Raw genomic sequence first — 143,224 nt, 5'->3', positions numbered from 1 at the left:
ATCAAATTTATTGACATGGGAAAAATTATCTGGATGAGAGACAAGAACTTGGATAACGATAAATCTTTGACATGTTGCCCAGCCCTAAACAGGAGTCTATCAGACTGCATTTATTGTTATTTACATGAAAATCTACTGAAATAAAAATGGCCACAGTCAGAGTTTCAGTTCAGATGTGATTAGTGTATGATCTCCCTTTCATTTTTGTAAGGATGATACCAATGAGCCGGACCTCAGGGATGCAGCAGTTGTCCTCCTGACAATCATCACAGATGATGCCGAGAGTCCGGTTACGTACGACCCAGTGAGAATCTGTTATCCTCGAGGGTGATGTGATTGTCAACCTCTCCAGCCTTCCTGATGCCTTCCTGGTAATGTTCGGCCTCATCTATGCCTTACATCTAGATTATCCGAAGGGACTGACCAACACATTTGAGTTCACGCAGAAAATCTTACTTGGTCTTGATGAGTCTAAACTGTCACCCACGCTGCAGAGTCAAAAATGACCTGATGTTACACGTGTAACTCAAAATCTGAAAGAGTGGTGGATTCAGATGACTCACTCTGTTAGAGCACTGTCCACATCCACAATGTAATTTACTATTTGTCTGCTCTTTAATTGTTGATGTTAAAGTAACACACCACCATTTGGGCAAATATGTTCATTTTCCACTTCTCCTTGAGTTAACCCTCCCACTGTCCTAATGGGTGTGACCCCCGCGAGGAAAGTTGACCATTGAGCAGGGTTGATGGTTTATCCCTTGAGGTCCACGTGGCAGGGGTGAGGTGGTGCTCACTCCTCACCCCGTCACGTGGACCTCAAGGGATAAACCATCAACCCTGCTCAATGGTCAACTTTCCTCGCGGGGTCACCCATAATGACAGTGGGAGGAACAGTTGAGTTTTACCTTTTCTCTGTTCGTCCAGCCGTTCTGAGTCTGGCAACTCATTTGTGGCTTTAGTTTAGCGTGAATAATTGAATCGGATTATCCCATAGGCTAATCCGATTCAATACTCAACTGGTTTTATGCCAAATGGCATAAAGTACTCACTGACTTACTTGATAGTGGTTAGTGTAATTCATATTTTGTTAATGTTGAATCAATGTGCATCCTGATGTTGCTTTAAACCACCTACTCAAAGAAAGACTACACACTGCTGTTGTCCAGTTTTCAAAAGTGTGCGTTTGTAATTGTTTCTTTCAAATTTTGTTTTATTTTCTGTTTGAGTTGGCTTAATCAGTAACTTTAATTTGATCATAATTTGAAAATATATTTAATATAAACTCCAAATATTTAAGTTTATTTATGGTCTGATATACTCAAATATCTGAGTTTACAAACTCAGAAAATATGAGGCAACTGATTGCCTTACATTTTTTGAGTTCTGCCTACTTATTCGGGTTTACAGTGTACGAACTGTAAAGATTTTGTGGTGTCAGAGTTCACCTAACAGTTCAAGTGTTCATTTTTTTGCTTTGTGTGTTCACAGGGCATGCTCAGTTGAAGTTTCCATCTCTGCGCGTTCAAGATGTAAGAAAAATAATACGAAAGAAATGCAACAATGAAAACTTCAAAAAGGCATCAACAACCAAGCAAGTGGATCCATAAAATGGACTGATTTTTTAAAGGCATTTTTAAAAAGTCTTTCAAAATGGACAGAATTAACGCGTCATGTTCAGAACAGTTTGCGTTCTCATCTTTGATTAATCCTGGTAAACAGGTCTGTTTTTGTTCTGTTCTAATTCTCTCTGTTTAATAAATGTAAACAAAATGACTTAGCTATTTTATTTACTTTTTTTTCTCTGCATAAAGACAAAGTATCAGTAAATAGTGGAAATTAAATGTATTGGTAGTAAGCAAATAGCAGATGTTAAATGTTACTTGCAGTATGTGTTTATAGAAAAAATAGAGATACTTAAATGTACTAAAAGAATATTACGTCAAGTTTACTGTAAAGTGTACTTTCAAAACTGTAAGTATACTCAATTATATAAGAAGTACACTACAAGTAAACATACATTATTACTTTAAGTATAATTTTAAGTATACTTTCAAAGAGAAAAGTATACTCAATTATTTCAGAAGTGCACTACAAGTAAACTTATAATGTTACTTAAAGTTTATTTTTAAGTATACTTTCAGGGGCAAAAGTTTACTCAATTTTATTAGAAGTAAACTTATACTGTTACTTTTAAGTATACTTTCAATGAGAAAAGTATACTCAACTATATCAGGAGTACACTACAAGTAAACTTATATTGTTACTTTTAAGTATACTTCCAAGGAGAAAAGTATACTCAATTATATCAGAAGTACACTACAAGTAAACTTATAAGTATACTTTCAAGGAGAAAAGTATACTCAACTATATCAGGAGTACACTACAAGTAAACTTATATTGTTACTTTTAAGTATACTTCCAAGGAGAAAAGTATACTCAATTATATCAGAAGTACACTACAAGTAAACTTATATTATTACTTTAAGTATAATTTTAAGTATACATTCAAAGAGAAAAGTATACTCAATTATTTCAGAAGTACACTACAAGTAAACTTATAATGTTACTTAAAGTTTATTTTTAAGTATACTTTCAAGGGCAAAAGTTTACTCAATTTTATTAGAAGTAAACTTATACTGTTACTTTTAAGTATACTTTCAATGAGAAAAGTATACTCAACTATATCAGGAGTACACTACAAGTAAACTTATATTGTTACTTTTAAGTATACTTCCAAGGAGAAAAGTATACTCAATTATATCAGAAGTACACTACAAGTAAACTTATAAGTATACTTTCAAGGAGAAAAGTATACTCAATTATATCTGAAGTACACTCCAAGTACACTTGTGAGGTTACTTTAAGTATACTTTCAAAGAGAAAAGTATACTCAATTATATCAGAAGTACACTACAAATAAACTTAAATTATTACTTTGAAGTATACTTGTAGTATACTTCAAGTATACTTTTAGCGGCCCAATTTAGTCCCAAGGAGTACACTTCTAAGTAAACTTTAAGAACAAGTATGCAAATAAACTTCTGTACACTTAAGTATACTTGAAATTAAATACTTAAAGTATACTTCTTTTTCGTAAGGGCTGGCTGGAAACCGATGTTTTCCACCCGTTTCTCCCCTCCCCGCAGCTCGGCGCATCTCTGTCTGATCGCGGCTTCTGTCTGATCGCGCTTCTGTCTGCTGCGCTGTCTGACGGCTTGTGGAGCTCTGGGATGGAAACCTTTCCACCCGGTTCTCCCCAGCGGCAGCTCTGCGCATCTCAGATCGCAGCAGCGCTTGTCTGCTGTGCAGCTGCCGGCTTGTGGAGGTCTCGGAGACCTCTGTGTTCCACCCGGTTTTACCCAGCGGTCAGCCCGGCGTATCTCTGACTCAGAAGCTCTGGTGTTGTGCACAGTTAACTCCAGTTGTAGCTAGGTTGCTACCTCCGTTAGCTTAGCTCCCACCTCCGCATTAGCTTTGGGTTAGCTTCAGGTTAGCTTGTAGCTAGTTCGACCGGGTGTCGTCAGTTGATCCCAGCCTTACAGCCCCACCCTCAGCTCCACCTCTCTTCCCTTTTGTGGAATTGTCTGGGCTTGATGGAACCTGTGACACGGTCAAAACGGCGGTGGTGGCCACCTCCCATTTGGCCTCAAAAACGTGTTATTGGAGCCTATGGAAATGAATTGTCCAGTATTTATATGTTGATGGCTTTTACAGTAAGCTAACCCCCTATTCAATATGGCTGCTGAATCAGTTGCTTAAATAGTAATCTGGTCGTAGCTGAGAGTCTTCAACATATACTCTGAATGCAGATCATGCATATTGTGGTTTTGAATGAGATCACTCGTGTTTTTGAGGTTTGACCATAATCTCAGTTATGCATTTTAAAGTAATTTGATGGTCAAACACCAACTGACCAGTAGGGAAGTTAATCTCTTTTTAAAGTACTACATAATATGCAACTTTTTCATATTTTTTTATTCTTTTCTTGAGCGAGTATGTGCTACAATGACCCCTTACAGGGTTAATGAAATTTCACTCAGAACCCGACCGCCCTCTGTGGCCAGAATGCCACACTTGCAACTTCAGAGTAGCTGGCCAACACCTGTTAGACTTAAAAAGAAATAGAGCTGACATGCATGGTGCTGCAGTCTGCTTCCAACACGTTTCCTGCATGTTTTAGATCATGAACACAGCAGTTTTGTTTGATTTAGTGATAAATCACCCCTGTAGACACTAATTAAGGCTGCGGAGTAGAGATGCACAATATATCTGCATCAATATCGGTATCGGCCGATGTTAGTCATTTTAGAACATATCGGTATCGGTCCGATAAGTAAAACTGGGCCAATATTAACAACCGATATTTCTTCCATCTTTTTTCCGTTTGTGTATCTGTTTCACAGGGTAAGGGGGGTAATGATATGTAATTGTTTAGTCCTTTGACAGTGATGGTAATCATCTCAGAAGCGTAAATGTGTGTGTTGTGTGTGTAAATGACAAATTGCAAACTCCACTTTATAGAAAATAGCAAAACATTCAAAAATTCAGCTTGCATAATTTCAGTCTATACAAAATTTACTGATTTCAAAAGCATAAATTGGTATAGGCAAATATCGGTTATCGGCCTTAACAGTGATATTAATATCGAATATAGACATCGGCCAAAAAAAATTCATATCGTGCATCCCTACTGAGGAGACAATTCAGCAGTTAAAGTTGTTAAAAGTTGAATATGGGTCACAGACACTATAGAGACATCTAGTGTTTAGAGGTGGTAATGCAACAACAGAACACATTTTCCAGCCATTCCAGTTGGTTCACTGCTGACATGAGAAGTGACCAGCCAGCATTGTGTCCAGTGACAAATCGCACAGGGTAAGGACTAATTTCTACTAATACGTCTTTTTACCGTTCAGCCATTTTACACAGTCCCAGCCTCGCCTTGCCAAGTGGACTTTTTACCACAACAGTGCCCCCTATTGGCTGGTAGATGTAAACTTAAACCCAGTGCCATGCCCATCAAAATTAAATTTAGATTATTTATTTTTTTTAAATATAGCTTTTATAGGAGGAACTGTACATTCATTCTGCACACCTCTAAACACCCCGTGGAGGTATTTTTTTAAAATATAACTTTTTAGTAAAATGTTCTAAATTCCACCTTTAAAGCGCAAGTCACCCCTTACCAGAGTATTACTCAAACTTCCTGTTTGAAAAATGCAACAAATGCTGTTGCCTAGCAGACTGAGAGGGCGGAGCCGCTAACAAATACACACACACACAGGCTCACAACAACATTGTGACATCATATCGTACCAGCTAAAGTTCTAAGGTACCTCTTAGCCAATAGCGATGGCAGATTTAAATTGAACTGCAGTGCAGAGTTTTTACCTGACAACGGCACAACACTGACAGTTTCAGGCAGAAATTTCAAATTTTAATTAAAATACACTAAAGTGCAAAACTATTGACTACACGTGTCTGCAGCACGATTAGACACACATTTATATAGTTTATCAGAAAAAAAAGTTGATTTGGGATGATTTGCTCTTTAAATAGTGGAATGCGTGTTGCTTTTGGTTCTACTAAACGGACACTAGGGGGTGCTAAAAGCAAGTCAAAACTGCCAAGTGCACCTTTAAGAGAAGAAATGCAACGCTATCTAATGGCAAAACATGTAAAAATCAATTAAATCCCAGACTCAGCCAGAAATTTTGTTCCAAAGTGCTAAAAAATAAGTTGTCTTACTTTCAAAAGGATAGGGAAACAACATAGACAAGCAGGAAATTAAGAAATCATCCAAAGGTTAAATGTTACTTGTTAGAGAGAGGATTGGACAACTATTGCGAAAGTGTGTGTGTGTGTGTGTGTGTGGGCGGGGGGGGGGGGGGGGGGGGGTGTCGGTGTCTGCATTACATCGTACAGTAACCGTGTTTTTAGAAGTCTAATGTTTCCTGACATGCCACAGTTAAAGTATCATAGAGGCAGAGTGATCGCCTCTGGCTAGCAGGAAAGAGAATGCCTGGGGCCTTTTGCTTTGGGCTAAAGTGTGTATGCAAGCGCGTGTGTGAGTGTGTGTGAGTGGTGAAACCTTTCAACATGCAATATTCTCTGTGTCATCAGCTTAAGCGGCTAAACATGGTGTTCAGGGGGGAGGGTATATAAAGGGGCAGAAAGGAGACAGATAGAAGAAGAGAAGCTCCGCTGCTTTTAATGAAGGAGGAAATGAAGACGAGGGATGAGCGATGAAGACAAAACAGAGGAGAATCCTTGTTAAGTTGTCTCTCTCTCTTATTTATCTCATTACGCTTCCCTCTCTCTCTCTCTCTCTCTCTCTCTCTCTCTCTCTCACTTTTAGCATATGTGTGCCTGCAAAGTACGCTGCGATCTCCATTAGCGGCAGCGCCGGGAGAAAGAGCTGGACTGTAAAAACTTGTTTGTTGTCATTCCTGAAAAAGTCAAGCAGACTTGTAATATTCCATGATAAATTATTCAAGTGTTTGAGCCTCAGAAGTTTGGGCAAATTGCATCTCTTTTGTGCCTTTTCTCCTCTTTTAAGAGCTCCAAACAGAATGTTAACAATGTGCACTTCTGGGGTTCAGGCCTGTCTTGAGGTCTGATTTTTAATTTGTAGCTGTGCCGTCCCCTGCCCCCTACCCTACTTTAAATCTTTTTAAAGTTGAGATCTCCAGCTCTTCTGAGCGATTCTCATATTGAGATCACTGATAAATGTTCTGTTTTCATGCCACTGTAGGTAAAAGCCATCAGTGTGCAGATAGGAACACAAAGCAGGACATTGCAGATGTATTATTAGGACAAAACTGCAATAGATTCTGGCCTTTAGGTGCAATCGTGCAGGAAAGAGTGAGGAAGGAAAGGAGGGTCAGTATACAGTAGTGGATAATGGTGTCTAGTGTGAGTCCACGCAACAGATGAAGTCATTTCACACTTGTCTGTGAATGAAATGAGAGCCCAGCGATAGCATCTCCATTCTCGCTCGCTCCATGCCAGCAGAGCTTTTGATCTTTCCAAGCGGCGCTGAAATGATCTTCTGTCCGAGTTTTTTACAGCGAATCAGTGCCGGACAATTCTCTCCCTCTCTGCACCCCCATTTTCTGTCTTGTGCCGAAAAGCCGTCGAGCTGAGAGTTCAAAGCGGAAGCCCAGATGAGATGAGCACCCGCTTGTGAGGAATTCCATTAGTGCCCGGCTCTCCGTTTGCTGCCATGGAAAAACATCAGAAAGAGAAGCGAATGATTTCATGACTTGTGTTGCTAAGGAGAGCGTTGCAGGAAAGCCTTCAACTCCAGAGGTGGAGACCTGCATCTGTGTCTACTGGGCGGGCCTGTGATCCAGTAAAAACTGAGCTCTGTGGGAATTTGGAGACACATTTAATGACACATTCTCTACAAAGATAAATCACACAACTATTAAAGTCAATTCTGCACAGGAAGTGGCACGGTTATGTTCCTGAAGCACAGCCTTTGATTTGTTTACCATCTTTAGGTTATCTGGTTAAAGTTCTGATGAGGTTGACTGTTTTATATGAGGACACTGTGATGGACTAGTGATCTGTCCAAGGTGTCCCCCACCTCTCACCTGATGGATGCTAGAGATAGCCACTAGCTTCCTGGGACCCTACTGAGGGTATTGTGGTAAGGGAATGACCGAGTGGGTACAAGAGCATCCTCTTTCTGACCACTGGTTAGAATTTAAATGAAAACTGAATTTTTTCAAAGGGTGTGTCATGGAGGTGACAAATCCAGGATGGAAGCCCAGGCGTCACTCTCTCCAGCTCCTCCCGCAGGATTCCTGGGTTTTCCCAGGCAAAAGAGGATCTATATGATCATACTAATTCCCTCATTATTTCAATAAGCATGCCTGGGTCTCTGATATTAAGATGGCTTATGAGTTGTTTTCTGTGAAGTAAAGCTCTGTCGCTCCTCTTTCAGGAAGTAGAAGTTAGCCGGAGGAGTGGTGAGGAGAAAATGGCAGGAGCTGGAGTTTGATATTCACAACATCTTGCCTCTGATAGGCTAAAAGCAGCGTGACTCCATCACTGACTCCATTTTCTCTACAACATTGATGTTTTTCCTTCACAAATAACAGAAGCCTTGAGGAGTTCTGCTGTGTGGTGGAGTTGCTAACGCTAACAGCTAGCTTCTACTAGCCAAGACGAGCTCTGCTCTCTCTTGGATGGTAAACCAACAACAGTCTTCCAGAAGGGTGACTTCATGAATGCTAATTTACAGGGTGATGTAGATCTGACTGGATTATCTAATCCGAGCGTTTCCCCATCTGTTTTCTTGTGGCGGCTAAAGCAGGAAATAGGGGTAGAAGACGATTTACATGTTCAGCAGAACTGATTATTTTTCAAACATAACAAGTAAAAAATGGCTTCTCAATGAAAACTGCTCTTTAAAGTAGATGAAGCTCTGATCACTAATCAGCACTAATGCACACTTTCCTCCTGAGTGCTAAATAGGCGTGCTAGGTGTCGTGATTCAAAAGCAGCAACACAAACCTCATCATCTGCAAAAGAAGAGGTTCTGTTTTTTTGCCAAAAATGTGAACACAGCTCTTGTTTCAGTTGCACATGAACCAAAGTAGCCCTTAAAAGTGACTCCAGGCATGCTTATTAATATTCTACATTAAGAAATTAATCAAATAAGAAAAAGAGACATTCACTGTCCTGTAAAAGTAGAAGCTAGAGCTTGTGACACACACACACACACACACACAAGGAGAGAAAGCAACATGCAGAGAGAGAGGTGAGCCATGAATCATGACTATTATCATTAGGTTAAGCGCCAACCAACCCCAAAGGCAGAAGAAGCCTCTGTGGAGAATCGACACTCTAAATGAGTCTGATTATTATTATTGTCCTCTAAATGAGAGTGATTAGCATTGATGTCTAAATGAGCGCGGAGGTTATTATTGCCATGATAATAATAACAATAATTATTATTATTATTGTGACAGTGTTACGAGCAGTCCTGCTCATCTTTGCTTCATTCACTTTTAATTCCACAGGCTGCCTCTTTAAACGTCAGCAGGGGTAATCGTGCACACACATTCGTAGCAATCCCTTAATAATCGTGGACAACACACAGACATGCATTCAAGAGTTGCAGGTATCAGCAGACATGCTGCAGAAACGCACGGTGCATACGCAAATACAGACATTGGACAGAACGTACTAATGCAGGAAGATTCATGAACCTGCGCTCACCTGCAGGAAATGCTGCATGTGGTGCAGCATCAGTGTCTGTGGAGCAGATGGGTCCCTGAAACAAATTACATAAATTATCTTTACATCTGGATAGATTATGGAGACAAGGCTGAAAAGGGCTCTGCGCATGTTAATTCGGTTAACTCGACGAGGAGCCAATCATCCCCTACAGCTTTGTTTTTAAAGCTAAACTGTGAGCAAACATGGCTGCTGCTCGGCTTTGTTGCTGCTAAAATATTAAATATTTGGAATTATACATTTTAAATTGTGAATCTGATTAAGGAACTTGGCCGGGAATAAGACCAGGCCTCCCTGATCTGCAAAAATCTGTGAATCGGAGTGTTTGTTGTGTTTGTGAGTGCAAGGACAGCTGTCAGATCACAACACTGATTGGTCCGTTTGACAGGCATCAAAAAAGCGCCGTGGGAGGCGAAAGGAGGAGGCGGGCTGCCCGGATGTCAATCACTGCCATTCGCAAGTCCAGCTCAGCTAACAAAGAGTCAACTGAGCCTACACACACACACACACACACACACACACACAAACACACGTGCAAACGCCTTCTCCTGTAAGCCATAAATCCCCATCCTCACACAAACAAATGCACATTATCATATAAAAAACATCATGCATTGCTTTAGCTTTACTGTACGTCATTCACACACACACACACACACACACACACACACACACACACACACACACACACACACACACATAGGCAGGCATTCTCTTTGACAGAGTAATTATGATGTCCCACTCTGAAGGAGCCCTCGGCTGAAAGGTGAGAGTTATTGATCGCACACAGGAGGAAATTTATCAATGTCCAACCGTTCAGCTCTGACAGGAACCCGATCCATTTAGAGCGCAATGTTCGAACTGTTCAGGTCCACGCAGAAAACACGTTTTAGCAAACGAGCATCCGGCTGGGATGAAAACCTGGTCAGAGGGGTCAGAGGGTAACATCCGAACACTGTGTTCCCACCAGCTTCCTTCCTCGTCTTCTTAAGAGTGAGTTCACATTTAGGAGGAGACCTGCTGCAGAACCAACATACTGTATGTTGTTTTAATGCATTCTCGACATTAACTGTATCATTTTTATTTGGATGGAAACTACACAAAATCTCAGACTGCTTATAGATTTTTAGGAATGTAGTCATATTAACATTCCTTAGATGGTGGACCCATAGAATCAGGGACATTCATATAAGTTTTAAGCATCTAGATAGAGAAGAAGATTAAGTGACAGGGTTTCAGAATCCTGGGTGTGTGAAGAAAATGTCCAGGGAGCAGCAAATGTGGTCAGAGGACACTGGTCTGATTGGTTCTAGAAGATAGAAAGACATCATCTCAGATAAGCACTGAATCCAACCAAGGTCTGCAGAAGCACACCAACTGCTCCAAATGGAAACCAGCAGCAGGTGTCTCTCCTCCAAACTAAGAACAGGAAACTGAGGCTACAATTCACACAGAATCACCAGAACCGGACCAGAAGAGAATGGAAAACCCACCGAAGAGTCTAGATTTATGCGGTAACTGTCTGTTGGTCTGGTCAGAATTAGGTGAAACCATGAATCCATCCTCCCTTGAGCCAATTTTTGCTACAGGTTTAATGGTGGTGGCGGGTTGTTCCTATCCCACTTTTGACCCATTAGCACCACCTGAGCTTGGTTTAAACACCACAGCCTACCTGAGTGTCGTTTCTGACCATGTCCATCCCTGTCTGACCACATGGACCCATCTTCTGATGCTACTCCCAGCAGGATCATGCACCACGTCACAAAGCTCAGACCTTCTCAAACTGGTTTCTAGAACATGAACATGAGAACCTCGAAAGCTTCTGGAATCAGACACGAAGCATTCAGGTGGTTCTGAAGGCAAAAGTTGAACCTAAACTTTTTAGAATTGTGTCCAAACAAGTTCTAGATCAAGAATCCAAAACAATCAGACTCTACTTTCAGTGTTGCAACAGTTATAAGGACAAAACTGCACATTTTATTGATATCAAATTTAATCTTTTGCACAATACAAAGTGGAAAACACTGAATGAAGTAAAATAAAATAAAATGAAATAAAACAACCAAAATGATGAGAAAAGTCCATTTTATTCCCATCGACGTTCGTTCAGCGAACACATGACTCCAAACTGCATGTTTTACACTACCGGTCAAAAGTTTTAGAACGCCCCAATGTTTCCAGTTATTTATTGCAGTTTAAGTCATTCAAGTCCAATGAATAGCTTGAAATGGTACAAAGTTAAGTGGTGAACTGCCAGAGGTAAAAAAAATGTAAGGTTACTCAAAACTGAAAAATAATGTACATTTCAGAATTATGCAAAAATATCTTTTTCAGGGAACACAGCTGTTCTGCAGCAATGGAGGATGATCAAGCCTTGAAAGCTGGCACTACTAATTCCTGCAGGTGTTCCAACTTTTCTGGATTACTTACAACCCCCTCTGTCTGCATAGAGCTGTGTTGGAACATACGGTGGTACCATACCTGGTGAGCATCAGTTGAACAGTATTGTACTGCAGATAATAGTGTGTTGCTACAAAAATGGCGAGAAAAAGGCAATTAACAAGGGAAGAGAGACAGACCATCATAACACTTAAAAATGTAGGTCTTTCCTACAGAGAAATTGCAAAGAAAGTCAAGGTGTCAGTGAGTAGAGTTTCCTTCACCATCAAAAGGCTCTCAGAAACTGGGACAAACTCTGACAGGAAGAGGTCTGGCCGACCCAAAGCCACAACTGCATCAGAGGACACGTTTCTGAGAGTTAACAGCTTGCATGATAGGCAGCTCACAGGACAACAGCTTCAAGCACAGCTTAATAGTGGTCGTAGTGAGCAAGTCTCAGTTTGAACTGTGAGGAGAAGACTTGGCGCTGCAGGTTTGACAGGACAAGTTGCAGTGAGAAAGCCACTGCGAAGACATCAGAATAAGAGAAAGAGGCTTGCCTAGGCCATGAAACACCGCCATTGGACTAATGAAGACTGGAAGAAGGTATCATGGTCTGATGAATCCAAATTTGAATTCTTCGGTTCATCACGCAGGATCTTTGTACGCTGTCGAGTAGGTGAAAGGATGGTTCCACAGTGTGTGGCATCAACTGTCAAACATGGAGGAGGAAGTGTGATGGTGTAGGAGTTGGTAATTTGAGTGCTTTAAGAGCTCAAAATATCACCTCTACTTATGACCAATAAGCTGTGATTCTCTGTATAAATATAGAACATCAACCTGCTTGGTCTTTGTGTGTTTAATCAGAAGGTACTAGGATTCTTTGTTTATTCAGGGATTGTAAACACTTCGTTTTGATTCAAGGAAAGAGTCAGGTTTGTAAAAGTAAGAATTTAATTTCCAAACAATTAAAACAAGTCAAGTTAACTAACATTTACTGTGATGGATGGATCTAGATGGAGGCGATGTGGTGTATGGTGCCTATGTGTGAATATGATGTTATCAGAACTTCCGTATCTAGGAAAGGTGAGTTCTGGGTGTTAAAAGAATTTGGTTTGCGTTAAGCTATGAAGTTGATTATTATCAAAAAGCATCAGACGCCATCTGTGTGTCTACTTCACCCTTCTCGGAGACCCTCTTCGTGGATCCAAAGGTCAGAGAGGTCGGACGACCTCTGGCACTGAGGGCTGTAGAATACCGTAGCACCGACTCTTCAGTCCAGAGATGTCTCGGGTCACGACAGATGGATGGAACCGTGCGTCAGACGGACTCTTAAGGAGTCGGAACAATATCAGCTTGTTCTGCAGGAACCGTTTGCTGTGTCAGCTTTGCAACAACCTTGACGGCGTGTCAAAGGCTGCTTCTTAGTTAGAGACTTCGCTACGGACGGCCGTTTCCGTAGCTTCCTCTAGAACTCTGTAGAACTGGAACACTGACTCACCGTAAAGTGAGCTCTGTTTTTATACTCTCATATTAATTTCTTAACAAATCAGAGCGTGCCATGTTAAGGGATATTACCAAGAATATCAGAAACACACGCCTTCTTTCAGATACAGAGGTTCTGATTTGTGGATAAGAAAATATCTACGTGTCACGTGTTTGACTTGTCCTTGATGAACCTTGTGTGAGTGTGGATGATGATGGCCTTGTCATATCAAACATTACTGATATATAAATCAATGTGATACTTCATTTCACAGATTAAGCAAAACATTTCATTTAGTGTTCATATAACATTTGTTCAACAACCAAATTATTCTTTAATGATTAATTAACCTATAAGTTTTAAATGTTCACATTAAATTTAAGAGTTCATTCTTTGATTAAGCAACTCTTACGAGCTGAGAGTGTTCACTTTATTCAGAGGCATGAAGAGTCCTGTGGAACGATAAGGAAACTTGACGCCTTGAGGAGGGAACATGATTGTTGACAATACGTTATCATGTGTTCAGAGCTGCAGAAAGGCTCTGAACTCCTGCTGATGGGATGCAGAATCTGGCAGATTAAAGGAAAAACATGCAGACTCTTGTCTCCATGTCAACCAGATATTGAACTGTACTTACAACTGACCATTACTGGACATTACAATGGTCTGGGGCTGTTTTGCTGGATCCAGCGTCGGTGACTTGTACAGACTGAGCGGCACCCTGAACCAAAACGGCTACCACAGCATTCTCGAGTACCATGCAGCCCCCTCTGGTATGCACCTAGTTGGTCAGGGGTTCATCCTACAGCAAGATGATGACCCAAAACATAGGTCCACGCTATGCCAGAACTACCTCAGGAAAAAAGAACAAGACGGTAAGCTTGTAAACATGGAGTGGCCGGCACAGTCTCCAGACTTAAACCCCGTGGACCTGGTTTGGGATGAACTGGACAGAAGAGTGAAAGCAAAGCAACCTACAAGTGCCACACATTTATGGGAACTTCTGCAACAGAGATGGAAGAATTTTCTGAAGAATTTTTTATTTCAATTGTAGAAAGAATGCCACGAGTGTGTTCAGCTGTTATATCTGCCCAAGCTGGCTACTTCGATGAGTCAAAAGTTTAGAACACATTTTGGTCTATAAATTGATTCCATGATTTCTTTTTTTTAACTCCAATTGCTTATTTGTACTATGCTTTCATTTCAGAGTGCAATGTGACATTAAACTGCATCATTTCCAACAAAAAAACAGGAAAACTTGGGACGTTCCAACACTTTTGACTGGCAGTGTAGGTTTTAAAGGATGAAACAACTGTGGTGTAAATCTGCATCAAGGATGAGGCACTGAAGTGATGCTTCTAAAAATCCTGCTAATAAACATTCGATGGTGGGAATAAAACATACAGATGTTTTACGTGATCACGAATTTCTAAAGTTTTCGCACCATTTATTGTAAAAAAAAAAAAGACTTCTTTTTCTGGATCATGAAGAAACAAGCTTCTCCCTCCATTTCTTGCAGCACGGTCAATATTTTTGACAGGACGCTGCTTCAAATCGAGATTGTCGTGAGAATGGCTTGTTGACTAAATGTCACAAAGTGGTGAAAAATGCATCCATTAGGGACATGCATGTGTGTGTTCTGAAGTTCTGATTCAGCGCATGCTGCAGGAAAACACACAGTGCACTTTGTGTGAGCGTTATTCGTCTTTTCCACTCATCAAGCGAGCACCTGTGGACATCTGCCTGCAGCCGGAGGAGATGTCCACCTTCATTTTTTCTCTCCTCAGACAATGAGTGGAATCATTTCTCCTCACGCGGACCTCTCCATCATTATTGACACGGATTTATTGATCATAACCTTAGCCGGTAAATTAAAACCTATTAGTCAAACCTCTTTCCTCTGGATTTGAAAAGACCGGAAGGGCGATGGAGTGAGATGATGGATACATTTGATGGTGTATAAAAGAGTTTGGTTTTACGTAGTTGCATAGAGACACTTCTTCTTCTCCTTTTTTGCCTAAAAAGGTTTATTATGAGAAGCAGCTCCTGTCACTGAACCACATCAGCTGAAGGAAGCTGAGGTTTCCAGGTGAAGTTAGAGAGCACACCAACCTCACTTCATTTTTTTCCCCACCTTTTTTTCTGATGTTTTGCCGGAGGCCTATTCTACTAAAGAGAAGTAATTTGGCTTATCTTATCCCAGAGACCTAGCAGCTGCTTTTTATTCTTTTTTTTTTGTGAGGTCTTTTTTCTCATTTAGTCCAACAAAGATTGTCCTCATAGATTGACCTTCTTGGTGCCTGCAGGCCGTTGCCCTCATGCCAGTAACTAGATAACACACTCTATCAGAGATTTGAGAAAATCATTGGGAAAGCAGTGGGGCTGATAGTGGCATCAATCCTAACCTGACACCAGGCTGGGTCAACCATTTATCTCTCCACATCGCCTCTGGTCACAACAGCGGCCATCTTGCTCTGCTACATCCTTCTTTAATAACCTTGGCCATGTCTCTTTGCAGACGGAGAGGATAAGGAAAGCCGCAGCGCTCCGACGCCGTCCGCTGCCGTTTTGTTCGCGTTTTAGCCGTGAAAATCACATTTGAACACATTTGCAGCTCGCATCGCGGATGGAGAAGAGTCTTCAGCGCTCATGCACGGAGGGCCAACACTCACAAACTCGTTAGCATGGGAGTTAATGGTGACTTCACCGTCATTAATTCCCCACGGTGTTTGACTTAAATGCTTCTATATTGGTGGAGTGAGAGCTTCCCAGAGGCCTCCTGGTGCCGAGATCATTGTTTTTCACTTACTAACAACGAAGTTATGATCAGAGCGCCGCAAGGCTCCTAAAAAATGCCCCATAGGATCATTACAGACCCTGTGTGTGTGTGTGTGTGTGTGTGTGTGTGTGTGTGTGTGTGTGTGTGTGTGTGTGTGTGTGTGTGTGTGTGTGTGTGTGTGTGTGTGTGTGTGTGTGTGTGTGTGTGTGTGTGTGTGTGTGTGTGTGTGTGATGCCAATGAGGCCGGCAGAGCAGCAGTGTGTCCGAGGCTCATCTTGGTGCTCTGTGCCGCAGTCAGGATGAGCGGGGAGGTTAAATGGGGCGTCATCAATCTCAATGAAGTGCAATTATTTTCTCACTTATTAATCATTGCTGGCTAATAGCTAGTGGCAAAGCTGGGCTCGCCATTTGTCAAACTTAGCAGATTTCTGTAATTTTGTTTCCCCATTTCCCCTCTAATGTTTGTGTAGACTTTGGCAGATATCTATGGAGGGCTGCAATAAGTCTGTGCCTCCAAGTATCTATCTCCTACCTGCACTGCAGAACTAACTGAACTTCTCGCTGTTTCTCTGTGTGAGTGATTCTCTCCATTTCAGAGCTGAGTGACTATTTTATGGTCTGTGGCAGAGCAGGGTAGAAAGCTTTATTTGTTGGCTGCAGCATATAAGGCCTACAGATGCTTAACTATGTTAGTTGATACACGACTCTGTACTAAAAGTTGTTGTTTCTGCTTCTGCTGCGGTTTTGTGCAAGTACTTCATTAGATGCATGCATTTGGGAAGAAAGAAGAACTGAAAAACATTGTGCAGGTTGAGAAGCTGCATGCATAGAAGTTGCAAATGCAACTTGACATTATTAAGAAAAGGTCATTATGTGCATTTTCAAGACAGAATCCAACAAGAAATAAAAGGCTAGACATTCCTTGAAGGAATGCAAATCACCAATAGCTCATTTTAATGTTTTGGCTAAATCTCAACAATTGTCGTCGTCGTCTTCCTCCGCTTATCCGGGTCCGGGTCGCGGGGGCAGCATCCCAACTAGGGAGCTCCAGGCCGTCCTCTCCCCGGCCTTGTCCACCAGCTCCTCCGGCAGGACCCCAAGGCGTTCCCGGACCAGATTGGAGATGTAACCTCTCCAACGTGTCCTGGGTCGACCCGGGGGCCTTCTGCCGGCAGGACACGCCCGAAACACCTCCCCGGGGAGGCGTCCAGGAGGCATCCTGACCAGATGTCCAAACCACCTCAACTGGCTCCTTTCGATCCGGAGGAGCAGCGGTTCTACTCCGAGTCCCTCCCGAATGTCCGAGCTCCTCACCCTATCTCTAAGGCTGAGCCCGGCCACCCTACGGAGAAAACTCATTTCGGCCGCTTGTATCCGCGATCTCGTTCTTTCGGTCATTACCCAAAGCTCATGACCATAGGTGAGGATTGGGACGTAGATCGACCGGTAAATCGAGAGCCTGGCTTTCTGGCTCAGCTCCCTCTTCCCCACGACAGATCGGCTCAGCGTCCGCATCACTGCAGACGCCGAACCAATCCGCCTGTCGATCTCCCGATCCCTCCTACCCTCACTCGTGAACAAGACCCCGAGATACTTAAACTCCTCCACTTGAGGTAGGACCTCTCCCCCGACCCGGAGGTGGCAAGCCACCCTTTTCCGGTCGAGAACCATGGTCTCAGATTTGGAGGTGCTGATCGAAGGATCTTTCATGGCGGTTAAAACGAAGAGTCGGAGTACCCGGCCCGGAGGGTTACCGGGGTCCCACCCTGGAGCCAGGCCTGGGGTTGGGGCCCGTGAGCGAGCGCCTGGTGGCCGGGCTTTCGCCCAGGGGGCCCGGCCGGGCCCAGCCCGAACCGGATACATGGGCTCGTCCAACTGTGGACCCACCACCCGCAGGAGGAACATGAAGGGTCCGGTGCAATGCGAATCGGGTGGCAGACCAAGGCGGGAGCCTTGGCGGTCCAATCCCCGGACAAGAAAACTAGTTTTTGGGATCTCAACAATTACCCCACACAAATATTGCAGGAACTTGTGCTATCTTAGTACTCTCGAGTGTGTTTGTGACTTTCAATTAGAGCCCCCCAAATGCCTTGATACGGCCCTGGATGTGGGACTGACTTCTGGGGTGATCTGATTCTATCACATGTATAAAAATAAAATGCTTATATATTATTGCTTTTCACTGGTAAAAATGAGTCTTGGGGATAAATCTACCTACTTTTTTTCTTTTTAAGCTCTTTGTTTTGTTTTCTTGATTTTCTTTGAATAATTTCCTGCCCATTCTCTCTCTAACCTTCCTGCATGCTGCATGTTTTCTCCGTCTTCCAAAAAACTGTTTCCTAGATTTCCTACTTTCTAACTAATCAGCCAAAGGCATCTACCGAACCAGCTGCAATGACTTGAAATCACTGGGGCACAGATTATGAACTCAGCTGAAAAGTACATGAAGTACCAGAGAATATGGCCTGATATAAATGATCGCAAACGAATTACTTTGTTTTGGTGGAGCGATTTTGTGAATATAACAGCGGCCACGCGCAGGATGCAGCTGGAGTATTTGAGCCATTACCGCTGCGTCCTCTCTGCTCGCCCGCAAAGCTGAGTCCATAAATGACGTAATATATGTGGATACTGGATCTTTTTTTCAGGCTTCCCACAATTTGAATTTTTAGGAAACCCACATCTTGATTCTGGGTTTAAAAATGCATTGTAATTACCGCATTACTGACAATTATACAGAGTAAATATTACCATTTTCTTTCCCTGTAATGCCTTACATTACCAAACTACAGCAAAAAGCAATGCATTACAGTAATTAATTACTTTTGTACTGCGTTACTCCCAACACTGGATCCCAGTGATGTCAAAAATCCATTTGACTTACTGAAAAAGACAGAAATGTTATGTTAATTATTTGTTTTTTTTTTTATTTGGACCATCCTACTGCGACCATTTTTGACCGTGGACACCACTTCACCGCTGGACCAATATTCGCTGGGATGCTATGTTGAACTACACGTAATTAATTGTAAAAATAACAATTATACATATAACTGTAGGCATGTACAAATGTATCTGAATGGATTTTTAAGACATGTTCTGATATATTTTTTTTACAAATTCGGGCCGTCCTACCGCGACCATTTTTGGACGTGGACACCACGCCGGCGTCGGACCAATGTTTGTTGGGAAGTCTTACTAAATAAGTCACAAATCAAAAATATCCTCATTGTTGGACAAACAATATTAATATTTACAAGTCCAGTAGCAACAAAGCCAGGTCACAATCAGCCTTTGATTTCATAGTCTTTTTCAGCCCCCTCAAGCTAGTGTAAGTCACGCTGATGTTCACTCCGGTTTAGCTCGTTGCTTCACCTCCAACGAATTTCTTACTTTTACTTCCAGGTTCCACCATGATGCCAACAGAAAAAGCAAACTTCTTTTTTTTCTTGTTGTGCTTTTCATTGAGATAAGCAAACTGAAAAACTAACTGCACAGAAAATAGCTATCAGCTGTAATGCAGGTATAAGAGCGCCTCCTAGGACACCTACCCGCTCCACATAACTGTTAAGTGCAGTATCTGGTCAGCAGAGGGCTGCAGAGTCGTGTCAAATATGAAACCAGTCAAGTTTCTAAACCCAACAATCACTGAGATCAATGTTAACATTCTAGCTTAATGTTTAAAAAACAACTGAGTGGTACTTCAATAACTTTACATAATACTAAATAAATGACATTACAAATAAAAAAAATTACTGTTATTTTCTATAATGTCCTTTGGTTTTGTTTGGTAGTGATTGCACTTTTAGCCCATTTTAGACAACTGTTTAAAAATTTACAAACAAAAGATAGTAAACTTCACTTGTTTACTGTAAATTAAGTGTTTGTCTGTTGATGTTACTTTTAAATAGCTGAATTAATACACCATAATCAGTGTTTTTGTTGGTTTCCTGCTCTTGTAAAGTTAATCCCAATAGCCATAATAACACCGGTGTGATGTAAGCTTGTTACGTATGTGTGTGTGTGTGTGCAGGTGTGTTACACACTTAGCCTAGGGGTGATGAATCGTCTGGTGTTGCCATGTTGGGGGGGGGGGGGGGGGGGGGCTACAGTAAAATCTGCTTAGGGCCCCCACTTGGACCGTCTCTGTTCTCATCCATGTGAAGGACATGATGTCATTGGCGTATGAGTTAACGGTAAGCTCACGTTAAGCAGTATAAATAAACCCAGACTTTTTAATTTACCAGTTTAAAGAGAAAAAGTCAGTATGGTGGTGCAGTTGGAAACACTGTTGCCTCGCAGCAGGAAGGTTGCAGGTTTGAATCCTGGCTGCAGTCTTTCTGCATGACTGGCTAAAACAAGTTGAAGTAAATTGTAAATGCATGTAGAAAATGAATAAACCTAATTTAGGGTTCTGTTTAACAAATGGATATTTGTTAAGCTTTTTAGACAAGACTTTGGTTTCAGACACAATACTACAGTATTTATAATCAACTGATCTGTTTGAGGATCTCTGGGTTACAACTTCAGGGGAACTGACTGCATGAGGCTTATCTGCTGAATGCTGACCACAACAAACATTTGTATGCATTTTTATATATTTTTGCTAATTTAATATTACAGTAATTGCTAATGATCCCCCATCGTGACATTAACTGTAGTCCATACCTTATTTTGGGCTCAGATGTATCATGTTTGCATGCATCAATTAAAAATTAAAAAGAATGAAAGCAAACACATAATAAACAAAAAATAAACACTTTCAAAGCATGACATATTCAATAAGCATAAGGTCAGAGGTCACAAAAGCTGTTTTTATTCTAAGAGGGAATACAGTGGTGTCTAAATTTTTTGAGTAATTTTCAGTAATTTTTCTGCTAAATGAGAAAATCAATGTTTGAAGAAACATCAGCAGTGTGTTTTTATTGGGTTTGGAGGCAGTTAAACCGCAGACTGCACTTAGAAAATCCTCTGATGGTCATTGTGAGACATCTAGTGGTAGCAAAGGGGAACTGCGGGTTCGTATATGAGTATTGCATGAGAACAATTTGGTGGTTGAACCCCCAGTTTCAAAGACTTTTAATGAAAATTAGATGAAGTTCATGCAGAGCATGAATATTTTGCGTTGATTTTCTTTTTTAGAACCTTTAAGTTCACGCTGGCATGCTATCAATCAGCATTAGAGCTACAGCCGGCCTTTTTTTTAACCTTTATTTTACCAGGTGAGATGTCTGAGAACATGTTCTCATTTACAAACATGACCTGAGGTCTTGGGAGGAAGTACAAAAAAAATAAATAAAAATAAAAAAATAAATAATAATAATATAAATGCTACTACAACAAAAAATAACAGATCAGACATAATAGGTTATCAACAGGCATTAGAAAAATTTGAATCTGGGTCTGAAAAATAAAAGAACATGTACACATGCATGCAGGAGAATCATTACATCATACAGTGACCTGAATGTGTGTGTGAGTGTATGTAAATAAGTGTGATCTGGGTGATCAACAAGAGCAGCAGTCAGCTATAATCTGGAGAAGTTTAGATCTAAAGATGTTTTGTAAATTGTTCCTGTCATATGCTGCTGCAAAGTGGAAGGATTTCAACGACTGAGGTGTTGGAAATGATGAGCTGTATCACTAGACCTAGCGTTATTTTTATTATAGGCGAGGTGAAGAAACGAGGACAGATAGAGAGGTGTCTTGCCTTGTAGACAAAAATAAGCCAGTGATGGAGTCTCCGGGTGTCAAGGGAGGGCCAGCCCATGTTTATAGACTGCTGCATGCCACTTGCATATCCAGTGGTTGGATTTTGTTAGAATTAGTGTTTTTTCTGTCCACCCGCCTCATAACAAATGACCACAAATAGTTGTTATAATTAAGCTCTGCAGGGTTTCCTGGGCCTAACGTTTGAATGTTTTGTTCACAAAGCCCCTCGATTCTGAACTTGGCCTGATGACCAGGTGCTCCAGCTGTCCTTAGGTGAGGAGTTCCTCAGGGAGGATGTTTAAAATCACATTTTTATTTAAGGCTGAAGCTTAAATGTGAGTGGGTCCACCCCCCTGGCTGAATAGAATGGGTCTCCAGACAATAATTTTTCCCATCAAAAGGAAATTTAATAGACAAAATTACTTTCCTCCAGTCCTCAAAAGGTAAATCTGTGGGTCTTGAGTGGAAAATCCACTTGTTGAAGTTTTTCTTGGAGAAAGGTGGCATCTTTGCTGTTTTTCTTCAGGCAGATGCACACCTTCTTGCTGACATCCCTGAACAAGCTCAGAACAGATGGCTTCCTGATCTCAACATGGAATGATCTTCAGGAGATGGTTGCAATAGTCCTGCTGGACTTTCTAAAGCAGTGTTTCACAAAGTTAGGGTAGGCACCCCGGTGTCCGTCCCCAGTAGCTACACAGCGAGTCTTGAAATTATTTCTAGAATAGAAATAAAACTGAAAAACAATCGTTGAAGTCCCACTGGTGTGTGAAATTTTGTTCTCTGCATTCGACCCGTTCTCTGGGGAAGCAGTGAGCTGCAGACACAGCCACGCTCGGGAACCATTTGGTAGTTGAACCCCCAGTTCAAAGTCTTTGGTATGACCTGAAGCTATAATTTCAGAATAACTGTCACAAAAACTCAACCAAACTGTCATAAATGTCTTCATCAATGGCTGCATTAGAATGGAGTTCCTGGCAAAGAGGGATTTAGTTATTAATTACGTTTCATCTCATCACTCCTAGATTCAGGACTTTGCGCAAACTGACCATCTTTCTGTGTAAAGTCAGATTGTGACCACAAGAGGGCGACCTTAGACAGGAAAAGGTTGAAGCACGACGCTTCTGTGCGGGGACCATGACGTCACTCCACAAAGGAAAATTCGGTGTTTGTTTCAACCAGTTGCTCTACAGGTTTTACACACGAGCCGGAACTGATAATGGGCTTCCTGCCTGGAATAGGGCCTGGGCGATGGCATTACGTTGCTGTGCAACAACAGAGAAAGTTTCAAACGGAGGGGGGGAAAACAGTAAGGGACTAGATTTATTTTCAGTTCAATTCAATTCAATTTTATTTATATAGCGCCAAATCACGACAAGAGTCGTCTCATGGCACTTCACATAATAAACATTCCAATTCAGGTCAGTTCATTAAGCCAATCAGAAATAATGTTTCCTATATAAGGAACCCAGAAAATTGCATCAAGTCACTGACTAGTGTCAGTGACTATACAGCAATCCTCTAAGCAAGCATGCAGCAACAGTGGAGAGGAAAACTCCCTTTTAACAGGAAGAAACCTTCAGAGAATCCTGGCTCAGTATAAGCAGCCATCCTCTATGACTCACTGGGGATCGAGAAGATAGAGCAGTCACACACACACACACACACACACACACACACACACACACACACACACACACACACACACACACGCACACACACACACACACACACACACACACACACACACACACACGCACGCACGCACACACACACACACACACACACACACAAAGTAATGTGTCTATAGTTATATTGTGATGTCTTAGTAAATATTCTATTTGGTGAGAGATAAACTTTATTGTATGTATCCTAGTGGATCTATAATTAAACGGATAAACTAGTAGTAGCACATCCAACGTCAAGGAAAGCAAAAAGTTATTATCAGGAGAGGGAGAATGTTAAATGACATTTTCATGAAGCTCTGGTGTGAAACTTGATGGGTTTTAGAAGGTGCGCTTGTTCTGGTGTCCTGAAGCAGCTTCGAGCCTCCACCCAGCTCCTACAGCTGTCTGCCCGCCCAGTGCGTGGGTCTGCTCGGAGAGATAACAGCAGAAACGGGCAGGGTGTGCCCGCAAATTCGAGGCGCCTGTCAGTGCATGCGCACGCTCTCTCTGTCTCTTATAAAAGATGACGTAGCGCAGCTCCAACTTCGACTCGCTGTGACGTTGGTGATTCCTGTGGGCGTTGCTGCTCCGCTGCCTAACTTTGAGAAGTGCTGTGGGAGAGAGGAGCGCAGGAATCTGTCGAGCTGAGGCGGAATGTGGCGCGGATTTCGCTGCGCTTTCCTCTCCTCCTTCGCTTTGTTGTTGTGACTGACTTCGGTTGATTTTCGGCGTCATCAAACAGAAACATGCAGCCTGACGCGGAGCTGCGCCCCTGCCGCCTCTAGCAGGCTGTTTACCCGCGTGGAAACGCTCAGTCGCATGTCGTGTTTGCGCAGAAGCTCCGTGCGTAACGCCGCCTCTCCATGGAGGACTGCTGGAGGAGCCGCTCACTGCGATCAACTCTTTAACTGACACTTGAAACGAGATGAATCTAGACCAGGACGGAATCTCATTCCCGGTTCCCAGCTTTTGTTCCGGCAGAGAGACCGTCAGCGGGGAACATCCCAGCAGCACCGGCGCTGGAGGAGGCGGCGGCGCTCCCGGGATCCCAGCAGCCGGGACTTTCTGGCAGGACCCGCTGCTCCCAGGCAGCAGGGTCAGTCCCACCTCCGGGGATGAGCTAATGGAGGGCGGGGGGTTGCTGTCCACCTGTAAGCCCGGTAAAAGCAGACCGGTGACGGTGGCTTACGTGGTGAACGGCGAGGCGAGCCCGCAGAACAACGCGGAGAGCATGGCCCTGCAGTGTCTGAAGGACGCGTGCGACCGGGTGGGCAGCAAACTGGACACTGTCAACTTTGGGAGGCTGGACTTTGGGGAGACCACAGTTTTAGACCGGTTCTACAACGCAGGTGAGTCAAAATTTGTGGGTCCCTAAAGGCCTCCAGTCACGCACGGGTCTGAGGTCACATCTCCTCTGTGCTCACCTCATCTCCAGTAAATCACGTTGCTCTGGGTTCGTCTCGCGCACGCACACCCAGATCGGCATGTCTGGACATGAAGCTTGCAAGTCGTCTAAGCTCAAACAGAAGACATGAACATTCAGGGCTGTTTTTTCCTGTTTCATTTACAAAAGTGGAGGTTTTATTTCTTCAGAGATCCACAGGGTCACTTTCAACTGAAGTCCAGAGATGATCTGATAAACATTTTATCAACTGCAATGCAATACATGCATTTAATTGTATTTTTGCTTATATATTTGTAGTTTGGGGCTCTGCAGCTGATGCATTATAAAATGCTAAAGCGTTGCAGACTCGGTTGTTCATCGTAAAATCAAGGGTCCTTCTGCAGACAGCCAGGATAAAACCAATGCTCCGACCCACACATCCTATTAAAGTAACACATTCAATATTCCAGAAAACAGAAGTTTTATCTAACCCAGCCTAAACACGCTTAACTCCTCTCCCTACAACAGAATTCCCCTTACAGGAGTTTTATCTGAAGGGCAAAAGGGGGAAAATCTGATATTTATTTTATTCTAAAAACAAAATATATGAATCCATTAAGTCTGTTAAGGATGGGAAATGCCACAACTGCTGCAACAGTTGACCAATATTGCAATCACCTACCTGGAACAATTACAACAAATCTGAGGATTCTTCTTTTGAAGAGGTAGAAAATAATCACTTGAGTCATTTATTTATTTCAGTTTGGCTAAATGTATCCAAGAATGATGCAAAAATGGAAGATTTGCTGTTAGAGACTCAGTAAAAAAATTTAATTGATTTCTCAAGATAAATTAACTAACTGGCTTCCAGTCAGCAGAAAATCCAAACGTCAATAATGACATAAGCCTGTAAGTGTGGAGAAATGATAAGTGGATAATTTATACTTTCAAAGTCATATAGGTCTTTATTGACTCATTCTTTCTTATAAATTCCACTATTCTTGTGGGATTTTTCCATATTTAAATGTGCACATTTTTTTTAATCAGCAAAAATAGAATAACAGCTGCTTATTGGAAACATGCATGTCTAGTTCTCTTATGTGTTTCTGCATTATTCACAGCAGAAGAAGAACAGGGCGGTATAATGTTGGGGTGTTGATTATGAAGCCACAATTAAAAACACTTTTTATTGCAGCGAGCTTGGCTAATAATTCTTTAGATAGTTTTAAAACAAACTATTGTTTTTGAGTCATAAAGTAGCGGCGGCGTTCCCCTCGGTGTAAATGACATTTTAAATGTCAAAACTGAGCAGATGCAAGAGATAAATTAAAGCTGGTGCCATTTAAAAAAAAACTGTGTTTAGAGAGGAAAAAGGTGTAAATATGAATGTTCCCTTTCATGTAAATTAAAGCTGTTTTTAGGTTCTAGGCTCGTTTCTGTATCCTGGTGAGATTCACGCAGGAATAGCAGGAAACGTAAAAATTTAGCTACTTTTTCGAGTTGACGGGCTTGTTGCTTCTTGCTGTTCCAGGTGCAATAAGTTCCCCGTGTTCTTTTGTCATCTTTCTCAGAACTACAGAACTCCCGGTGCACCGGGGAGGGCCGAGGCATTTTCCCGGAAAAGTTGCTTTTAGCTGTACTTCTTCATCCGTTTTCCTACGCAAATGTGCACGAGAGGGCACAGAACAATGAGCTCCGAGGACGAGCTGTGACTTCTGACACATTCTAATAGAGGGCGTTCCATGTTGTCCTCCAACAGCCTCCTCACATGATGCTGCGCACAAAAAAGGACAAGTCTTCAGGCTCGGATCCATAAAAAAAAACAAGATAAAGAAGCAAAAGTTTGACTCCATCGTCTTAGTCAGTTCATTCATGTTTCAGTTTTATGCACACGTTTCTTTGTTCTGTTCTCCAAAAGAAAAACAAAACATTTGACATATCTGAGGACTTTATTCTTATCTACATCTTTTACTTGTCGTCAACTCGCTGGCTTACTGCAGTGAGACAATTTTCTACTCAGATTTATATAATTAGAGATTTATGCAGCAATCCTTGGACATGCGGTTCTATTTATATGCGTGTCCCTGCTGCTAAACCCATATTCAGGGATTTTCTGAGTTTTTCTGCAGATTCTGACGCTTTTCCGATTAGTTTATTTTTACACAACCGTCATATGATTCAAGATGGTGCCTTGCAGGGTTACTTTTTTCTGAGGAAGAGCCTGAAACATCACCTGGTGCTGATAAACAAGCATCTTGTGAAGCAGATTTGTATTTTTGTTGCATCGGTTAATCAACTTGCCTAGTTGGTTAAAGAATTTTGTGATCTTTTGAGGAAAAGTGAAGAGCAGTTATTACCTCACCTGCTGCAGATGCTTTTAATTCTGACCAAAGCGACAAGCCGACTGCTCGTTGGATCAATTTTGCATCTCGTGGTTATTTGCAAAGATTTGTCAGTGACTTGTGCACATTTGGTGCAGCTCCAAAAGGATTATCATATTTCTGCAAACTCTGCAGGTCTAAACCATTAATGAAGCTTTTTTTTATTATGTAGACTTTGTATATTATAGATTTAAATGAAAGTGTGCTACAGTCTTTTATCTGGGTCTTCTTTTAAGCTCAAAACAAGTTGTTTATGAAGATTTCGTTTATCACGTCGAGTTTCAGTTTCCTTGGAGACGCCGTTGCCGTCTTTGTCTTTTGCATCACCTTGCTTGATTTGTGGTGATTAGGCGTTACCTGGCTGTGTATAGAATATTTACAGTGGGATCTGTGTTTTTATTTACTGTGACCTTTTGCAGTGCTCCAGCTGATTTGCATGTACCGTGCATGCATGCTGATAAGTTTAGTTAGCATGTGTTTTGCAAACTAGCACAACCATTTTTTGTTGATGTAGAGTCCCTCCTACTCCGCTTGTTAAGTGTGTGGTTTACTCGTTTATTCAATACATTTGCAGTGTTCTCTAGTGTAAATCGATGCCTTATGAGTAATTTAAAAAAAATCTGTGATGCTCCTGGGATGTAGAAGTTTGCTGGTGCAGATGTGGGCTGAAAGCAGAAGGATTGCTCATTATTATTAACGATATGCACACACCTTGCTTCTGGTTGGCTAACAGAATGCATTCAGCCTTGTTGCAAAGTCACCAACACACTCTTCACTCTCTCTCTACTCAATGACAATAAGAGCCTTCCAGTGGGCAGGCGTGAGCCAAGATGGGCGAGGCCATGAATGCAAATTCACAGTGTGAGGATTTTCAAATCCTGGAGTTTCACCGTCTGTTTTCTATCAGAAGCTAACGCAGGAGATAGGTGTAGGATATTGTTTTCATGTTGAGCCTGCAAGAACAACTCAGAGTGACCCATTATAATCAGAAATAATCATTAAAATGTTTTTTCAGTCGCACCTTTAAGCTTGATCAAAATGAAGGATCATGAGAAAAAAATAACTAGTTGGAACTGGAATGTGCTCTTAATGTTAGGAATTACATTTCTCTATCATGTTTTATAATTGTTGCTAAGCTAAGTGCTACCAGCAATGACATTTATTAATAAACAATGAATATTTAATCCAGTGATTCATTTAAAGTGCTGTTTTCATCGTCTAGACAAAACGCGTGCACAGTTGGGCTGCATCCTGTTTTTGCAGCTCATTTGGTCATAATTTTAGAACGCTTTATTTATCTGGAAATGATCTGTAACAGGCTGAATATTAAGAGTTTAGTGACTTCTGAAAGCTTTCTGGTTCCAGCTTTTTAGAGACACAGGTATGGCGTCCTGGGAAAGCGTTCAGCTGCACAGAGTGCAGATGTAATTCCTCCTCGGTGGACCAGATCCTCCTGCGCCCTCTGTTGACCCCGCTGGGTGTTGGCGAACAGCTTCTCGTCAAGCAGAGCGTTAAGTACAGACATCTGCTGGTGATTCCCCAACTGTGAGGCCACGTTGCTCCAAAATCCCATCAGCTAAGTTGTTTATCCCTCCTCCTGTTTACTCTGCATGCTTGGCTGCATTTCAGAGGTTAGAGAGCACAAGGTCAGAAAGATTTGGCCCGCGAGGCACTCCCGGGCATCTGGAGAGTTCTACCTCAGAGGAGGAGTGGGCTGAAGGCATGTGGATTTTAGTCATGCTGATACTTTTTTAAGGGATGGAAGTTGTGGAGCCAAATCACAAGCTGACAACAGTCTCTAATTTATGCGTTGGGATGAGTGTCTGAACTACTAGTGCTGGAGCACTTGTTCGCTTGCTTAGCTGATCAGGTAGATGTTGTCTTTTGCAGCCTTTTGCACTGGAGCATCTGTCTTTTCATCATAAAATCACATTCCAGTTATAGCTTCTGGGTTTATCAAACGTCCAAAACACGCACGATAAATAAAAATTAATAAATACATGAGCTCCACCGTGAAGCAGAGTTGCATCTTCTGGTTTTGTTCTTTGTTTGAGAAGAAACTCAACCTTGTTCAACAGAGGAGGGCAATAAAGGGTATCCATGAGGCAAAAAAAGTTTCCAGGGATTCATAAATAAGATGCTTGTAAAAATAATTACAGTCGTTGGTAATGAAAGCTGGTTGAGGAAGCTCAAAGAACAAGAATGTAAGTGGAAAATGAAACTGTTTGTTGCACAGCACCACTAACAAAAGTCCGGCTCATCAACAGTTAATGTTCCATCTTTTAAAAGGTCAAAAACAACAATGATGCTGTTGTCATACTTCGTTGTTGTCGTAAGTCAAAATACTTTGATCAAACTTTGAGAAAAATTACATTTCTGTAGATCACTTCCTTAACGGCCTCAGTTGGGAGAAATGGTTTTCCCAAAACTGACATGCTAAAGCAAGGGTGGGCAGTCCTGGTCCTGGGGGCCGCTGTCCAGCAGGTTTTAGCTGTTACTGTGCTTACACACCTTGTTTGACTCTGCTGGTGATTAACAGGCAGCTGCAGAGCCTGGTGAGCTGCTGAACAAGTGATTCATCCAGGATTCTGGCATGTTGGAGCAGAAAAACAACTAAAACATGCTGGACAGCAGCCCTCCAGGGCCATGATTGCCCCTGCGCCAAAGGCTAGCCTATATGCAGCTTTGCAGCCATTTATTTAAAGGTGCAAAACACTGAAGACCCTTTTTTAATTATTATTTGTGATTATGAGTCACACTGTTTTCATGCAGGCTGAAGATGAAAATAGTCTCCTACACCTATCTCCTGCATTAGCTTCTGATAGAAAACAGACGGTGAAACTCTAGGATTAGAAAATCCTGACAGATCTACGTCACACTGTCACTTAACATTCATGGACTCACCTAAATCACTCACAGCGGGTAAGGCCGTTGTTGGTTTAGCGTCTAGGAAATGGCAGAGAACTTCTTGGCTAATGGAAGCTAATTGTTAGCATTAGCAACCCAACCACACAGCAGAACTCCTCCAGGCTTGTATTATTTGTGGAGATAAAACATCAACATTGCCGAGCGAACCGAGTCAGTGGTAGGGTCGTGTTGCTGTTAGCCAATCTGAGGCGAGATGTCAGAATATCAGAAAATAAGACTTCAAACTCTGCCGTCTGAAGCTCATCTGTAATGTGGGTCACTGCTAGTTCCTGGAAATGGGGCATCAGTATCCCCCCCCCCCCCCCCCCCCCCCCCCCCAGAATGACTTTCAAGGCTTTTATTCCTACTAGACACCACTGTAAATGTATTATTGAATAAATAATTCACCCACACCTTTAATAACCTTTAAACTGCAAGTGGTTTTGCATCAAACTGCTTAATTTTGGAGAAATATGAATAAATTCCTGCTGATGTGTTGATGCCTGCATGCTGGACGTTCTGGTGATATTTACTCTTGCAAATAACCACAGAATTAATTAACTGTGTGATACAAATGGACTCACATTTATTTAATGAAACACGTTCAGGAAGATTTGACTTTTAAACCAAAACAAGTTTCAAAAAGGGCCAGAATGCCTCTCTAAATGGAAAAATTATTGCCAAAACTGACTGGTGGTGGTGAAGTTGTAGATCAAAGGTCCCTTTCAGGACTCGTCAGACTTCCTGCGAAGTGAGCTGCAGCAGGGGTGGATTGTGGGATTCTTTAGAAAACTGGTGGCGAATGAGCAATAGGTAGCTGACTCAAAACAGCTCTAGCATCTTGAAGAGCTAAAAACTTTTAGGATCTGTGGGACTATTTTAGTAAATGACTCTTTCTCGCCTGACAAACACAGCTGCACGCTGCAGGTTCATACAGCACACTCGCGTATCTGACTGTAGCCCAACAAAGGTGTGTTTGTCGTTCTTTCCCCCTAAGGGTGTTTCTCGCACACAATTTGCAGCTTTTGTCTGATTTGTTCGTGTGTCGTGAGTCTGCTTCACACACCGCAAAGGTCACAGAGAGCAGAGCAGTGATGACAACCTGCACGGGTGGTTCTTGCATAAAGATAAGGTACAGAGAAAAATAATGACTTAATGTGTGTAAAAAAAATGCTTTCATTTTCCCTTTTGGACTGAAGCTGGATCAGTAAATCAACCTCTGTATGGCCTCCTGCCAAATTCAAAAGCATATTTCTAACATTTAAGATTTTTTGCATCCATGATGCTTTTAGTCACAGATAATGCACGAAATGTTGTTTTTAGAGCTGTATTGAATGACTGGAACATACATCATCCCATTGTGTTAAATGCTAATGTATGTGCCAGTAGACTTCCTAAAAGCAGATTTATACTTTTGTTTTCATTGTGTCTTCTTCCTCTCTGTTGTTGTGATCCGGTTAAAACGTCATTATTTGCTCAGAAAGGTTCCCGATGGGTGAAATGACCCAGAAGCATCCAAGTGGCAGCCATGCAAGCACAGAACCAATTGAATCCCACAACTCCTTACTGCATTTTAATACCTTTGTAACAAATCATCTAGCTAACATAAATCCAGTTGTTTAAGTAAACACTAAGTAGTAAAGGTACATTGAGCAAACCCTTGCTGTTTTAACCTGATTCTTTAAATAACATGAAGCTACAGAGATTGTTACCTGTGAATTGGTAACAATCTGGCAGAAATATGTATCATATGTACCAATCAAAAATTCTAAATAATGTGCAACTCACTATTCAAAGCCTTGTATACTTGGCAGAATAGAGTTATCTCCAAGAAGAATGGTCTTTTTACACCTAGAAGTCCAATACATGATCCACAACAAGTTTTATATTCACAAGCCAACATAATTTACTGCTGAAAACATTCAAAATCCCCCTTTGTTGCATATTTGACAACCTTCTTTAGCATCCTTTTGTTAGCTTCAAACTTTTGATTGACACCTTGCTGAACCAATAGGTAAAGGGTTACTCCCCCATCAACTGGAGCAAAGTCATCAGCTATTGGCTGACAGGTCAGAAGTACCGCCCTCTACTATTATTTGTGTGGCGCGACCCGACTGCAGCGAAGTTTATACCATACCAATTGATTTATAAAGCACTAGCATGGCAGCTAACCAACGTGCTGTCAAACAAGAGCCAGAGGCTCCGAAACATAGCAGAAAACAGTGGAATTAGCTAAAAGTTATAAAAGGCATAAATAATCCAACATAAAAGATTCATACTAAAATAACAGACTAAGAGAACATAAAAGCTCTATCCTAAGTAATTAAGGAAGGAAGTGATAAAAACCAGGTAAAAAGACACAATTAAAAACCAAAATAGCTACAAAATGCTGCAAGGTGTAACTGGTGCATCCAATAACCAACAGATTTAAAAAAATAATAAAGTTGAACCATCCTGGCCTGCTTCACTTAACTAAGAGTGATTGTGATTGGTGGAATGCTCCGTATAGTGTGCCAGTGTCAGGCCTTAGAACGTCTAAACGTCTCCTGCAACTTGCTCAAATTTAACTCCAGAGCACCAGAACCTGACCTTCTGACATTTTTCCAACCAAAGACGTGTTTCCACAACAGGATTTCTGGGAAATTTCTGGGAGGAGTGAAGGTGACCTTGAAAATATGGTGGTCAGGTCCTCTTGGCCATTGTGTCTCCATATAAAATCAGCCCTTACAGGACTTTGCTAAGACGTTAGCATATCGCTGCAGAAAATGACGTCATTGATCAGCACCAAAAGGCATCAATGGGCATCTAAAACATTAAGCTTATTTCTGTTAAAGTACACCATAATTACTGCATTACGACCAATCAGCATGAGTTAACCACAGGTCCCGCCCAGCGACTCTACCGGGCCCTATCTAAATCCATAGTCCAGTTCAGGTTCTTGGCCGGTCCCTGGAAATGCCCCAAAAAAGGTCCTACAGAGGCAGCCCACCGGCACCTGCCACAATTACACAAACGTTCCGATAATAGAAACGGACCTCATTGTTTCATTTGGAATCTCACAGAATTGCTTCACATTTTATATATACTGTATGCCTCGGTCAAACACACTTGTAATAGAAATTCAAATGAGGAAATAATTTAATGAATATTTCATTTTATTTTAATAGTTCATTTGTAATTTTTCTTAAAATGCAATTATCAAAAGACCTCTTCAGTATAAATTACCAGAAGAAACATCTCCTCAGTAAACCCAACAAAATAAAGTGTCTTCTGACACTGGAGCAGAGATAAACATGGTTTCTCTCTTAAATGACATCTCAATCAAAACTTTGCATATCATGAGCAATACTTAAATTTGATTTGACTCTAAACTTTAATGCTTTTCTATACAAATTACAAGATTTAATTGAAAAATGCCGAACAATATATATGAAAAGTAATAAACCTATTAAATTAATGGGTTTTTAAGGTTTCTGTAAGAAAACTATGATCTTGTAGCAAGAAAAGTTTTTTTGTGCCTTCTGTGTGTAAAGTCCAAGAGAAAGTACATAAACAAACATGACCGTGAGGAATTCCTCCAAGTATGCAGAACTTTCTCTTTTTGCACAATGCTTTGCAGAGGCACACTTCTACCTGTGCAGACAGGATTACTGGAATGCTAGTTTTCCAAATGGCTGGCTGCTAAAGTACGTTTATGTTCATGTATTTAGCAGACGCTTTTGTCCAAAGCAACTTACAAGTGATAATCGGCATGTTGCCCTTGAGGCTAAAAACAACAGTAACAATAACTTGACATCAATCATGGAGAGGAGGGAACAAGGAGTGGACAGTAGAGAGGGGGGACGGGAGCAGGGAGGGTGCTAGTTTAGAAGATGCTCTCTGAAGAGCAGGGTCTTCAGGAGTTTCTTGAAAATTGAAAAGGTAGTGCTTGTTAGGTCATTCCCCATTTGTGGAACGATGCATGAGAAGAGGTCTGGATTGTCCTGAGCGTGGTGTAGGCACTGCTAGCCGACGATCCTGTGATGACCGGAGCGGCCGGGCCGATTTGAATTTGATGCGTGCTGCTAGCGGTAGCCTGTGGAGCTCAATGAACAGAGGGGTGACGTGCTCTTTTTGGCTGATTGAAGACCAGACGCACCGCTGCGTTCTGGACCATTTGAAGAGGTCTCACAGTACAGGCTGGAATACCAGTTAGAAGGGCATTGCAGTAATCGAAGCGGGAGATGACAGTAGATTGCACCAGGAGCTGGGTGGCATGTTGACAAGCTGGTTCCCAAAATCAAAGACACTCTTGGTCAGCTTGCTTCTCACACCAAACCTTCTGTCAGGAATCTTGGTGTGACCTTTGACCCAGCTCTCACCCTGGATTCTCATGTCAGTTCTCTTGTTCGCTCTTCCTTCTTCCATCTCAGGAACATTGCTAAGCTGAGTCCCATTCTGTCCTGCTCTGAACTTGAGACAGTTCTCCACACCTTCATCTCCTCACGCTTAGACTACTGTAACTCTCTTTTCACGTGTCTGAGCAGAATCTCCCTGAACCGTCTACAGGTGGTTCAGAATGCCTGTGCTCGGCTTCTGACCAAGTCCCCCAAACACACCCACATCACCCCGCTTCTCCTCCAGCTTCACTGGCAGCCAGTCAACTTCAGGGTTCATTTCAAGATCCTGGTTCTGGTCTATAGGGCCTTACATGGACAAGCACCATCTTACATTGGTGATCTTCTTAGTCCCTACACCCCCAGCAGGTCCCTGAGGTCCAGTGACCAAAGCCTACTGGTTGTGCAACATGTGCTGTATGGATGGTTTTGCTGGGATGACAAGTAGTTCAGTTTTAGAGAGGTTGAGGTGGAGATGGTGGGATTTCATCCATTTTGATATGTCAGAGATACAGTTTGATATTCGTGCAGAGACAGTGTGGTTGTCCGGTGGAAATGACAGATAGAGCTGGGTGTCGTCTGCATATCAGTGGTAGGAGAAGCCATGTGATCGAATGATCTCACCCAGTGAGGTGGTGAATATGGCAAAGAGAAGAGGTCCTAGTAGAGAGCCCTGGGGGACTCCTGTGGCAAGATGGTGCACGGTAGAGGATTGTCCAAGCCAAGATATACTGAATGATCATCCTGTGAGGTACGATTCAAACCAGGCGTGTGCTTTCTCTGTGATGCCCATGCTAGAGAGTGTGGACAAAAGGAAGCCATGGTTGACAGTGTCAAATGCAGCCGATAAGTGGAGCAGGATAAGCACTTAAGATTTGGCAGTCACTAGCTTCTTTTAAGGATTCCGTCACTGCTAACAGAGCAGTTTCAGTGGAGTGGCCCTTTTTGAATCCATATTGGTATGGGTCAAGCAGACAGTTTTGTGAGAAGTATTCTGTGATCTGCTTGAAAGGCACCAGGAGCACATAAGAAATTAAAGGAAATCTGTGCAGATTTCTGTCAGAACATCATATCTGTGTGTTTGCTTCAACACAGTGGGTCAGCTGGATTTGGTGCTAAATAAAGCCCTTGCTTCTAGGAGCTGGTTCTGAAATGCCAAAGAAGTGAGTCGGAGATGTTCATCAGGCCCAGTGGTGTTTGATGTTTGCCGTTTCAGATGGAAAACTTATCTGTCCAACTGCTCATGAGTTTATTTATGTTGGTTTCTGTTTTGTGCAGCTTTCCTCGGTGCAACAGTTTGCAAAGAAAACAACAGTATCTGTTCCTGGATCCTTTCCTGAGAACTGAGATAAAGCTGAAACACTGTTAACGTGACATTGATACAAACTCCTTCCCTCATACAGAATCTTGTTTCCCTGAAAAGTGAGCAGGAAGTACATCAAACAGGCATGTTGGAGTGACTCCGGCAGCAGCAGCGCAGGTTTTTCCCAGTGTATTTGTCAGGCATGGGTGAATTCACAGCCTGTTCTCAGTTATTTTCCCCCTCAGGGCCAAGGTACTGTTGTTTTTGTTGCCTCTTCACACACACACACACACACACACACACACACACACACACACACACACACACACACACACACACTGGCTCTCCAAAGTGGAGCAGAGGTAAAAGTCTGCCAGCAGAGCAGAAGAGAGGCAGAGTCTGGTCTCGTTTCCTTCATCCTGTGTTTTATTTATTTTCATTTTCTGAGACATTTCTTTCCAACAAACTTGGACCTAAAAATAAAGATTGCATTGACATTTCTGCTGGGCTGGGCATCCAAACTCTTAAATTCCTATTGTCTTTGCATTTCCTAAATGCTCCTCAGGGATCTGCAGGCACAAATCTTCCACTGGAAGATCTGTTTTGACTTTTATTTATGTTTTATATGGTTAAGTGAGGATTTTACTGTTTTGATTTGCTTTTTCTGAGAGATTTGCCACTTAGTTTGGCAACTTTAAATCTTTTTATTATTTGTGTTTCACTTTGCTTTCTGTTTACTGTGAGAAAATAAGGCAAAGGGGAAGAGAAAATTTTGAAAAGCAACAAAAACAATGTTGTTTTTTTGTCCTTTTGGATTTTGAAACTCTTTAGTCTCACATAGCAGCTAAAACTTTAGCAAGAAAAGGAACTTCATATTTTAACTGCTAAATTAGAAGCTATAATAAGCTATTGTGTGTTTTGTAGGGTAACACACTTTTCTAATGAGACTTGCAGCCATTTATTTGTCAAGTACAGTTTCAGGACAGACGTTTTATCATAAAGCTTTAAACATCTGTCTAAAGCTGAGAACTTACATTTTCAAAGACCAAATAAACTCTTGTGGGTTTTTAAATAAAACACTAAAAATAATCCTGCGGGTGCTAGTTTAATTGTTTTGGTCTGAAGCCTGTGGATCTGGTAACCGACGTGCAAAGTCTCAGGCCATCTACTGTTTTTGTTTCTGGAAATTTGGCACCGACTGCAGACTTGCAGCTCTTGAAGTTTCCTTTTTGGGGAAGGAGGCGGTTTATGAGTGTGGGAAATGATTTCCAGTGGAGTTTTGGGGGACATTAATCCCAGTCTGTAGTTCCGTCTCCATTTTGGGTCAAGAGCCTGGGGAAAAATAATGCACTCGGGCTCGTGCACTAACATCGTTTACAGCAGTTTCCTCCCAGTCTCCATGGTAACAACATCTTACGAGTATCCATTATGTAATTGATTGTAACAAAGGCTGTGTTTACCTACTTTACCTGTCATACTTGAGTCAATCAGAGATGCAGGCCTACACAACTGGCTCTGGGGTGGATGGAGTAAACACTGCAGCCGATAAAGTCGTTGAAAGGGCTTTTAGCACCAACATGTGATGAAATTTTCTAAACAGAAGAGGTCATTTGGCCTGGGGAGCACAGATACCAACACGTGAAATCATCTCCCCCATTCTTCACCAAAATAAAGCAGGATGGATAAAAAGTTGTCTGATTTTGTGGTGCCAATGTGGTTTGTGTCATTGCCTCAGCGGTGCAGATGTTTCTGCATGGAGTCTCCTCCCAAGTTCTCTGGTGTCCACCCACACTCCTAAACTTTGCATAAATTAGTGACTGGGATAGCTCATCGTGCGGTCTCCTTTTGTGTTGACCTGAGCAGTTTAATCTAGAAAAGCTTCATTTCCGTGACCGTTTATAGCTCTGAATGGAAGCTCCCACTCACTCCTAAAAGAAGTGGGGGAAAATATCTGAAAAGATGAAGCAGAGTTTTACAGAATGTGAAACTGAGGGACTCATCAGTGACTTACAGAGAAGAGGAAGTGTGTCTTATTTTCTGGTTTTAAATGTGGAAGATCATTTTTAGCTAATGCCAACTAATCCTGTACAGAATATTAAAGCAATTCAAGGTTTTGCTGCAAGTCAGAGGCAAAAGAAATCCGCCTCAGAGCCGTGAGAGGGGGAACCTGTGGTGTGTCAGGTCATTCAGCCCTGAGATGGGAGATGCATGTGCAGATGGAGCCTGACATATTTGCTCCAGCAACCTTTGGAAGCCTAAAGCATAGAGCAGCTGTCATCTGATAGAAGAAAATCTGAATCACTTGGATCTAAAAAACCAAAACGATGCTGTTTCCGGAAACTCTGCGGTTCAGATCGGGCCAGACAGGAAGTCAAACACAAAAGCAGTGTAAAATAATTGGAAACTTCCAAAATAAAAGTCACATGCAGATTTCCATTTTCAGTAGCCAAAGTTGGGCGTCCAGTGGACAGGCTGGGTTACAAATAAAATAAAGCAGCAAAAAAATTCACACATAATTGAAACATTTTGTGAATAAATTGCAAGAGATTTTGTATGAAATTTGCAAATATGTTTGATTTCTCATGTGATCAATAATTCTCACGTGATCAATAATACGTACAGTTGAGTGCATTTTTCAATTAAGCTTAAGCATTTTGTATTGCAACATTTTTTTTGTCTCCAGCTAGTTTCCAGTTTCAGCTCAGGGAGATTCTGGGTCCATTACTAGCTGAGGACTGACCCATTATTAAAGTTAATGTTAATGATTTCTAATATCTGGACAGGTGTAGCATTTCAACTGTTTCCGACCTTTTAGGGATGGATATTAAAAAAAATTCTCCTCCTCTATGGCCAGTGAATCTGAATTAGGAACCAGCTGAAGGGCAGAAACATCTCAACCGAAACCCTGCTGGGATCAGATAAAAGGGCTGAACTCTCCGAGGTGTTTTTTGATGCCTCTGGCAAAGTCTCAGAAAGAAGAAATCCTCGTGTGCAAGTAGCTTGTGAAAAAAATCTGGATTATGTTGTAGGCTTTAGTTTGTATGTAGCACATGTATTAGTTTTTTTTAAAATTATTAATAATTTAATGCTTATTTAGCAGAAAAATGAAAAAATAATGTGTTTTAGGTCTCCATTTTTAGATAAAATAGGAAAAGTGTCAACTTAAAATCAATAGTAGGCCAAACTTTGCTACAGTTTAATCATTTATATCTGTTAGTGCAGCCTGTGGTTGTACTGTTTAAAAATGATCTTTAAAAAATCTAGACCAAGGCTGAAGGTGTCACTTCTCCTGTAAACACACACCTTTATTTATTTATTTATTTATTTGCATGAAAAAAATAAATGTTGCACTACTTCTTCACATTCAGCTCCACAGAGAACATTTGTCTGTGCAGAGTCACCCCAGTAGTGGCTGTTGTGTTTTATCCATCATATTGTTGCTGGTTTAACGGCCTCCTTTCCTTTGCATTGAAATCTCCCTCAGATGTAATATTGATGGCGTTGGCTGCCAGCGGAGAAGTGAGACAAGCTTATCTTTTATTCATCAGGCAACATGTGCTGTCTGGTTGCTGGCATTCTGTTTCACCTCGTCGGCATAGCACAGGTTAGTGGAGATGAGGAAGCTTTTATGTGTACACCCAGAATTACGATAAGGCGAGATGTGGAAATTTTTTGTTTGGTGAAATCTGATGTTTTGATGCAGCCTAGAGATCACGTCGTCAGCGTTACGCCTCCACTGAGATGTTAATCATAATCCCATCAGAGTTGTGGATTATGATGGACTCCTTCTCTTCGTCTTGCACGTCAGAAAGTTCAACCAAATGTATTCAGACAGCTGGCATCCTGGTGTTCAGATGCTGCTCGTTTGGAGATCCTCTTAATATTCCACATCAGCGCGCCGAGCTGCAGAGCTGGAAACTCCTTTTATCCGATCCTCTGCCCACTTAGCTACTAATGCAAATGGAAATCGAATCTGCTTTTTAAAGCTCATGAGAACGCGGCGGTTGAGAAATTCATCCATCGTCTGGGGCAAGTGACAAGTACCTGCTGCCTACTTGAATTTACATGTTCTCAAAAGTTTACAAAGCTGCATGACTCCTTGTCACTCTTCAAAGCTTGGCTCTGATTGGCTGCATGATGTGTTGACATGCAGTCATTGAGCCGCGGTTGTTGGAAACAAATTGTGATGGACTGGTGGCCTGTCCGATGTGTGTCCTCCACTTCACACCAATGACTGCTGGTTGTAGGCACCAGCTCTCAAAGACCCTGAAGACGTATGTGTGAGGAAGCCCTAACCCTAACCATGCTGGAAAATGCAATATATTATGCAAAACTAACTTTTGCATCCTTTTGTGCTGCCTTGCAGGTCTCCACTGCCTCTATAAACACTCCAAACATGAAAAAACTTCCATCCATTTCATGTCTGTTTAGTTTTAGGAATTATGTGTCTAAACCAAGTTGTTTCAAAAGGTTTGTGTGATTGAAAAACCAGGGACCCCACCACCACCTCCTCCTTTCCAGGCTGGAGGAGCAGTGGCGCTACTCTAAGCCTCTACCTGATACCCAAGCTCCTCACCTCCATTGTAGCCAATCAGGGGATGGGTGGGCATGGCCAAGTCCAGCTTGTTTTCTTAAAGTGAGAGCCCTGAACTGGCTCATTCTGGAAGGTACTAAAAAAGTGCTGAAATCACTTTGATAGGGATTTAGTGCAGATAACTTCATGAAGATGTTTTGTATAGACTATAGGATTATCAATTTTTTAAAGTCATAATATGTCTTCTTTAAGGCAAATTTAATGTCAAAATACTTAACACCAGAGTTTGGAACCTGTCTCCAACCCTTCGCAACTGACTTTCGGTCAGTCTAAAAGCATTTTAGGAGGAGTTGGCGACTAAATGTGTGAATATAAAGATGGGAAACAGAACAAATCTGTCAATACTTAAGACACTTGTGAAAAAAAGGATTTAGAAATGTTCTTGCATTTACAAAAATGTAAATTCTGTGCAGTTCTACATAGAAATTGGCATATCTTGCTGCTATTTTGACTCTCCACCTCGTTGTCAAGTGTGTCAAGTTGGTTTCCGTAAATCAAAGTGCAAATGATCAGGCAATTTTGTGAAGTGAGTGAATTACAAATAAATCCAGGATAAATTTAGACTTGCCTAAGTCCAGAATTTGTGTCATTCCAGGTGAAAATTGGTCACCAGCAGTCACGGTCCAGTGAGAGACTGGCTTGAGGCTCTCAATTCCCCTGATCCCAGTTAAATGCATTCAACCTGTGAGCACTTGCTTTGATCAGTCATCTGATAGAGGCTTTAAGTGCATGTTAGGAGTGTGTTCATCCACCTGATGAAAGTTATGAAGCTGTTAATGCTGCACCCACAGAGCATTTGGTTCATTTTAAATGGTAGCACTGAGATAAACAACTCTAGAGTAAACTTTTCCACCTTTTTTCTCCTTTTGTTGCTAAATGGTCTCGTACCTAATGGATATCCGGTGAGCATCTTAAATGGGCCAAATGGGTTTTTCTTTATTCCAGAGTAGGGCTGGATGATATAGAAAAAAAGCGTATTTATTAAAAAAATCATATTGATTGATATCAATAATTATTGAAAGCTATATTGAAAAATATCTAATATATTTTCTGTGCATCCCTGACCATCTTAAACCATTACTTTATGATAAAACAAGTTGGTTGCATTACCAGACGTGTTTTTATCGATTCTCTGTTCCAAACCACTGTTGTTTGTTTGTTGCCACACTGGTGAAGCACTTTAACCTTTTTTGGAGACTTTTTCTTCCACTTCTCCTTACTGCAGCATCTTGTTTAAGTCACATTGCCGTCTGTTTAGGTGAGAGGGGAGGGCTTGGTGACGGTGTGCTGGATCTGTGTTTTTGGGCCAATACCGATATGTGTTAAGTTCACTGCTATGGCCGATAACCAATATTTGCCGATGTCAATATATGGGGAGACGGTGGCACAGGAGTTGAATGCTTGCCCCGTAATCGGAAGGTTGCAGGTTCGAGCCCCGCTCAGTTTGTCGCTGTCGTTGTGTCCTTCGGCAAGACACTTAACCCACCTTGCCTGCCTACCTCTCAACATCAGGACCACACAGAATCTAGAGCATTTTAAATCCCTTCTTATGACACACTTTTTTGATTTGGCTTTTAATGCAGGTTGACTTGAGCATCTTAATAGTTATTAACAGTTTTTATTATAAATTATGACTGTTGTGTGCTCATCTTATTTTAGGTTTTTATTGTTGATTTGTTGTACCTTGTACAGCGCTTTGGGTGTAGCTTTGCTGCTGTAAATGCGTTCTATAAATAAAATTGACCTTGACGTTTTGCAAACTTGCCGGCTGACGACACATGCACGATGACAAAAACTCCCAAAAATCAAAAGGCCCATAAGTCAAATGCTGCAGAATCCAAGCAATAATGATCCAAAAACAAGTTTTTTTATCACAGTAAAGCTCCATGATGGTGTAAATACAGAAGAACCGCTCCAGACCTAACACCTGGACCTGTTTCTCACCTTCAGACATCGCTGTGGTGGAGATGACGGATGCTTTCCGCCAGCCCTCGCTCTTCTACCATCTGGGAGTCAGAGAAAGCTTCAGCATGGCCAACAACATCATCCTGTACTGTGACACTAACTCTGAATCCCTTCAGTCTCTGCAGGTAAGCCGCCAGAACAGAGCCGTCCTGACCACATCATCCAGATAATCACCCCACACAGGCGCTGATTAAAAACTATATTTAGGCTGTCGGCTTAATGGAAATTTAATTTCATGTGCAAATGCATGAACGATGTGTGTAAGAAGATGGGTTAATGGAGCGTTTAGAGATGGGAGGTCAGCAGCTGGGTTAGAATGGGTGAAAATCAGAAAAATCCTTATTTACCTTCTATTGTAACCTGAAACATGACGTTTCAGCTTCATTTTCAGCGGTTCCTGCACAGATAACAGAATGGGCTCTAAGGATAATGAGGAAATCCCTATTGACCCTTTGCACCGACGTCACCTAATCACGTGGGTCCACCATGCTGGACGGCAAAAGCATGTAAACGGTGAGCGACACGATTACTAAACAAAGGGAAAAGTAGAGCCTGAAATTGTTTTTGCGATCAAAACAAAAACAAAACTCCACCAGCATTCCTTCCACTAGTTTTTGCCCAGTTCAGTTATCAGAAGTAGCGCATCTAGCGGGGGCTCATAGAGAGCGGTATGTTAACTAGCTTACCAACGTTAGCTTACGTTCTCTCTGCAACTGCGGCTTGTTTTGACTACCTTCACTGGAGTTTCTACGGGTGAAAATGGTCCTTTTGCCGTCTAACATGGCGAAGGGGGCGATCACATGAGTGGCGTGACGTCATGTGCAAAAGGTCAATATGCTGTATGACTGTGGGAGTGTCCTGCAAAAGAAGTCTGCGGCTGTAAGAACTCATTTCCGGTGGTTATTTACTCTTAAGTGTGCGTCAGCCTTCAATAACGCAAACCTTCCCTGTAGAGGCGTGTCCTAACACAACATTTAAACTTAAGAAACACTCTCCATCCCATTGAATCTGGGTTTGATGACCTAAAACTACTCAAGACGGCTCTAATACAGATTGATTCTCAGTAATCGGGATCATTTGCTCTTCCTGTGGTTTAGGCTTATCTGGAAGGTGGAAACCTGAAATGAAACGCTGCTCTCTATTAGGCTGCAGGTTTTCTTTAAAAAATAGAGGGTTTTTTTACCAGAACACCAAGATCAAAGGAGCTTTGTCGACTCGATGTACTCATGATAACACTGCATTTCAGGGGAGCATTTTTCCTGAAGGATTAAACGTTCTCCGTATAGAAGAACACTGTTCTAAGTGTTTAAAAATATTTTTAACATTGTAGTTTTTTTTTTCTTACTGTTTAGTAATTTAGCTTTTGTTTTATTTTTAAAACATCTGGTTTGAGCTGCAAATGAAAAAGTCCCACTGTGTTTTACTTCCCAGCGGTGGATATCTGTAACACAAAGAAAACGTTTATCTGATGAAGCATAAAAAATAAAAAGCATCCAACCACGATAAGAGCTTAACGAGTCCACATCGGGATTTTTCTGATTTTTAAAGCTCAGAGACACGATTCCTGCATGTTTGTCAGATTTAGTGATGAATCGCTCCTGTAGACACTAAAGAAGGCTGAGGGGACATTTCAGCCGTTGTATTAAAATGACAATGTGTAGTTTTTACTATTGATCTCTGTAAATATCAATCAAAATGCAGTTGAAAATTAATTAAATGATGCCCAGTTGTTGAAAAATATTGGTGGCTTTGTAACATATAACCATAAAAATCAGGTCTCAAATACACGGGAGCGGATCCAAGTCTCTGGGCGACGCCATATTAGATGCCATGTTTCCTTCTACGGGAGCCCTTGAGGACTAAATGCATTTACTGATTTGTAACAAACTGTAACAAAATTTCACCAATCATAACATTTACCTCTTCGCTTGGTGCCAGTGATGAAAGGGAGTCTGATGTGTTTGTCATTTTGCTTAAGTTTGCACTCCCCAGGCTTTTGACCCTAATGGGCTTGCTTGCTTGCCTGCAACGATTTAGGTATCTACTGCCCCCTATCGCCAGGAAAAATACACACTGTCACTTTAAGGTGTTAAAAACACCAACGCACAGCAATGATGAGAGGTTCAGTTTCGTTTTTACAACAGTGAGTTAAAACTAACACTAAAGCCTGAGTCATGCTTCTCCGTCTGTGTCAGTGCGGAGACACGCAACGCCATCATCCATCCTTGCGGGCCTGCTGGAGAGCTCCGCAAGGACGGACGGAGTCAAGCTCTCTTTTCGAAACATCCGTCAGTCGAGACGGACAACGCAAGCTTGTGATTGGTCAGGACGCCGCTGTCGTCTACACTGCCGCCATTGCGCCCTCAAAAACATAAAGAGAGCCGAGAATAACTAATGGCAGACACGGAGAAGCTTGAAGAATACCTCGCGAAAAAACTCTAAAAACATGAACGTTTAATTCCCCGTGACTGGAGGAGTGAAAAGATGCGCAGCAAGCGTTTTATTTGTGGACGGAAATGACAGGAAACGTGGGTTTAGAGGTGGCGAATGCATGAAGAGGTGGAGGAGGATGAGAGACAAATTTGTCCGTGTTAAAAAGTCTCTTATATACAAAAAACACAATATAAACACACTATCTTGGACCGATACATGAAAGGATACAACAGAACAGCGCTACGCCCTCTGTTGTCCTGCTGGGGAATTGCTTTGCAACACTCCCCAGGAGACGGAGAAGTATGAGGGCAAAACGCTTCCGTCAATCCGTGCGTGTCTGTCCCTTGCGGAGCTGACGGAGGAGCATGAATCAGGCTTAAGGGGTGAAAAAGCAAGCCAAAACTGCAAAGTCTCTTTTTCTCTTTCAAAAATGTTTTCCTATTGTAAATAATGGATTTTTAAACTGAATATAGAAGAAGGGTTTTATTGCCTTTCAAGATAAAAATCACAAGAAATAAAAAAATATTTATTAAAAATAACAAGATAAAGAAATAAGTAAGATTAAATATAAAAATGACAAATGAAAAAAAGAATACTAATTTTAAACGGGATATAATATGCTAAATTTACCTTTTTAACTGCCTATATAAACACTCCAAACATGAAAAAAAATCATAAGATAATTTTTTGTTAGGTTTTAGGGATTATGTGCCTTAAAAGAGTTGTTTCAAAATTCCCTGTTTGTGATGTCACAAATGGAAAGATTTGCACAGAACCTCGTCTTACCTCTCCAGGCTGGGAGTGCAGCGGCTCTACTCCGAGCCCCTCCCAGATGTCTGAGCTTATCTGCTCCAGTTTATTTTCTTACAGTGACAGAGCCCTGAAACGGCTCATTCTGGAAGGTACTGAAAACGTCAAGAATAAAAACATTTTTGTGAAAGGGATGTTATGCAAAAACTTTCATGTTTTGAATCAATAAAAGAACATTTTTATCTTCAAAAAAGTAAATATGTGTCCTTTTATGAATATTTGACTAGAAGCTGCTATTCTTCATCTCTCTGCTTTAATTTGTCATTGAGAAGAAATTCTCTTTTTAACTTGACAACTGCTTGTAATGTAATAAATTCAGATAATAGGATTATGGTTTTTGTTGTTGTTTGCTTCAACATCAAATTGCCTTCGGGGAGAAAATGTTCTCGTCCGATCTCTAAATCTATTTGTCTCTGCTCTTTTTTTCAGGAGATAATTTGCCAGAAGAACACTGTAAGTACAAAAAGCGCCGTCTCCTCGCCTATTTCCCACATTTCTCACCCGCTGCTCACACATCACACTTATTCTTTGGTGCAAAGAATATGCCGTCTTGCGCATTTGGGGGGCAGAATATCTGTCGCCTTATGCTTCTTTTCTCAGTGTCATAAAGGCTTTCACTTGTGCAGCCCAAAAAATGCTGTTGAGAAACTGTGATAAACATTTTTTTTTGTCTTTTCTTTCATTTTTCAAGACGTGTTTTATAAGTCACCGCACAGAGAATTTCACTTGCAAAGAAAACTGGAGTATTCAAAAAAGGTGCTGCCCTAAAACAGAGGAAATCCTGTTCATAACTGACACCAATTGTACTCGAGCTCCTCGGATTCAAAAGATACTGATATAATTCATGGTTTTGCAAGTACTATGCTGTTTATTATATTTATAAATGTTTATTTATCTTATTTTACTACTTAAAATAATACGTACACGGCTCTAGGTAATTAGGTGTTGGGGCTACTAATGCATAGGAAATAAAATACACTTAAGTGTAAGTTACAAAGACAAACTAGTACAACACACTTAAAATTATTTACGGGTTACTACTGCTGAAGTATGTACAACTCTGAAATCTAGTTAAGTGAACACATTTTGAAGTACTTTGTACTAGTTTGTTACTATACCTTGTAATTAAGTTTAATCTACTTTGCATTAGCCCCAACTTATAATCATATCTAGAACCGTGTTCTTATCATTTTCAGTGCAATCATTGTGCATGTTTTTTTCAACTAAGCTGAACTAATCAGATTTTACAGTGTGTTTTGGGGACAGATAAAACGCATCATTTAGTGCAAGAAAATCATAAAAAGGGTAATTTCTGAATGTTTTCTGCTGCTTTATTATGGACTATGCATAAATACATAGAGATTGACGTACTATAAAAAATGACAATCTGCATAATTGGCACAATATGCTGCAAACTATAAAGCTCAAAAATAAACCATGAAAATGAATCACACGTCTAAATCCTCATGAGAGCTGACGTAGATGAAGGCCAGCGTTCAGGATGTTCAGGAGTGAGAGGACAGGTTTCGCTCTCCTGAGTGGTTTTCTCAGTGTGGACAGAGTTTCTGCATGAAGCACACTGTTCTCCGACTCCCGCTGCGAGAGGAGAGCTGATTATCACTCTCAGAATCAGAGTGTGATCTCACAGAAGCCACTCGTACACTCTCACTGCCATTTGTTCTCTCCTTCCTGCTCGTATCGACAGACTTAAATGCTCTCTGCACTCCTGCACGAACTCCAAATAAATCCTCAGAGCCTCCAGCCTGCGTTACATCTAGCTGAATCAAAATTAGATTCAGCGATATTGGATATAAACAAAAAAGGATTGCTGTAATTGACTTAACCCTGCAGCTGTTATACAAACGGTTTTATATCATCATGTTTATAGTAGCTGAAGGCACAATTCACACAGGAGTTAAACTGCAGCTGAAAATATTAGTTTTGCTGTTAGATTTAACGTCTAAATTAGCTTGACAATATCCCTAAATTGTGTTTTATTCTTTTTAATACTGTAATGTTTTTCTTATAAAACATTAAGTTGCCAACATCGAGCTCTGGTGTTGCATTTTAGATCATAAAACATAAGAACATATATCACTTTTTTTTCTTATATTACAATGAAATCTACATATTTGGCTGATATAAGGTAAGGGCGGTTAAGCTGCGATCAACATCTAAAACTAAAGAGTCGAATTTCCGCAGGGGTCTGTGTACTCACCATTGCTGAGTATGGATTCAATAAACAGATTTTTTATTCTGAGGTTTTTACTTCCAGAATCTTAATTTTCAAGTTTGTCAGAAATAAAAAGTGTTTTATTATTAGCCGTGTTTTCAGCTGTAAAATAATCTGTCAGATCAGTGCGTCTATTTATAAACGTAAATTTTAAGCTAGTTTTATTTGTTGCTAAAGTGCTAAACACTGAACGGTTCAACAATGCTGTTCACTTGTGTAAAAACAGGCCTAAAAGTGATAATGTCGTGCTATTTATAGTAACACGAGACATCTGCATTATTACCAGACGTAGCATTAGCTGCCTTATGCTAACAGCTGCTGTAGATGCTAACGCGTAAACAGTCATCTCACATAAAGTCATGGAAACCAATTAAAGCTAGAGGTCAAGTAAACATGTGCTTTTTCACATTATCATCGGGCAGGAAGTGATCAGGTTCAGAGTGTGTCACATCTTAAATGATCTGGGTAGAAACGCATCTTGAGCATTATCTGTTCCCAGTCTTTCTTTCTAAATACAGTCTCTCCCTTATGGCAGATTATCAATACCATCTAATCCTTAAAAATCTGTTATGCAGTTAAAGAATTGATTTATCTGCTTATTGAATGACTCCAACATTCTCTCTGCCAACTCTTGTTCTTGATCTTCGCAGCTTTTTGAGTGAAATTCATGTTTTTTTGTTTGTTTTTTTTTACCTGCTACATTCTCCAGCTGGTGTATTTGTGCAGTTTGGCACTTAGCTGCTGGTTGTTCAGTGTTTTTAGTCCCAAACAAGTAAACTTGCAGTACAATCAGAGAGCTGAAACCAAAACCAGGCATCGAGCCAGGTTGAGTTATAGATTTAAGCCAGTATCTCATACTGGGCTGCAGTTTATGGCAATGAGGTTCCTAAACAGACAAAGAAATATGTGAAGAATGCAAAATATCTGGACATTAATCATTATTAATTAGTTCTACTACAGTTTTTGCAGCAGTAGCGTTACACAAAAGCAGTAATAACTAATAAACAAAGAACATAGCAGCTTTTTCCACTCTAGATTTTTGCTAAACAGTGTCATAACTGCCATGAAACACCAATCTGGGTACTTAGTTTTCATGCATGGGTCTTTTTGCTGATGCGTATGTGGCAAACTGTGTTTAATGCAGTGTGTTTAACTGCCTACCATCATAATTGAAATCCAGGATATTAGCCGCTAATTTTGTGGATCTAATTACCGTGACTTCCTGCACATTTGTTTCCCCGTGCTACTGCATCCACTGACTTGTTTCTGGAACTGTAGCCCACAGGCACAAACTCGCGTAGCTCACCGAGTGTCACCAGTGTGTTAGCGGCTTATAAACTAGTATAGGTTATAGTCTGGCTCTGCTGAGGTGAGTTGTGTTACTGTGAATCCAGATGGACATGTACAGCGGTGTGAAAAACTATTTGCCCCCCTTCCTGATTTCTTATTCTTTTGCATGTTTGTCACACAAAATGTTTCTGATCATCAAACACATTTAACCATTAGTCAAAGATAACACAAGTAAACACAAAATGCAGTTTTGAAATGATTGTTTTTATTATTTATGGAGAGAACAAAATCCAAACCTACATTGCCCTGTGTGAAAAAGTAATTGCCCCCTGAACCTAATAAAAGGTTGGGCCTCCCTTAGCAGCAATAACTGCAATCAAGCGTTTGCGATAACTTGCTACGAGTCTTTTACAGTGTTCTGGAGGAATTTTGGCCCACTCATCTGTGCAGAATTGTTGTAATTTAGCTTTATTTGAGGGTTTTCAATTCAATTCAATTAAAAAATACTTTATTAATCCCAGAGGGAAATTGATTGCTGTAGTAGCTCAGAATAATAATAATAATAATCAAGTCATCAAAGAGTTATTGTATTTTACAATGGCTGTTGGCAGGAAGGATCTCCACTTTCTAGCATGAACCGCCTTTTGAAGGTCATGCCATAGCATCTCAATAGGATTCAGGTCAGGACTTTGACTAGGTCACTCCAAAGTCTTCATTTTGTTGTTCTTCAGCCATTCAGAGGTGAATTTGCTGGTGTGTTTTGGGTCATTGTCCTGCTGCAGCACCCAAGATTGCGTCAGCTTTAGTTGACGGACAGATGGCCGGACATTCTCCTTCAGGATGTTTTGGTAGACAGTAGAAGTCATGGTTTCATTTATCACAGCAAGCCTTCCAGTTCCTGAAGCAGCAAAACAACCCCAGACCATCATACCACCACCACCATATTTTCCTGTTGGTATGATGTTCTTTGTCTGAAATGCTGTGTTACTTCTACGCCAGATGTAACGGGACATTTGCCTTCCAAAAAGTTCAACTTTTGTCTCATCAGTCCACAAGGTGTTTCCCCAAAAGTCTTGGCAATCATTGAGATGCTTCTTAGCAAAATTGAGACGAGCCCTAATGTTCTTTTTGCTTAACAGTGGTTTGCATCTTGGAAATCTGCCATGCAGGCCATTTTTGCCCAGTCTCTTTCTTCTGGTGGAGTCGTGAACACTGACCTTAATTGAGGCAAGTGAGGCCTGCAGTTCTTTAGAAGTTGTCCTGGGGTCTTTTGTGACCTCTCGGATGAGTTGTCTCTGCGCTCTTGGTGTAATTTTGGTCGGCCGCCCACTCCTGGGAAGGTTCACCACTGTTCCATGTTGTTGCCATTTGTGGATAATGGCTCTCACTGTGGTTCGCTGGAGTCCCAAAGCTTTAGAAATGGCTTTATAACCTTTACCAGACTGATCTCAATTACTTTTATTCTTGAATTTCTTTGGATCTTGGCATGATGTCCAGATTTTGAGGAGCTTTTGGTCTACTTCTCTGTGTCAGGCAGCTCATATTTAAGTGATTTCTTGATTGAAACAGGTGTGGCAGTAATCAGGCTTGGGGGTGGCTACAAAAATTGAACTCAGGTGTGAAACACCACAGTTGGGTTATTTTTTAACAAGGGGGGCAATTACTTTTTCACACAGGGCAATGTAGGTTTGGATTTTGTTCTCTCCCTAAATAATAAAAACCATCATTTCAAAACTGCATTTTGTGTTTACTTGTGTTATCTTTGACTAATGGTTAAATGTGTTTGATGATCAGAAACATTTTGTGTGACAAACATGCAAAAGAATAAGAAATCAGGAAGGGGACAAACAGTTTTTCACACCACTGTACATTATGGGTGACATAACAGATCAGATTAACTGAATCTGTCACATTCTGCAGAGAAGGCATCCATGCATGTTTCCCCTGAGCTAAGGGTTTACCTGTAAATGTCTTGTGCAGGTTAGTGTCAGACTACCTGCAGTTCAGTGAAATATGCAAGAGTCTGTACAAGCAAGCCGACCAGACAGACAGTACATCAGTACTTTGCAACCCCTTGAGCCTGGAAACGGGACTTTGTTTTAGGTCCTCTTTCTCTGCCTCTGCAGCTGCCGGTGTTCTCATAATCCAAAGTTGCACTCTAGGAAGCCGTTGTCTACGGATTATCTTTTCATTGCTTCAACTTTTCTGTCACTTCCTTTTTCAGCTGGCGGTGAACGCAGCAGCAGTGTTTCTTTTTTCCTTTCAAAGGCTTTTTGTGCTAAGAGAAAAACGGGATTGATTTATAAAAACCAGGATGCAGCCGGGTTCCAGCTCAAACACCCTTTAGATGCTCGTGTTGGACACTTTTTTAGTATCCCTTCTTGAAAATAGTTTTTATTGCAGATAACAATAGGTGATTTTCAAGGTCTGCCTTTTAGCTACCTGTGACCAACGCCGCGGTCGGACAACGCTGTGACCTCAGCTGGACAATAATGTGGTGTTGAGACAAATAAAGACACTTTTGGTGCTGTAAAAACTAAACATGACTTTCTCCTGAGTGCCTCAGCTGGAGGCTCCTGGAAAGCAGCCAGACTTTGGGTTTTCCTTTATTTTTTTGTGTGCATTGATCTGGATGATCATGCAGACTGTGTCTCGAGTGCAGCCCCTGACGGGGTTGTTATCACCGAGGCTCTCCCAGCTGCTGCCTGTTTAGACTGGCTCAGTGAGGTTAATACCGCAGAAACACTACTGTCTCTGCAGAAAGATGTCAGATGAAGCTTTAAGGAAACAGCTCAGGCTTCCTCCAGGCAATCTGCCTCCACATCAGCAAAACCCAAACCGGCTATAAAACATTCACTTTTACAGATGGGGAGCTAAAATTTGATGTGACGGTAGCTGAGATTCGTTCCAGTTTCATGTGTTGTGAGATTGTGCATCGTGTTCTTTCAAAGGTTTTACTAAATATGCGTCTTATTTCTGCCCACAGACATGCTCCGCTAACTACACCTTCATCCCTTACATGGTGACGCCCCACAACAAGGTGTACAGCTGCGAGAGCAGCCTGATGAAGGGTCTGACGGAGCTGATGCAGCCGAGCTTTGAGATGCTGCTGGGACCCATCTGCCTGCCGCTGCTGGACCGCTTCATTCAGCTGCTCAAAGTGTCGCAGGCAAACTCCCAGTGAGTGCCTGCACATTCTGGTGTTCCATAACGTTTATCAGAAATACAGAATATGGAACAAACACCACTCACCATCGCGGTCCCTATAGGGATGTTGAATGTGTTTTTTTATTGTTCTGCAAAGAAAGGGAGAAGTGGCTATTTATAGATTTGTTTCATGATGTCAGGAAGGTTTGATTTGTTCAACAGAGACCATAAATAGTAAAGCAAAACTGTAATTCTCTATCGTAAAGCTTTTACTTTCTAAAGGCACATCTCATCAGCCCACCCATCTTCTAAACTAATATTTTGGTTCGGTTCATCAGGATTTTAATTTGCATTGTTATCTTTGCATCACTACAGAAACAGTGTTTAAACATGAGATTAGATATAAATAGTTTTTGTTCCATACTGGGGGAGTATAAAGCCACTTAAGTCAATTATAACCCAGTTAAAGGTTCAAAAGTTCCACTGAAATCCAGGTTGTGCTTACGGAGCTTGTCTGTTAGCATCAGTTAGGTGCTTTTCTGTAACTGTTTGAGGAAACACCTCAACTACAAAAGCATCCAATAAGAGGAAGTCTATTAAAAGCATTTCCTGCTAATGCAGAGTTCCTCTGAAAGTAATCACATCACCATTAAAAAATGGAAAAGACATGCTGCAGGTCTGAGCTGCGTTGATGGTAATACAGTAGGTACTCCTGATGCCACGTGACCTGGTAAAAACAGAAACATTTGCAGGTGTGCTTATTGAAGCATCACTGCGTGCACGCCTCCTCTTTGACTCACACAGAGATCCACATTTGAAAAATAAAAGTCATTCACATCGTCTCTGTTGCTGGGGTAAAATTTTGAAGCATTCTTGCCAGCAGTTGTTGCTGCAGCCAGTTAGCTCTAGCTCAGATCCGGGAATAGTGACTCAGGATTTGCAGGCAGTGAAGAGAAATGTGTTCTATAAGGAAGGCTTTGTCACCTGGAAACCAGCATGCATAAAGTAATCACAGTAATGTTTTTTTGATCGAAACTCATTTATAGTAAACCAAAAGGTACACGTTGCACGAATAAGCATGGTTAAGTAGAATCTGCAAAGAAATCCGAGACTCATGAATTCCTTTCTTGTTTAACCAGTAAAGCACATCTATATAAAAATGTTTCCAAGCACAGAGCCTTGTGGAACTCCACAGCTAGCAGATGTGTAGGGAATATACACGTTTTGACATTAAGAAGAATTTGACCTAAATTAGTAATCTAAACCTATCTAAGAAAAATACTAGTTGTACTAGTTGATGCATTTCTGAGATCTAATGGTATAAGTACAAATTTAACTTGTGGCTATGAGAACATGATGGGTTGTCTTGGGATGTTTCTGTGTTTTTTTTTTTTTTGTGATCAAATCTCAAACTGATTTATATCTGTGCAAATGGTCACAAAAGTGATTTTTAAGTTGAGAGTTTCACACCTATTTTATAACTAGTTAATAACTCTTAATCACACTTTCATTGCAAAGTTTTAACGGAAGCAACTTTAGAAGTGTATTTGTCTTTAAAGAGCAAGTCACCCCCTACCAGATTCTTATTCAACTCCCACTTCCTGTTAGAAAAATGCAACAAATGCTGTTGCCTAGCAGACCGAGAGGGCGGAGCCGCTAACAAATACACACACACACACACACACACACACACACACACACACACACACACACACACACACACACACACACACACACAGGCTCACAACAACATTGTGACATCATATGGTACCAGCTAACGTTTAGGGTACCTCTTAGCCTCTTAGCCAATAGCGATGGAAGATTTAAATTCAAACGCAGTGCAGAGGTTTTACCTGAAAACAGCACAACACTGACAGTTTTAGGCAGAAAATTAAAATCTTAACTAAAATCCACTAAAGTGCAAAACTATTGACTACATGTGTCTGCAGCACGATTAGACACGTATTTATATAGTTTATCAGAAAAAAAAAGTTGATTTGGGGGTGACTTGCTCTTTAAATGTGAATAAGCCGTCAGAATAACCAAAATATCCCTTTATGGCTTTAGCTTCATGAGTTATCATTAAAATAAAGTATGATCAAATCAGACTTTTGTACAACTCTGTAAAGTGAAATAAAATCAATATTTTGAAATGACATCTTTAAAAATCTAAGGAATTTTTTTCTTTTCTGACAGAAAAATAATGTGAAGAAGATACTGAGCAGCACTGAGGAAAAAGATTTACTCTAATGATGGTTGAATGGTTCCTTTAGGAGATGTTAAACCAGTTTTTATCGGGTGGTAATTATAATTTATGATCTTTTTTTAGGAAGTGCTCCCAGTACGTATTACAGCTGAGGTGGATTTTAGGTCAACTCTATATCCAGGCAGATCATCTCTGCTATGATATTGTCTGACATGTATGAATGCATGCTTTCTGTCCTGCAGCCAGTACTTCAGAGAGACGATTCTGAATGAGATCCGTAAGGCTCGGGAGCTTTACACCGGCATGGAGCTGGCTGCCGAGCTGAATCGAATTCAGCAGCGGCTGGACAACGTAGAGTGCCTTTCAGTGGATGTGGTCATCAACCTGCTGCTGACGTACAGAGACATCCAGGTACTTCTGACTGAATCAACCAGGATTTCAGTAAGGCGGTCAACTCAGGTGAACGTTGTTGTGCTTGACCTTAGCAGACGGTGTCGATGTTAAAGAATCTGGCGCCCTTATCCCTTCAGGGGAGTTTTTCTTTTCCCGCAAACCTGAGTCATTTCAGACCACCTGCTGAGAGCTGGTGGCAGGTCTTCTGGACCTTCCACCATTAGCACTTATTGTCCACATCCTCCTGCTTTACCAAGGGCAGTGCACAAGTTCATGAATCATTCATCACAACAGCAGGCATTGAGTATGACCTGAATTATTCAACATGCTGTGGGTATACTGACTATGTAGGCAAGTATAAGATACAGAAAAATGATCAAGAGCTCACTCAATTATAAAAAAAAAAGAGTTTAGCAACATAAGCAGCTCTGCTCCTTAGCTTGATCCGAGTTCTGGTAAAATCTGTGTTTGAGGAGCATTTATGCAGAAAGGCTTCAGTCCCTGTTATTAACGTGTTCTCCACTCACTATTCAGGATTATGAGTCCATTGTGAAGCTGGTTGAAACTCTGGAGAAGCTTCCGACCTTTGATCCCATGGCTCATCCACATGTGAAATTCCACTATGCCTTTGCACTGAACCGGTAAGATGACGACCTTTTCCTTTTTTAAACTTTAACACAAACAAGGACCAATTCTTATACAGTAGTTGTGCTCAGTGGCTCGATTACATTTTTAAAAGGATTTTCAAATACTTTAATGTATAAAATTTACATAATGAAAGCATTTTTAATGATCGTTTCTTATTATAATCGGTCACTATGAGGTTTTAATGCCTTCTGAACATGAAAATAGTCTCCTACACCTGTCTCCTGCATTCTTTTCTGATAGAAAATAGACGTTGAAACAATAGGATTAGAAAAGCCTGAAAGATCTACATCACATGGTCACTTTGACTCACCCATATTGGTTCACGACAAGGAAGGCTGTTGCTGGTTTAGCGCCCAGATTCAGGGGATTACGTCTCGGCTAGCAGAAGCTAACTGGTAGCATTAGCAACTCAACCACACAGCCTCTTCAAGGCTTGTGTTATTTGTAGAGAACATTCATGTTGCAGAGCAAACAGTCAGTAGTCATGTTGCTGTTATCCAATCAGAGGTGAGATGTCCAAATATCAGGAAATAAGACTCCAAATCCAGCCATGTTGAAGGTTGATCATGGAACACAGACACTCTGGCGTACCCTAGTGTTCAGAGGTGGTATCGCAACAACGGAAGTAATTTTCCAGCCGTCGGGGATGTAGGTTCACTGCTGACACGTTCCAGCACCATAAATCGTACAGGATACGGACTAATTTCTAAATTGTACAGCAGCATTTACCATTAGAACATCTTGTGGGCTCAGAATTAGCTGCTTGACTTGTCAATTCCGCAATTTTACACAGTCCCAGCCTCGCCGAGCAAACTTTTTAGGGCAACAGGGCCCTCTAGAGGCTGGTAGGTGTAAACAGAAACCCAGTGTCATGCCCATCAAAATGAAATTTTGAGTATGGCCTTCAAGGCATTATTTCCTACTGGAGATGACTACAAATGTATTGATTAAACAAGTGGACCACACCTTCATGATTAAAGTAAGTTTGTTGCACTTTGTGACTGCAGTTCTCCTCTTGGACAGTAGGTGCTGTCAATGAGAAAACAAACTGCTTAACAACTTTATTTTCTTAAATTTCTGCCACCCCCAAATCAACTTATTTTTTCTGATAAACTATATAAATGTGTGTCTAATCGTGCTGCAGACACTTGTAGTCAATAGTTTTGCACTTTAGTGCATTTTAGTTAAAATTTTAACATTCTGCCTAAAACTGTCAGTGTTGTGCCGTTTTCAGGTAAAAACTCTGCACTGCATTTGAATTTAACTCTGCCATCGCTATTGGCTAAGAGGTACCCTAGAACGTTAGCTGGTACCATATGATGTCACAAGGTTGTTGTGAGCATGGGTATGTGTGTGTATTTGTTAGCGGCTCCGCCCTCTCGGTCTGCTAGGCAACAGCATTTGTTGCATTTTTCAAACAGGAAGTGGGAGTTGAGTAAGAATCTGGTAGGGGTGACTTGTTCTTTAACATCGTGAGACCAGCTGTGTGGAATGCATTTGCTGCTGATCTGTGTCTGAAACACTCCTGTCCCGGTGGAAAGAGATGTGCTGCTAGGCTCTCAGGGGAAACATGCCTTTTCAGTTATGCGCTGCTTTCTGGTGGAGGAGTTGTCTTACTGACTGTAAAATTCAAACTAACTTTGAGATTTTAAACATAGCGCTCACAATAGTTTCATTAGTTGTTGACGTCCTTGAGCCCCCGCCCTCCAACTCCCAAAGAAAGGTCTTAGAGGACAAAATTGCTGGTGCCGTATTACGCCACAGCTGCTGAAAAGCATAGAAAGTAGGTCAACAATAGAGATCAAGAGCTCCATTATCGATCAGTCAATGAAAGAGGTTGAGATTGGTTGTGATTGGGACCCTGGTTATTATTTATAGTACATAATATAACGTTTTATCTGCAGTTCAAAGGGAGCATCTTTTATTTGTGCGTTTTGTATTTTCTACGTTCAGCGTAAAGTGAACACACTTGTGTACAAATGCACGTGCAAGGGGAGGCTAAACTGTGTAAACTATAGAATAATGACAATGAATTCCTAATGAAGGAAAGGGACTTCACCTTGTTATTTCTAGTCATTTTAGTGCTTCTACAAACAGCCATGTATGTGTGGTCAAGTACATGCGGTTTAAAAGGGCATCACTACATATTCTGTTTTACCTTTACAATAAATAACAAAAATGCTGCTTTTTTCTAGTCATTATTAAAATAAGATTCAAAAGTCTCTTTTATTGTAATTCCCAGGTGTTTTTCACCAGTGTGTTTGGTTTGTACAGTAGGGCTGCCGCTCCACACAGATGTACAACACAGAAGGTTTTTGCTGCTGGTTTCAGACCAGCTGCTGTTCTAGTGAACTTCCTGTGGTTTTCATGGTGCAACTGCTTCAATCAGCAAAACAGAGCATGCTGCTCTTTAATTTGGCTGCAGATGTCAACCATATAATCCCAAGAATTCCTTGTGTTCAATGTTGCAGTCAGGAAATCAACAATGAGATGCTTTCTGTGATGAAAAATGCTAATAAAAGCGAAAGAAAAACCTTTCCTATAATCCATGTGCAGAATAAGCTGCAGATATTTTTTGTTGTACTTGATTTAAGCAGAGTAGGATGAGTCACTGATGCTGCTGTGGAAGGAGAGATGTGTGGTCGGATTTGTTCTTGTTCAGGAGAAAATATGCCGCCAAAAGGCAGCAGTGGGAAAGTAATCAGATTGCTTACATAAGTAGAAACGGTAGAAATGTGAAGTATAAAGCACCCCTTGCATGAAAAGCATTAATGTCCACATCTTAATGTGTTTTCTGCATAGAAAGGCTCAGTTTCAGGTAATATGTGGTATCGCATACATTAATAATTTATAATTAACCCTTAATTAAAAAAATATATATATATTTAAGTTGTAGGATTCATTTAAGGTATTTTTACTTTTTCCCCAACAAAATGTTTTAGCTAATTTTGTTGTTCTGCCTTGATGCATTGCTTTCCTGCAGCTTTTTGGCTTAATTTACACTTAAATCCTCCATCTAAAGCAAATCTATGTTCTGCATTGTAACGATAATCTGAAATAATCAGAATTATGTAAATGTGCAGTTCAGTAATTTTTTTAAAATTAAAGAAAGAACAAAGAGTCCGAACTCCTGCAGATGCACACCTTGGTGTATTTTACTGAATGAGTTGCATCCGTGCTGGGATTTCCTGAATGTTTTTAGAATATTTGTGAGGATTATCAGTTTCCTGGCATCTGCAACCCTTCTCAGTTTATTTTTCAGAAAGAGCAAAAAATGTGAGTTGATTTTGGTACGGATTGGTGAACAAATTGAGACCTAATTAAGGCGATTTGTGATTTGTGCATGACAGTCGCACAAAAGTTTGTTTGAAGTCAATCATGGATGAAAATGTGCGTTTTTTTCCCCCACGTTGTGCATCTTTTGCTTGTTTAATTACTTAAAATTTGCAGGGTTTTTTTTGTGTAAAAATTACTTGAGATTCCTTATAAATTTTTTACATTATTATTTAAACTTTATGATTTATTAGATAATGCATTTAATTTAATAATAGAAAGGCTTTCCAACCTGATGTTTCACTGACTTGTGAATCTGCAGCATTCAGCCCACACAGACCCCTGAGCCTTAATAAGAGCGTGTAATCATGTCCTGTCCTTAACTGATGTGCCAGGCGCTGGAAGATTCAGTCTCGGGTTTAAAGGTGATAAACGGCGAGCCTTTTCTCAGGTCTTTGTGCTGCTCGTCTGATGGGAGACAGGAAAGAATGTCCTTTATGCCAATGTGCATCATTACTCTGGAGAGCAGGGAGCTGTATGAGAAAAGTGCAGCTCTGCGTGTTCTTCCCTCAGGACAGTCGCCATGGTGATAGCTGTCAGCTGCTGTGTTGTAATTAACCTTCCCACCCTAAAGAGTCGCTGCATTATGTTCATCAGGACTGCTTCTTTGTTTGAATCCACTTCAGGTCCAACAATTTAAGAAACGCTGACTTTAATTTGAAGTCATTTTCTATTTAACCACTTTTCTTTCATTCAGTTGTAAAACAAGTGTGTTTAACGCACGCCATGTATAATACAGTCAAAAGTAAAGAAAATCAATAAAGTGACCAAATTCTTTTTGTTTTTTGAGTAAAGACAAAACATTCTGATTTTTGCAGAAAAATGGAAACGCGTAAAGAAGCTTCGGTTTATAATTGTTTTCATTATTTTTAAATGACTTTTTAAAAATAAATTGTGTTGACTGAAAACAGGTTATTTTCTGACTGCAACACTTTCATGATCTTTCACTAAAAAAACTTATATGATTTGTTTTATTATTGTTGAACTCATGCATAAATATTTAGACTTTCACACTGAGATAAAAACACAATTTAAATTTATTATTTTGTTTTTTATGTATTTTTTACACAGTGAGATCTAAATAATAATATTAATAAAAACAGATTAAATGCAAGCTTCAATAAGGTAAAAGACCAAAATGTGCTCCAACAATTGGCAAGTGCCTTCCGGCTCAGCTCTCAATTTCTCGGTTTGATCTAAATGATAAATGATAAATGACCCGCACTTGTACAGCGCCTCTCAGAGTAAGGACTCCAAAGCGCTTTACACTACAGTGTATCATTCATCCATTCATATACATATTCACACACTGGTGGTGATGAGCTACAATGTAGCCACAGCTGCCCTGGGGCACACTGACATAGGCGAGGCTGCTGAACACAGGCGCCACCTGTCCCTCCGACCACCACCAGCAGGCAAGGTGGGTTAAGTGTCTTGCCCAAGGACACAACAGCAGAATTCTCTGTCTGGAGCTCGGATCGAACCTGCAACCTTCTGATTACTGGACAACCTGCTCAACCTGTTGAGCTACTGCTGCCCCGTCTACATTCCCACCCTCACCTATATGGTCACGAGCTTTTGGTAGCGACCCAAAGAACAAGATAATGGATACAAGCGGCCGAAGTTATTTGATGAACCAACAACAGTTTGTGGAAATTAATAATATAAAATCCTCTACATATAATATTAGTTGTGGAGTACCACAAGGATCGGTCTTTGGGCTATTACACTTTCTTTTGTACGTTAATGATATTGCTATGGTTTCTAAATTATTCAAGTGCATACTATTTGCAGATGACACTCGCTTATTTTATTCAGGAGAAAATATAAAAGATGTTTTAAATGTAGTTGAAAATGAATTTACAAAAATTAAAATATGGTTTGATATCAATGGGCTTTCTTTAAACATCGAAAAAACTAAGTTCATAGTTTTTTGTAGTAGTAACAAAAGTGCTGATGTATCATTAAATGTCGAAGGAATTGAAATAGAGTAAAAGAAGTTAACTTTTTAAGTGTCATTAATGAAGAACATTTATCGTGGAAGTCTCACATAAATGCTATTAAAATGAAAATATCTCGAGCTATTTCAGTACTAAATGAGACGAAGGAATTGTTGAACATAAAAGCTTTGTATATTCTGTATAACTCGCTAATTCTTCCACATCTGACATATTGTATCGAAGTATGGGGAAGTACCTGCAAAACATATACACATTCAATTTTTCTAAAACAGAAAAGAGCGGTGAGAGTTATTAGTGGAAGTGGATACAGGGATCATACGAATCTGATGTTTTCACAACTAGACCTAATGAAATTTGACAAACCAGTAGAATATCATTTATTAAAACTTATGTACAAAGCACATAAAGGAGTTCTACCAATAAATATTCAAAAGAAATTTGTAAAAAGAGAAAGTAATTAAAATCTAAAAGGAACCGATATTTTTAAAAAACCAAGATCCCGATCAGCGATAATGGAAAGATGTATCTCAGTTAAAGGTGTCTATTTATGGAATAGTCTCGACAGTGAAATAAACAATCTAAATCATTTTCTGTATTTAAAAAAAGTGCCAAATGTATCATGATGAAATAATAAGACCTTAAGTAGGCCAATAGACTTGTTTTGTGTTGGGGTGGGGGGTAGGTGAACGACAGGCTTTGAGTTGAACAGCTAATGTCTTGATGTGAAAAGGGGGCAGATATTATAAGTTTTTGCTTCTTTCTGCTCCTTTTCATTCATGATTATTTGTGAACATGAATTGTTTTAATGTAATTTTTATTTGATTGATTGAATGAAATAAACTAAACGAAAATGAGTTTTCTAGAAAGAGTGGCTGGTCTCTCCCTTAGAGATAAGGTGAGAAGCTTTGTCATCTGGGAGGGGCTCGGAGTAGCTCTGCTGCTCCTCCTCATTGAGAGGAGCCAGTTGAGGTGGCTCGGGCATTTGGTTAGGATGCCTCCTGGACACCTCCCTGGTGAGTTTTTCCAGTCTACGTCCAACCGGGAGAAGACCTAAAGAAAGACCCAGGGCACGCTGGAGGGATGATGTCTCTCAGCTGTACTGTTTGGAGGTTATCATCAATAGTTTAGTTCTCATTAAAGAGCAGAAAGAACATTATTTGTAAGTTTCTTACTCAAATAAAACAGATATAGAACTAAGTGTAGCAGAACTTTCCTAGAACTTGGTGGCTTATGAATGTAATGGATAAAAAAAAATGGTGAAAAGTTGAGAAAGCTAACAAGATAAGATTTTCTAGAAAACTCTGAAAGTTTCATCCGACAGCTCATCATAACAAGTATCTCCCTCATGAGCCTCAGAATAAAAGTAGTTAGAATAAGATCTAATAGTCACAAATATTCATGTCTGGCTCTGTCCTCCAACCTGCTTGCTTCATTATTGCAGACCAATGTCCCAAACAAGTCGGTGTGGAATTTTTTTTTTCAGTCCGACTTTTTGACGTTTGTGTGCAACCGCAGGAGAAACCAGCCAGGCGACAGAAAAAAAGCGCTGGACATCATGCTGCCCATGGTGGAGGGGGAGGAGCAGGTCGCCTCGGACATCTACTGCATGGTGGGACGGATCTATAAGGACACCTTCCTGGAGTCTCACTTCACGGACACGCAGAGCCGGGACAGAGGCACAGTCTGGTGAGAAATCCTTAGATGTCTGTGCCGTTGGGTCCTTCAGATGCTGAGTCACCCAGAAATATTGTCTTTGAAAGGACTTGATGCATAAAAGATGAGATGACTCACTGGATTGTGGCCCCACAGCAGCATCAGTTTACTAGATTAATACTACATTTCCTTATAGCTGTTCTCATGAAGCCAAAACAACTTTTAAATTTCTAAATCTTACTGGCAGGTGGCGGTTTTATGCAAACTCGATGGGCAACATGATGAAAAACTCCCAAGAATTGTCACATTTTCTAGCAATTATGCAAAAGTATGAGAAAACCTAGAAAACTGGATGCTTTAAGTAATTGTTGAACTCATTATTTTGGGTAAATGGTAAACGGCCTGTATTTGATACAGGTATTTGATATAGCGCCTTCTAGAGTCCTGGAACCCCCCAAGGCACTTTACAACACAATCAGTCATTCATCCATTCACACACACATTCACACACTGGTGGGGATGAGCTACGATGTAGCCACAGCTGCCCTGGGGCGCACTGACAGAGGCGAGGCTGCCGAGCACTGGCGCCACCGGTCCCTCCGACCACCACCAGCAGGCAAGGTGGGTTAAGTGTCTTGCCCAAGGACACAACGACAGCAACAGACTGAGCGGGGCTTGAACCTGCAACCTTCCGATTATGGGGCAAGCACTTAACTCCTGTGCCACCGTCGCAGGTAGAAAACACTAAAGGAGGTACTGCACATTTTTTCAGGGTAACTTCAGAACTTCTCTATTTAAATGAACTTCCTTGATCTTAAAGTCAGAACAAAATGCTATAATTGTAAAACGCAAATTTATAACACACACACACACACACACACACACACTAAAGTGTCACAAGCATCCACGGAGTTTCAGAATTTAAAACCGTATTGTTGAAATTAGTCAGCTTGGGGTGTCTAATGTATAAAAAGTCAGTGCCTTCTCTGACCTGCTGTCCTAGGTGATGAAATGTCCACAGAGAAACGGTTCATTCTGAGAGAAGCTGGTTTTCCACATCATAGGCTTAGACATACCACCTTAAATCTGCATGTCCCAACCCACCTTAACGTCAGCAATGTAGAAATGTAGCCAGTGCTAGCCTGATTTGCTTGTAATGCTAACTCAAGCTACCGCTAGTGCTAGCCTGAGCTACTGCTAGCCTGCTAATGCTAGCGCAGTTGTTGGTTGAGCACACGTGGCGTTCCAGGATTTACTGGGAATATTCAGACTATGGATGACCCATAGTTGTTGAGTAATCGGATACTGAACAGTTTTTAGCTTCAGAAAGCATCATGAAGCCATCGGGGTAAAGCAGCCAATCAGCACACAGCTCATTGATAATATTTACGTCCAGGCTGAGTGGGCAGGGCAAAGCAGTTTTTCTATTGTGGGGCTTTATTATGGGGTTGTTTGGGGACATTTATCGGGGCCCCTGGGACATTTTGAGTCCCAAAATCAGGCGTGTTTCCATTTTCAGAACTTCAGGGTAAATTCTGAGAGGGGGCGACTGACCAGGATATTTGGTGGCCCAGTTTCGATGGCCCCAGCTGTTGTGTTTTCATGAAAAAGTCTGCCCTTTCAGGACTTTGCACAGATGTCAGCATATCACTACTACTTCGGCAGTGTGCGTTGTCACGGATCAGCACCGAAAAGCGTCCACAAATATTAAAAACATTAAAGACGCGGAAAACGGCCCACACAGCAGGCTTGGCGAAGTGGAGACACGCGCATGCTGGGAAGTAACATTCCTAAAGCATCAAGATATACACTGAGCCTCAAAGAGCAGTTTCCATTATAAAGCAACATTGCAAGGAAAAACTAGACCTGACAGAGCTGTGCAGTTCCCTGCACGTTACATATGCAGCTAGGACGTTGTTCAGGTAACTTGCATATTTATAAGTTATAAATATTTGAGAAATTTTGCTCCACAGCAAGAGGGTTGCAGGTTTAAATCCTGGTTGTGTCCTTTCTGCACGGTGCTAGCACATTCCCACATACATGCCTGGGTTGTCTAGGTTAAACTGCAAGTCTCTTGGGATTGAAGCGCCTGCAAAATGAATATGAACGTAATAAGAAGAGTCATCTTCATCTGGAAATTGCAATTAAAATCTTGCATGTTTGGCGACAGAAGATGCTGCTTAGATAATCAAGCTCCCATCTGGCCGGTATTTTCAGTTCCAAGTCAGATCTTGTCTCAGCCCTTTAATAACACTCATGCCTCTTTTCCATGGCAGAACAGATTGGTCATTAAATAAATGAAATTTCTTGTTGTTTGGGGGTACTCACTCTTGCTGTTTGGCATTTTGTGGTCCCAGCTCAATATGTCTGTAATTGGTTTTTCCATCTTGAACTATCAGAATACCGGAGCGTGCTGGGAAGCTGTACATTTTCTGAGATGTTTGGGATTCAGATCGACTCATTTGTTGGGAGAAGTGTGTTTATTACACTTGTGTTTTTCTGTTTTCCTCTCAGGTTTAAAAAGGGTTTTGAGTCCGAGCCAACACTACACTCTGGCATCAACTATGCTGTTTTGCTGCTGGCAGCTGGACACCAGTTTGACTCGTCCATTGAACTTCGCAAAGTGGGTGAGTAGAAAGACTGATGTTTTTATGTATAGCATAATGCTCTATAGTTTATTACAAGGTAATTACTTAAATTAGTCTATCCTCAGAAATAGTTTCATTGGATTAGTCCAATTTATTAAAGCAAAAACATTTTTATATTAAGGCTTATATCTAAAATCTTCATCCATGAAGGCTATATTTTATTTTTGAAAAATGTTGTAACACATGATAATCTAACTTTATTTTATTCTTAATTTTTAATTGAAATGTTGATTACTGACCTTCCATTCAAGGTTTATTTTGCTTCCAGTAAAAATTTTCATGGCTTAAAAAATAAAATAAAAACTAATAAAAATAACATTCTTGAGATCTAAATTCAAACAGTAAAGTGTCATAAAAATGTATTTCATTATTAAAATTAATTTAAAAAATTTACCATGAAGGTAAGCACGCAGCTTGCTTCATCAGACTGTGACCTCCAACTACCACTGGAGCGGTTCGCAGCCGAATGTGAAGCAGCTGGGACGAGAATCGGCTCCTCTAAATCTGAGACCATGGTCTTGAGTTGGAAAGGGGAGAATGCCTTCGGGTCAGGGATGAGGTCCTGCCTCAAGTGGAGGAGTTCAAGTATGTCGGGGTCTTGTTCACGAGTGAGGGAAAGATGGAGCAGGAGCTCAAAATGCAGATTGGTGCTGCGTCTGCAGTGATGAGGGCGTTGTACTGGTCTGTCGTGGTGAAGAGAGAGCTTCGTCTTCCGGCTCAGCTCTCGATTTACGGGTCGATCTACGTTCCTCCCCTCACCTATGGTCACAAGCTTTGGGTAGTGACCAAAAGAACAAGATCACAGATGTAAGCAGCTGAAATGAATTTTCTCCACAGGGTGGCTGGGCTTGGAGTTAGGGTGAGAAGCTAGGTCATCCGGGAGGGGTTCGGAGTAGACCCGCTGCTCCTCCACATCGAGAGGAGCAAGTTGAGGTGGCTCGGGCGTGTGGTCAGGATGCCTCCTGGACACCTCCCTGGTGAGATTTTTCGGGCACATCCAAATGGGAGGAGACCTAATGAAAGACCCAGGACACACTGGGGAGACAAAAGCCTCTTTTATAAGACAGACCATCGCGTCATTACAGAGTGATAAATCCGGATTTGTGGGTCTCGTAAATGCGGCAAGAAGCAAAGGGGAAAGGTGATAAAACTCAATTCTGATGCGCTTAGCCACGAAGTAACATTGCCGCATGAGCCCCTCGCCTCTGGCGGCAAAACGCGTGTCAGCCCTGCTAATCCCTTTGGAGCGACTGTGGGAGGCCCCCCCGCAAAAGAGAGTGGCCGCGTTAGTGACGTATACTGGGTGCCGAGTGCCGGCCGGAAGGGATATAAACACAGATAAACATGGCTTCTCACTAGTATCTTTCAACCACCTACAACATGGCAAACTGGACGGACGCAGAGACCATGGAGCTTTTGGCCGTGCGAGCGGACGAACAGATTAGTCGCCTTTTTACGGGGACGGTGAGAAACAGCCAGCTGTTCGACAGAGTGGTGAAAACACTGGCTGAGCGGGGCGGGGCGTCAAGCGGGAAAAAAAGCAGGTCACATCAAAGTCCTGAAAAAGAAAACGTTTCTTGCGTCTGACGCTGAATGCGCGACCCTGTACGTCACATGCGGGGGGCCGCCCAGCAGCCTCCCTATATCCCGTCTTGGTTTGAGAGGTGCCTGATGGCAGTTTATTCTAGCTTAAGCTTTGCTACTATAAATGCCAAAATCCTCCCCAGGGAGCCATGGCAAATCCCGTTTTGCAAAAACTAAGGTCCTGTAAAAACAGCTTATGTCTCTGAGCCGATCAGGGAATGCCTTGGGATTCCCCCAGAGGAGCTGGATCAAGTGGTTGGGGAGAGGGAAGTCTGGGCCTCTCGGCTTAAGCTGCTGCCCCCATGACCCGACTCTGGAAAATTGGAGGAAAATAGACGGGTAAACCTGGAGCTAGCTTGTTAAGCTATGATGTTAAAATTAAAGCTATAAAATTTGAGAATAGTTGGTGATTAATAACAAAAAACAAGTTTGAGCTCAGAAGTACATGAGAAGTGTCAATCTCTTGTGCTAGTTAAGTGTAGATGGTAAATCATAGATTTTTTAGCATCAGTGTTCAATACCTATACTGTTTGTTAAAAAGATGCAAATATCAATGGCTGCTGGTTTCATTTGCCTTTTAACTGAGCCTGTTTCCACATTTTGACGTCATTTATTTAAAATATGATGACCAGAAAAGCTCACATGTGTGAAATGCACCAGCCTGCAGCTCCCTGAATGAACCCCCTCCACTATTTTGTGCAAGTCTGATATTACTAGAGCTGAGGAAAATAATCAAATAATCGATGCATCGGGATGCAGACATAAACGATTCTGCATCGTAGAAGAGTACGCCATAATTGATTATAGTGGAATGTAGTTTTGTTTTTTTAACGGCGGCACCAGCGCAGCATCCAAACCTGTCAGAGTGTCCTCCACATTTACAGAGTATTGTTCCGCCTTTATGTGGTTCTGCAGGGCTGAGCGCTGGAGTTGTAACCTGAGACCGAACCGGAACCGAATCAGCCCGACCGGTTCTGTTGGATTTGGGCAGTGAATTATTTTAATTGAGCGGGTTGTCACGCGGCACGCTCTGCTTGCTCGATATGTGTGTGTGTGTGTGTGTGTGTGAGAGAGAGAGAGGGGGGTGGGTCGAATCGGAGGATGCTCCTCCAAACACGCATTAATATTTTCATAACTTCATTATTATTTCTCCTGGAAGCGCTCAGTCAAACCGAGTGTTGTGATGTCGGGAGATCCGGTCTTGGGGAGGGGCGGGGTCAGTGACGGCAGCTGCAGTGTAACTATCCGTCTCTTTTATTTAGGGACACGGAGAAGTTAAAAGGAGAGAGAAATAGAAGATAGAAGTTCTTGTTTCACTTTATTCTTTTGTTTCATGATGATAAACTGATGTTAAATTCAGCTGAAAGAGAAAATGGGAGGAAACTTTGGTTCATTTTAAGTTACAGGAGGTCTTGTCTCCTATCTGCTCCTCCAGAGACAGCATGGACATGAGGGTTAAAGGGTGAGGGTCCCACAGGACAGGTAAGTGGAAAGGTTTGTAGTTAGCTGGTTAGTGAAGGAGATCCATCAGCTGGGTAACTTAATCCTAATCCAGCCCACAGCCTTCTGCTGGTGTTATTATCAGAAAAATAAAACACACATCTTAAATATTATTGGAAGTGTAGAATTTGTTTTATTATTTTCTGCATCAAACAGAACTTGATTCATTCTCCAGCATTTCAGAAATGAACCACTAGGTTCAAATCATCGACATAAATATAAGGTTCAAATAAAATAACTAGGTCAAACATTTCATGTGCTTTTATTTCTGACAGACTTGAACTGCAGCATAAATATTTGACTCTAGAGCTGCTCAGAGACATTAAACACTCATATATGAACCCATTATGTATTTTATTATTACATTATGTGTCCTGTAGGTTTTCAGTACTTTTTTAGATTTTGTGAGTTTTTGCAAAGCGTGTTTTTCTCAGCCTGAGGCGTGGTGTTGAACGAGGAAACAGATGTTTTACTTTGTTAAATCTTCTTAAATGTTTAAAATGTTTTGTCCTAACCTGTTGTGAACGGAGAGCTTTTGAGGGATGGCAGGCTGTGTCAATTACATTTTTGATTAAAAAATAAATAAATAAAAAGCAATTATCTGACAACTTCTATTTATCGATGAAAACAAATCAATATGAAATAATGGTGATGCATCGGCATATCGAATCAAATTGAATCGTTGACCCAATAATCGTAATCGAATCGGGAGACAAGTGAAGATTCACACCTCTAGATATTACATGTGATATTAAAGTGGTAGCAAGCTGTGCAAAACAAATTTTGTTAACTTAAGCAGTTCTCACATCTACCAACAAGTCACGAATTTCGACTTCTTCTGCAAATTGGCACTGCCGAGTCAAGTGTGGAACTATTTTTATCCCTTTCCTGCTCTAGTTATTAATCATCTTTGGTCCGACTTGGCTGCAGCTGAAAGCGAAGCATAACCTGCGTTCTTTTTTGTTGGGCGAAAAACTCTAGGATCATTTGTCTTTGTTTTCCAGGAGTTAAGCTGAGCAGCCTGCTGGGTAAGAAAGGCAGCCTGGACAAGCTGCAGAGTTACTGGGACGTGGGCTTCTTTCTGGGTGCCAGCATACTGGCCTGTGACAACACCAGGGTCATCCAGGCTTCTGAGAAACTCTTCAAGCTCAAAGCCCCCGTCTGGTGAGAGCACAGAGAAGTCCTTCTTTGATTGAAATGCAGAAACGGCTCACTCTGAAGTCAATTGCGCTGGTGTTTTTGTGGTCTTAAACTTTTCCTTGCAGCCGTCGGAGGCTGATGTGTAAGCATGTTCTGCAGATTACTAAGGGCCGTGTTTGCTCATTTGGAAAGCACAAGTTTTGCGTCTCTTCATCTTTAAAACAAACCATTCCACTGTTTTTGTACTTAAGGTACCTGCGCTCTCTGGTGGAGACTGTCCTGATCTACCAGCACTTCAAAAAGCCTGGCTCCGAGCCACCGGCCCCCAAACAGGAGCTGGTAGACTTTTGGATGGATTTCTTGGTGGAGGCGACCAAAAAAGACGTCTCCTCTGTCCGATTTCCTGTGAGCCACCGATGAATCCCAGAATGATGCAGCTGAGTTTAAATCAAGTCGATAAATGTTGAAAAATGCATTTTCTCCCCCCAGGTGTTGATTTTAGAGCCAACAAAAGTCTACCAGCCCTCGTATTTGACTATAAACAAAGATGTGGATGGCGATACGGTGTCTATCTGGCACGTTGCCCCTGATGACAAGGTTTGATTTTTAACTGTTTGAATAACCCTTAACCTTTCACATTCCTCCTCCAGAATTCCTACAAGCATTTTCCCTTTCTTGAGTAAAATAGCTGCATTTTTGTCAGGAAGGGAATGTGACAGTATAAATCATGACTAAACTACTGATTAGCTACGATTTCTGGTGGTTTTACAAATGTTTATTTTTTAATAATTTTTTAAAAATATTGATGCTTCACATCAAACAGAAGCTAAGCTAAGGATAACAAAATGTGTTAAAATAGTAAATTTAGCATATTTAAAACTAATCTGATAGATAATGAACAAAAACTTTATTATCTTTTTACCCAGTTGGACAAATAACTGTTGCAGTTTTGTTGCAACTTTATTATTTCATTTGTATTTTCACTGGAAACCTTTTATCTTAATGTTTTTTGAAAAGTGCGATGATGTCATGTGTTTTATTTTATTTTACTTTTGTGCAGAACAAGGGGATACATGAGTGGAACTTCAACGCTACGTCTGTTCGAGGTGTCAGGTCAGTTTCTGATGCCTTCATTTTAAAGGAGTGGTTCACTCGTTTAATCAGTACAGTTGCAGTGGTCTCTAGTAGGAATGAATGTCTTGTAAATCGTTCTCGGGGGACAAAATATACCAGTGCACCATTTCTCAGATCTAAAAGTTGCCCACATCCCCGCTGAGCTTCAGACGGCAGGTTTTGGAGTTCTGTTTCCTGATATTTGGACCTCTCTCCCCAGATTGGACAACAGCAACGTGACTCTACCACTACACATGCCTGGAGGAGCTTCGGCTGTGTGTTGAAGTTGCTAACAGTTTTCCGATCCTAAAGTTTCACAGTCTTTTTTTATCAGGATCTAACACAGCATATAGGTGTAGGAGACTATTTTCATGTTCAGCCTGCATGAAAAACTCAGTGGCCCTTTATAATCAGAAATAATCATTAAAAATGTTTTTTAAGTGAGCCACACCTTTAAATTTTATTCAGAACTGACAAAGCAGGTTTTTGTTTTTAAGACCAAGTTCACTGAGAAAGTTTTTCACTAGTTATTTTTTAGATTTGGTCAGTTGAACCAGGCTGAAAGTGAAAATGTTCTACTCCTATTTCATGCTTTAGCCACCAATAGAAAACAGACGTGGATCTACGTCACATAAAAAATTGGCTCCCATCTTGGCTTGCGACGGGGAAGGCTGCTCGTGTCCATTAGAGAGCATCTCGGCAAGCAGAAGCGAACTGTTACCCCGGGTTTCCACGGGAGCCGTCAGCAGCACGTTACTGCAGCAGCACGTCTTGCTCGCGTAAGCTGCTGCTTGGCCCTTCCCACGAGATGCGAAGCAGCAGGGGGGCAGCTGTCACCGACAGAGCACGAAGTCACACGAGTGACTTCGTCAGTAAACACAACAAGCAGGAGAAAATTACAACATGGTTTGTGTTTTATGTTCTGTCCGTTTTATAATCGCTAATACGGACCTGAAAAACAAAGGAGACCGCTAGCTAGGTGATAACTTCTCACGGGGACGCACAGTTAGTAACTTTTTTAAAAGTAAAGCAACCGGAAGGCAGTACGTTCTTTATTCTGAAAATCTCGGGTGCTTCTCTCCATTTCCGCGTCCGATTTCCTGTCTTTCCTTCCCCAAACATGTCTAAATTGACCCGTTTCAGAGGCGTCGCGCGTAGGAAATAGAACCGGCGCGTAAAGGCCGCGACATGCTGCTCCTGAGACGCGGCCAACTCGCGCTGCTGACGGCTCCAGTGGAAAAGGTTCTGTTGACTACAGCGGTTCCTATCAGCAGCTATGACGTGCTGCTGCAGTAACGTGCTGCTGACGGCTCCTGTGGAAAGCCGGGGTTAGCATTAGCAACTCCACCACACAGCAGAACTCTTTCAGGCTTATGTTATTTGTGGAGAACAAAGGCAGCAGAAGAGTCACACTGTTGTTAGCCAATCAGAGAAGAGACGTGTTAATATCATGAATAATGATGAGTCATTTTCTGCGCCCCACTCCTCCAGCTCATTTCTACTTCCTGAAACAGGAACAACAACGTATTTTTACCACAGAAAATGACTCACAAGGTTTTTGTTCATATGAAAGACCACTGCAGATGGATTTTTACAAGCCAGCCAATGAGAGCTTTAAGAAGTCATCAACAAAGAAAAAGTGTTTTGAGATTGTGCAAAAGTATTTTTTTTGCACATTTCAACTTTGCACTTTTTCAGTTTTTGGTGTATTTTTTGCAGAAACGTTCCACGTACAGGCGTAGCTACTACAGCAGTTAGGGGTGTTTTCAGCATTTCAGCAAACATTTCCAAGTTTACACGGATATTTTTAGAAGTGACAAATGAAAAGATTGTTTTGGACAAGCTGTGTTTCAGCGTGAACAAGGCCTAAAGCTCGAATGCTGTGTTGTAGTTGGTGTAACGTCAACCTTCTTAGTGAAGAAACAAAGTTGGTATTAAAAGGCCTTAGTAACATTATCGTTTTTGCTAATGCTGCTGAAATTTGCAGAACTTTATGATTTTTGTTTGAATTATTCCTGCAACGGAAAAGCTAGGATGGATGTGATGCAACTGTTGCAAAATAACAAAAACTACCAAAATATTTCTTACAAATAATCAGAGTTAGAGAATGGGCACGTTTTAATGCAGACTTTGGTCATTTTCTGCAAAGATGTCCACCATCAAAGAAGTTTTTGTTATAAATTCTGTAAGTCCTGTCACGACACGAGTTTGCCGATCAATCAGCAAACCCTTGGGAGTCACTGCACCTTTCTGAGCTTCTGGCATGTTGGCACACATCCCAAAATGTCAAACTGCACAACACAAACCATTCACTGGTTTGTACTCCTCTGTTGCACAATTTGACGTCTTGTGTTCACTGACAGTTTCTGCTTAGCATTGTCTCCCCAAAGGAGAGTTGAAATAAATGCCAGGCTGAACAAACCTGCCAAGCAGATGCATGTGTTTGTTGCAAATATCTACTTAAAGCAGTTGCATTAAGGCTGAAATGTTTTATTTGCAGACATATTTGAAGGCTGCAGGTTTCAGACCTGCCCCGTCATTTATCCTCCAGCACGTATCTGAGCACTCAAATCCACAGTCGACTGTTTTTGTGATGTCTTGCTTCATGCCAGTTTTTCCACAGTCCTCAGAGGGGTTCAGTGTCAGATCGCAGAGAAGTGGAGGGCTGTGCTCACATGTTGCTAGGGAACGACTCATTCTCTGTGCCCACTCAGCCTGCAGACAGTCAGCAGGACACAATAGCAGCTCTGCAAGCTAAAGTATGACCACACACACAGACGTTCCGTTGTCTGGCTCAGCAGATCTGTCCTTAGCCAGCTCAGAAACGGACAAATACTGATTTAACGGGATAAAAATGTTCCATTCCTTGTTTTTTTGCAGAGTTGAGCGTGATTCTGATATTTAGTTTGAGATGGAGCACCTTCATATTAAATATTTGATGTTGAACGAACGCCTCCTTCACTCTGAGCTATATTTTGTACTTATGTGGTTAAAAGTTCAGCTAAATGTGTGTTCTCCCTCCTCAGCATCTCAAAGTTCGACGAGCGCAGTGCCTTCCTCTACGTACTTCACAATGCAGAGGACTTCCAGATCTATTTCTGCACAGAGATGCACTGTAAAAGGTTGGTCTGTCTCTTCAGTCACTTGTTATGTTGGGCCCTCGTTGCTTTTAAGAAGCCAGTTAATGTAATAAATCTTCCCTAAATATCATTGCGGCTGCTTGGCTGCCTTCTCTTATTACTCTAAAATTAACATGTTGACGTTTATCATTGAAGAATTCAAAGCTGGGCTTGAAACTAGAGCATAGTTATCTGATTTATTGAGAACAACACAGTACATGTTCTGTGGTGTCGTATTTATTTTCAATGACGCATTTGGACAATGGCAGTTGTGGATTCTGGGGATCGGAGCGCCACAGCCTCCATCTTAGCTATCACAATGTACCGGAGCCTTCATGTAGGTGGTGGGTCCGGCCACTAGGCGCTCACACAAAAGCCCCTAACCACCGGTCTGCCTCCAGGTTTGGACCCTAGTTACTCTCTGGGATGGGTACTCGGATTTTACACTCATAAAAGGACTTTTGAACCACTCTTTGTCTTGCTATGGGTGACTCTACCAGGGCTGAACATGGCTTCTCAAACCACGAAAAGGTGGCGGCTCAAAGAGGAGCCAGCTGAGGTGGTTTGGGTATTTAGTGGGAATGCCTCCTGGGCGCCTCCAAAGGGAGGTGTTTCGGGCATGTTAGGCTAGTAGGAAGCCTCTGGGTTGTCCCACTGGAGGGATTACATCTCCAGGCAGGTGAGGGAATGTCTTTAGTGTCCAACTGGTGGAGTTGATGGAGATGTGGCCCCGTTGAGAAAAATCCAGCGGAGTGCAAAAAAAACCCATCCATTCATTTTCCGGTAAATATTTCTCATTGGTATCCATCACTGGTGGGTGATTCCCAAATGCTTGAAGTAAATTAGATTTTTTTTAAAGTGACTGACACTTTAGATTCAAAATGGGGGTGAAAATATGACATGTGTCTGTCAGACTCGGCGCCCGTTTGAACTGTGACCAGAAATGGCTTCGCTGACACGTGAAGCCTTGAGAACACATTTCAGCTCACTGTTAATGTGAAAGACAGGAGCTCTTGATGTCAGTGTCAGTTTCCCCATAAAGCCCAGGCAGGCGCGCGGTGCCTCAGAGTGCTCAAACAGAGTTAAAGTCGAGTAAACAATGAGGCCGAGTCATGCTCCAGACGGATCACTACTAATGGCTTTTTTTCTTTCTTGAATGTAATCTCACTCATCATGCATGGCTAGAGCTATGCCAGTTTAGCAGATATCGAGATAAAAGCAACGATGCTGAGTGCTAACGGGTCTTGTGTGATGTTGCACGTGGCGTTATTTTCAACAGGCATCTATGACTCCAGATGATATTAGTTCAAACTCTGACATGAAAAACCAGGTGCATTCCTTCAGGGACTGATAGAACATTGAAAGGTAGCTAGCTTCATCCACCACCGTCGTTCTGATTTGCACCTCTTTTACGTTTTGGCCCATCCTTAGCACATCTTGACCGTTCCCATCAGCTCTGCAGCTTCGTGGGGACTCGCTTCCCCACTCGGCACGAGCGCACCTTCCTCAGTTTCATCCCCGCCCTGTCTCCTCTCCAGCTGCTCTTTGAAGTGGTTGCGTTCCGACTTGTGGCTCTCGCATCTGAGGCTTCCCGTGCCATTATCCAGAGTGTGAGAGTGAGTCATGCCTGCTGCTGCTATTGTGCTGCTCTCCATTTCTCAGGAGTGATGGTGAGAAAAGAGGGGTAAAAAGGTAAATCTATAGATGAGAATGCAAGGTAGGACGGCGTGAACAACAGACCCAGAGTGATTGTGTGCACATGAACAGTTGCGTCATAGAACACCTGCAGGCATGCGGCGAGAGGCAGCATGGTGTTATGATGTGTTAATTCACAGCTTGTGTGCAGCGCTGCTGGTAAAGGTCATTGAATGCATCATGTAGGAAGTGTGCATGTAAACACACTGGCATCCCTTCAGCATTGGAGCAGCAGCTATGACTCAGATTAACGATAATATGTTGAAATCCTCTAACATACTATAATCTGTATCGTTTTTACCCAGATTTGTCGGCAGCACGTCTGAGTTTTATACAAGTGACACCAATGTGCATGAAGTGGTCTCTCGTTATTTTTGTACACTTTCACTGCAGACAGTATGTCCAACTCCATTTAAATATATCAGCATTAACACCATTTGACTCAAACATTATAGGGATTATGTTCCAGCCATGTCATATACTCTGGGAGTAAATCTGCTTTTACAGACAAATAGAAATTTTAACGAATTCAGTATTTTTATAATGCATACAAACTTCACCAAAATAACTCAGAATTGGAGTAAAAATCTCTTTGTGCATGTAAATATTTAATAAGGGGTATTTGAGTTAATAAGATGCTCTTTTGTACAGTTTTTTTGTGTGTGTGTGTGTGGTTTTGCGTGTAATCTCTGTGCTTAGAGACTTAAATCTACCATAAATGAGCTATAATTCTGTCACTCAGGCTACCATTTAAATTATCTGGATTTGAGATTGACCCTGCTTTATTTTTTGTCAGATTTTGTGATTTGGTGAACAGCATAACAGAAGAAGCGGGAAAAGGTGCAGAAGAAGGAGACTGTGATGCAGATGTCTTAGAGGTGAGACGATAATCAGCTGAGAAATCCTTTATTTTTATTTAAAAACACAAACTTCCCCCTCTTTGGGTTTATTTCAATTGTAATTACTTTTATTTTGTGGGGAAGAAAAGAAACCCTACCTTTTATACATGTTTACCGTCATCTGAAGCTTTTTACATTGCTACCAAATTCACTTCGGATTCCATAACGTGACGCAAAGAATGTCTTTTTGTTTTGTAACTTCCTGTTTCTGCAGTGCCACGTGAAATGTGAGGGGATGTTGATGTTTGAATCAAAAACAATTTTTTAGGAAATGTAATTCATGCACAAACTGACAGGAAGGACTTTGCTCATCAAGTGTTTGATTTTACGTCATAATGGCTGAATGGAAAAGCAGCTGCAGGTCTTTGGAGATTAACAAAAACCTGCTGGGATGAGGCCTGGATTTGTCCTCGAGGGTGTTTTATGTTTTCGATGCTCGCTGTTGCATTCACCTGCCTCTCCACCGAAACTGAAGGAAAAGAAAAGATCATTGTGCTAAAAAAACAGCCGCGCCCTCTTTGACCCGGCGTGGAGCAGATCGAATTTCTAACTGGTTTCTCTCCGAGGGCTGTGTGTGTGTGTGTGTGTGTGTGTGTGTGTGTGTGTGTGTGTGTGTGTGTGTGTGTGTGTGTGTGTGTGTGTGTGTGTGTGCGTGTGCGCGCGCACGTGCGTGTGTGTGTGTGTGTGTGTGTGTGTGTGTGTGTGTGTGTGTTAGTTAAGGAGGTTGATTATTAAACCCACTTCCTTAAACTGGAAAGGATATCAAAGTTTTTTTGTTACGACAACATTTTTGGGACTGAAAAACTAATGTGTTCGTGTTCGATAAATGACCTGACTGAGTAGGGTTGCAGGGAGCTGGTGCCTACATCCACAGGTCATCAGATGAGAGGCAGGGGACACCTTGGACAGGTCTACAGTCCGTCACAGGGACACACGGAGACAACGAGTCCCACACTCACTCACACCTAGGGACAATTTAGAGTCTCTAATTAGCCTCAATTACGTGTTTTTGGTCTGCATGAGGAAGCTGGGACACTTGCAGTAAACCTGCACATGCATGTGGAGAACATGCTAATTCCGTACAATCGTAGCTGGGATTCGAACCTATGCCCTTCTAAATTTACCAATGCTCTTCAATTTATTTTCCATAAGAAAACAAATGATATAAAAAAAAGTATGAATATGGCAGAAATTGTAGTTTAGAAAGAATTTTTACTGTAAAAAAACTGTTAAATGAGCTGCATGGTAGGATTGTTGCCTCACGGCAAGAAGGTTGCTGGATCGAACTTGGCTGCTTCCTTTCTGTGTGGAGTTAGCATGATCTCCCCACTCATGTGTGGAGTTAGCGTGATCTCCCCACTCATGTGTGGAGTTAACGTGTTCTCCCCACTCATGTGTGGAGTTAACGTGTTCTCCCCACTCCTGTGTGGAGTTAACGTGTTCTCCCCACTCATGTGTGGAGTTAGCGTGTTCTCCCCATTCATGTATGGAGTCGGCGTGTTCTCCCCACTCATGTGTGGAGTTAGCGTGTTCTCCCCATTCATGTGTATAGTTGGCGTGTTCTCTCCATTCATGTGTGGAGTTAGCATGTTCTCCCCATTCTGTTGAGTTAGCATGTTCTCCCCATTCATGTGTCAAGTTAGCGTGTTCTCCCCATTCATGTGTGAAGTTGGCGTGTTCTCCCCATTCATGTGTGGAGTTAGCGTGTTCTCCCCATTCATGTGTGGAGTTAGCGTGTTCTCCCCATTCATGTGTGGAGTTAGCATGTTCTCCCCATTCATGTATGGAGTTGGCGTGTTCTCCCCATTCATGTGTGGAGTTAGCGTGTTCTCCCCATTCATGTGTGGAGTTAGCGTGTTCTCCCCATTCATGTGTGGAGTTAGCGTGTTCTCCCCATTCATGTGTATAGTTGGCATGTTCTCTCCATTCATGTGTGGAGTTAGCATGTTCTCCCCATTCTGTTGAGTTAGCATGTTCTCCCCATTCATGTGTGAAGTTAGCATGTTCTCCCCATTCATGTGTGAAGTTAGCGTGTTCTCTCCATTCATGTGTGAAGTTAGCGTGTTCTCTCCATTCATGTGTGAAGTTAGCGTGTTCTCTCCATTCATGTGTGAAGTTAGCATGTTCTCTCCATTCATGTGTGGAGTTAGCGTGTTCTCTCCATTCATGTGTGAAGTTAGCGTGTTCTCTCCATTCATGTGTGAAGTTAGCGTGTTCTCTCCATTCATGTGTGAAGTTAGCGTGTTCTCCCCATTCATGTGTGAAGTTAGCGTGTTCTCTCCATTCATGTGTGAAGTTAGCGTGTTCTCCCCATTCATGTGTGGAGTTGGTTTGTTCTCTCCATGCATGTGTGGAACTAGAGTGTTCTCTCCTTTCGTGCGTGAACTTGGAGTGTTCTTACCATGCATGTATGTGGTTAGCATGTTCTTACCATACATGTGTGGAGTTAATATGTTCTACACATGCATGCATGAAGTTGGTGTGATCCCGCCATGCATCTGAGTTTTCTCAAGATATTTTGGTTTCCTTCCACAAACACAAAACATGCATGTCAGGTTATTTAGAGACTCTAAACTGCCCTCAAGTGTGACGGGTTGTCCCTGTAATGGACCGGAGAATTGTGCAGGGTGTCCCCGCCTCTCACCCGATGACTATGACCGTTAGACACCAGCTCCCTGTGACCCTACAGATTAATAAGTGGTTAGGGTCCACAGTGCTGCTTGCTGAGAGATCAATACCCTATTCTGGACCAAGATCCATGGGGGAACATCAACAAAAGACACTTCCATGTGGAACAATGTTTTATAGACAGAGGAGACCAGAGAAAAGCTTTTTGGAGACCTGCAGTGAATAAATTTCAGTTTTGCCTTTAAATAGTAAAAAAAATCCATTAAAACACTGTCAAAGTTCAAAGAGTGGATGAAAAGTTGGAAATTCTTATTGCAGTAAATCTGATGCAGGATTAAATATAAAAATATATATACGTCTAAAGAAATTTTAGCATAAAATTGCTTTTTTTTTTTGTGGTGTACTTGGCCGTAACGACTTGTGTAAATCAGTTTCCAATCGCTCTGCTGCGTTTCCTGTGCAGTATGACTATGAGTACGACGAACACGGAGAGAGGGTGATCCTGGGAAAGGGTACGTTCGGAGTGGTGTACGCGGGCCGTGACCTCAGCAACCAGGTGCGCCTGGCCATCAAAGAAATACCAGAGCGAGACAGCAGGTCAGAAACTAAAACATCTTCATTTGTCTGATTTCTTGAACATTTTTGCTGTTGTCTTTGTTTTCCACATCCACAGCTGTGTTTCCTGAATAAACTGTAACCCTTTTACTGTAGTGTTGGAAAAGTGCAGAATCCCGTATTTGCTTGAAAAATATCTAATGATCTAAATGGTAGTGAAATAGGTCACCACATGTTCATGTTTACGGGGGGAAAGAAGCCACCCTCAGGACATATTTGACATTTTAGCCGTTCTTACTGCATCCGTTTCCGTCCTCTTGCACAGAGTCTCATTCTGAATGTCTCAGCTGTTGGTCTGATCTTCTTCAGCATTTCTGCTGAGCGCCGTGAGGGAAAGAGCTGCAACTGAGAGTGGAAAAGAAAAGGAGCAGATTAGCACTGTCCCTAGTGGTTTTGAGCTTTCAGCAAACTGGCCTCTGGTTGATTGACTGGTTTGTGGAGAGCTGTGAAGGCAAATTCTCCCCTCCCCTCTTTCATTCCCATCAGTGTTTCTGCTCCCAGTGCCCGTCTCCTCATCGTTCCACCTACTCATCTCAGACTGCAAGACTCCCTCACTCTCTCACAGACTACACAGATTTTTGGGTGCCTGGTTCCATCTTTTCTTCTTCTGACACCTTGAGGAAGAGGCACAGTGACATGACATCTCTGCAAAGCATTCCTGCTCTGCTGAACAGGACGGTTTCTGGTTCACAAAAGAGCTCCTTGAATGAGCTGTAGCAAAACAAGTCATTTTAAACACAGTTAAACCAGAGTATTTAGATCTCAGCTTTTGGTTAAAATATCCAAAATGCGAGAGAATTTTTCCTTGTTTCCATCTATCCGTCCATTATTGTCCTCTAATCGGGTCACGGGGGCAACGCACTTAGCAGCGAGGCCCAGACCTCCCTCTCCCGAGCTACTTTAGCCAGCTCCTCCGGGGGAATCCCAAGGCGTTCCCTGACCAACCAAGAAACATAGTCCCTCCAGCATGTCCTGGGTCTTCCTTTAGGTCTCCTCCCAGTTGGACGTGCCCGGAAAACCTCACCAGGGAGGCGTCCAGGAGGCACCCTAACCAGATGCCCGAGCCACCTCAACTGACTCCTCTCGATGTGGAGGAGCGGCGGATCTACTCCAAGCCCCTCCCAGATGACCAACCCTCTCACCCTATCTCTAAAGGAGAGCCCTGTGGAGAAAGCTAATTTCACCCGCTTGTATCCGCAATCTCATTCTTTCAGTCAATACCCAAAGCTCGTGACTATAGGTGAGGGTAGGAACGTAGATCGACCAAGAGCTTCACCTTCCGGCTCAGCTCTCTCTTCACCACGACAGACTGGTACAACGTCCGCATCACTGCAGACGCAGCACCAATCCGCCTCCATCTTTCCCTCACTCGTGAACAAGACCCCGAAAAAACACCTAAACTCCTCCACTTGAGGCAGGACCTCATCACTGACCTGGAGAAGCCATTCTACCTTTTTCTGACTCCAGACCATGATCCTGTATTCTGTTTCATTTATCCGTAACTTAATGTCTCTAAAAGATGTAATGCGAACCTGCTTGTGACCTTTTTTATACACAGATATTCCCAGCCCCTCCATGAGGAGATTGCCCTCCACAAGCACCTGAAGCACAAGAACATCGTCCAGTACCTGGGCTCTATCAGCGAAAATGGTTTCATCAAAATCTTCATGGAACAGGTGCCTGGAGGTAAGACCTAAGACTAATTCATCTAGAGTTTTAGCCATCTTGTTCAAATCCCATACAAAATCAGTTTGTATCTAAATCATAACGAACACACCATCACCAGCATTTCACTTTGTGCACAAAAAAACTAATTATTATTATTATTATTGGTGTTGTTTTAGTTTGGTTTACTATTAACCGTCTTATAAAGGTGTTGCTCTCAGATAATCTGTGAGAGCAAACCGACACAGAATGTTCAGACCAATCGGCCATCGGGCGCTAATCTCGGGTCAAAGTGAGCATTGATCACTGTTGCACTTTGTCCCGGCGTGTCCAGGAAGTCTGTCGGCGCTGCTGAGATCTAAATGGGGCCCTCTGAAAAACAACGAGTCCACCATCGGCTTCTACACGAGGCAGATTCTGGAGGGGCTCAAGTACCTGCACGACAACCTGATAGCACACAGGGACATCAAGGTGACTCGGCACATGTTGCTTGGTTCCTGTGTGTTCATTTAAGACTGTGCTCAACCAAAGCATCACTAGCACATCATAGCTCTGTCTTTCTGCAGCCTGCTGGGTGTTTCTACTCTAACTGCTGCATTTCTCTGATCCACAGGGTGATAATGTCCTTATTAATACCTACAGCGGCGTCCTGAAGATATCAGATTTTGGCACATCTAAGAGATTAGCTGGAATCAACCCCTGCACCGAAACCTTTGCAGGTACCGACCCTATTTCTCCCCCTGTGGCCTTAAATAAATCCTAGCCTGTCTCTGTCTTTAAGCTTTAATCTAGTCTTTATTCTTGACCTTGAAATAGCTGAGTGTTGCTTTTCAGAGACGTTGGGTTTGTGGTCAGAGCGGTACAGGTTTAAGGTCGTCTAATAAACACCAAAGCCGTGGGGTGTGGCTCGATTCGACATCACGAATTAGCCCGTCTGACGGCTTGGAGCAGACGGGGCTAACCCTGAAGGGTGGGGCTCTTTCAGGAAACTGGGCTACTCCTTAAAATAAACCACACACCTGCTAAAAATGCACCAGTGCCCTGCTTTTAGCTTTTTACTCAGGCTCCTAAATGCAGCTAATAAAGCCACTAACAGGGTATGAATAGAACAAAAGACCCCTTTCATCAGAGACTCGTGGTTGGGCTTTTGCAGGAAGTGTGTGTGTGTTTACTTTAGAGCTCAGTGAGTTTATGAATACATCTAATGCTAACTATTTTTAGCGTTCACATCATGCTTCTTTTTCCTGAGACACATTTTGTTCCTTGGCGATTGAACATCTGAGCACACTTTAGATCTTTAGTTTCTTTTGTAATGTTGGAGCAGGGATGCCCACAATTTAACACCAGGACCGAAAGTGTCAAATAAAAAATCTGATTATCTGCATTTTAAAATGCAAAAGTTAAGTTTGTGGTGCTTTTTTTATTTGTAGTGCTCAAGGTTTTGTGTGGGTTAAGGAAAAGATTAAACTGTAAAAAACGTTTTGATCTACGTCAAAAGCCTGCTGGAGACAAAACTCTAACATTCTTGCAATAAGCCACAAAAAATGACTCCGAAGGCCGACACTCATCCACATATTAAAAATATGGACACATACCACCCATTGTTCCGCAGGGGGCAGGTTGAAGCCAAAAATGGGAGGATCCCACCACTGATTTTTTTTTTTACCATGTCACACCCAGACAACCCAAATATGAGAAAAGAGGTTGTTTGCGGCAGGTTCCAAGCATCTTCCGTCAGTGCCGCGGCAGGCTCAGCGTGGGTTCATTCTAATGACGCGCTACAATTTTCAACTAAGTTTACGTCTTCTTCATTCATTCCACATCAAAACTGTAACATGATAATGGATCAGCACGTGATTACACAGTATTCAGGTGAACGGTCAATGAAATTGTTTCACCCAAGCTCACCCCGCCATCCTCCTTCCTGCCATCAGTCTCTGCTCAACAGGCGACAGGTGAAGATAAGTAGCTCAAGGACGCAGCCAGTGATGCACCCACTCCCAATATACATTAACAAAAAAAAAAACAACAAAAACATCCTCCTTTTTGGCTCCTACAGAGGTGGAGCTGAGGCTGTTACTTTTGAAACAGGGTGGGAACAAATGAACCAATGTAGCTACTAGCTAACTTAGCTAGCCCAAGAAGCTAAGAAGGTCCCCGGGGTAGACCACCCGCATGGCCGACTGGCTGCCGTGTAGTCATGCTAGTCGCCTGTGGAGATCTAAAATGGACCGGGACTGTTAAATTACAAGCAGGGCCTCAGATCGCCTTTTACATCAACTCATGCTCCACGGTTGGAGATCAGCAGACATTAGCTATTTACTAACCCAAAGCTAGAGTTTTTTTGGGCGTTTTAGCAAGAAAAACGCAGTAGAGAAACTCCAAAGAGAAGGCACCTCCGGCCTGCTTTTTAACAAAATCATAACTAGGAAGGCTGAACAAGGATATCAGGCTTCGCTGGTCAACCGCAGTCAAAGATCCTCGAGTCCGCTGTTGTCAACGCACCCGGCTGTGGGAGCATCGACTCTGTTACCGGCACTGTGTTGACACGGAGCCAGGTCGACACTCCAAGAATACGGTGGAGCGACTCAAAAGTGAAGCAGAGTCAACTTAAAGAGCTGCTGTGTTTCTTTGGCAATCAGAACAGCCAGCTGACTGCTCTAGCAGCTGTTCCCAGGCAGGAGACGGAAGAAGCCGGGCACCCGCCCAAGTTGCTTATCCAGCCAGCAGCCCCACTAACATGTTTGACCAAGCAGTTAAATGATGCAACATTTCCCTCCATTCAACCTGCCATATTAAGTACAGAAATATAAATTTACTTACTGATAAAAAGCAGCAGAAACTTGGACGATCTGTTAGTAACCACAGATTGCCCTCTGTGTCCAAAAATGCCATGATTAACATCCAAACACGAACACGCACAGCGGACACAATAAGGTTCAGAGAGTTGAAATGGCCAAAGCTCTATTAACGTGAGGCCCAGCCGGAGGTCTTCCCCTGGAGCTAGCTCTGAAGTCACGTGGCTCTGATGCTCATTAATGATTCAGAATGTTGAGCATTTCATTCCACTTAAACAGATAGTTACAAAAAAAAGCCACCCCCCTCAGAGTTGTCATAAAAGTAAACTAGTTTAATTTCAATGGTTAGCAAAAACCCGTGTTGGCTTCATTCTGCTCTTTCTGCTTCTCCCAGGGTCCACTGATTGCCTTTTCTTCATTTTTGTTTTCCCTTCCCTCACATCTTTTGCTTTTCTCATTTGATGATATTTGTCGTTTCTTTTATTTTTTTGTTGTTGATTTCTGTTTTTATTTTTGTTCCCGAGTGAAGTTTTTATATATTGCAAGTCATATCGTCACCGCAGAATTAAATCACATTTATTGCGTATTGCAGGTTTTCCTAAGATCAGGCAGCCCTTATCCATACCATAAATAATAATCTATAAATAATCTGACATCAAGAGTCATCCATAAAGAGTCTACATCTAAAATTCCCCCAAAACTTGTTTTTTTATTCATTTATATCAGGTTCCCCAAAGGTTTATTCCAGTATTCCTGATTATTCCTGTGTGTTTCTCCTCAGGCACACTGCAGTACATGGCCCCCGAAATTATAGACAAGGGTCCGCGAGGATATGGCAAACCAGCAGACATCTGGTCTTTGGGCTGCACCATCATAGAGATGGCAACTGGTAAACCCCCGTTCTATGAACTGGGAGAGCCGCAGGCGGCCATGTTTAAGGTGAGACATGCCAGCAGCAGCTTAATCCACAGCTGTAGATAAAGGATTTGATTCTATAAAGTAAATTATAAGTCAACAGTATCAATAGAAGGCTGCATCAGATAAGATTATGGTTTAGTGTTTTCTCTATTCATGCCTTAATTTTGCTTTGGTGTTATTAGACTAGGATGTAAATCCTAAAAGTGGGAGAAGATGACTTTCTGCTGTAGATCAAAAGTATCTAAAAGTTGTAAAAAAATAAATAAATAAAAATGGAGCACATAAATAATTCCATGAGATTCACTTTTGTGGTGCAAAATGATCATTTCATGTGTCACTTTATGTTATTTTTATTTTTACTGATTCAGCTGAAGAAATTTAAGCAATTTTATGCTTTTCTGACACCAGAGTGCATACAATTTTGTTTTTAGTGGTTTCTTAATTAAATTTGGGGCTCATCCCATTCACTTTTGGAAACTTTTAAGGCTAAAAATGGTCATAAAGTAGAATAAAGATAAGTGGAGATCTGCAAAAAATTCCAGGAGAAAACTTTAAAATACAACAAAAAAAAAAGAGTCAAAGTAACACAAATAATAATATTTTAAAAGAAAACTAAAAGGATTACTTTTACAAAGCAACATTTAAAGATGCTAATGATGCTAAACCATTTTAATCCAAGCCCAAACTATGATATCACCACCACCGTCTTTAACAAATGGTTCATAAAAAGATTTTTAATTCATCCAAACAAGTTTTCTCATTTAAATAAATAATTATGTTTCTGGGTCTAAAATATCTTTTAACTGTACTTTATCCTGTACTTTAGGGACTTTTTCATCAAAGAAAGAAAGAAAATGATCTTTTATGTAGCACCTCAAGATAAAAATCACAAGGCGCTTCACAAAAACAAAACAAAAACATTTAAACATAAAAAATTGTTAAAAATGTGTTTAAAATAGAAAGAAATAAAAATTGTGAGGAAAGGGAAAGGGAAAATGAATAGGAAAGAAGGAAATCAGTGGATCTTGGGAAAGGCGGAAAAAGCAGAATAAGGAAAGAGTGACAAAAGTCACGCAAAAGCCAACTTAAACAAGTGAGTTTTCAGCTGCTTTTTAAAGGAAACCACTGATTTACCCCATTTTATTACTTCCTTCCTGTTGTGTTAGATTATTGCACCTGTTGAAGAAACCAGATTATCTGGTCCTGTTAGAAAGAAGAAAAAGAAGAAAATATCATTTCTATAGCACCTCAAGATAAAAATCACGAGGCGCTTCACAAAAACAAAAAATGTAAAAATATATAAAATAATTTAGAAAATGATTAAAAATATATTTAAGATGAGCAAAAAACAGACAATTGTGATTAAAAATGTAAAGAAAGAGAGAGAGTGAATAGGAAAGAGGGAAATCAGTGGATCCTGAGGAAGGTGGAATAGGTGGGGAGAGCAGAATAAAGAGAGAGTGAAGAAGGTCATACAAAAGCCAGCTTGAACAGGTGAGTTTTCAGCTGCTTTTTAAAGGAGACCACTGAGTCCACTGATCTCAGGCTCGGGGAGAGAGGTCCAGAGTCTGGGGGCCATAGCAGCAAATGATCTGTCAGCTTTGGTCTTTAGCCTGGTGCTGCACAACCAGTAGGCTTTGATCACTGGACCTCAGGGACCTACTGGGGGTGTAGGGACTGAGAAGATCACCAATGTAAGATGGTGCTTGTCCATGTAAGGCCCTATAGACCAGAACCAGGATCTTGAAATGAACCCTGAAGTTGACTGGCAGCCAGTGAAGCTGGAGGAGAACCGGGGTGATGTGGGTGTGTTTGGAGGACTTGGTCAGAAGCCGAGCACAGGCATTCTGAACCACCTGTAGACGGTTCAGGGAGGTTCTGCTCAGACACGTGAAAAGAGAGTTACAGTAGTCTAAGCGTGAGGAGATGAAGGTGTGGAGAACTGTCAAGTTCAGAGCGGAACAGAATGGGAGTTTAGCATTGTAAAATAATTGACTGTTAGCAATCAGTCAGTCAGAATAATAGTGATCTCACAAAGTCTCATAAATATTATTCTCCCCCAAGCCTCTGTTTTATATTAAAAACTGGATCAGCCATTGTCCACCTGCACCTGTGGGCTGCAACCTGAGCCTCTTAATACCGTCCGCACACGAACATTTGTTTGAACACAAACACGGGTGAGATCCACCCTTACAGTGTCTTTGTTTGGATTATTTATCCTGTCCGTTTATGTGGCACGAATGCCGTGGATGGAATTTTTAGAGCGCCACACCAGCAAACGGCTCTTCTTAACCACATGTGGTCCATTACAGGCGGTAAAAAGGAGTGAAGGGACGTCTGGAACGTATTATGGAGTTCACGTCAAAGCTTCCAAACATGGGATTTTTCCATATGATTTAATGAAAGGATTGGGACTCAGACAAGAAAGTATATTATTGTACCCTAAGCATGTTTTGTTTAGAGGACTTTAACGGGGAAAGACTTGCACTCACTGTTAGAGCCAAGATCAGACAGTACAGGGTGCAGTTACAGATCCCATGTCTGTTCTTTGAAAGAAACACGGAGTTCTCTTATTGAATAAAAGGGCCTCGATGTTCCTGTCCTTAAGGGTGGGGTATTGTCTTAATCCTAAATCGACAAAGCTTAGCCTTAGTGACAGGAACGTCTGTTGTTCCTTTAATCAGGAGATTTCTTTTTTCTCAAACTTTGTCCAAGTTGCTGCTGCTTGTTTGAACGCTGTTGCATTTTTCAACTAGAACGTCTGTTCTGATTGGATTTTGCAGGTGGGAATGTTTAAGATTCACCCAGAAATCCCAGAGTTAATGTCACCAGAAGCCAAAGCCTTTATTCTGCGCTGCTTCGAACCCGACCCAGATCGGCGCGCCACCGCCTTCGACCTGCTCACGGACGAGTTCCTCACCGTGACCAGCCGCAGGAAGAAGAGCAAGAGCAACCTCAGTGGTGGGTTCAGTTCAGAAATTACCAGCATCTTCGAGATAAAAAGTCCTGGAAACTTGTCCTGAACGCAAAGTAATGGGCCATTCCCATCTGTACCGGGTCGGCCCGGGCCGGGTAGCGTAGGTTGTTTACATATCTGGGTGGCCTGGTATTTTTCCGGGCCAACCAAGGCTCATTCTCAGCCCTCTTCTCGAGGGGGTCTGCTTCAGGCCGACCAGGGCCAACACACCCACTGCTGACAGCAAATTCACACCTTCCATTAGAGCAAGCCTCTGATTGGTGGGTAGAATCAGACCACATGGGCTTAAGACAAGGATGTGTGGAATCAACCGGGCCAGGCTGGGGCCGACTGGGGCTACCCGGCCCGGGCCGACCCGGTACAGATGGGAATAGCCCATTAGATTCCTCACCAGCCCTGCCCACAAAATCCAACATGGCAGCCATGCAGTTAAAAAGGGGCGATAACTTCGCCACAGCAATCAACTTTATTTGCACCATCAGGCGCTTTTCCATTGTTGGAACTTCAGGGGAAATTCTGGATGGGGAAATTTACCGTGAGATACGACAGCATATTGTGACTGCTTCGGCAGGAAGTGACGTCACTGATCAGCGCCACAAAGCATCCACAGTTAACTCTTTCACTGCCAATGACTTAAGTCGTCATTTGCATTTTTATTATTTTTTTTTACTGTGTGGGTGTCGGAACGAGCCCCCGCACCGTGAGAACGAACATCCAAGCTCTAAAGCAGATCTTCATCCACGTACGTCACACGTCACGTGATCAGGAAGCAGAAAACCCATGTGTTAGGAGATCTTTTTGGGCCGCTACTGTAAAAAAAAAAGTGAGGCGCGAACCGGAAAAGCTTCTGACGATACTTTGGACGTGCCTGAAAATGTCCGTTAAGTGGAGACACGCACATGCTGGAAAGTTCCTGTAAATTTATCCTGAAGTTCCGACAGTGGAAACGCACTTGTTAGTTTGGAGCAAGGCTCTCCACTCTTTGTTCTCCAGGTCCACTATCCAGCATGTTTGAGTTGCTTCTCTACCCCAACACACCCGATTCAACCGTTGCATCAGGTGTTCAGCAGGTCATGAAGATCTGTACAAGCCTGATAATCTGCTGATTAAAATCAAGTGTGTTGGAGCAGGGAAACAACTAAAACATGCTGGATAGGGGGGATCTTGTGGACTAGGCTAAAACGTCTTAGCGCAAAGCTAACATTTAGCTTGGAGTTAAAAGTTTGCAGAAATGGTATTTAAAGAAAAAACACAATCTGCATTCTGCACCTGAAAACCACCACGTATCACTTAAATAACAGCAAACTAGCTTGATGGATCGTTTTATAAGTGGGGAGGCAAGTTCAAATACTAATTTCCCTCCCGTTTGAGCCACAGCTCTCAGCTTATCAGTTTCATTGTGCTTTTAAGTTTAATCTTTAAAGCTCTGAAACTAGTTTTTTACTTAAAGCACTAAAACATCATTAATGCATAATAATGAAATTACTAGAAGTTTTGCAGCTTTAATTCCAAAAAATAATAATTAGTAATGGTTCACTTGTGAACTCCTCGTCAGTCTGGACTAATTATTTTATCACACAGCTTTTAAAAGACTGAAGCCACATCCTTCCTGTTTTTCGTAACATGTGAGCATGCTCCTCATGGGGTTTGCACCCCGCAGCGCTGATGCAATCATGTGCTCCGGCACCAGTGCACTGCAAGCTGCTTGCTCGGAAACGTTATCCTGCCAATCGTACATGTAAATCCTGTTGTTTTTCTCTCAAAAAACTGCTGACTCTTGGTTTTTTTTCTCCTTGCAGCTCCTTCCTCGGGTGCAGGTGAGTAACTCAGCCCTCTGAACATGTTTTTCAGACATTTCTACCACTACTTGATGGACTTTGTAAATTAAACTTCAATTTTACAAACTCCTCTACACTTCACAGACCTCTTTTTTGTCAAAGAACTCAAAATAGATGTGTTTATATTCTGTTTTTATAAGTCAAGGACAATTCTTCTTATTTGTTGCCCAATAAAATAATAAAGCTCTTCACCTTAAACACAAACTCAGAGTAGTTTGCTTTAGTGAGAAACATTGTCTACCTCAGGTTAGAATTATTGTGCGTGTGCGTGTGTGTGTGTGTGTGTGTGTGTGTGTGTGTGTGTGTGTGTGTGTGTGTGTGTGTGTGTGTGTGTGCGTGTGCGTGTGCGTGTGCGTGTATGTGTGGTGGAAACCCTTCTGCTCAGAGTACCTCCGTAGCATCTCCCTGCCGGTGCCGGTGGTGGTGGAGGACACCAGCAGCAGCAGCGAGTATGGCTCCGTCTCCCCTGACAACGACCTCAACACCAACCCATTCATCTTCAAGCCCAGCGTCAAGTGCTACAGCGAGAGGGATGTCAAGGGGCCCAGGTCCCTCTTTCTCAGGTAGAACACTTGAAATGGACAGAGTCGTGGCTGCTGCTTGCTGCAGACGAGTTTCACGCATAGCCTCACGACTGTGAAACACTAAACCAGTTGTCAGTATAAAGGCCAAAGCAGGTTTATTTCAGATTAAGGTCTGAGAAGTCTTTAACAGTGGATTTTCTAATGTAAAAATGATACAAAACAGCAGAAAATTTTGTTTTTGAACAGATTTACGAATTACGAGCCATCTAACTAAATGTCCATAGGTGTCCTTAAGACTTTTGCATATAATAAAAGAACGCACTAAACCAAACCGCCGACTATTTATCTCAGCATTCCAGTGGAGAACTTTGAGGATCACAGCGCTCCTCCGTCTCCCGACGAGAAAGACACAGGCTTCTTTATGCTCCGCAAGGACAGCGAGAGGCGAGCCACGCTGCACCAAATCCTGACCGAGGACCAAGACAAGGTTGTGGCCAACCTGATGGAGGCCCTCACACAGGTTGGGAATGGAAGAAACTAACAGGAGGGCCAGGGAGACGCAGTGTTAAAATCTTCTGTGGTTCTCTGACCTTCAGGGCTCTGAGGAAATTAAAGTAAAACCGCAGCACATCTCCATCCTCGTAGTGAGTCTGGCTGACTTCATCCGCATGGCCGACAGGAAGATCATTGCCAACACCTTGTCTCAACTCAAACTGGACCTGGACTTTGACAGCACCGCCATCAGCCAGCTGCAGGTCATACTGTTCAGCTTCCAGGATGCTGTAAGTTCATCACTACAACAGGGAGGTTCGATAAATCCTCCTCTAATTTTCCCTTCTGGGAATAATCAGTCCATTGAAATCCTTGAAATGACTTTAAATAGCACCAGATTAAAACCCAAACATCACTCCTCCTCCATGCCTGAGTCATGTGACTTCCTGTCTGTTACATCCCTGTAGAGCTCTGGGTGTTTTGTTGTAAATGTTTTACGTCAGGCAGCAGAAGCCTGTCTGTTTCCTTTTCCTCCTGCGCCGAGATAATAAAGTAAAAATGATTCATAAGCTTTAAGAAAAGAGGTCTTCAGACAGGAGGAACTGCACATTCTGCAAACAGGCTCATCAGAAATGCTAAACGAATAACATAAGAGAAAATGGTTGTTAGTGTATTGCATAATCTGAGGTGGGAAAATGGAGTTCTGACGCCCCCTGCTGGTCATCGATGCACCCAGAGGATTTTTTATGTGTAGTGCACGACTACTTAGACTTGTAAATATGAAAAGTTTGTTTTCCTTTATGTTTATAGGTGAATAAAGTGCTACGAAACCACAACATCAAGCCTCATTGGATGTTTGCTCTGGACAACATCATCCGTAAAGCAGTGCAGACCGCCATCACCATCCTGGTGCCAGGTAGTATCATCCATGTTTAGAGCAGAGCACCTCTAAATGAATTATCCCTCCCTCCAGCCCTGGGCCAAACTGGCAGGATAAATCCAGGGATATGAAGAGGGAAGAATATAGAGCTAAAATGCATTATAGATGCATACTTTTTGCATGCTGGCTGTGGTTTTTAGAAGTATTCCTTGGCCGACGCCACGACTCTCACCTGAGTGTTAAATTGTTCATTAAAGTGTTTCTCTTGGTCACGTTATCTTTGATTTAAAAAGTTGTATTTTGCACATTTGGAAGTATTTGCAAGTTTTTATCCTTGCTTTGAGTAAAGTTATAATTAATTACAGATTAGCCGTGGTAGATGGCTTCCTGAATTGCCTCTGTTTGGAGAAACAGATTAGCATCCGTTAGTAGAGATAGTCTTCTTAGTGTAATTATTTATCATCCTAAAGTAAGAAAATCTCTATATTTTTTAAAATAGTGATATAATTTCTAACAAAAACAAGATGACCAAGTAACATTTATAACAATATACAACCGATGAAATGCTAGAGTTAGCAGGCATCGCTACCACTAGCTTGCATGGTCATCCATTGTTGCCCATCCAGTTGATGTTTGCAGACAAAACTTAGAGAAAGTTGTTGTCAACATTAAATGTGTGGTTTACTCGTTTATTCAATACATTTGCAGTTTTCTCTAATGTAAATCAATGCCTTATGAGTCATGAGATGCAGATGTTTGCTGGTGAGGAGGTGGACTGAAAACAGCAGAATTGCTCATTATTATTAATGATATGCACACACCTTGCTTTTAATTGGCTAACAGAACGTGTTCAGCCATGTTGCACAGGCACTATCACCAACACACTCTGCTCTCTCTCTTTGCTGCAAAAAAAATTTTTTAAGCCTTCCAGTGGGCAGACGTGAGTCAAGATGGGAGAGGCCATGAATGCAAATTCACAGTGTGACATCACAGTGTGAGGATTTTCAAATCCTAGCATTTCACCATCTATTTTCTATCAGAAGCTAACAGAGGAGATTAGTGTGGGAGATTGTTTTCATGTTCAGCCTGCATGAAAAACTCAGTGACCGATTATAATTAGAAATAGTTTAAAAAAAAATTCAGTCAACCACACCTTTAATCAAAACCTTTGGGTTAATATTATGTCCTAACCTTTACACTCGGCCTCACAGTTATTGATTTTCTGGGGACATCCGTTCATGTTTCTGCAAGGTTTTCCACCGTGATTGTCCATGTTGTCGTTCCTGAGTATGGTGTCGAGTCGGGCCAAATCCCCACTCTTAATCAGCAAATGGGTACAGCAGCTAAAATACCTAAGAAACGTACCTTTCCCTGCTCGCTGTCATGAGTGAATATTGTGAGATTCGTGCCTTGTTTGCCTTTCCAACTTTAATAAAGCCACGCTGTATGGCCCACATGAACAGAATCCACTGCATAGTGGATACATTTACATCATGGTATCATCATGATAGGTTTTTTCTAAGCAAGACATAATTACTAGTGGTATTGTGAATGACCTGATACACCCATCCCTAGGTTGAATTTAAATTGTTGTACATGAATTATAAATATATATTAAAAATAGTGCCTTTGTTACCTTTTTGCCAGCTTTTGATACAGCTCTAACAACTTGATAGATAGATAGATGGATAGATGGATAGATAGACTCCATGTCCAGATTAAATTACAAAAACCATAAACAAGCTACATAAAAACACACTTTAAAAAAATGTCGTTTCTTATGGTTCCAACAAAGATGATAAAAAGCTACTTGTGCCTTAGACAGCTTGCCAGTGTTTCCAAAGCTCAGACTGATGGTGAGCGGCACTAAGGTTAACGTTTAACAACTGAATCAATATATGTTTGATGCATTTAATCTGCTGATGAAATTCTGTAGACAATGAATCACATCTTGAAGGGGTTTAACTTGTAAACAATTTACAGGAAGAAAAATATTGAGACAAATATCATAAATCAGAATTTTGCTCAAAGATACTGGATTGTAAGTTCTGGTCCATATGGCTCAGCACTACTTTTAAGTAAAACTTTAGTTTCTCACACTTCCTACTGGTTGGAAACAGTATTGCAATTGTTGCAACCAGCAGCCTGCTATAGCTAGCGCTAAAAATGAGCTAACGCTAACACAAGACTACTGATACTAAAAAGGCCATGAAGTAAAAAGATCAACACTTTTGGACAAAAAATGATTACTCACAAGTCCATTAGCAACAAAGCCAGGTCACCATCAGGCCGTGATGTTGTAGCTTCCTTTAGCTCCCTCAAGCTAGTGTAGGCCACGCTGATGTTCACTCTGGTTTTTGCTCTTTGCGCCACTTCCAAAGACATTAGTCTTTTACTTTTAAGTCCAGGTGTAGCACATTTCAAATTATCATCGTAGGTAAGGAGGAAGACTCAGGAGACACCAGTCTGGATACTGGAGACATTGGTGCCAACCAGAACTCTGGGCAAACCTTTAAAACAGTGGCAGAAGGCACAATTTAGTAATACAGCTCTATTTAAGTGCTAAAAAATGTAGGAAAAAGTACATTAGCACTATTCAATGCATTTTTACTGACAAAAATTGTTCTGATTCATATTCCTCGGTCATTTACATATTTTCACAGCTTACCAAGTTATTTTTGTGTTTTTAGCATTTCATTTTAAGTATCAGAGCTTAAACAGGTGCTAATTTAAATCAAAAGAAAAAAAAGAGGACCTCAGTTTACCAGCATACAGGCTGCTTATCTCAGCTAGCAGGCTGTGCACATGGCGAAAGTGTCTGTGTAACACTAATTATGCCCCCTGTGCAACAGTTACCAGAGAGGAACTATAATATATCAGCACCACTAAATGTATGTATGAAAAAAATTTAACGTTACACAATGACCCAAAACCATAGATGACATAAAAAAATCATTACTGAAAGTTTTGTGAAGGTTCATTTCACCAACCAGAAATATAATCGTGCAACACAGGCTCCGCCATGATGCCAACAAAGAAGGAAACAACTTCTTCTTGTGCTTTTTTATTGGCTGTCTGCAAACTGAAACAGCTAACTGCTGCTAGCTATTATATGAGCTATCAGCAGAGTGAAGAGCTGTTGCTGTAAAGCAGGTAGAGACTTTTTCCACCGGTGCCAACCAAAGCCATGAAAGTTGTTAAAGTAACAGTGAGTAACCTGTTCTAACTCAACAATCAGTCAGACCAATGTTAAAACTATCAGGTGTTACTTCAAAGGCAGTTTCTGGTCTAACGTTAAGTTACTCAAGTCTCTGGCTTAAGAACCACTGGAACCAGTTATAAAGCAATAGCTCAAAGTGTTAAAAGCTGGCACGTTCATTCATTCAGTTTAACTGTATTATCACTCATTGAGTTCATCTTGTATTTACTTTCTGACTCTTTTTTTTTAAGCGTGACTATGTGTGTGTTTTCAGAGCTGAGGCCTCACTTTAGTCTGGCCTCAGAAAGTGACCCGGCCGATCAGGATGACATTGGCGATGACGTTGAGCCTTGCAGGAATTCCAACCACCAGAGTCGTGCGCCCAACATCACCGCTCACGACGACACGGTGGCCACCTCGGGAGTCAGCACACTCAGCTCCACCGTCTCCCACGAATCATCCCACAATGCACAGCGCTCTGTGAGCATGGAGCTGGGCAGGATGAAGCTGGAGACCACCAGGTAGACACTGTTTTATGCCCACTGCTTCATGATTCACCATGCTTTTTTTGTTCATGTTTGGTCATCTGTGGAATAATTTCAGGCTGCTAGAGGAGCTGCTGCAAAAGGAGAGAGAGTACCAGGCCATCCTGCAACAGGTGCTGGAGGAAAGAGAGCAAGAGATCCGACTGCTGAGGATGAGATCTGAACCTGCAGGTCTGTTCTTTCATGATTTATTTGTTTTTAGACACTCCCTAGTGGCCACTTTTGGAACTGCTAGTTTATTTATATTTTTTTTTTTGTGCCTTAAATGGTTTCCTTAAAGATCAAACTAGATGCATACGTTTTTTATTATTTATTTTTTTTATTTTTGTGCATATATTTGCTGGTGGAAAATTCTGATTATTTGAGTCTTCATTTCTATTAAAGATACCCCTGCTACATCAGAGGACCTGCAGCATCCAAGCGGCCAGTCCGCAGAAAGACACGAAGACCCAGAGCTGACCAGCTGGCTGAGGCTCTGTGGTGCTGACCAGAACTCTATAGACATGGTGAGTTTCCCTCGTTCCCAGATTGGAACATCGAAGCGGTTACTGCCGTTTGATGACTGGTTCCATAATAGCGTTTTCTTTTTGTGTCTCTAGATACTGACCGAGGAGTACACCTTGAATGACATCCTACATTATGTGACAAGAGATGATCTGAAGAGTTTAAGACTGAGGTAGTTAAACAATAAATACATTTAATTTTTTATTCTTTATGGAACAGTTTCACTTCTGTTCAAAGTCATACACCTGAGCAGTACAGGAATACAGAAGTGAAATATGCACACTTTAACTTTGTTTCTTTGTATTTTCCTCATTGACATGTATGATAACCAGACACAGAAGTAAAAAGATGGAAATTGTGGTCAACACCATACAGCAACCTGGGCTTCTGTTGCACCTGAGTGTTACCACTGGCCTCTGTCACACTGCAATGATGCAGGAAAATGTTGATTGCACAGAAATAACAATACCTTTTCAGAAACCTGGCATTTCTCTTTAAATTATCATTTTTGATTTGCTTACATATAATATTCACAATTTCTGAGAAATTAGAATTTTGGGTATAAGCCACAGTCATCAAAAATACGAGAATTAAAGGCTTGAAATATTTAAATTTATATGGAAATAATCTTTATAATATAAAAAATTCATGTCTTAAAATGAATGACACAAAATATTAAACTTTTTTCAAAAAAATGATCTAATTATTTTAAAGTAACACAGAGCAGTTTCCTGCTCCTCTGCCCTAGTGGTTGAAAATGGGATTACAACTATTGAAAACAACCGTGCTGCAACCTGCTGTAGCTAGCGCTAACAACGAGCTAAAATGAGCAACTAATACTAAAATAAACCACAAAGTAAAAAGATCCACACTGTTGGACCAAATATAGTGTTACTTACAAGTCAAGTAGCAACAAATCTAGGTCACCATCAGTTTGTGATTTTGTAGCCTCCTTTCGCTCCCTCAAACTAGCGTAGGCCACGTCTATGTTTACTCAGATTTTAGCTCTTCCCCTCCAAAGACTACTCTCTTACTTTTACTTCCAGGCTCCGCCATGATTCCAACAAAAAAGCAAACTTCCTTCTTCTTGTGCATTTTACTGATAATCAGTAAACTTAAAATGCTAACTGCTAGCGTTACAGCTAACAGCTGTAAAGCAGGTAAAGAGCGCCCCCTAGGACACATACCCATGCCACAAAACTGTCTAGTGCTCTTTTTGGCCAGCAGATGGCTGCAGAGTGGTGTCAGATATGAAACTAGTCAAGTTTGTTACTCAACAATCACTGAGATCAATGTTAAGGCTCTAGCTTAGTTAATACAATTTAATGTCACTTTAATCAATCTGCATGTGTAAAGAAAAACATAAAGATGAATGTTTATTTGGCACCCCTAGTGGGTATTAAATGATGGAAGCGCTTACATTATCTATATATATATAAAACTCAGAAGACAGAAACACTATTTTATCATGTTTTAAATATAACTGAAATAGTTACTTCCTGCTTTATTGTAACCGCCTCTTTATTGGTTGATCTTGCCAGGGGTGGAGTTTTCTGTAAACTATGGAAGGCCATCACAGACCACAGGCAGAAGCTGACCTGAAGCCTTAAGTGGAAACGTTCCCTCCCAGAAGCCAACCGTTCGGGATGCTTTTGGGTTTGTTTGTTTTTTACCTCAGTATTTATAGGAACAAGACTTTCCGGAGAAGCGCTCGTGTTTACTGTAAGCACAGGGCCGCTTCACAAGTCTGCAGGAGTATTTTGTCATTTAAAACACATATTTTGGATTTCAGATGATTTTTGAAACAACAATTACTAAAAAGTGCCACAAGTTTGTTTTATGCCTGTTGGATATGATGCATTTTTGTCACAGGCGTGTTTAAAAATACATTTGATGTGGGGAAATAACTGAATCTTGTCAAATAAGAAGACACTTTTTTCTGTTTTTACAAGATATAACGTTTACCAAAATGGGGGCAAACCATTTTCTAACAAGCCTGAGATACAAAGTACTACATTCAACGTCATTCTTAAAAATCTTAGTTTCTTATCACTACTTTATTTAAATGGATTTAATTTAATTGTTGTAATCTGGAGCATGTCGGTGCATGCTTTCTCTTTTTAATATTTTTTTATTTAAATGTGGTTTCTTTCTTACACATCTCCTTTTACAGAACAGACCTGCGGGTTTATTGCTAAGAATATTTTTTCATGTGAATATTGTGTTATAAAATTCTATAAGAATGAGATTTATGTACTTTATAGAAGATATTGGTAAAGGTAGTCAAGTCTCATGTCTTATTAATACGTGGGAAAACTGATTGTATATAGTTGTATTTTTTAGTCTCAAATCACAGGAGATGGTATTTAGTTAATACTGAATTAACATTCCATCATGAGATTATTTGCTTTTGCTGTTCCACCCTGACTAAAATGTGTTTATCTTGCTTGTGTTCCTTCAGTCAGACGTGCACTGTGGTGGCAAATGTGTGATGCAAAAAAACGTTTGTCATTTATGAGCCTTTTTTAAACCATCTTGTCAGAAATGGAGGAAATATTCATGCAGTTTGTCCATTTTGGTTTTATATCTAAAATGTTTCAATATTTTTGTGTCATTATAATAAAAAACTGTTGAAAATGAATGAAATGTCTCATTTTCAAGTCACTGAATCAGCAGCACTAAAAACTACACTGAAAACACCGGTCCACCTTCACTAGTTTCCTAGATTTTTTTCTAAGGATTTTACCTTGAAGGCAGAAGCTGATACTAGGGCTGCCTATGCTGAGCAATGAGCTAAGTTTAGCTTAGAAGAGCGACAAGAGGGAATTGTCACCCTCCAGTGGTGAAAAGCTAGAACTAAACTGGGTTTGATAAACCATTTGAGAATATTTTATGCTCCTTATAGAATAGAATAAACTTTATTGATCCCACAGTGGGGAAATTCATGTGTTACAGCAACACAAACCCTTAAGAAAATAATTTGAAGAAAAATAAAGGTACATGTATGTACACAAAGACAGTAATCTAGAACTGTCACCTTTGACCTCTGAAACCACTAATAAAAAAGAAAAAACTTGGATTTCCACCACTATGCAGCATACTGCAAGAGACACAGACATACTATGTAAATCTGCTATTGCACGATTATTGAATACATACTGAATATTGCATTGGTGTTATTGTGTAACAGGATGATGCCAGTATCAATGAAGCTGGAAAAAAAAATACGACTTTTTTTCCTCTTGTGAATATTAATATTTAGGAGGAGGAGAGGCAGAATAAGAAACTACAGAATCTGTAACCATAATCAGAAGCTAACTTGAGAATTAGCATGTCATCCCTTGGTTCCTTGTCCATTTTTGTGGTTTATATGAACTCCATCATTTAAACTGTCGCATTTTCAGGTTGGATGTACAAACCATTTCGTTTCAAAACTTCCATTTGCATTGTTAGCATTTCTATTTAGCTTGTTTGTGTTGTTGTTGGCTTGTTTTGTTTATCCTTCATAGCTGAAAAAGTTACCAGAAGTCTGGTAGCATTTCAATTACCAACGAATGATAATTACACCCAGGTAAGCTACAAGCTTACATTTTTGTTCTTATTAGTTAGTGGAAACATTGGAAACGCCGGAGATTCCCAACGGAACACACAACGCCCTGTTGACTGGTGGCCAGCCGCCATCTTAGATGGGTCTCCATTCACCCCCCAGTGTATTTATTTCTACTGAGGAAAGTGCTTACCGAACAAACACTTATTGCCTTCTTGCTTTTTGTTTGAACTGAGAAAAGAAAAGGGCAAAAGCAACCATCTGATACCAGGAGCCTTTTAGGATCTGATGACTCAATAAAAGACACAAAGGAGGAGTTTCCCAAAAATCTGTGTTGCTGTTAAATACAATTCTAGTGTTCATTGCTTTGAAGTCGTAATGGAGGTGGAACGTTTGGAATTGTTGCAAAGTTCAAAAAACTGGGAACAAAATTGAACGTGGACATAGAAATACACAGAAGAACGTTTCTTTGAAGAGGAAGTGAAAATGATGAACATCCAGACAAAAACAACTTCATGAGGTTTATTGATAGTTTCCCCAACATAAACTGCTTTTTTCTCATTTTTGAGACATTAGTTTTAGATTTTATTACATTTATGAAGAGTTGAGTTTTTAAACCTTGTCTGAAATCAGACCTAATGCTCACCAGATGTTTGTCGCGCTGGGAGCTCTGAAAAGCCTCGGCGGTTAGATATAAAACCAGATATCATGCTGGTAAATCATGATATTAATCCCTTTAGAGGTAAGTTGGTTGACTTGGGGTTGGCTCGTGGAACAGAAACGTTATCAGTACATAAGCCACTAACAAATACACACAGGCTCACAACGACATTGTGACATCATATGGTACCAGCTAACGTTGTAGGGTACCTCTTAGCCAATAGCGATGGCAGATTTAAATTCAAATGCAGGGCAGAGTTTTTACCTGACAACGGCACAACAATGACAGTTTTAGGCAGAAATTTTACATTTTAACTGAAATGCTTGTTTGGCTAAACAAGTGCTAAACTATTGACTACACGTGTCTGCAGCACGATTAGACACACATTTATGTAGTTTATCAGAAAAACAAAGTTTGTTTGGGGGTTACTTGCTCTTTAACCATTTGGGTATTCTTATACAACAAAAACTACTTGATCAAATGGATTGACTGTTTTATCCAAGAGGACAGTTTCTGCCTTGTTTTTGGACAATGTTGGAAACCTCTGAGCATGGATGAAATCAGAGCCATTGCTCAGCAGACCCTGGTCTACTCAGAGAGGCATGGGTGTTACTCATGCAGACATAAAACCAAGTAGCATCATGCTATTACATCATGACTGAAGCTGACTGGTATTGCGTTGGCTCATGGGACACAGAGTTTGAAAAGTGGCAGGCTGTGGGATACAGGGCACCCGAGGTACATATGGGCGTCCATATGATGAACGGATAGACATGCGGCGTCTTGGCTGTACATTGGTGTACATCTAGCCAAGCATCCGTTTCCAGAAGATGAATACAAAGTTATAAGGTTCATTTTAAAGTGCTGTGGTATGCCTGACAAAATGGACTTCAGGGTACGCACAGCAAACACTTAAATTAGATAAACGTGGACCTAATCCTAATCGTTGGAAATTTAAAATCAAAAATGAATGCGAGGAAGACATCGAAAAGATGATTCCTCCGTTTAATAAACATTTACTGTCTCTGGATGACTTGGTGACAGACATCAGGTATAAAAACTCACGCTGAACAAGAAGACTTAAAGGCTTTTGTAAACCTTGTTAAGAGGAGGCACTGAAGAAACTTTAAAAGGGACCTACTAGCTGGCACAAGATGCCACGTGCCATGGAGGTCAAAGGTGACGCTGGGTTGACCCAAAATGATAATGACCTTCAACATAATAATAATTTGCAACTTACTGATAAGGAATAAAAACTGGCCACGTTACAGCAGAGCATGCTGGTAATATTCAGCTGTAACAGGTGAGATGCTCGTCGCCATCTTTGTTTACCACGTTACGTCAGCGCTTCCTCCTCTCGCGCCGCTCCCTCCCTCACCATGACAACGGCAGATTTTCTGCATCGTCAGAAGAGCGGGACCCGTCGCTGCGGATGCACGGGCGATTTAAGTCCAGATAGCGTGTCCTAACTCAGCTACGAGGAGATTTTTTACATGTCGGAGGGTCTCCAGGTCTGAGAGGTACTCCCCATGAGCGGGAATCCGACCGGAGGAAGAGGGAGAAGCCGCCTGACTGCGTGACTTGCCACCAACATGGCTCTGCTTCATCAGCATCCCCGGCTGCTGCTCGCCTCCGTCGTCCTGCTGTTTGCCGCCACCCGCATCTCCGCTCGGTCTTCTCAGATCTCAGACCTGAAATCTAAGATATCTGGAGTAGAAGAGCTCTTGGAGGAATTCAGAAAGCAGCTCCAGCAGGACCAGGCTTATCGGGCAGCCGAGGTAACCGACTCCTGCGTGGGCGACTTCAGCTCCTCCGGGGAGCGCATCATCCGGACGAAGGCCTCCATCGAGCAGGGGGCCGCCTTCCTGCTGGCTCCGGATAGGGTGTACACCTGGATGGACTGTCTGCACGCCTGCTGCTCGCAGCCCCACTGCACGGTGGCAGTGGTCCAGGAGGACATGAGCCGACCCGGAGGCAGCCTCAGCTGTTACCTGTTCAACTGCACCTACAGGAACAAAAACATCTGCTCCTTCGCTCCGCAGGAAGGCTTCACCACATACAGCCGGGCTCCTAACAGCACGCATGGACACCTCCCCGTGTCACCCAGCGTCTCAGCTGGGAGGCCAGCAGAACCAGGACCAGCACCGGAGGATTATGCACAAGGTCTCACTAAACTGTTTTAAAAATGTTTTTAACGCCATTTAAATGCAAACATGCTGGTTTTTTTTTTTTTTGGTTTAATCAAAAACTGGCTTAAAAGTCACATAATAAGTTGTTATTAATGCAGCAGGTAAATAAAAACTCATATCTATTTTATTATAAATAAATTCGGTATTCATGATCCATCCATCCATTTTCTGAACCCGCTTTGTCCATGGGGGGGGGGGGGGGGGGGGGGGGGGGCTGGTGCCCATCTCCAGCGGTAAACGGGCAATCAGGCGGGGTACACCCTGGACAGAGAGCCGGTCCATCGCAGGGCAACACAGAGACACACAGGACAAACAATCATGCACACACTCACACCTAAGGACAATTTGGACAGACCAATCAACCTAACAGTCATGTTTTTGGACTGTGGGAGGAAGCCGGAGTACCCGGAGAAAACCCACGCATACACAGGGAGAACATGCAAACTCCATGCAGAAAGACCCCAGGCCGGGAAGCGAACCCAGGACCTTCTTGCTGCAAGGCAACAGCTCTAACTGTGCAGCCGTATTCATGATTCTTTTATAAATTACATTGTAGCATATGTTCAGTTTTCCTGTATTCATAAAAGAAGTAGGAAACTTAACAGGTTGAGGTAACGTCTACCTTCTACATTTACCTAAAGGGGTGCTAGTTTTTTATGGTGAGGTTTTCTTTTTTAAATAGTATATTTGTTTTTAACTGCATGTTGACACACTGGCTCTAAACAAAACCAGACTTGGCCTTTCCTGATAAGACAGCTGGATTAATGATTGGCCTTTCGGTTTCCAGAGCTGCAGAGCAGAACATGACCAGATGTTTTTATGACGTTACCTGTGACACCAGTTTCTAGTTTGATCACCTTTGCATTCAATTAATCTTATCTAAACCAGAAACAAAAACAAAAAAATCTGAATATTATTTTTCCACCTTTTTTCTTTAAAGAGACAATGTGTTGTTTTTACCGTTAATCTCTGGAAATATCGATTGAAAAGTAGAAAATTAATAGAATGATGTCTAATTGTTGAAAAATATTGGCGACTTCGTACCATACAGCCATAAAAGTCAGGTTGAAAGTATGTAGGGTGTTGGTCCTGCGCCTGTCGATGACATCACACTAGATGACTGGCTAAACGTGCGGCTTAGGAAAGTTACGTTTCCACGTTCAAAAACATTTAGGCAGAAAGAAACACAAATTTAGTAACAAACCTGCTAAACTCTTTCCAAAACCTCTGTGAATCGAACAGAATCGAAAAACAGATGCAATATATTTTGGCCGAGCAGTGTTGCCGTAGTATGATGATGTCCTCGGCAGGCGCAGGACTACGAGCAGATCCAGAAACTACAGCGCCAGAAAACTACAATCAGCATTGCATTCTCTCCATGGAATTAACTAAAGGACCATCAAAGTCTGAGGAGTCACGCCAAGGTCGCATGCTTTCTGCTCCACAGGCAACAACTTTTACCGTAATGTTTGTAGCAGCAGTCATGGTAATATGGTAAAAGTACCCTGAAATGTATATACTGCCCCCTAGTGCCAGGAAACTACACACAGCCACTTTAATTGTACTCAAATAACATAAAAGTTGTCAGATCATCCATGTTGTCTAACATCAGTATATCAACCTCTTCCCAGATGCGGACGAGCCTCCTCGCGGTGACGCTGGACAGGATGTGGTGATCCAGTTACCCACGGACTGGGCCGTCCTGGATGGGAGGGACAGCGTGGACGACCACGGGATCACACACTATGAATGGACTCTTGTAAAAGGGGACACAGCCATCAATATGAAGGTCGGAAACACAAAATGATGCTGAGAAAACTGAGATGATCTCTACTGGACTAAACTTTTTTGGTGTGTTTCTCTGAAGGCGACTCACCCGGGGCTGCTGAAGGTCAGTGGTCTCCAGGAGGGCGTCTACATCTTCCAGATGACCGTCACCGACACAGACGGACAGAAGAGCTCAGATAACGTCTCTGTCACCGTCCTGGCGCCAAAGCACCGCGCAGAAGGTGACACTGTTCTGCACTCATTTTAAAACCCATTTTTCCTCTCTGACCCTGATGAAACAGGTAGCTAGCTATGAGAGAAGATTTGCAGTCACACACTTCTTTGTCCACAGTGTGCACTGGGGACTGCTCCAACTACCAGTTTAAGTGTGATGACGGCTGCTGCATCGACATCTCCTATGCCTGTGATGGGAGGCAGCACTGTCCGGACCGCTCGGATGAGGACTTCTGCACAAACTGTAGGAATAATTCTTATGAGCTCATGAACTTGGCTAAGATTTTCCCAACTTGTCGTGTTTTATCTAGTTGATAGCAGCAGAAAGTCGGTGACGCACCCCGTGGACCTGCTCGGCCCCCAGAGGCCTGTCGCTCAGACGGAACCAGCCGATGATGCCGTCATGATCCCAACTGGATCCAGGAAAACTGTAGTATCAACAGTGGACAGGAGCAAACCTGCTTCTCCACAAAGCATCAGTGAAAAGGAGGCTTCTGTTAGCCAAGGCAGGTTTATTTACACCCATTTATGCTTGCATTAGCCGTTCTGTTTGGTAAACAAAGAGCAGCATCAAAATAAAAGCTCTGTTAAAATGTTTGCTTAGCAAAACGACCCGGTGTGAGTCATTACTGTGGTGGCTCTTGGATGCTAGCATGTGTCGGAGCAGATGACGCCTGTAGGCAGCCGCTGAGTCATGGCGCTGAGCACAAAATGCTGGCAAAGCCAAAGGGACATTCAGCGTTTTGCCTGGGAAAGCAGCTCTCCACTTGCATCCCCTCTCAGTGGCAGAACAAAGCTCCTCTGTCCCTTCTGCCATCTGATCTCTGAATTAGACGGAGACTGGCCAAAAGTTCTACTCACCTGCTGCTGCTTTAAGGATTATCTAACAGGAGCGCCTTTATTTAGTGCACAAGTGCAAAACGAATGAGATATATCACTTATAGATAAGATTCTAATTTAGGAAGCAGCTGCACAGAATTTACTTCCTGCAGCACAGCGGCCATTTTTAAATCTGGAGTGTGCACTAAAGTGTTGGTTCTGGTTCTGCAGATCCGTGTGCTGCAGCTCCCGTGGTCGGCCCGTGCAAAGGCACCTTCCCGCGGTGGTACTACGACCACAAGGCAGGAGAATGCAAACACTTCCTGTACGGCGGTTGCCAGGGTAACCATAACAACTTCCTCCAGGAGTCTGACTGTGTCAGTGAATGTATACAGAAAAGTAAGAACCTGTTGTGCGTTGTTTTCTTTTTTAATTATTATTATTATTATTACAACATGTTGATTTGAACTTTATTTACGTTTTTTAGGTCCCGCTTTCAGGCCAACAAGTGCATCTGCCCCAGTCACCAAGCAGGCTGCGACAGGTAAACACGCAGTCGCTCCACAGCTACAAAACATGCATGAAAAGCAGGTTTATTAGTAGTTTCACTTCATAATAAATAATAAATCAACTTTAAAGACGTAGCTGTTCCATCCTACATCAATGTTTGTGATTCACCAACTTTTAAATATTAAAGGATCTAAATAATCTAGTATGGTAGATGGCCTGTATTTGATATAGCACCTTCTAGAGTCCTGGAACCCCTCAAGGCGCTTTACAACACAATCAGTCATTCGCCCATTCACACACTGGTGGGGATGAGCTACGATGTAGCCACAGCTGCCCTGGGGCGCACTGACAGAGGCGAGGCTGCCGAGCACTGGCGCCACCGGTCCCTCCGACCACCACCACCAGCAGGCAACGTGGGTTAAGTGTCTTGCCCAAGGACCTCGACTCCTGAAAGAGGTGTTTCCTTTAATTAGCAATAACGTGCTACGCATTATAAATTGTAGCTTGACATTGGCTGAAGTTCCTCGTGCCTTTAAACACGCTGTTCTACAACCAATCTTGAAAAAACCCGGCCTCGATCCCACCGATTACTCTAATCTACGACCAATTTCCAAATTACCGTTTTTATCTAAGGTCCTTGAGAAAGTAGTCTATGCACAGTTGGTGAACCATCTAAATGAATATCAGGTAATGGACACCTGTCAGTCTGGTTTTAGACAACAGCACAGCACTGAAAATGCTCACGTTCGGGTGTTTAATTACATTTTTCTGGCTTTAGATTCAGGTTTCCATGTGGTTCTGGTACTTTTGGATCTATCTGCAGCATTCGACACGATCGATCATGACATTTTGATCACAAGACTTCACACTTGGGCTGGCACTTCAGGCACTGCCCTGGATTGGTTTAGGTCATACTTTTGTAACAGGTCTGCTAGGATCACGTTGGACGGCTGTTCATCAGAGTCACAGCCTCTACGTTGGGGTGTCCCACAAGGTTCAATTCTCGGCCCGTTACTGTTCAACCTCTATATACTGTCCTTAGGAGCCATTTTCAGAAAGCACGCTGTCTCATACCATCTTTACGCTGACGACTGTCAAATCTACTTTTCATTTAAGCCAACTCAGTCAACGCAAGTTCTGTCTGATTGTATCCTCGAGGTCAAGCAATGGCTAGCTGACAACTTCCTCCATCTCAATGACTCCAAAACTGACTTAATCGTTTTCAGTCCTAACAGTATCACGGCAACTCAACAACCTGACCTCAACTATCTCTCACCTAATGTATCCTCTGTAATCTCCAACCTTGGAGTAAAAATGGACCAGGCTCTGAAGATGGATGCCCAGGTCAATAACACAGTTAAATCATGTTTTTACCAACTAAGACGCATCTTAAAACTAAAGCACATCCTGAGTGTACGTCTTCTGAAATCGGTGGTCCACACTTTTATCACCCCAAGGCTGGATTACTCCAACTCCTGCTTATATGGCATCAGTAAAGCAGCTCTTTCTAGACTTCAGCTGGTCCAGAATTCAGCAGCTAGGTTGCTGACTGGAGCTGACAGATGACAACACATTTCTCCAATTCTGAAATCTCTCCACTGGTTGCCCGTGCAGTTCAGGATAAACTTCAAAATTATGCTTCTCACTTACAAATCCTTGAACCATCAAGCTCCTCCATATCTGTGTGAACTGGTCCATTACTACAACCCGCCGCGTGCTCTCAGGTCTGAAGATAAGCTCCTCCTAGCTGTTCCCAATGCACGTTTAAAAGGCCGTGGAGAGAGGGCTTTCTCTGTCTGTGCACCGAAGCTGTGGAACGCATTACCACTGCTAGTGAGGCTAGCACCAACAGCTAGCATTTTTAAATCACGCCTGAAAACTCACTACTTCAACCTAGCTTATACAACATAATTATGAACCTCACTGACATCTGCACTGTTTATAAACTGACTCCACAATTATCGACTTCCGTATTATTGAGGTTCTTTGTAAAATGTTTTTTTTTTCCTATTTTTACTTCACCCTGTGTCTTAATGATTTTTAGCTGTTATTTTTGGGAATTTTGTTGTATTTCCTTTTTATCTTTTATCTGTGTTCGACATGTTTATATAACGCCTGTTTAATTAACCAACATTTTTAGTGTACAGCGCCTTGTTTGGTTGTAATGCCTTGTGAATGCGCTTTATAAATAAAATTAGATTGGATTGGAAGGACACAACGACAGCGACAGACTGAGCGGGGCTCGAAACTGCAACCTTCCGATTACGGGGCGAGCACTTAACTCCTGTGCCACTGTTGCCCCAAGTAATTTACAAATTTCTTCTGAAGATACAGAAACTTAAGCTTGTATTTTTCTAATTAGTAAAATCATTTGTCAGATTGTTTACAGAATATCTTATTTTATGGTCTTGCATAAGTCAGTAATGTGTGCTTGACCACTCCAGCATCTGTGCTTGGTATGTTTTTAAATTAAAAGCTGAATTAAAAGGAGTAATCTGATAGATCAGAGACTTTATTAACTCATTTGAATAACAGACAAGAAAGCAGCTAATAATGTTGTATTTGTTTTTGCTGAAGCTGCTCCTAAAGTCTCCCAAAGCCGACCAGAGGGCGAATCCCCCATCGTTAAGCCGTTTCTAGAGATGGGCGGACATCCAGGACCAGAGTCAGGTTAGACCTGTTTTCTCTGAGAGCTGAGGATTGTTTTGGTTTTGTTTTAGATGTCACCCTGCTCGCTTTCTTTGACCTCCAGGCGCGATTCTTCCTCTGGCTCTCGGCATTCTCATCACCGCCCTGCTGCTGCTCATGATCGGCTGTCGTCTGAGACTCGTCCGCCACAAACTAAAGAAAGCTCGGCCCCTCACCACAGAGGAATCGGATTACCTCATCAACGGCATGTACCTGTAGCCCGAGTGTGAGGAACAAACTGCTACATCTGATCCAGATGCATCAAACTTTGTCCTCATATTACAAGCTGCTTCCTTCAGAATCACTGAACCCTTTTTAAGTGTCTTTAAGAACATTTGTGAACCAACATTTTCTTGATTTTTGACTTATTTGTGACACACTGTAAAGAAAAATGCTTTCTGCTGCTGCGTGTCATGAGTTTGTCGTTTGCAGCATATTTTCCAGTATTGCAGTGCCTGTCAAACCAACAACCGCCATCATCTTTTCAGGTCAGAATCATAAAAGCCATAACATATCCTAATAGTTCATTTACATCCCAGTCTTACGGTTTCCTTTAAACAGCAAACACACGTGATATTTGCACATGTTTAAGCAGCAACGTCTTTCATGAGTTTATTTAAGAAAACTAAATAAAAGTGGAAAAAGTTGACAAGGGACTTACGATAATTGATGTGGTTTCTTCCCCTGCATCCTTTAGATGTTTTGACATCTGACTGGTGGCATTGTGCGTTACCATGGCAAAGTACAACCATCATTACTCAACAGGTCTTTTAACATTTTTGAAAATCGTACAAAATTTATTAGACCCAGTAGCGTCTATCCATCCATTTTCAACCACTTGTCCGGGGTCAAGTCGCAGGGGCAGAAGCCTAAGCAGAGAGGCCCAGACTTCCTTCTCCCCAGCCATTTGGGCCAGTCTCGTCCGGGCGAATCCTAAGACGCGTCCTGGGTCTTCCTGGTTGGACGTGCCAGGAGGCATTCCGACCAGAAGCCAAAGCCACCTCGACTGGCTCCTCTTGATGTGGAGGAGCAGCGAATCTACTCCAAACCCCTCCCGGATGAACAAGCTTCTCCCCCATCTCTAAGGGAGAGCCCAGCCACCCTGTGGAGAAAACTCATTTCGGCCGCTTGTATCTGCGATCTTGTTATTTTGGTCACTACCCAAAGCTCATGACCATAGGTGAGGGTAGGAATGTAGATCGACCGGTAAATCGAGAGCTTTGATTTCTGGCTCAGCTCTCTTCACCACGACAGACCGGTACAACGCCCGCATCACTGCAGACGCAGCACCAATCCTGTCGATCTCACGCTCCAGTTTTCCCTCACTCGTGAACAAGACCCAGAGAAACACCTCCACTTGGGGCAGGACCTCATCCCTAGCCCAGTACAGTGGCCTATCAAATTACTTAGCAGTTGGTTTAATAAGTAACTCAATTGTGACTGAGTTACTTAACTGGTCTAGTTACCTTGTTGCCAGAAGATCAAACCAGTATATTTAAAATAAATTTAATTGATTAGATCCTTCACACCCTGGATTTCAAACCTGTTCTCTTACTGCTTAAAGAGCAAGTCACCCCCAAATCAACTTATTTTTTCTGATAAACTATATAAATGCGTGTCTAATCGTGCTGCAGACATGTGTAGTCAATAGTTTTGTACTTTAGTGCATTCTAGTTACAATTTAAATTTTCTGTCTAAAACTCAGTGTTGTGCCGTTGTCAAGTAAAAACTCTGCCCTGCATTTGAATTTAAATCTGCCATCGCTATTGGCTAAGAGGTACCCTAGAACGTTAGCTGGTACCATATGATGTCACAATGTCATAGTGAGCCTGTGTGTGTGTGTATTTGTTAGTAGCTCCGCCCTCTCGGTCTGCTAGGCAACCGCATTTGTTGCATTTTTCAAACAGGAAGTGGGAGTGGAGTAATACTCTGGTAGGGGGTGACTTGCTCTTTAAGCCACTGAACCCAAACAGAAATGAGCTATCGTAACCTTGGTTCAAAAATAATCAGAAACTCATGAGATGCCCATTTACATTGATTTTCTGTTCATTTTAACTATTGGCAACGAGTTATCTTTTAAATGAAAATCAGGAACTTTTCAATGAGCTCGAATTTGTTGGATTGCTTAGTGTCATTTACCGCCGTGTTGCGCGTCTCATCTCAATCTGAGCTCTGAAATTGGAGTTTGCTTGAATTTTGTTACATTTTAATAATCAAAACATTTCTGTTGAACATACAGAATAAGTGAAATATTTAACTGAATACATCCATTACTAGTTTGGGCTATAAGATGCATTGTTAAACATTTTTTCACACATCAGAAAAATATCTAGAGGTTAAATCCAATTCATAATTTGGTAAATTTGCCAATTAACTCTTAATTTTCATCCCATCCCAGATATAAAATCTCATTTGGATCACACAAGATAAAATGTTCTTTATCTTCTCCAAGAAAACAGACATTCATCTGCTTGATATTGTTTTATTTTGGCAAAGCGACCATCCCAGTTAGCGTCAGTCACCCGCCGAGCCTGCAAAGTAGTAAACGGAAACCAGCGCCAGGTGGAAAGCACAGCCCTGAATGTGCATGCTTGTTGGCGGGATAAGAGCTCTGCTGTCTGCAGAGGATGTTCGGTGGGCCGTGTTTTTAACGTGTGACCTAAAACGCAACACATCAAACGTGTTGAGTGGGTTACTTCAGCCGCTGTGTAGCTGTATGATTCTAATACTGCTGGCAGGGAGAGAAAGCTCATATTTTATCATCTACAGTTACATGACACACACACACACACACACACAGAGTAGCAAGGTGAATTATCTAAAAGGCTCGAGCCTTCTTCGTTGCCATCCTGCGTTCCTCCTACATTCAGCTTTGTTCCTGCTGAAAGGTAACTCCGCAAATCTGACTGTAATTCAAACGGTGAATCCTCAAAAAAAAAAAAAAAAACTGCTGTTCAAAAGAACGTAGAACCGAGAACGTGTAGGCCTGCAAAACAAAAACACAAAAAAGCCCATCTTGAATATTTCTTCGCCGAGCTTTGAGCAGCCTTCCCTTGCCGCCCAGTGGGCCGTCATCGGCGTGATTCTCAAGTCCCTCGCTTTGACTTAAACCAAAAACCAAAAAACCCAGCATGTTTTGTAATGCTTTAAATGAAATGGCAAGGCCTGTATGACCCCGCCCCCATCCAGGTCTCTTCCAGGTTCAAACGTAAAGGTGGCTTATGGTGCGTCTTCTTCAGAGTTCATCCCTGTGGAAAACAGATGAGTGTCAGAAGAGCAGCGAGCGAAACGACGTTCCGGCTGTGAAAACAGTGAGAAAATTTAGATACAAGTCAAAGAGTAGCCGGCTTGTGTCCGGATCTCACATAGACTAAATAACTAGTTCAACAGTTGGGTTTTATACTCGCACAGCAAAGCATCAAATCCCACGACATGCCTTTAAAAACCGAGTGCTGTTTCATGAAACTATACTAGTACAGCAGTTTGTATAGCAACATTTTGTAAGTAGGTGTGAAAACGACAGAAAGAAACGTGCAGCTGGTTGGTATGGTATGGAACAAGCAAAAAATAAAGAAAACATGTCAATAAGCAGCAAAAACGCAGCCGTTTCAGCTCCTTTGCCTGCTCCAAGCCACACCATTTCACCTTTGCCACTGTGAGAAGGAGAGAGGGGGAGGAGAGGGAGAAGGAAGTCACTTCCACCTGGACCACTGCTTGTCTTTGTCTGTTAAAGGCACATAAATCACCCCCATCAAGGGCTTCATCTTGGTACTGCCATCCTCCATCTTGTCATACTGCTCCAGCATCTGGTTTCCTCCCGCAGGACCGACGGGGAGAATCAGACGGCCGCCGGGCTTCAGCTGGTCCAAAAGCTGGAGAAGAACCAAGCGAAGCGAGTTATAAACAGGAAGTTATGCCCTTTTTTGGTTAAAACTAAACGTTAATAGAAATGCTATTAAGTATTTAGTCTGCAGAAATTTGTCTTGAAATGTTTTATATTCCCCTTAGTGAGCAACTTTGTACCTGTAAACAAACCGATTTCTAGACATTTTTTGTGTTTGCTAGCACTGATTAGCTGTGGTGGCCATCTTGGATTTAGTTAATTTTCTAACACGTCACACCTTCCCCTAAGGCTGGGTAGCTTCAGGTTTTAATGATATCTGGTTTTCAGTACCTAGATTGTTAAATCTAGTTATAAGAGAAAATTACTTAAATGTTTTCTTGGTTAATAAAGTAAACAAAAACACATCTATCCATTTTCATCCGCCTATCTGGGGTCGGGTTGTGGGGGCAGCAGCCTAGGAAGAGGCCCAGACTTGCCTCTCCCCAGCTACTTGGGCCAGCTCCTCCAGGGGCATCGTAAGGTGTTTCCTGGCCAGCTGAGAGACAAAGTCCCTCCAGCGTGGGCAATCAGTTGGTAGTGGGTGTGTTGGAGAGTGGGTCTAAAACAGTCAGATTACCCAGATGTGAAAGCTCTAATAGTTCCTCCAGCATGTCCTGGTCTCCCCGTAGGTCTCCTCCCAGTTGGACGTGCCTGGTAAACCTCACCAGGGAGGCGTCCAGGAGGCATCCTAACTAGAGGCTCGAGTAACCTCAACTGGCTCCTCTCAATGTGGAGGAGCAGCGGATCTACTCCGAGCCCCTCCCAGACGACCGAGCTTATCGCCACCCTGCAGAGAAAACTCACTGTGGCCGCTTGTATCCGCGATCTCGTTCTTTCTGTCACTACCCAAACGTTAGGGCTGCTCAATTAATCGAATTTTAATCACGATTACGATCTGAGTTTTGAACGATTATAAAAAACAAAACAAGCCGATTATTTGCTCCTCCCGCTTGCGCTGCCCTGAGTAGCAAATGAAGCGCTCCTTACAGTGTTGCTAACTTGGCGACTTTGATGCTATTTCTAGCAGCTTCTCAGACCCCTTCTTGACTTTTTAAATCTTAAAAGTACCTAGTGAGCACCTCAGAAACATCTCTGGTAACCCTTAGCTATTTTCTGGATAACTGTCGTCGACATTTCCTGCAGGTTAGCTAAACACTCCGCCTGTGCTCCGGACCGTTCTTCAGGACATTAGGAAAGGGAATGATGTAGTGATGTGTCGGTCGCTAAAGAAACAGCTCTCGGAGCCGGCTCCCTGTTGGAGTAACCAGAGTGAGTGACACACACACCGCACCTGCAGACTCCTGAGCCGCTAAAAACGGCTAAATGTGCGCGTGCTGAACACACGTGCAGCTTGCCCCGTTTGCTGTGAGAGCAGGTTGGGGGGTGGGGGGTGCAGCTGTGGTTGGGACAATTATTACATCAACTGATGGACTTGTAAATAAATAGTTTATAAATAAGGTAGAAATAAGTTCCTCACGCTGATAACTAATAACTAATCTCTCTGAGGACACGGTGCTAGTGCACGCTCCTACAGCACCTTGACACGACTCAATAAATGTTATGCAACATTTTGTGAACATCAATTTATTTGCATTTATTTGTTATAAATGCCACTGTATCATTTTTGCTGTCAGTATTTGCAAGATATTGGTATTTGGATCTGTACTGGTTAGACATTAATGAGTTAAACCAAGGTCTACAGCCCTTGGGTCATAGACTATGGGCTAAAAGTATATCGGTCTTTTTATACTGGAATCAGGAGTTATTTTAGTGATCATCTTGTTTCTTATTTATTTTTGTCCTGATTGTGCCCTGAGCAATTTTATGACTGAATAAAAACAAATAAAATCAACATAAATAGAAAAATCGTCCCAAATAATCGTGATCTCAATTTCAGTCACCATAATCGTGATTATTATTTTTGCCATAATCGAGCAGCCCTACCAAACGTCGTGACCATAGGTGAGGGTAGGAACGTAGACTGACTAGTAAATCGAGAGCTTTGCCTTCCGGCTCGGCTCTCTCTTCACCACAACAGATCGGTACAACGCTCACATCACTGCAGATGCAGCACCAATCCGCCTATCGATCTCACGCTCCATCGTTCCCTCACATGGGAACAAGACCCTAATCAACTTTTTTTGGTGATAAACTGTACAAATGAGTCTAACCGTGCTGTACACACGTGTAGTCAATAATCTGGCACTTCAGTGCATCTTAGTTAAAATTTAAATATTCTGCCTAAGACTGTCAGTGTTGCGCCCTCTTCAGGTAAAAACTCTGCACTGCATTTTAATTTAAATCTGCCACCGCTAGTGGCTAAGAGGTACCCTACTACATTAGCTTGTGCATTAAGATGTCACAATGTCGTGAATCTGTGTGTGTATTTGTTAGCGGTTCCTCCCTCTCGGTCTCCCAGGCAACAGCATTTGCTGCATTTTTCAAACAGGAACTGAGAGTTGAGTAAGATTCTGGTAGGGGGTGACTTGCTCTTTCAACTCCTCCACTTGGGGCAGAACCTCATCCCTGACCCGGAGAAGGCATTCTACCCTTTCCGACTCGACCATGGTCTCAGATTTAGAGGAGCTGATTCTCATCCCAGCTGCTTCACACTCGGCTGTGAACCGCTCCAATGAGAGCCGGAGATCATGCAGAGATCTGAACCTCAGGCCACCAAAACGGACCCCCCCCACCCCCCACCCCCACCCCCCAACACCTCGGCTGTGCCTAGAAATCCTGTCCACAAAAGTTATGAACAGAATCGGTGACAAAGGTCAAAAGAGCCCGACTTCCTGCTGACAATATGGACCAAGCTCTGGCGCTGGTCATACAGAGACCTGACAGCCTGCATCAGAGTGCCTGGTACAAAAACACAGCTAACAGTAAACTAGTTTAGTAACCATCACACTTTTTAGAGCATGAACAAATTATAAATATTTGTATAAAATATAGAGAATGTAGAATTTAGTTTAGTGCAAAACAAAAGTGCACTAATATTATCCATTAGATGCAAAAAATATGAAACATCTACTCTAAAATACTGAAAGAAAAAATGTTTAGATCCCAGATCTTATAGGTTTTAGACGCTTTCTGCATCAACCTCAACTATAACTGATCTTACAACACAATAATAACAAAACAACAATAATTATGTCAATGCTTCGGGTAAACCTCCAGCGTCATGATTCCAACAGAACCTAAAATATTCCGAATGACTCACAGCTTGGGGGACGTTGGAAGCTGCTGCACCAACATGGATGGCGTCATACGGCGCCTCCTCTGGGTGTCCCATTCGCCCGTCTCCCACTGAAAACACACCGCAGGGTATCAGTTCCAGGCTGCCAGCCTCGACACAACACGGACAGATTCGTCACTCGTCCAAAAATCTGCTGCCGCTGCTGTTCCTAGAGCTGGCGACTTTTCACCAATTTAAGCAGAGAAATCTAAATAACCCATTTCTTTTATTAGCTACTATCTAGAATCTTCTGTGCAGATTATTGCTGCAAAACAAGGTTCCCCCGTTACCTACTTTGCGGTGCACACGAGGGAATGTAAATGTGTTGTGATGTCATATAGAAGTCACTTCTGATTCGTCGCAGCCCTACAGAGGAACACGAGTGTCTGCCTGCGTTGGTGAATGACCTGGCTGTAAGAGCGCTTCAAGCCTCCTGCTGAGAAGGTGAAAGTAGGAACTCGCTGCTCTGCTCAATTATTTAGCGCTGCAGACGGCCTATCGGGCAAACGGGAGATTTTCCACCGGTAAGGAGCAACGCACGCTCTTCAGCAGGTTCAAAAAGTCCAAATTAAACTCTAATCCTGAATCCATCTTACCTATTAGCTTGACTCGGCCTGACGTTATCAAGCTGGGGTCATCTTTCTTCACATTGTTTATAGAATCGTCTACCAGCTCTTTGATGTGATCGATTCCTACAACTTTTCCTTTAGGACCTACCTAGAAAAGGAAAGAAAAGCCCAGAAGACGACAGTGTTAAGCTCAAAACGTCAATTCGAACCGTCGTGATTCTTAAATCCTCTACAGCGATTGGTTCAGCGAACACATCACAGCGCTGCCAAGGAGAACTCGTATGTGTTTACCCGTCATGTGTGTGGGCTCACCATTCGTGCAAAGCAAACAGACAGGATCCCGCTGCCGGAGCCGACGTCCAGAGCTTTGGCGCCCTCGCACAGCTGATCATGTAGGAGCTCCAGTGCATAGGCGTGCTGGGTGAGGGGTGGGGGGCAAGCACAAATGAAGTCTCGGTAATTTAACTAAAACAGAAGATTGAGAGTGCAGAAACAGCCTACCATGTGCGGTGCGCTGATGGTTGCTTGATAGCCTGTTGATAAAAGAAGGAAGGATTAGTTTATCCTCTGATGTCCAACTGCCACGCGTCGATGATCCGTGAACACACCTACCTATAGACTGTGGCGAGTCCATGTATGCGTTACACCTCGAGTAGTGCGCTCGGTCTGTGGCCAGCATGACTTCAAACACCTTGTCGGACTTAATAATGCCATTTTCTGAGGATGCAAAAGAGTTTGTGTCACGGCGTGTTCTGGAAACGCGAGCAGAGAGACGTTACATAATCCTGCAGCCGAAGGGCAGAAGGGTTGATGCAGAAAAGAAACAAACCACCACAATTACTGCTGCTGCTGCTTAGAGGGCGCTGCAACACGTTCAACACTGCGAATTATCACCAACTCAATAAGAACGACTGCATAGCGCCAAACTGGATGTGTTGTTGTGCACACGTTTTCCCCCATTAAAAAAAAACACCCGATTTGTGTTGCATTATATAAATGAATACATAATGTGGGAGAAAGCTCTAACCACAACACCTACAGCAAAAACCCCTGGTGGCTAACGACAGTCAGGTGAATCTAAAACAGAATAAAACATTTATAAAAGTAATAATTTAGATACTGAAAAAATGCAAAAATTGAACACATTTTCACTAAAATACAATAAGATATCATTGCTTTATTCTTGAAAATTGAGGGGGAAAAACTATGAAAAGTCATACATTTGCATATTACAGCACCCCCAACTAGAAACCAAGACCAATTCTTGTGGACATGTCAGATAAACTATAAACAGCAGCTAAAAAACAGGCTGCACCGACCACACAAAGTTAATAATCCGTGTTTGGAGCTGAAAAGAAGCCGAAAGGATGCAAAAACTGTTGATTAATTCAAATTTGAATCCATCCTCAATCACTGCAGCACCTTGTGCCAAAAACAGAAAAAGCCAACAGCAGGCGGTTCTCATTCCTCGCTCCCCTCACCCACGGAGCAACGCGCAGCTTTAGGACACACTCCAAATAAAACTGCCAAATAGACACCCACCACTGATTTCTGACATTTAAATGATCAATAAACCATTTGAGCTGCTTCCTTCCTGTCGTTTTCTTTCATATTTACAAATAAAAAAATAACACGAATTTATTTGCTGGCTGTCCACCATGATTTTATTTATGTTAAAATTTGGAGGCAGCCCAGTGAAACAGGTGAGGCTTTGGAGACAGTCCAAACTGCCTTTATTTACCAGGAAAGTAAGTTAGCGGTGAATTAGCATGCGTTCTGCATGTGACCTCTTTAAAAGCATCTTATGCAAACTCTGGGTTAAATGTCTATACAGGTCAGACCACAAGAGGCAAAAAAGAGAAAAGAAAAACTGATTACTACGAATCAAACCTTTTATTTGTTTATTTTTATGCTTCTGCTTTTGTAAGATTAACCAATTTGATTTAAAAATTATCAAAGTAACGACTTTCTTTTAAAGGCTTTCAATTTAATAAATGTTATTTTTGCACAGCTTTGCAAACTTGTGAGCTGCTAAAAATGTAAACTCTGTATAACTTACGTTAATTTCCCTATAAATGAAAATATAACACAGTGAATAACAACGCAGCTTTTGGCAAACTTGCAGCTTGCAATAACATCCCAGACTGCACACAATACAAATAGACCTGGTAGATACTTAAGAGTGAGAATTAATTTGCAGTATCGCGCTTGCAGATATCCCATCTTCATTTGCTAAATGCACTAGAAAAAGAGTCTAAAGATATTTTTACAGTAGTCATCATTGACTGACTGCAGAGGAAGCCATGATGTTGATTATAGTGGACTCTGGACCACGTAACAGCTAAGTCATCCATCTTTTACTGATGTACAGTATTTTGCAAAGGCAACAGAAGGTGTTAGGACATTTTTTTCTTTTATTTGATCACAAAAACACCATAAAGACAATTGTCAGGGGTTCCTCTTGCACTAGTTGTGTCCAATCCTGGTCTTCCTGGAACAATAACCAGGATGCTTTTGCTATTGTAATGATTTTCAGTGGTTATATTACCTTTTAGACATGTCATCAAGGTCCAGAGAAACCTGTTAATCAGGTGTGTTGAAACAGAAATGTCTAAAATGTGCTGGATTGTTGTCCTGGAGAACCAGGAAATGACACTGTATGTCTTTTAGCATACTTGGGATCCACCGATACCACTTTTGTCCAAACCGATACGATACTGATACTTGGATCTGAGTACTCGCCGATACTTCTACCACACAAATAATGCAATGAATTGGAATACAGGTTTTATTTTCTTCTCTGCTTTCAACAGGAAAAGATTGTGAGGTAGATAAAAAATAAAATATATTCATAGAAATGATCACAAAACTGAAATATTAGGTGAACAGAAATGACAAGTTATGGTGAAGCCACTTTCAGGCAACTGCATTGGTATCGGTTCCTGGTTTCGGTTGACTTTTACATCCCTACTTCTATGCCAGCATTACAGTTTTCTTTACTTCATAGTTTGTCTTTTTGACAGGCTGGTTACATGAATAAACTTTTATTAATTTAGAATATAAAAAAACAAGATCTGAACTGGTAACTAGATATAAACTGGAAAAATAGGTCGTGTCTATAAGCCCAGAAAGCCAAGCTGACGCTAGGCACACCCTCCTACAAAATTCTCAAAATTACTCTGACTTTTTTGTTTGATAATTTAAAACACATTTTGCAGGTTGTAATGTGTGCAAACAATAAAGAAACTGTTTTGATTTCTGCAGATCGACTAAGGTTGATCGATTTCTTATTAAAATATTGTGAAAGGATATTAAATGTCCATGGAAAGACATCAGCTAAAATATATGCACAGAAATTTGAAAATGTTCAACAATCAGGCTTCTTAAATGGAAATGAGTCGTGGGCTTTGGCACAGAGCTATGTAGCTAACAGCTGCAGTGATACAGCAACTTGTCATTATTTAAATGTATCCGAGTATTAAAGCTCAGCAGAAACTATCCGGACATGTACAGCTGTTACTGTCATTCACATTGAAGTCCAGTAGAAGACACAGACATCAATGACAGTGGGCAGTAGCATAAAATCTCAAATGACGCACATACTGCTAACATGCTAAGCTAACTTCCCACAGGACACCACTTTTCTGCGATTTACAACAAAACGGAAATGTCATTTCTGCTGGGTTTTTCCCCCCTGCTGTGACAAAAGCGTTGCCTTGTCCCACACATGGTCCCACAGCGAAAAACGTGGTTTAGGAAAAGGGGTGGAGAGGCGGGAGGAGACGCTGGGTCACCATAAACATAGCTTGCTAGTAGCTACCGCTCCTAAGCTAACCCCAGCCTCCAAACTACAACGTTTTCTGGCGACGCGGCGGTGAAGTTCATCGCTGCTGCCGCTTTAAACCTGCAACCGGACTCACTGCGAAGGTTGTTGACAAGCTCTGCGTGGCTGGCTCCTCCAGATTTCCAGGCCATTATTAAGCAGACTTTACGGAGTAAGTAGACAGCAGCTGTAAGTGCCGCGCCTGCGCCAATAGTTTTACCAAAGAAGCTGACAACCTCCAGAGCAGACGGCGTAGCGGCGGATACGTCACTAGACATCCAAATGATTTTACAGAGCAGAGCCGCCTCTCAGATGCACGACCAAGCAGAAAAATATGTCATTTTAGAATATAATTAATCTGTTCATGATGCATCAAAGTCAGCGTCAGACGAAAGGGAATAAAAGCCACGTTCCTCAGCCATGCAGTGCTTTATCAGGTTTTTGCCGCAGTAACAACGGAGACGACCGCTAGGTGGCGGAATGTACAAATTCACATTTCTTGCGAGAAACGCAGATCAGATTGTTTGATCCTGTTGAGCCACCGTACTTACGTTTAAAGCTAGTGGGTGCGTACATAGAGCTAAGCTAACATCAATAAGAATATTTTTCGTATTTAGGCAGCAGAAACGTTGGTTGTTCTCATGGAGAGTGCTAAGTACGTGTCCCAAAAAGTCAGCAAGGCCAGATGGCGTCCTGTGTCGTCTTCGTTTTTACAACAACCAGAAATCTTTGCGACGGGATCGTGGGACAACGAGGTTGGCTAGTTGAATATTTTTGGTGAACCAAATTTACCCAGTTTTTCAAATGTTCTGTGTTTCTCCTGATTATGCACACTTACACGTTGTAACTGTCAAAAAGGATTTAACACTTGTTACACATAGTTTGCTTTTTTGTGTGTCTGTCAGGTTCGTTTTGGTCATTTTTTTTGCAAGGATGTGGCCTTTATTTAAAAAAAAAATTATTTCTGTAGGAAAACAAGATATCTATTTGGTCCGTGGGTAATTACGAAAATTCGGGCCTGGAAGATGGATTTGAAGGAGATCCGCAGCTTATTTGTGAAAACAAGCACGATGGAGATGTTCTTGGCCTCCAGGTAAGACGCTGTAACAATAATGTCATAACATACTAATAATGCAATTATTCATCACCATCAACTTTATTTATAAAGCACTTTACATCGACCAGAAGACAGACCAAAGTGCTGTACGCACTTTAAAGAAATTAAAACAACAATGAACCCTGCAGAGATGCACATAAAAACAAATAAAGTACATTTTCTGCGCATTTCAGAATTTTGCTAATACAGAAGGCAAATCTGTTGTTCTATGCATCAATAGTTTTGTTTCTTTGTAGGTCTGCAGGATTTCTCAGTGCACAGCCTTGTTATAGTCAGCAGGAGGATTTGCAACACAGACTCATTTGTTTTGCAGCCATTCTGTTGAAATTTTGACACGTGCGTGGGACATTGTTTTGCATGACTCAGTTTTAGTCGAGCTTCAGCTGTCCAATTCCTCCAAATTAGACTTGATTATACTACTTGATTATAGTTCCTGGATCAAGAGAGAATCGTCACGGCCTCATCAACGGGAGCAGTCACCATCTTCCGCCACCATCACAACAGTCAGGTGCAGTAGAGCTTTCATAAAAGATGTCAACTCCTGTATGAAGGTTGTGTTGCTGCCTTTGCTGTTTATTTATAAAATCATTTTTTCTTCTTACATCAGACAATCTCAGTTTCCCAGCAGTGGGTGAAAGCGCACCATTACCCCTGTGACAATGCTCCCTGCACTGCAGTTGTGTGCAGCAGCCCTGAGATCATCACAGTTGGGGAGGACGGCAGGATTATTGTCCTCAGAGCCGACCAGGATTGTATGGCTCAAGTCATAGGTGAGATTAAACCACCCCATTCAGAACTCTGTACACTTTAACTCGGTGTCAAGTCAACATGCTTTTGCGGGTACATTTGGTAGAGAATGCTGACAGCAGCACGATTCATGCTGTGACTTACCTGAGGACGACGGAGATTTTGACTGTGAACTCCATCGGACAAATAAAGCTATGGGATCTAAGACAACAGAGCAACTCGGCATCACAGATTCTGTCCTTGTAAGATCCGCTTTAGCACGTTTTCCCCATTTTTAATTCTACTATTTTGCTGATGTATGTGGATTTTAATTTTCCTCCAATCAGGTCAGGAGACAGAGTTCCTTTGTACTGCATTGACAGACATCCAAACCAGCAGCACATTGTAGCCACAGGAGGCCAGGATGGAATGCTCTGTATGTGGGATGTGAGGCAAGGCAGCATGCCCTCATCCCTCATGGAGGCCCACTCAGCTGAAAGTAAGATGTACATTTTTAATTATTTAATGGACATATAATTTACACACATATTTAAATATTTTTCACTTTTTTAATGCTTTTTGTCTAACTTTCCTGGCAGTGTGGGAGGTCCACTTCCACCCTACCAACCCAGATCACCTGTTCACGTGTTCAGAGGATGGATCGCTGCTGCACTGGGAGACGTCCTCCCACTCAGACATGCCCTCCTTTCTACAAGGCAAGTCCTATTCATCATAATAATCATTATTATTATTATTATTGGTATTCAGTTTAAAAGGCTGCCTATGTACTTCTTCTATTTTCTTAATTATAAAGATTCTATGGAAACACAAAAGCCATAATCAAGAAAATATCCAGTTGAATGTTTTACTGAAAGTTTACATTATTTAGGGTTAAATAAACAAAGAATTTCCTGATAATGTCCAACACCAGGTCAGTCTATTAAACATTGTCATGTTGTACTATTTGTCGTAATTTCACTGTAAAAAGTGTTATTGTTGTGTTTCCAGGTAGCAGAAACAGCAGCGTGACCTCTCGCAGTGCGATGGCCCTTGCTGGAGGAAACCAGTCCCTCATCAGTGCCTGGCTCAACGGAGACTCCAGTAAAAGCCGCCTGGAGACGACCCACATGCTGCCCAGCCAGACGCTGTCTGTCAACAGCTTGGATGTGCTTGGACAGTGCTTAGTTTGTGGAACTGATGGAGAGGCTATTTTTATCAACAAACAGGTCCCAGTTTAAAAGATCTGGAGGTGACTAATAAATACATGAATGCAAATTTTAATTTGATGTTTTGTGACACATTGGAAGACTTTTTTTTTGTTACACAAAAAGCCAATATACCTACGCAATGAAAGACCTCTGTGTCTGATGCAATGCTTCATTCTTTGCAGTGACAGAATATGGATTAGTGTTTTTGTATGTCATTCTGTACACAATTGTTCAGATTAATAATGTTTTGTACAGATTACTTAAAAAACAATAAAGAAATAAAATGTAACTTTCTCAAATTGTCTCAGGATGTTACGTTTTTTTATACTGACAAATCAAGTAAAATTGTAAATCAAACCTACCAACATAAAAATGTCAAAGTCAGCCTTGTGAGCTCTTATGTTGCTCTGTAAATTTACAAATAGATGTTATGTGCTCACCCAAAGGGAAATTGATTTATTTTTATACATATTAATGCTCTTATTTTTTTATTTCTAAGATTTGTGCTGTGAAATGTGTTTGGACTTCATTAACAGGTTAGCAAAAAAAAACTTATAAAAAAAAGCATTAAAATTTTCTTCATTAGTTTTATTAGTGTTATTTTGTTCTAAACTTAGCAAAAAAGTAATTTCTCCACTGACTTTTATTGTGAAAGTCCAGCGTCTGATGGTGCGTCGTTAGCTTAGCTGTTGTACTTGTCATTCAGATATCCCAGGAATTCAACAAGACTAGGAACCAGTCGGCGCGGAACAACAAGGGCATTTTAACTTCAAATCGCGTCCTCGACGCCGAGGAGGGTCAGCAAACCACTACTGTCCGTTAATAATAGGAAAAGCGACAGCGGCGGACTTTGGTGAGTTGTTGTTATCGGAGCTAGCAGGCTAATGCGCAACCTGTTGTTGAATAGCATCAAATGGATTCCTATTACACACAGGCCGCTTGAAAACTGCTGTGTTGTTTGATTTTAATCCTTTTTAAAACTCTTAAACTCAGTATTCGCCCACTCTTTTGACTATCCTTATAAACGTTTAATTGTGACAAAAATCCGTACCCAACGCCGGAGAATTTACGTAAAATTAGCGTTATGTTAGCATAGAGTGCTAAGGAGGCTATACACACGGAATGGGGTCTTTTAATGAAGTCAGTTCCAATCGAGACATTTTTTACCTTAAAATTTACGTACGCCGAATTTCACTCAAAAGTAAACGATAAACAATCATAACTATTTTTTTATCAACACATGACTTCCAAGCGTGACAGAAACAGGTTATTTATTTACAAAAGGATTGAGAGGCATGAAAAAGTATCTTATATGTTTTGAGTATTTCCAGATCATTAATTATTGAGAACAAAATATAGAAAACGTGTGTGTTCCTAGACTTTATTTTCTGGAAGGTTTTAATTTGATTAAAAACGAATTGTATTGTAAAACTTTTCTAAATGATCACTTTCCACATGTTTCCCTCACTGTTTTCAACTTATCACAAGTTCACCCAAACATTTTCAGAGCTCTATGTTGATCTAAGTGGAAATAGCTTTAAATATACACCTGATCTTTAATCAAATTAGACTTTTTCATTAGGAATACAAGCTTATTAAAAACAGATAACTAGTTTTATTTAGGGGAAATTCCCAGAAATCCTTGTTGTTGTTTTGCACAGTCAGTGGTGATTTTTATTTATAGTATACAGACCTTGTTACTGTAAATTTACAGTAAATGTTCATATCTTTACATTTTAAAAATGGCAGAAATATCTTAACATTTGAGCTCAAGAATGAAAGTAGATCTGAAATGTAAAATATGTAGGAACGTTCTGGTAAAGAAATAAGTTGGGCTCTGTTAATTACTTCTCTCAATCTCATTTTGCTGAACCTGTTTGGTAACATTATGTGTACTCTGGTTGCTTGTTTATCTCACTTTCAACTGGCATCAAATATTTTCCGCTGCAGCACATAGATGTGAGGTCAGACATCGGGAAAACGTCCGCTATTGTCGCCACCCTGGATTGGTGATATCCTCTCCATCCCTTTTATCATCGTCATCATCATACATGCTCGTACATGAGGAGGGGGGAGAAACCCGAAGGATACAGACAGATGAGGCCCAAAATATTACCGGTCGGCAACTGCAGCGGCAACAGCCAGCAAATGCTGATGGAAATCCGAAAAAGTCTGCGCGACATGTCCAAACCTTCTGATTCTTCTAAAGTGGACAACGGCGGACACGGAAAGATGGCTCCTGAAGATCCAAGGCGCTCCAGCAATCCCAAGCACCATAAGGCATTACAGGAGATTCGCAAGTCCCTGGTGCCCTACGAGGTGAATGGTTCATCAAGCACTTCAGACATTAACAAACCGATGTGTCTGGAGCAACCATGCGCCGGGTTTGAGGAGGTAAGCGGAGTTATTAAGAGTTTATCCCTTTTGCCCTCATAAACACATTCTTAATGAGGAATTGTGACAGGTTCTCATTCTGTTCGTGCCTTTGTAATAGAAGATAATCACCTGCTGCACTGTGTTTAGAGGGCAGTTATTTGGGAAATGCTAGGTATGCAATGTGAAATAACAAGCGTCTGGTTTGCGTGAGTACATGATGAAAAGTATCATGGTAGGCAGCGCAGGTGCGCGGGTTCAACCGTGTTCAGAGGGTGAAAAGCAACAGTCTTGGGAAAATTAGATTGTTTTATTCTTTTAAATTATAAACATCTTTTGTTAATTTTCTAATCATTTTTATTGTAGATTAGAAATTATAAGTCATTGCATGAAGAAGGAATTTCTTAATGGATCTACTTTGGCCTCCGTAGCGTCGCGGTGCGACCAACTACCAGGACCAGATGAGGGAGCCGGTCATGGCTGCTAACACCAGCTCTTCAGGCCTGAAAGCTCCAGGTAACAGTCCTCTGGGATCCGTGTTAGTTTTCCTTCTTTCTTCTACATGACCTTTGGACTCAGCCCTCATATTGTTTGCAGGGATCAGGATGGTGACAGTACCTGCTTCCAAACATGAGTCACTGTACAGCTTCATAACAGAACAGAACGGAGGGTTTTGGTGCTTATTCATGCTCTCGCTGGTATTATATACGTAGAGGGAACACAGATGCATCTGTAGTATCGGTTGTAATTTCCACTGTTATGTGATACTGATAATATAAGTAATTGTGTAAAAAGATTCTTAGTCGCTCGGAAGTGCCTACACGACACTTATGACAGCTTCTTTACATGGCCAGGCCGCGAGGGGCGTCATGAGCATCTCTTCTGAGACGATTTGTAGAAAACTTTTTTTTCTATATTTTTATGTATTTTCCTTTTGCCGCCTACAGTCACAGCCCAGTGAAATCCTAGTTTAAGTTGTCTTTGTTCTTCACTTAAATCTGACAAGATCTTTACTGTCGTGTAGGATCTTCTCACATGCAGCAGGTGGTGCTCAGGAGGCCTAGCTGGAAGGGCTCTAAGGAGGCCCTCGCTCCCCGCCTCGGTCCTCACATGGCAGATGGGATGGTGTACCGCCCCGACAGCCCCGGGCCACCTCCTGTCTACCCACCACTCCGCGGTGTCGCGGCTTCTAATTCTCCCTGGGACAACAACCCATCAACCAAGCGCTGGTCTGGGAATGTGGAGTACTTTGTTCCACGAATCTCTCCAGTTCCCCAAGGAGCTCGGCCTGATGGGTACCCAAATCCACCTCCTCAGAATCAACGCGGGGCCAACCCAGGGCCCGTAGTTCACCAGCCTATCATAATGCAAAGTTCAGGGAATAAATTCACTTCTCCTTCCACTCGGACTCAGAATGGCTCCGCTCAACAGGACTACATACCAGGGAGCAGTAGACAACCCCCTCCTCCATACCCAGTCAACCAGAGCAGCCGACACAGTCCCACCGAGCAGCCGGCATCCTCTCCTTCGTACGTCAACGGTGGAAACATCCCTCCTCCCATGCTGGTGTCTAACTGGAGCAACAGCAACCAGGACCTGTCCCCGTCATGGCAGCAGAACGTGCCAGTCCGCTCAAACTCATTTAACAACCACCAGCTCAACGGCAGACCTGCTCATCAAGCCAGCTCCCAGCCCTCTGCCACTACGGTCACGGCCATCACTCAGGCTCCCATCCTGCAGCCGGTGTCGAGCACGCAAGTCCAGAAACCAGAGCTACACACTGCCGTCGCTCCCACACATCCTCCATGGAAGCAGCACCTTTCAGCATCTCCAGCTGCGCCTGCTTACCCAGAACCTTCACCTCAGGTCCCTCAGATCCCCACAGCACTAGAGGCACCAAACTATATAGGCCCTCCTCCACCGTACCCTAAACACCTCCTACAGCAGCCGGCTGCACCCTCGCCCCCTGCGTACGACGCTGCAGCCAATAAGCTTGTTGCGGGTAGAGAGGAGAGTCCTGAGGAGGAGAGGAGCTGCAGCAGCGGCAGCAGTGGAGACGCCTCCAGGGAGAAGGTGTCAGAAAGTCTTGAAAGCACCACGGCAGCGGAGAAGGAGAGGAAACAAATCACAACATCACCTGTTCCTGTTCGCCGTAACAACAAGAAAGATGAGGAGCGCAGAGGGGAGTCTGGGAGAGTCAATCTGTATTCCCCCCAAGCCTTCAAGTTCTTTATGGAGCAACACATGGAGAACATCCTGAAGAACCATCAGCAGAGGATTCGGAGGAGGAAGCAGCTGGAGTGTGAAATGGACAGGGTGAGACCATCTATGAAAAGAAACTGTCCTTTTCTCTTTTTGACCTGGTTTCCCCGTCTTATCTTGGTAAATCTCCGATCTTTTCCACACTTTTAAGTTTTTCTTAGCTGTTCTTTCTCTTCCTTTCTCTCCTTGCTGTCACAAGCAGCTGACCTAGGAGGTTAAAGTATCTTTTCCTGTGCTGTGACTCAGAAAAGCCCAAACACACATCAGTTACACAAGTAAGGTGTCAAGTGTCTCATATCTGTATTTTCTCCTGCATCGAGTGAAAGCATGAGAAGAGTGGCATGCCATCCCGCAGCCGCCTCCGTGCACTGCACGCACATTTTTGTTTTGGGGTAAATTGATCATTAACACTTCAGGAAAGATAGATTTCACTTCGTTTTGTGGTGGTGTCACTCGTTTCCATTCATTACTAACGTCTCATTTTAACATGGATTGCATGAAAGCTGCATTTATTTATTTTTATGGTCCCCATCCTCAGGTGGGTTTGTCGTACGAAGCCCAGAAGCAGATGCGTATGATGCTCTACCAGAAGGAGTCCAACTACATCCGTCAAATGCGCGCCAAAATGGATAAGTCCATGTTCAAGCGGATCAAAACCCTCGGCATCGGAGCATTCGGCGAGGTGTGCTTGGCGAGAAAAGAGGACACGGGGTCGCTGTACGCCATGAAGACGCTTCGCAAAAAGGACGTGCTGCTGAGGAACCAGGTGGCCCACGTCAAAGCCGAGCGGGACATCCTGGCCGAGGCCGACAACGAGTGGGTGGTGCGTCTCTACTACTCCTTCCAAGACAAGGAGAACTTGTATTTTGTCATGGAGTATATCCCCGGGGGGGACATGATGAGCCTCCTCATCCGGCTCGGCATCTTTAAAGAAGAGCTGGCCCAGTTCTACATCGCAGAGCTCACTTGTGCGGTGGAGAGTGTCCACAAGATGGGCTTCATCCACAGAGACATCAAGCCGGACAACATTCTGATAGACAGAGACGGACACATAAAGCTGACCGACTTTGGTCTGTGCACAGGCTTCCGCTGGACCCACGACTCCAAGTATTACCAGAGCGGTGGGTGCTAAAGCTCAGTGTCTTGTTAGGTGTTTTTCTGTCGCTACGTCAAGCTTTTAGAATGAAAACTGTAAAACAATGGTAATGTTAACATTTATCCTGTCAAATTCACATACAAACAGATGAAAAAAGATTTTACAATAGAAAATCTTCCTTTTTGTTTTCAGATATCTTGCCGTTTGTGTCTCTCAGGTCAGGTTGAGCCTAAAAAGTAGAAGCCGGGAGGCTGTTGACATGTTTTGGATTCGTGCAATTCAACATTTCTGTTTATCAATGTACAGCGCAATAATATAAATCCAAATTACATCAACAAAAGCACATTTTAAATCAGTATTGCATCATTTAGCAACAAGGAATTATCAAATAAAGATGTCTAAGTCTTAAATTATGTGTCTGTTTATCTCTGCAGGAGATCATGAGAGACAGGACAGCATGGACTTCAGTAAGGAGTGGGAGGATCAAGCTAACTGCCGCTGTTCAGAGCGTCTGAAGCCTCTGGAGAGGAGGAAGGCCCGGCAGCACCAGCGCTGTTTGGCCCACTCACTGGTGGGAACGCCCAACTACATCGCACCAGAAGTTCTGCTCCGAACAGGTAAAGTTTTCCTTTAAAAATGTTCAGTTATGTTATTTTTGCTTCAAATCTTTGCTCTAATAATCCACATCATGGTAAATAACAGCTTTATTCTGTTTTTCAAAATAAAAGCTGAGAAACTAAATATTGACATCTTGATGAAAAAGAAAATCAATTCCAAACGTCTTTTAGTGATGTCATTTCCTGTATAACTGTAGGATACACTCAGCTCTGTGATTGGTGGAGCGTTGGGGTCATCCTGTACGAGATGGTTGTTGGACAACCTCCCTTCTTGGCGAGCACACCCCTGGAGACGCAGCTGAAGGTATGAGAGGCACCTGCTGTGAAATGTTCTGCAGCCACGGAGTTCCTTAAAGCCGCGTCTCTTTCGTTGAAACCAGGTGATAAACTGGAAGAGCACGCTGCACATCCCCCCTCAAGCCAAGCTCACCCCAGAGGCGTCGGATCTCATCGTTAAACTCTGCCGCGACCCAGAGGATCGCCTTGGTAAGAACGGCGCAGATGAAATCAAAGCTCATCCATTCTTCAAAAGAATCGACTTCTCCAGCGACCTGAGACAGCAGGTGGCACCCTACGTCCCCACCATCGCTCATTCCACAGACACCTCCAACTTTGACCCAGTGGACCCTGAAAAGCTGCGGAGCAGCAATGGCGAGGGCAACCACAACGACACGCTGAGCTGTTGGTTCCGCAAAGGAAAGCACCCCGAGCACGCCTTCTACGAGTTTACCTTCCGGCGCTTCTTTGACGACAACGGCCACCCTTACAGCTGCCCCAAACCCATCGAGTACGAGGGCTATGACGAGGACGAGGCGGACATGGAGAGCGCGGAGCTCGAGGCCGGGAAACAAGGCCGGGATCTGGTCTACGTGTAGATCCTGAAACCCACTAAGCTGCTTGTACATAGAAAGTGTGTGTGTGTGTGTGTGTGTGTGTGTGTGTGTGTGTGTGTGTGTGTGTGTGTGTGTGTGTGTGTGTGTGTGTGTGTGTGTGTGTGTGTGTGTGTGCGTGCGTGAGAGTGAGAGTGAGAGAGAGAGGAGGGGTTTGCAATGATAAAGCATTTAAAACATAGGAGTGTGTGGTTATAGGAGCACTCAGAACGCTGCAGCACGAGATCACAGTTAAAAATGAAACACCTGATCTCCAACTATGAAACTGACCTGGAGTCAGTTATCTCTGCAGAGCATGAAGACTGAAATCTGCTGACTTGTGAAAGATGATTATAAGAAATGACGAGAGAAACCTGAAACGCACCAAATCTGGTTTTTTTTTTGGGGGGGGGGGGGGGGGTTAACATGTATAAGGAAATATCAAAGTGTCACATTTGAGAAGGTGGAACCACAGATTATGGATTTTCAGACTCTAATCAGGAAAACCGCTAGTAAATAAACATCTAATATTCCTGATTTCTCACTGGAAACCATGATTTTTCTCCATCTACCTGCTAGACAGATCTACTGAAAGGGATGATATGGCCGATTATAAACATGTTTCTGTGTAAAAGCTTCATGAACAGCCTCTGTTCAGACATAAGTTCACAGCTACTCCACAGAACCAAGCTTAAAGTGTAATACCGCCGTGAAACAATTCTAATTTCCTAAATTAATCTAAACTGTTATTCAAAGATTTAAACAGCAGAAGCAAAATGTTGCACTTTGATTATAAATATGAAACGTTTTGGGTCCAGGCTGCACTCAAGACTAGCCGTTAGCTTATCAATCCTGAAGGAAGTAAACATTTCTCAGTTGAGAGCATTTATAACTTTTACACAGAAACAAAACTTTAAAATGTCCAGAATGTCCCTTTAAAGTCTAAATGTAACTGGTGCGGTTTATGACATGTGCTCTGGAGGAAAACACCCGACAACTTATCGCAGAACCCCTGTAGCGTTAATTTATTTAAATGAATCGGTGACGTTAGCGTAGATGCTGCTTGGACTTTTATTGGAATCACATTTACTGGTAACATTTTTATTTTAAGTCTTAATTTATATTTTAATATGTTGTTACGAGGGTTTAGGTAGAACTTGCAGGGATACATTCTAATGATGTTGCTGTGCCTTTTTGAATGTTTTATTTTTCACCAAATATCACAAGGGCTATTAATCAGACTGGCATTTTCAATGAGTAGCAGTAGCTGATTGTACTACAGTAGGTTTTATTTTTCTAATTTATACCTAAAATGTATTTATAAGTTATGTTGTACACAGTGGATGTAAATACCCACCACCACTCTCTGCTGCTTCTTCCTGTTCATGATCTCCGACAATAAAAACTGATTAGATTTTACGTCTATTAGTGGATTTCTCCCAACCAAAGCACAGAATAAGATGGTTTCCACTCCCCTCACCATCCCCTGCCAGCGCCAACGATCACCACGACAGTTTATTCGTAGATTATTTTCGTCTTAAAGACTCAACGCTGTAACTCGGGTGAAAATGAGAGAAATTAGATTCCTGATCACGTTTGTTTTGTGCTGTTGTGTAGAGAAGATTTCTGAATGTAGTTCTGGATTTAATGACCACTGACACTCTGCACTGGTTTGTGTTTTGTGAGAATTTTTATTTTTGTGTACACTGTTGCTCTGAGAGGTTTGGGAAGAGGAAGATAAATAAACAATGATGAGAACTAAACTTAATATTGTTTGACTTCTGACCTGAACTAAAGAAAGCCCAATCTTATTTATATTTATGCTTGGGACATTTTGAAACATGGTTACTAAGGATGTTTCTGCTGCAACACAGCTGATTTTAATCAATACAAGACATGCAACTTTGTTTTGGTGCATAGAAATTCACAACATGCAGGAAGGAAGTCCTGGAGGATCGGGATTGGACAACACTGACCTAAGCAAACTAATATTTAATGTTATTTATGTCTTATAAGTGGAGATCCTTGTGTTTGTGATGTTCAGCAAAAGCCTGTAAATGAACACTAGTTACCTTTTTAATAGTTTACAATCTAAATTTAAACTGGGAAGCACTAGAGAAATCTATTACCAGTTGCTGCCACTAGATGTCACCAGAGACCAAACGCTGGTGACAGATCTTCATCCAGGGTTGGTGAAAAGTTATTTGGATTTAATCTCGATTTTTGAAGACGTCTTAATTTTTATTTGAAGAGCTTACTGGTTATAAACTTGGCGCTTTCATTTTGGTGTGGAAAACATTTGCTGTGGTCTCTGGTAGGAACGAATGTCTTGCAAGCCGAACAAAAGAAAACCAGAAGCGCCTGCTGGATCAATAGGCAAGTTTGCTGCTGCAGAGTGGAAGAACTCAGCAGGATTTGGAGTTGTCTTTTGCTGATATTTGGATATCAGCAATTAAACTGTACCACTGACTTGCAACACCGATGTTTTATCTCCGCAAATAACACAAACCTGGAGTTCTGCTGTGTGGTGGAGCTGCTAATGCTAATGGCTAGCTTCAACTAGCCGAAACTTCAGTTTCCTAGACGCTAAACCAACAACAGCCTTCCCCGTCGTAAATCAAGATGGGTGAGTCCATGAATGTTAAGTGACCATGTGACGTACATCTGTCAGGATCTTTTAATCGTAGCGTTTCACCATTATTTTGTATCAGAAGCTAATGCAGGAGATGGATGTAGGAGACTATTTTTATGTTCAGCCTGCATGAAAAACTAGTGATTAACAGTAAAAATGTTTTTTCATTGTTCCACACCTTTACATTTAAAGTTACTCAGAAGAAACGCCAACTGTTGAAAAATAACTCATTCATTCCGTCTTTGACTCTATGATCCCGAAAGAAATCACATTACCTGTAGATGCTTTAGCATTTCACCAAATTCCCCGTCATCGTAAAATCTGCCTAGAAATCAGCTAGGAACTCTGCTTTCCAACCGAAGCATCCATCTACACGCTGCACGTGATTAAAGACATACAAGTTAACTTAAACAAGCTTACTTTTAATGGATCTGCAAAACTGTTTGAATTTCCAAAGAGAACTTGTGTTCCTCCCGCTCACAGGTACCCAGGCAAACCTTACACAAATGTTACACAAACTTTCCAACCCAAAAGAAATCTGCATGCAGAAAAAAAAGAGGAAAAGCCCAAACGGGGAAAAAAATTAACTCAAAAAATATAAAGTAAATTACACATACAGATAAAATAAACACGGATAAACAGGACCTACTGTATAATGCCGTTCTCTTGGCTGAAGAAATTCAAACGCTTTAGCTTCAGTTCTGCTTCTTCATGAGAACCTGAACCAACAAAACAATTCAACTCATTTAATTGGGTAGATGTGGCTCCACCCACCACCTAGCCCCGCCCCAGTCTTCCATATAAGGCACAGGACAAAATAAACCCCCACATACAAAAGGAGCTAGCCACGCCTGTCACTTGGTAAAGTGTAAATGAACACATACGGTTAGACAACAGAAAGCTCACTGTGTACAAAATGTTAATCCCATATTTGTCTTTACTTAGGTCTCCTCTGGCAGAGGGAGCGCTGTGGGTGGGTGGTGTTTGAAGGGGGGAGGGGGAGAGGGGGGGTCCAACCAAGTGAGCTCAGGCAAAGGAAATATTAAAAATATGAGCTCGTCTTTCCACACGTTGTTTTTTCCTTAACCCTTTAAACAAATGACAAGAAACTTGACTGGATTTCTCTTTTTATCAGAAATAAAAATGATCATCAGATGCAGAGTGAAAGAAAATGGTGCGGTGGAGAGAGGGAGGGGGGGTTAAGACAAGTGAAGTGTTTTATTGTTTTATTCTGAGAGAGAGAGAGAGAGAGAGAGAGAGAGAGAGAGAGAGAGAGAGAGAGAGAAAGAGAGAGAGAGAGAGTGTGTGTGAGTGTAAAAGAAAACTCATGACAGTTAGAGGGCGAGACAGTTAGCAGTTTAAGAGAGAATGTGTGTGTGCATGTGTGTGTCTGTTCGTTAGTGTGGATGAAACTGAGAAGTTGTTCAGCTGCAGCATTTGCTCTTCCAGCTTGTGACTCCGCCTCCACTGCTGATGTCCACGTTTTCACTGTTGGGCTCTTTAACAGGCGTCTGTGGACCAAAACAAAAAGATCTTGAAACACAAGAAACATTAAAAATGAACAAATAAAGCATCTTTACAGACATGTTATTTGACCTGATTCAAAAACAAAAACTGATCTGTCAGATTATAATTTGACTCCAGGATAAGCAGATTAAATGTTGGTGCTACACCGGCTTCCTCTAGTGTTGACTGAAATCCTCACCCGTCCACCTCAGGAGCTACTTTTAAAATGATCGCCGCTCCTTTAACACCAAATTAAAGTTATTGAGCCCCATTACTTTCAGGACAGCTAAAAGGTTTAAAGTGCAAACCCGAGACTGTTTTGCACGTTACTGGTGTGACGCTTCTGTAAATATAGACTAGTATCTGTAGGATGTGTTTTTAAACCGTTTCTTTCTACCATCATTAGCTTAAACTAGACGATGTCTGATGACACTTTAGAGCTTTTACGGATGATCTGTATTTATTGTCTGCAGAATGTCGATCATTTATTTTTGGCACTTTGTCTGCAGAGGAATGCGAGCGCTGTTGTCACCACGTTATCAGTCATCTGGGAAACAGAGACTTCAAACGTCCAGCTGGACAGAAAGTTAATGAAAAGCAAACACTAAAACTTTCTCCCAAGCAACAAGAATTACTAAAAACAAGGATCAAACTAATGGATCGGTCTGTAATCTCTGGACAGAATGACATCTAGTCAGACTGTTTGTGGCACGTCGCTCCCATCGCTTTTCTTTGTCCTTCGTACTTGTTGCATTGTTTATTTTTTCACTATAGAAGAAAAGTAAACACATAAAATATCAGCAGCAGCTAAATGAAAAGTGATGCACTCATGATGCACAAACCTTTTTGAGGATGTCTTCTGCTAATGTGAGGAAAGCTTTCTCGATGTTGATGTTGGCCTTGGCGCTCGTCTCAAAAAACCTAATGCCGTGCTCCCTCGCAATCTGCAGGCAAGAAACAAACCCAGTTAGAACCTGCGGATGTGCTCTGAAGACAGTCCAGTCCAGAAATAAAAGTTGCTGATCTTCTGCGCTGTGCAGGGATCGTGTCTCACTCGTGTGTGTGTGTGTGTGTGTGTGTGTGTGTGTGTGTGTGTGTGTGTGTGTGTGTGTGTGTGTGTGTGAGAAAGCAGATCCATATCGGAGTCATCACAGTGAGGTTGCTGCAGTGACATGGATCACATTTGAACTCAAACCCACGTTTCCATGGAGATGATTAACCGGGTTGGTGAACAGAGTAAAATAAACCATGAGAAGAAAGGGTTTCCAGAAGCCGGTCCCTCAGAGGAGGCAGAATCTTTCTACAATTCACCGACTGAACTACCAAACTGATAATGACATAAGGACTCATTACTTCTGAATAGCTGTGATGAAGAAGCGAAACACAAATAACTTCTTCAAAAACTTGAGCACTTATGACAGCCCAGTCTAGCTACAAGTAAGCACACCTTCTAAAACTAAAACATGATTATTCTTAAAGCAAACAAATCAGGTTAAAGTTGAATCTTCATTCAAACAAACCAATTGGGTCAATAAATAAACAATCTTGTCTTTTAGAGTGGAATTATCGTACAAATGTCGGATCAATGCAGATGAAATCTAATGTAAACCTCCTTAGAAGTCTTCAGGTACAGTTCTCACACCAAAGCTCATCCAACTACGGGTAACAGAAACTACAATTTACCTGAAAACTGTTTTCACAAGGCTCACCTTTAAAGCCACGATTATAAAGATAAAAACACTAATCTAAGGATGCATCATTAAAGGATTATTGTCTCCACATGCAGGTAAACACTGAGCTGCACCTAGAACGCTCTGCTCCTGATGTGGAGTCGACTGAAATGTGATCAGCTGGTACAGACTCACTGATCTCCCAAACATCACAGAACAGGATACCAACTAACTCACCTGCTCCCCCTTGGTTTTTAGTACAACCCTCTTGTCCTCCATGTCACACTTGTTGCCTAGCAGCATTCTCTCCACATCCTCGTTCGCATGCTGAAAACAGAATATTTAAGGTGATGAACATACATTTCCAGAGGTCTCTAGTAGGAATGGATGCCTTGTAAGACATACTCTGGAGGGAAAAAGCTCAGATGTGCCTGAATCATGAAGTACAAGTCAGCTGGAGAAAGTAGCTTCAGACGGCGGGTTTTTGAGTCTTATTTCCTGATATTCGGACATCTCCTCCTCTGATTGGCTAACAGCAGCATGACTCTACCACTGACTGTTTGCTCTGCAACATTTATGTTTTATCTCCACAAATAACACAAGCCTGGAGGAGTTCTGCTGTGTGGTGGAGTTGCTAATGCTAACGGTTAGCTTCTACTAGCCGAGGGGTTCTCTGCGGTTTCCTGGATGCTAAACCAACAACAGCCTTCCTCATCGTGAGTCAAGATGGGTGAGTCCATGAATGTTAAGCGACAGTGTGACGTAGATCTGTCAGGCTTTTCTAATCCTAGAGTTTCACCGTCTGTTTTCTATCAGAAGCTAATGCAGGAGATAGGTGTAGGAGACTATTTTCATTTTCAGCCTGCATGAAACACTCAGAATGACCCGTTAGAAAGTTTAAAAAATGTTTTTTCAGTGTTCCAGGAAATATTGCAGAATAAATAATAGCAACAAAAACATAATTTCACATTTTAAAGCCAAAGCACAGAGCAAGAATCTTATGACACAATATCCATACAATATCGCAACACTAAAAGCCAGATGATATTCGCAATTTTTAAGACTAAATTTAACTGGAAAACTCCAATTAATTAATACAATTAAAAGATAATGCTCCGTTTAAACCTAGATGATTGTTTTTTTGTCTTAAACTGCTGTCTCTGAAGGACCTTGGGACAAAAACACAGAGCTAAATCATTTGATACATTGTTCTTCCACCTTTATCAAAATTTCAGCTTCCGCAGATTCAACTGTACGCTTTTGGAGCAAAAGGTCCCATTTGTAGTCAACAGGAAAGTCATTGTGATTCCTTTCCTCTTTAAAACCCAGGGTGAGGAATTACCAATAAAACCTTTTCCAGACCAGCCGAGAGGGAGACTTCCCAACATGCAACACTCACCTCATCAATGTTGCGCAGCCATTTGCTGATGTTTTCAAAGCTCTTGGCGTTCGTGATGTCGTAGACCAGCATGATGCCCATCGCTCCTCTGTAGTAGGAGGTGGTGATGGTGTGGAACCGTTCCTGACCTGCTGTGTCCCTGCCAAACAAAAACATGCTTTTGTTTTTGTTGTTTTTTTTCTTGGATCAACTCCACCCACTGACCCAAATGATGCTAAAGCATGCACCGTACTAGTTTACCACGTAACTCAGGTAGACATTCAGCTGTTGGAGAATCAGGAAGGGCCAGGAACGGTTTTAATTTAAAGTTAATTAATATAATGAAATTTAGTCAAACATCAAAACGCTGATCTGTATTTTAAGTAGTCAGACCAGGGCTCAGATTAAACAAATGCATCATAAAAATATAAAAAAAAATTACCATAAAAAATTGTTCCAGCTCAACTGAAGTAGCCTAAAATTCGTATCAATTTAAAAACATTTTGCCCCCCAAAAAAATCACAAACTTAAAAAATATGGAGTGGAATGTTTGTCCTAAGATTGAACATGTAAAATGTTTTCCAACCAATATTCATCAGTCCAATAAATGACGATGGGCGAAATATTTGCACAGAAGACATTTAGACTTTGTGGACCTGATTTGCATTTCACGCAGAAATCAGCCAATCACAATCATTCTTAACCAGTTTGCAGAAGCCAACCACGAAGGCTCCTCATACATTGTGCAAATGTCATTGGTTACTTGATGCGTCAATTAACAATAAACTGCACCACAATTGGTTCGAGCTACACACGAGAATTAGGGCTGCAACTAACAACTATTTTATCAGTCGACTAGTCATCGACTATTGAAACGATTAGTCGACTAATCGGATAATTATTAAATTTTTCTTGAATTTAGCATGAGATTGCTTTGTGTGAAAAATGATAATAAACACAAGAAAGATGGATACTTCAATGGAAAATGCATATTTTATTGAACTTTGCTGCTGATAGGCCAATTCATACTAACAGTAAATAAAAATGCCCTGTCTTAACACCAGTTAGGCACAGTCGGGCATAACATTGAATCCTTTTTTAAAAGTAAAAATACATTTAAAAAATGTACAACGTACATCCAAAACAAAACGTATTGGCTTTTGTGTTATTTAAGTCTTAACGAGGCGAGTCAGACTGTTTCATTCAACTGTCCGACGTGCTTTCTCGTTAAGTGTTCATGCATCACCGAGGTGCAGCCGTGATACGCGAGGACTGCTTTGCAAATAATGCAGGTCATCTTTTTATTCGCCGAATCCAGGCTAGAATGCTCCCAATCTTTAGATGTTTTGGTACGCGTAGCTGCGGTGTTGGACGCCGCCATTTCTGTTAGTTGGCGCTCAGCAGAGAAGCTATTGTGCATGTGCAACTCTCGGCAGAGATTGTAATGAAGTGAGATGCCTCACTCGGTCGGAAAAAACATGTCTGGCGACAACGTCGACAATGACATTCATGGTGTCGACTATTTCTATTGTCGATATTTGTCGACAACGTTGACGAATCGTTGCAGCCCTAATGAGAATAGGGGGACCTATCAGCCGATAGTTGAAGATTTGTCCTCAGCAGAGAGGGGAACTCTTCACCTGCTGGATCAGGTCAGATGTTGATCATATTTTTGAAGCTACTATGAGGACTCTAATGGAGGTTTTGGTGAGAAGGATGCATCTGGAGGAAATTTTGCTGTGATACAATCACGTGATTGGAACATCCCTAATGTAAACAGAGTGTTGCAAAAGAAGATGCTACTTTGGCCTGGAAGTATGAAAGTCCCATCCATGGGTCTAATACATAAATAAAAAATTTGCTCTTAAAAAAACTATTGTTTAAGGACCCCACCCATCTTCAACGGTCCACTAATTCATACAATCGTCCATCTATAGCTAGAACATGAAACGAAGACATAACAAAAGATCCTAAATTTAAGAATGAAAAATGTAAAAGAACAATATCTGCGTGTTTCTAATGTGACAGAGGGTGTAGACATGCAAGTGTCGGTTATCTAGATGGCAGTGCGAGATTAGCTTTGAATAAAAAGGCTACAATGGAGGTGTCCCTGTAACAAACACCCCTCCAATAATGTCCTTTTGCCCATTGATTCTAAACATTAGGCAAACGGCAAAAAACACATTTTCCTCGTCTCAGTCGTTAAAATAAAAATAACTTATCAATGTTTTTCTGCGACTTGAAGGTTAAATATTTACATTATGAAATATTTGAGTTGGACCCTTGAACCGGCTGTTAGGGTGTCACTTCCAGCTGGGTTAACTCAGGACCACAATGACGGACTGATGACCACTTCCTGTTTTCACATATTTTAGTGCTTGAGGGAGTTTCGTCAAGCAGATGTGTTTTACTCTGGTACGCGAAGCAGAAAGTGAAGATGCTACTCTTGAATTCTCAGGATACCGAGCATTTTTTGAGTCTTGCTCCTTTGCGTCAGCCACAGAAAGTCTGGACAATGATCCACAAAGCTAGATGTCGCAGACTCACCAGATCTGTAGTTTGATCTTCTTTCCTTGTAATTCAACAGTTTTAATCTTGAAGTCTATTCCTGTAAGACACGATACAGATTATCAGACATTTTAGAGACTCTCATGTGAAAGAGAGTATGGCACAAGGGTTTAACCAGACAGCACACCAACAATAGTACTTTGTAGAGTTAGCAAGAGTGTAAAAAATAAATGACTAAAAAATTAGTTTGAAAGTAAATCTATGCTACTCTTAGCAGTAGTCAGACTCCTAACAGACAAAATCAAGGTTATTTCTCATTCTCAGACCGTGGATTTTACAGTTTCTTCTGGGCAATGTCAAAAAATATTTTAAACTAAGTTCAGCAACTTTGTCACCATGTCTAATGGCGCAGCAGCAGCTCAACAGGATGAGCGGGTTGTCCAGTAATCGGAAGGTTGGAGGTTCGATCCCGGCTCCGGATAGAGAATTCTGCTGTTGTGTCCTTGGGCAAGACACTTAACCAATCTTGCCTGCTGGTGGTGGTCGGAGGGTCCGGTGGCGCCTGTGCTCGACAGCCTCGCCTCCGTCAGTGCGCCCCAGGGCAGCTGTGGCTACATCGTAGCTCATCCCCACCAGTGTGTGAATGGATGAATGATACACTGTAAAGTGCTTTGAGTCCTTACTCTGAGAGGCGCTATACAAGTGCGGGTCATTTATCTAATGCCTCTTCAGACCCCTTTAATGACATTTTCTCTAAAAGTGCTTAGCGACATTTCTAACGCCCCATAGCTACTTTATGTTGAACTTTGCCGATATTCTCTGCAGATTAGCAAAAGTCCCAGCCTGCTCTCCAGACGCTCAGAGAGGGAAAGATCAACGCATGTGTGTGTGTGACATGACGTCACATCGACCGACTAATCATAAACCTCTCGGGTGGTGACGCCCACTCACAAAACAAGGTGTTATATACAAGATAAACACATTTGAGATGCAGGATGCCATAGGAAGCCTAATGGGCCATTCCCATCTGTACCGGGTCGGCCCGGGCCGGGTAGCGTAGGTTGTTTACATATCTGGGTGGCCTGGTATTTTTCCGGGCCAACCAAGGCTCATTCTCAGCCCTCTTCTCAAGGGGGTCTGCTTCAGGCCGACCAGGGCCAACACACCCACTGCTGACAGCAAATTCACACCTTCCATTAGAGCAAGCCTCTGATTGGTGGGTAGAATCAGCCCACATGGACTTAAGGCAAGGATGTGTGGAATCAACCGGGCCAGGTTGGGGCCGACTGGGGCTACCCGGCCCGGGCCGACCCGGTACAGATGGGAATGGCCCACAAGTCTCCTCCCTTTCTGGTCAGCTCATAGGTCCCCAGAAGAACGGGAAAATGAATGCAAGTCAACGGGGCTAAAAGCCATTTTCTAATACGCTTTGCCTTACGCCCTGGATCGCACATATGTTGCTCCAATTTAAATGAAAACTAGTGATGTATGTTTCGACCACGCCAGTCACGTACTTTGAGATTTATCAGCTTGTAAAAGTTCGTAATTATGACTACAAATCAGACATCGTTACGTCGCAAATGTGACATCACCACATAATCTCCTCTCCCCTAGCGTAGCTGCTACTTACCACACGGACAGATTTATGGTGGTTCTTTCCTCCTGTGGGAAGGGTTTCAAGTTCACTAAACCTACAGCCATTTTCCCTCAGTTTTTCACCGTGTCTGGTTCGGTGACGTCACTTTCGTGAAGCGCATTTGTCATCCTGGACTTATTTTAACAGAAAACCTAAAATAACCCCCCCTTAGAAAATAAGCGCTTTCTGGGTATCAAAATTCACAGACTTCATATGTGAAATCCATGGCGCATAACAAGCGGAATTAGAAAATCGCGTTATTAGCCCCGTTGACTTGCATTCATTTTTTTGTTCTTCCAGGGACTCATGGTCCAGAAGTAGATGGGCGTGATTTGGGCTCCCAATAGCCATACTGGGAAATGAGATCTCCACGTGACTTTTTCAGCAGTATGCCAACGTAGAGTGATGTGATGACATTGTTAACATATCTGTCAGAAGTTCGCAACACTGGAGTCAACGGTCCAGAAACCCCTGTAAGATTTGCATGTTTTAGTTATTTTTTCTTTCCTCTGAGGAATCCCATGTGCTTTTAGTCAGACTAAATAAATTGCTGACCTTTGAACTAGGGTTGTCACGGGGCGAAAATTTAACCTCACAGTTATTGTGGCCAAAATTATCACGGTTTTTGGTATCGCGGTATTTTTTAAACATGTTACATTTGCAGACAACTAAATAAACCCTGTATATCAGGAAAACATTGTCCTCAGTTTGTGTCTAAATTTTGCCTAAAATGTGTTATTTTGTAATTATGTTGTTTATTTGTTTACATTTTTCCCCTTTAGTCTTTAAAATACCAATGTTTGCCCATAACTTCTTATTTTTTGTCTGTTTGATGTAATAATTTTAAAAATATTAGATCAGATGATACTCAGTACTCAAGTAGCCTTCTAATCAGATACTTTTTTTTACCCTTACTTGAGTAATAAGCCCTATATCAGGTAAATATTGTCCTCGGTTTGTGTCCTTCCAGTGAGCTTTGCAGATTTGGGAAAATGTCATCAGGCAGTAATCATTGTTAAATTTATAATTATTCTCGGAGAGAGACCAACTGCCGCTATGAGCCCCGTAATGCATAACATCATTTCAACATGGGGGTGTCCGTGACACTGTTTATATGCAGGTAGCGGCGCTGCGGCTGCTTTATATAGCAACTCGTTTCATTCTCCCTCAACCCAAATCCTCGGCTCACGCATTTTAGCTAAAACGCTAACGTTAGCTTGCCTTGCGTTGACTGTAGAGTTGTGGGTGATGGTCACGCAGATGTGTCATGAGATTTGAAGCGTTGCTGCCTTTCACAGACACTTTTCCTGCATGTGCTGCAAACAGGATAGCAATCTTCTATCAACTGTCCCTCGGCATTCTTCAAATATCCAAAAAATGCCCGTACTTCAGACTTTGTCTTCTTTGGGGGATAATAAATGTCCCGAGTGCTGCCGTCTCCTCCTTCGGCCATTATTTCAGCTTTAGCTTCAAGAAAGTTTTAGTTGTAAACAACAAAGTGTGCATGCCGCAGGCAACTTCAGCAGATGATACGGTGGCTGGTAAGGGTCACCGTGCCTACACCACAGCCACGATAATCCACCGAGATAATATATATTTTTAAAAACAAGACGGTTATTATTATTATCAACTTTTTTACCGGGGTTTACCGCTACACTGGTTACCGTGACAACCCTACTTTGAACTTGCCTGTGACAGAGGCTGATTTTGTATATTTTGGACACTGAGTTTAGGCATCTTCAGATCTATTGGACTCTGAGACCAGAAGCCAGTTTCAGAAATACAAAAGCACAAAGTGGAATAAGTTTACATTTTGACAATAATTAGCTACGTTCTCATCCCGTGGTTTGAAGGTGACAAACACTCCATTAAACCTGATGATTCATGTCTTCTTGACTTTTGCTTTCCTGTTTAATACTGAGCTGTCAGTTCTGCTTTGGTCAGAACTTGAAGTCACTTTAAAAAATAAATACCAGAACTCCTAGAAACAGCTGTGCTTTAGGCGGGGTGGGACCATAGAATAATGAGAACTGCCTGCCAAAGTGTGACTCACTAAATATTATGGGTACCCCAGGGAGATGGAGGGGGTAGTTATAGTTGGAAAAGAAGAAGTAGAAATGACTAATAT

General features: G+C 41.9%; 6 protein-coding genes across 10 annotated transcripts in view; 4 read left to right on the top strand and 2 right to left on the bottom strand.

Annotated features, from left to right (window-relative positions):
- The first annotated feature begins 23,988 nt into the window (after positions 1 to 23,988).
- Positions 23,989 to 97,405, top strand: map3k5 (mitogen-activated protein kinase kinase kinase 5). The gene is made up of 30 exons (XM_015947629.3): positions 23,989 to 24,624; positions 42,171 to 42,310; positions 45,858 to 45,881; positions 51,938 to 52,131; positions 54,547 to 54,715; positions 55,232 to 55,338; positions 62,155 to 62,325; positions 64,807 to 64,919; positions 69,029 to 69,188; positions 69,416 to 69,569; positions 69,654 to 69,761; positions 70,225 to 70,277; positions 73,304 to 73,399; positions 75,888 to 75,969; positions 79,082 to 79,215; positions 80,792 to 80,919; positions 81,233 to 81,369; positions 81,512 to 81,617; positions 84,478 to 84,635; positions 87,398 to 87,575; positions 89,391 to 89,408; positions 89,815 to 89,992; positions 90,305 to 90,473; positions 90,550 to 90,735; positions 91,256 to 91,361; positions 94,799 to 95,045; positions 95,128 to 95,240; positions 95,454 to 95,575; positions 95,669 to 95,745; positions 97,115 to 97,405. Exons 1-30 carry the CDS (start codon positions 24,201 to 24,203, stop codon positions 97,173 to 97,175), a joined length of 4,113 nt encoding a protein of 1,370 aa, XP_015803115.3. The 5' UTR covers positions 23,989 to 24,200; the 3' UTR covers positions 97,176 to 97,405.
- A 3,767-nt stretch (positions 97,406 to 101,172) lies between these two features.
- lrp11 (low density lipoprotein receptor-related protein 11) lies at positions 101,173 to 108,644 on the top strand. 2 transcript variants are annotated; one of them, XM_015947627.3, is made up of 9 exons: positions 101,173 to 101,944; positions 103,602 to 103,759; positions 103,838 to 103,979; positions 104,090 to 104,215; positions 104,283 to 104,477; positions 105,022 to 105,189; positions 105,278 to 105,334; positions 107,878 to 107,970; positions 108,053 to 108,644. In XM_015947627.3, exons 1-9 carry the CDS (start codon positions 101,374 to 101,376, stop codon positions 108,205 to 108,207), a joined length of 1,665 nt encoding a protein of 554 aa, XP_015803113.1. In that variant the 5' UTR covers positions 101,173 to 101,373; the 3' UTR covers positions 108,208 to 108,644. The 2 variants fall into 2 exon arrangements, with proteins under 2 accessions (XP_015803113.1, XP_015803114.1); XM_015947628.3 differs by lacking the exon at positions 107,878 to 107,970 and having other exon boundaries at positions 108,021 to 108,644.
- Positions 108,645 to 110,678: 2,034 nt separating this feature from the next.
- Positions 110,679 to 119,933, bottom strand: pcmt (protein-L-isoaspartate (D-aspartate) O-methyltransferase). Of its 2 annotated transcripts, none has more exons than XM_015947626.3 (8): positions 119,596 to 119,933; positions 116,288 to 116,392; positions 116,177 to 116,208; positions 115,988 to 116,092; positions 115,703 to 115,823; positions 115,092 to 115,177; positions 111,634 to 111,860; positions 110,679 to 111,236 (listed from the first exon to the last, which is right to left on the bottom strand). In XM_015947626.3, the coding sequence occupies exons 1-7, from the start codon at positions 119,774 to 119,776 to the stop codon at positions 111,681 to 111,683; spliced, it is 810 nt and encodes a 269-aa protein (XP_015803112.1). In that variant the 5' UTR covers positions 119,777 to 119,933; the 3' UTR covers positions 110,679 to 111,236; positions 111,634 to 111,680. The 2 variants fall into 2 exon arrangements, with proteins under 2 accessions (XP_015803112.1, XP_015803111.1); XM_015947625.3 differs by having other exon boundaries at positions 110,991 to 111,236; positions 111,691 to 111,860.
- Positions 119,920 to 122,848, top strand: nup43 (nucleoporin 43). 2 transcript variants are annotated; one of them, XM_015947624.3, is made up of 8 exons: positions 119,920 to 120,253; positions 120,469 to 120,591; positions 121,046 to 121,123; positions 121,223 to 121,385; positions 121,469 to 121,604; positions 121,689 to 121,840; positions 121,941 to 122,057; positions 122,350 to 122,848. In XM_015947624.3, the coding sequence occupies exons 1-8, from the start codon at positions 120,140 to 120,142 to the stop codon at positions 122,577 to 122,579; spliced, it is 1,113 nt and encodes a 370-aa protein (XP_015803110.3). In that variant the 5' UTR covers positions 119,920 to 120,139; the 3' UTR covers positions 122,580 to 122,848. The 2 variants fall into 2 exon arrangements, with proteins under 2 accessions (XP_015803110.3, XP_054604086.2); XM_054748111.2 differs by having other exon boundaries at positions 121,941 to 122,061; positions 122,354 to 122,848.
- A 413-nt stretch (positions 122,849 to 123,261) lies between these two features.
- lats1 (large tumor suppressor kinase 1) lies at positions 123,262 to 129,922 on the top strand. Of its 2 annotated transcripts, XM_015947623.3 has the most exons (8): positions 123,262 to 123,402; positions 124,500 to 124,943; positions 125,354 to 125,438; positions 125,947 to 127,238; positions 127,723 to 128,305; positions 128,715 to 128,897; positions 129,095 to 129,201; positions 129,278 to 129,922. In XM_015947623.3, the coding sequence occupies exons 2-8, from the start codon at positions 124,611 to 124,613 to the stop codon at positions 129,770 to 129,772; spliced, it is 3,078 nt and encodes a 1,025-aa protein (XP_015803109.3). In that variant the 5' UTR covers positions 123,262 to 123,402; positions 124,500 to 124,610; the 3' UTR covers positions 129,773 to 129,922. The 2 variants fall into 2 exon arrangements, with proteins under 2 accessions (XP_015803109.3, XP_054604085.2); XM_054748110.2 differs by lacking the exon at positions 123,262 to 123,402 and having other exon boundaries at positions 124,398 to 124,943.
- Positions 129,923 to 133,633: 3,711 nt separating this feature from the next.
- Positions 133,634 to 143,224, bottom strand: part of rab10 (RAB10, member RAS oncogene family) — a 14,049-nt gene continuing 4,458 nt past the window's right edge. The window contains exons 2-6 of the mRNA XM_015947622.3: positions 139,500 to 139,560; positions 136,974 to 137,112; positions 135,812 to 135,901; positions 134,747 to 134,848; positions 133,634 to 133,909 (exon numbers count right to left, since the gene is read on the bottom strand). Of these exons, the coding sequence (XP_015803108.1) occupies positions 133,823 to 133,909; positions 134,747 to 134,848; positions 135,812 to 135,901; positions 136,974 to 137,112; positions 139,500 to 139,560 (479 nt within the window). The 3' untranslated portion in view covers positions 133,634 to 133,822. The remainder of the gene's footprint in view (positions 133,910 to 134,746; positions 134,849 to 135,811; positions 135,902 to 136,973; positions 137,113 to 139,499; positions 139,561 to 143,224) is intronic.

This window comes from Nothobranchius furzeri, chromosome 2 (genome assembly GCF_043380555.1).
Source record: "Nothobranchius furzeri strain GRZ-AD chromosome 2, NfurGRZ-RIMD1, whole genome shotgun sequence".
Classification (NCBI taxonomy): domain Eukaryota; kingdom Metazoa; phylum Chordata; class Actinopteri; order Cyprinodontiformes; family Nothobranchiidae; genus Nothobranchius; species Nothobranchius furzeri.
This window is presented reverse-complemented; position numbering and strand designations above follow the sequence as displayed.

Excerpts from the sequence above, each read along its gene's own strand:
- map3k5 (XM_015947629.3), top strand. The coding sequence starts at position 24,201 with ATGAATCTAGACCAGGACGGAATCTCATTCCCGGTTCCCAGCTTTTGT. Across the intron at positions 70,278-73,303 it reads ACGTCTGTTCGAGGTGTCAG|CATCTCAAAGTTCGACGAGC; the intron begins GTCAGTTTCTGA and ends CTCCCTCCTCAG. Across the intron at positions 90,474-90,549 it reads TGATGGAGGCCCTCACACAG|GGCTCTGAGGAAATTAAAGT; the intron begins GTTGGGAATGGA and ends TCTGACCTTCAG.
- lrp11 (XM_015947627.3), top strand. The coding sequence starts at position 101,374 with ATGGCTCTGCTTCATCAGCATCCCCGGCTGCTGCTCGCCTCCGTCGTC. Across the intron at positions 103,760-103,837 it reads ACACAGCCATCAATATGAAG|GCGACTCACCCGGGGCTGCT; the intron begins GTCGGAAACACA and ends GTTTCTCTGAAG. Across the intron at positions 107,971-108,052 it reads ACATCCAGGACCAGAGTCAG|GCGCGATTCTTCCTCTGGCT; the intron begins GTTAGACCTGTT and ends TTTGACCTCCAG.
- pcmt (XM_015947625.3), bottom strand. The coding sequence starts at position 119,776 with ATGTCTAGTGACGTATCCGCCGCTACGCCGTCTGCTCTGGAGGTTGTC. Across the intron at positions 116,393-119,595 it reads GCTTGTCAACAACCTTCGCA|AAAATGGCATTATTAAGTCC; the intron begins GTGAGTCCGGTT and ends TTGCATCCTCAG. Across the intron at positions 115,178-115,702 it reads AGGCCGAGTCAAGCTAATAG|TGGGAGACGGGCGAATGGGA; the intron begins GTAAGATGGATT and ends GTGTGTTTTCAG.
- nup43 (XM_015947624.3), top strand. The coding sequence starts at position 120,140 with ATGGAGAGTGCTAAGTACGTGTCCCAAAAAGTCAGCAAGGCCAGATGG. Across the intron at positions 121,124-121,222 it reads GCCACCATCACAACAGTCAG|ACAATCTCAGTTTCCCAGCA; the intron begins GTGCAGTAGAGC and ends TTCTTACATCAG. Across the intron at positions 121,605-121,688 it reads GCATCACAGATTCTGTCCTT|GTCAGGAGACAGAGTTCCTT; the intron begins GTAAGATCCGCT and ends TCCTCCAATCAG.
- lats1 (XM_015947623.3), top strand. The coding sequence starts at position 124,611 with ATGAGGAGGGGGGAGAAACCCGAAGGATACAGACAGATGAGGCCCAAA. Across the intron at positions 125,439-125,946 it reads TTCAGGCCTGAAAGCTCCAG|GATCTTCTCACATGCAGCAG; the intron begins GTAACAGTCCTC and ends ACTGTCGTGTAG. Across the intron at positions 129,202-129,277 it reads CCCTGGAGACGCAGCTGAAG|GTGATAAACTGGAAGAGCAC; the intron begins GTATGAGAGGCA and ends CGTTGAAACCAG.